This window comes from Cavia porcellus, unplaced genomic scaffold, assembly GCF_034190915.1.
Source record: "Cavia porcellus strain 051 isolate PalLab524CR breed Dunkin Hartley unplaced genomic scaffold, mCavPor4.1 scaffold_120, whole genome shotgun sequence".
In the NCBI taxonomy this organism is placed as follows: domain Eukaryota; kingdom Metazoa; phylum Chordata; class Mammalia; order Rodentia; family Caviidae; genus Cavia; species Cavia porcellus.
Window position 1 is genome coordinate 502,765 of NW_026947603.1, and position 144,179 is coordinate 646,943.

The following is a 144,179-nucleotide window of genomic DNA, read 5'->3' on the forward strand; positions in this document are numbered from 1 at the left end:
CACCAATACAAATTTTAATGATGCATTTACTTCAATTTAATATATCAATAAATTTAGCAGAAATGTACAGAACCATAATGCAGGTAAGCTGTTAATAATATAAATGTTACCAGGTAAAACTTAATGTTTTCAAGTTTATTCTGCAAGTGTAAATTACTTTTTGAACTTCTACACAAAGAATGTTGCTCATCGATAATTGTTATTTTATAATTTTAATAACTAATAAATTACTAAAAATGTTTCCTAAATTGATGAATTCCACAGTCTTAATGTCTTATGCTCACTGTTTATAGCTGTCTTTTCAGATGAATGCTGACATTTTTACTTTGTTCTTGTTTTCAAGTAATCCAAGCAGCATAAACTTGTAATGTCATTAGACGAATGTCATTAGTTCTCCTTAGAGGTCCTTCAACGCTGGTCCTGCAGACAGTACAAGCCTTACTGAAATCTGCCTTGCTTGATTTACTGAACTCTCGCTTTTCATTTTGTATAACAAGCCTTTAAGGCAGTATTTGAAAAGTAATGTTTTATTATTGTTACACCAGCACAGCCCTTCAGCTGATTTGTAAGTGATACATGAAGCTCAGTGAGTTTACAATAGTTTTGAGTGTCTCTGATTCTCAAAATTTATATTATTTAGTTAATGATATTTTGAAAATATTTATAATTTCCTAAGGAGATATATTGATTTTTCACCTTTGAAAGTTATAGAAAACTGTGGACAAATGTCTTTGCTAACATTTTTAATTTCAAGCTATATCAGATTTTTAATGAATGCATGGATTACAAAATGTGAATTAGTTGGGTTTTACTTCACATTTTGATTTTTTCCTACATTTCTGCTTACAGTACATGGTAACTACCACAGATGTATTCAAATTAGAAGTACAAATTACTGCCTGCATTGAAGGTTTTGGTGAAAACAAGTTAAATTCAAAAAGCACACTAGAGCTGGGGTTTAGCTCAGCAGCATAAGCACCTGCCTTGCAAGCGTGAAGTTGTGAGTTTGATCCCTGGTACCAAAAAAAAAAAAAAAAAAAAAAAAGTATATAAGTAAAAAGCACACTAAATTTTCTACTTGTCCTTTGTAAAATGAGGATAATTTGCAATGGATGACCATAATTTTAAATTTTATTGAAATACATTCCAATTCATATTACTCAAATTGCTCTCAGTTGAAATTGAACCATTGCAAGCACATAACAGATTTAATGTTTTCCTTGTCTTATTTTCTCATAGTGCATGTGCATACTAAATGGGGAAGAGGCGTCTATGATAAACATTTGTTTGATTTGTTTCTGTTCTTTATTGTGTGACTTCTTTTGCAAAGTTATGTTACCCTTTTCCAGTATAACATAGCACATATAAAGACCATCAGCATTTTATTAAATTTAATAAAATTTTAGCTAATTCAAAGTTTACAGAACAATGACTACATGCTTTCACAATTGTGTTCCCCTTAGCTTTCATAAAATATGTTAGTGTGCAGTTAACAATCGTTCCTGGGCGCAATTATTATCTTAATCTTTTCTTGGGTGATCTTACATTGCAAGAGACCTGTTGGAAATTGCAAAGGTCTTTTATTTATTTCTTCTGGATTTCAGTGAGAGAGGTATATACCAGATTTTACTTGAGAATGCAACAGTTTGTGCTTGGGAGATCATAAAACCTGTACTGCAACTCTTGGAATCTGCAACTGTAGTAAGAAATCAGCCTTATGTAATGTGGAAATGAATTAGTACATTGTGTTGTAGGAATTTTAATTTACAAAGCAGGTGGCCACTTTTGCCCTTTGTATCTGAAAAAGGAACTTCAAGCATTCTTGTGTGTTTTATTTGTTACACTTTTTCTCCTTTCCCAAGGATTTATCTATTCAACTGCAAGATCAGCTGTTTCCTTTCTGGATGATCGTGTATTAGCCTAGATAGCTCCACTGTACTGTGCTCTTTTCTTCAGTATTTTTCCAAATATGCTCTTTTTAAAATTTTTTATTTTAAGAGGAAAAAGTAAAAAAAATGTTACAAAATTTCAAAGCAACATAGTAGGACAGTAACAATGGTTAGGATATTAGGTATTGTGGTCTTCAAAGCAGGTGATCAGATTGCAAGGTACAGACATGGAAAGTTGATCCAACAGCATAAACACAGATCTTCTTTTTTAATGAATTAATAAAATTTAGTTGTGTAACTATTTTGTATATATTTTTCCTTTACCCTTCCTTGTTTCTCCTCTCCCCCATCCCAGTTTCTTTTTCTTTTTGAATAGTTCCTCTCATTTCACAATATCTATAGCACATTTTAGATTTTCTTTCCTTTTTCAGTTTCCTACACTAGGGAAGCACTCTGACGTTTACACATGTGAGTCTGACTTTTTCACTAATGAGTATGTTCTCAAGTTGCATCCATTAATTTATAAAAGTGTCAAGTTTATCCTTCTTTTTAGTTGAGTAGTGCTTCTTTGTATAAAAATTGTACATCTTTTCTATTCATTTCTCAATGGATGGGCATTTAAGTTGTTGCCAAAATTTAGCTATTACAAATTGTGCCACTGTAAACATGGCTACGTGTGTATCACTGTGCTATGATGCTTTAATTCTTCTGGAAAATACCCAGAAGGCAAAGAGTTGGGTTGAATGGTACCTCTAATCTTAGATTTTCTGAAGAATCCGCACACTAATTTCCACAGTGGTTGCACCAGTTGGTACGCCCACCAACAATGGAGAATGGTTCCTTTTTCCCCAAAAGCCCTGGCAACGTTTGTCATTGATTGATTTCTCAGTTATAGCCACTCTTTCAAAGGAGATGAAATCTCAATGTCTTTTTTTTTAATTGAAGGAGAATTCACTGCTGAATTCTACAAGAAATTCAGAGAAACTTTAACACCAATACTCCTCAGACTCTTCAAGGACTGAAAGGGAAGCAATTCTCCATACTCATCCTGGAAGCAAGTATTACCCTAACACCAACACCAAAGAAAGACTCAGTGTTATTTTTAACTGCATCTCTTGAATGGCCAGTGTTGAATTCTTTTTCATATATGTAATTACTATTTGTGTGTTTTCATCTGAGAAGGGCATGTTTACCTCGGGCGTCCATTTTTGGACTGGGTCATTGAATTTGGGAGGTCTGACTTTTTCAACTCTTTATATGTTCTCTATACAAACCCTTTGCCTGACGGACAATTGGCTCACATTTTTCCCACTCTGACTCCCAGTTGTCTTTTCATCCATGAATGATTTCTTTTGATTTGCAAATGCTTTGTAATATGAAATCTCAGCTGTTTATTCTTGTGGGCAGTCTCAAAATGAATTATGTACAAAACTAGAAATCTGCTCTATTTCTATCCAAATCTTTTCCTTCCAAATTATATACAAACAATATCCATCAAGTGCTGTAAACTAAAAGCACTGCGTTTGTCTGTTCTGCCCCCCTTCCACATCTAGTGGATAGCAGTTTGTGGGTTCTGTGTCTTACTACTATATCTTTGTGATACATAACAAATACATTAATCATGAGGAATTGCTGTGTGTGTCTCACATCTTGACCTTCTTCACTTCTTGTGCTCTTGGTTTTTTTCACTTTCCCCATCCCATGCCCTCCCCATCTCTACAAAGTCTAACTCCTGGCTCCCTGTCATTTTTGTTTGGCTTTTTAAATGTTTTTCCTTGTAAGTTCTACTTTCATGTTATGTCCACAATCTGATTATTATTTTTATATTTAGCCTGTTAATGGAAATGCAAGTCAGAACCTGTATGAACTTCTCCCTACTTCTCACTTTTCTATCATTCAAATATATATATGTATAATCAAAAAGTAAAGAACCTACTAGAAAAAGAAAATTATGTGTGTGCATATCCATTAAGAAGGGAAAGGTCTGAATCATTTGGAAGAAAATGGATACAATTTGACTTCATAACCCCAAAATAAGTAAATCATAGGACAAAAGAAAAGATGAATAATGTGTTGGTTGCTTTTCTTCACTGTTGAAACAAAATACCTGATATTCAAAGCTAAAGAGGAAAGGGCTATTTTAGCTCACAGTGTGTGTAAGTTTCAATCTGTAAATGGCTGACTCCAGGGAAGGGTGGCACGTGGCCCAAGAACAATAGTTTAAGGTGGTGAAGGACAGCAAAAACAAACATAGAGAAGATACAAATCTCTTTCTGTCCCTAATACTGCATCCACTCTACCAGGATTAGGGCAGTGTCAATTCAATCAGTAGGCTCATCCAGCCATCCCTTACCCTTAATTGCAGCACCCTGATCCCAAATGATACTCTCAATCAGTCACAACCTAGAGTCAACCACTTCCAAAATCTCTAAGACCACGTAAGGCTTTGGGAGTACATCTGGACAGCAACCCTACCAAAAAATATAAAACAGGGAGGTAGATCTCATACCACTGGGGAGGGGCTGTCTGAAGGGGGCAGACTGGAGTGGATGAGAGGTAAATGGGGTCAGGACATGATATGTTGATAAATCAACTACGTGTGATAAATGCATAGCAAACGTATATATATATTTTTTTTAATTTTAAGAAACTGAATTCAATACAATATTAAAAAGAATCTCCTTCGTGGTCAAGTAGGATTCATCTCAGGACCAAAAGGATGACTTGACATATGCAAATCAGTAAATGAGGCATATCACATTAGATGAATGAAAGATAAGAATGAAAGTCTGATAAGTATAAATGCAGAATATGCATTTGATAAAATCCAACATCTCTTTATGACAAAGGTTGTAAATAAAAGAGATATGGAAAGAATGTACGTCAACAAAGCAAAGTCTCATCTGACAAATAGACAAGTATCATTTGTTCATCAGAGGTGTTTTGCTAACTCTGCTTGGAAAGTCTGGACAAAACACAGGAAGCAGTAGCTAGCACCATCAAGCAAGAGAAAAATACACAAATCCAGACAGTAAAGAGAGACACTAAGTTGTCTTGGTCTGCAAAAGATACGCTCTTTTCTACAGAAAACTAACAACCATCAAAACAATTGTAAGAACTAGTAAACAAATTCAGTAAATTTTCAAAATCAACGCACAAAAATCAAAGGAACTTCTCTTCCCCAGCAGCAAACTATCATAAAAACAAACCAAGAAAAGTTTAATTTACCATACACAGAATAAAGTAAAATAAAATAATTAGTCACAACTAGAACTATGGAAGTGAATGGTCTGAACATGAAAACGCTTGTAAAAAAATTCAACAGGACACACATAAATATAAACATAGCCAATGCTTATGGATTATTACTGTGTCCATAAACTCAAAAGAAACACATAGCTTCAATGCTGTTTTTATTAAAAAGCGAAAGCCATTGTCACAGAAATAGGAAAAATATCTTAAAGTTCATATGAAATCAGAAAAAAAAAAAAAAAAACTCAAAGAGCCAGAGCAGCCTTGAATAAACACAACAAAGCTGCAGGCATCAAACTATCAGACTCCAAATATACTGCAAAACTATGGTAAGGGAAGTGGAATTTCACTGGTTTAAAAACAGAAATACAGACTAATGGAAGAGAATGGAAGGGACAGAAATCAATGCATTTATCTATACCCAATCCAATTTTATAGCTTTTTAAAACTTCATTATTGTTTTGGGGTTATGTGAATGTATGTGATTTGTGCACCAGTTTTATTTTTTTTTCTCAAATACACAACCTAAACCATATCATTGTGTATCACCTACTGGAATCCTTTAGATTTATTTTCTATCAAGAATATTTTCATATTTTATATTTAATTCATTTGTAAGGTTATACGATTCACTATTGATTTTATGTAGTAATGTTAACATGCTAAATAAATACGAATCATGAAAAAGGGAAAAAGGAGACCACCAAAAAATTTAAAAAAACAGGAGTATCCTTATTAAGAGGAGTTTTCTATGAAAAATTGAAGATTTTCTATGAAAAGATTTTTCTATGAAAATCAATGATTTTATGTTAGAGATATATTATTGTTACAAATCAATAAATAATTATCTTATCAGTGTAAATAGATCAAAATAATATTGTTTAATAATATCACATTTGGGGAAATATAAAAATATAATTTATTTTTATGAAAAGGCAGCAAGAATTAATTTTACATAAGAGTTACTTCATTAGGGCAAGAGTAAATGAATATATTTTAATACATTTTCTGTTAGACGTGAAGGTTAAGGAGATGGAGTGAAAAAAAATAAAAATCATGATGTAAGCAAAAAACAAAACCCAGCCAAATCGAATCCTACAGTGGTATTTTTAAAAATAGATATATAAGGTGAAAATTATGATGCTCCGGGATGACATTTAAAACAAGTAAAATTTCCATAAAGATGGTCAATTAGCTGTCTAGACCTTCATTCCTTCAGGCACACACTCTGCCCCTTCTCAGTGATTATGCATGTGATGGCCCATCTTTGCATGGCATCTCAGATTGCGTGGCTTTACATTATTATTATTAGTCTTTCCTAGCCACCCTCTTTAGACAGTGCGTTCTCACCGTTTTCCTGGCAGTTCTGGATTGCTTGTCTACCACTGTCACCTTAGGCCCAGCTACCATCAGGTGGTGCTCTGTCTTCCTTAGCCTTTTAAGTCTAATCTGCCAGGATTCCTTACTTCATTTGATTACAGCTGTAGCCCCGGGTTAAAATGTTTACACAGAGAGACATCTTTCTTTGGGCAAGCTCTCTGGCATGACAGTTCTAGTCGCCAGCCCATGTGACTTTCAAAGTAGATGAGCAGGGAATAGGAGACAGATAAATAACAGAGATGCCGGGAGATGTTCAAATTATTCTGCATTACAGCAGGTAAAATGTCAGCTTTCATTTGAAGCTTTCACAGCTTGTAACAACTTACTCGAGGTTCTGAACTAAGCGTATTCTGGTCCAGCCTCGCCAGCTATGTGCAAAGGATGCTAGTGAGGTGAAAGTCTCTTACCTCACCCAGATGCTCTTTCCCTCTTCCATGCACTAGGGTTTCTGAGTAAACCTTTCCAAACCTTTCCATGGCAGACTAGCATGGTATCCAGAATGCAACCTGGCAGCAAGTGGTCACTGTGGCTTCAGAAGGAATTTAGTCTAAAAACAGCAAACAAATTATACACGGCAGATGGCGCATGCATAAATTGCAGGGCTGTGAAGTCACAGAGTGACAGATGTGACAGTCCTAGAGTGTTGGAGTTAGATGGATGAGCATGAATCACACTGTTATCAGAGGGAAATGATGCGATTTTTGGCATTTTCAAACTTGTTTGAATCTCTGATTCCTCACTCAGAAAATATGGAAAGCAACACTTCCTAGTTCTGTATCAAACCCTCTCTGTTCATGTAATTTGCTATAGTAGAAAGGGTTGTATTGTTTTTACAGCTCTGTGGTACTATTCTGTGTTTGGATACCATGTTTCTTTATCTCTCCATCCATGGCTGGTCACGAGGGCTCACTGCTTACCTTGGGAATTGCAAATAATCTGGCAAAAAGCCTGGGCTTCAGTTGTCTCTTTGAAGACTGATTTCCTTTCCTTTGGATATCTATTCAGTGAAATAAGACAGGCACAGAAAGACAAATACTGCACGATCTCAGGTTTAGATGGGATACAGAAGCTCACCTCAGTGAAGTATATCAGGAGGGTTATCACTAGAGGTTTGGAGCGTACTAAGGGCTATGCCAGGAGGGTTGATCAACATACACAAGTTAGAAAGGAGACGTACAATGTGTTGTTCTGCTGCTTCATTGACTATGGCTAGCAATAACTTAGTGAATATCTCAGAATAGCTGAGATTTGAAATGTTCTCACCACAAAGGCATGATAAATATAGGCCATGGATATGTTAAATATTCTGATGATTATACAATGTATACAAGAATAAAACATCATAATTCACCTCATAATTATGTACAATTATTTTGTGTCAATTTAAATACTTTTAAAACTTTTTGAAACTAAAATATTGGTTTTATCATAAAAGGAAATATATATTTTTCTTTATTTCTTTGGTACTCAACTCTAGTTTCTCACAACATAGCCTTATGCCTTCAATGGCAAACACTTCATGCAAAAGAGGAAATATACTATGCAGACTAATTTTTGAATGTATTAGTCATTAACTACACTGCCTTAATATACAAACCAGGAGATCCCTCGGTTCCTTTAATGCAAATGGACATAAAGTTCCAGTTTATAAATGTTTGAATTAAAAACCTGTCACCTGCTTTGTATGGTCCCTGACTTTCAACCTCAACTCGTATTTAATGCATTTATTCTTGAAAACAACTGTTATTGCAATTTAACATACTCCTGAAGATTAATGACACTCACCTCACCAACCACGGCATTACCATTTGAAAAATGGTAAACATGAGCACTGGATTTTTAAATCTTCACAAATCAACCACAATTTAATGTAAACCAGGTTGTTTAGTCATACCATTGAATGAAGACTGTGTGATAGTGATACTTCTGATTAAAGCGATGGAAAGTAACCATCTAACTGGGAGCATCCTGGGAACAATTGTTTATAAATGTTTTATTCTCCTGTCTTTACCTCATTTTCTTTTTGTACCCTTGCCTACTGAGTTTTTGACACAAAATCTAACATGTAATACATAAAGTAAATATTGAGGTATAATTTTAACAACCAGTATAAAAGATCCTCAAACACAATCCTCTGTGGTCTATAGTCAAGCAAAAAAACAACAACAAAAAAAAAAAAAAATCAGTCATTCACTGTAATTCTCCAAACACCATAAAGAGAAACATAGCCATTCTTGTGGGATTTTATGTATTCTGCAAAAAGGCGTACAATAGGAATTGATTCTTTCTGTTTCTGTTTTTCCCAGGGATCATAAAGTAGCCAGTTACAAATAAACAGTGCATTACACTTTTTGAAAATCCCCATAACTACTCTTTATTCTGTTAGTCTTGTTAAAATAAAAAGCTTGTTTTTATATGCTTATTGTGTCACAAGGAGATGAAATATTTCAAATGGTTTATAAAAGACCACGAGACTCCAAAGCGGGGATTGGGACCCGAGAGTCTCGCCTACTTCACAATGAAGAACATTATCAAACTTCGCACAACCTTCTTTATGAAATACACTCTTTACACAAATCTTATATATACTCCTTGGAAAAGTTTCATATTTGTTGAAGTTATTATAATTACCATCACAGAAATTGAGCAGAAATTATGAAAGATGACTGATAGCCGTGAGAATGAGGCTGCTCCCCACTCTCAGAAGGACACCCCAGCCTACGTAGGACCCTGGCCGCCTGCTTCTTACTGGTCTTAGGATGCTGGCGAATGCTTTCAGGAGAATATAGAACTTCCTTCTTCTGCCCCTCATTAAGAAGTGCCTCCGTGATGAATTGGTTGCTTATCATCGGCTTGGCAGCCTGAACTTCAAAGGACCTTTCTGTCCTTCTATTGCAGCTGTTGTGTTCGATTTTATACGGAAAATATGAAGGGAAGGGAATTTAAAGCCCACATTTTTATTGAGGCACACACAGCTTCAGCAGCTGCTCTTACAAGGGTCTCATCAAATAACAAGCTGGAGAAAGCCCGGGAGGTCTATTTTCCAATTCAGCCTTGGAGGAGATTCCAGTGGAGACTGTCTGTGGCGGTGCAGGCTGCCTGAGATTTAGAGGACCCATTTCCCTTATCTAATGAATTCAGGCTCGAGAACCGTGCAAAAGCTTTCAACTGACAAGACACCAAGAGAGCTGATGTGAGACTGAAGGACAGCTGGCACGGACCCAGCCCCTCTCCAGCATAGCTCTGGAAGCCGAAAACCCGCACAGCTTCGAGGCTGTCAGAACGAAGATGCCAGCAGGAAGATCGTCAAAATATTGCCATTAGATGGAGAACTGCGCGGAGAGCCTCTGCTGCACAGAGGAGCCTTCGTTTGAAATGAAGAACGCAGTGACACTGTTACATCCATTGCCACTCCACTAAATAAAGTAAGTGAGACTGTTTCCATCCCTGTCAGTGTAGGCTTGAAAAATCCAGTTAATTTGGAAGCGTATTTAAAAATGTTTTAAATGATCAAATTTTATTCCTGGAAATTAAACCATTTTGACATGGGTTCCTTTCTCAAGCTGTCCCTCTCCAATTCCTGGTCTTTAGAAAGCAGGAGGATGGTGTAGTGTTTTGTTTTATGGGCTGGGGTTGCTCCTGCCAAGGCACATTGAAAGAATTAGCAGGTAGAGACACAAAAGTCATCGGCTGTGGGATTCTCCAGCAAGGAACTATATCATCAGTTATAATTTCATACCATCTTGTAAAAAGGGAACAAAACCCAAGCTAAATGGAATTTATGGAATAACTGAAGTTTAACTGTTGGGAAGGTACCTGAGCATTAAAGATCTGGTGTGCTGAACGGTAATTACAGGGCTCACTGTATTTATTAGACCTTAAGAGTTTGGCTGCATTTTCAAAGGCTTCCTTTCAGGGCTGTTTGTGTTGCTCACCACAAATCCCAAAACCATACAAATTGGGGGTTGGGTGGATTGTTCAACGGTGGAGCTTGTGCTTAGCATGTGTTAAGCATGAGCTGAATCCCAGCATCCAAACGGTAGCAATGATAGCAACCACTGCTCAAACCAAACCACAAAACAAAACAAAGCAGAGCATCCCTGGGTTTATTTATTGTGCTGGGGATCGAACTCATGACCTCATGCTTACCAGGCAAGTTCTTGAGCCACTGAGCTAAATCCCCGTCCCTCCCTGGATTTATTTTGAATGACATGAATTTGCCAGCTAATTTTCTTCCTTTTAGAATTTATTTTACTTTTCAGAATGTTACGACTTTCTTGGAGGCAGCCCATAAAGTGCTTAGCAGAGTAACACTAGACCAAAATGCGGTTGCAGACTGACCACGGGGCCTGCCCACAGGACACCTGCTCTGGAGGACCCTGCTCCTCTCTCCTGGTCTGTGCTCCCCCTCACTGGTGCTGGTCCCCAGTGAGGGATGCTCCTGCGAATGGGGATCCCTCTCTGGGATCCTCCACATCAGGGCCAGGCTGAGGCCACTCACACCATTGAGGACTCGAGTCCTTTCCCTTCTTAAGAATTCACACGTCGATTAGCCCGAGTTTGCAGTGCCCAGCAATCACAGTGCCGTGGGCAGCTGGCACACACACAGGACACACCTTCATTTCACCTCCCCGCCCTCCAGCGCTTGGTCTGGTTTCCTTTTGCCAAAGCTTCTGTCTCCCAGTGTCCTATGATCTGTCTTGTAGTTTGCTCTCTCACTGTTCTGTACCTCGGGTTTCTCATGTAAGAGAAAGCGTGCGATGTTTAAGCTTGTGTGTATGATTCATTGCATGGCACATGGTGGCCTCAGGGTGCATCTCCCGAGGACTCACATCTGTCCTTTGGATCCCAGAGTGCTGCTCCACGGTGTGTGAGCAGCACATTTTCTCTCCCCGTTCACCTCCTGATGGACATGCAGGCTAGAATTGTGCTGCTGTGGGCACGCAGGTCCCCTTCTGCCATGAGCACTCCTGAGGATCCTGAGGCTGCTGCTTGGGGCCTGCAGCATTCAGGTGGCCCCCACCCCTGGCTATCGTCTTCCAGGAGGGGAGTCAGGGCTTCCAGCCTGAGGGGTGCTGAGGCCTGGCTCTACCCATAACTGTGCCCACGGGAAGGCCAGGTGTGCAGAGCTCCGTGGCCAGTCATGAGGAGCCAAAGACTCCAATGTCTTAGATTAATCAGCACCTCAAAATGGGCCTGGTCCCCCAAACTGCAGAGAAATCGCTGGGGTGGGGTCAAACAGACGTGGAGTGCTGTGCCTGCTGCCTGGGTTTCCAGCATTTCTCAGGCTTGCTTGAGCACAGGAGATCTTCATGGCTAGGGTATGCAGTTTCAGACACGCAGATGTACGTAATTAAATTCATATCCGTATTACTGCCTCATGAGCTTTATGAGAACTCGGGCTCCGGCCACTAGCTCTGGATTGGTGTCAAAAGTACGGCCTAGCACAAGTGCGTTTATTGCTTTTCCTGTATCTCTACATGTCTCTTTGTATTTGAAAGACTTAATTACTTGTCCTCTTTGTGAGAGGACTCTCCCTCTCCAGCTGTCTTGTCAGCCTTCCCAGTCCAGATCAAAAACCCATCTCCTCAGAAGCTTCTGGCCCACACATTCCCTTACACAGACTTCTCCCATTGTTTTCCTGCATGACAATACAATGATTTATTGCCGGGCTCCTGGATTTTGGATGATTTGAAGGGAGGGTCTTCTTTGCAGCTCCAGATTTGGGACCTGCGGTAGACGCTCAGTCAAACTGCTAATTTAGTCTGTGTTTATGAAAGCTTAACATCAATGTATTTCTGTACTTTTTATGCTCACAAATAGTACACTTTGGTAGTGAAGTCCTAAATCTTTTCCTAAAGGCTCAGATAGATCCTGAATTAATATCAGAATCAGAGCTGTAAAATTCTTTAAGTTTTTTTTGACTCATGCTAATTTTAAAGTTCAAAATGATAACATTAGGTGTAGGCTTTCTAATTAGGTTCTAGTGGCAAAAAGTTCAGCTGCTTGGGCCCGGGGTTCAGCTTAGTGACCTAAGTGCGTGCCTGCTTGGCAAGCATGAGGTCGTGAGTTCAATCCCCGGCACCAAAAAAAAAGAAAAGAAAGGTTTAGCACAATTGAGCACCCCTTCTTCACGAGGAATGGCGGCCCTGTGGAGGGGTCACTCTTGAAGGTCACAGACCTCTGTCGGTGACAAACCTTCCAAAGCACACACGGGAGCTGAGTAAGGTACTGGAGCTGACATGGAAACATAGAGGAGTCTGCAGATATCTGTTCCTGAGCAGCTCAGAGGTTTAAAATAGCTTCGGGGAATTTCTGATTGAATGAAAGACCTTTGACAAAGTCACATTTTAAGATGTTTTGTTTCTGTGAGACGGGGTCTCCCTGTGGTTCAGGTGTCCTTGAACTCGTGAACTCACGGTGACCCTCTCTACTGTGGCCTCTCCAGTGCTGGGGTGACCGCTGTGCACTACCAGGCCTGCCTACGTTTATTTTTAACTGATTCACAACAGCATAATCACTGCCCTTGCTTATGCAGTGTTTTGTTGGCTTCTGGCACCTGAGGATGTTGTATCAAGTTTAAAGCAGGTCGAGTGTGTCTGTCTCTTCAAGCAGTCATCGTTGCATTACGGTGAAAGCATTGTCCACTCCCCCTTCCTTTGTTTGGTCCTGGGACTGAACCGAACCCGGGCTGTCTCCTGCTGGGCCAGTGTGCTACCCCTGAGCTGGCCCTTGTCTCCTGATGCACCCTGCACATGGCGGTCCTCCGTGCTCACCCTCCAGTGCATGGCATACGGACGCTTCTGCTCATCGCGCCTCTGCCCCAGTGACACCTGTCCCTTCCTCTCCTCCCCACTGTCTGCAGCTCTTCACCACTGACCTCTGTCCCCGGTGAGATCCATTCTAGACCCAGGTATGCCCCAGCAGTTGCCTGCACTGGTCTCTCCGTGTCTGGCCTATCTGGGTTAGCATCAAGGTCTCCTGCTTCATCCACACTGCCATTTGTAGCAGCATTTTGTTCTTTTTCAGGGCTGAGTTGTAGTCTGTTTTGGATATATACCATACTTTCTGTACCCATTCATCAGTTCTCTTTAAAGTTCACCAGGTCCTTCACATAAAATCATTACTCAGTAAAACATGAATTCTGAATATTTTTTATCTCTCAAAACATAGAGTATATATAGCTTTTGTCATTCTCTGTATTTGTCTATTTCCTTTACACAACTCAGTGTGTATTTTTCAGTGTTTCCCAGTTTGCGTTGGAGAGATTCTCTCTCGTGTGCTGCAGCAAGTGTGGGTGACGACCCCTAACCCTCCTGAGTGAGCAGCACACCGGTGAACCAGCCCAGGGCTCCCCAGGGAGGCTGCCCAATGGACTCTAGGACTGGATCCAGGTCCTATGCTTCCAGTTCTTTTCTACTGGTGACATAGAGGAGCGAAACTCCTGACCTGCCAGCTGGCTTGTAGGAATTCACATTCTCTAAAATCGAAGAATGAATTTTAGGAACAGTGGGGGTTAAGAAAAGAAATATTTATTGAGAGAAAGAAAGCTTCTGTCTGAGAGAGAGCAGAAGGGGCCCTGAGTGGGTTGCCAAAGATTCTATCTTTTCTAGGGATTTTTATAGAGCAAAACCATGAGATGAGTCTAAGATGAGATGACTCATCTCTAATTGAGATGAGTCTAAGATGGAGAAAAATGGGAACTCACAAAGCAGATGGGCATGAGGTGGGACAGAGCTGTGGTCCCCAGTAAGATTAATTGTTCAGGTAAACTGACCAAATCAGGGACCAATGGGGAAGCGAGTCACATAGCACGGGAGCGTTCTTGTGGATCAGTGACTCTTCCTGTAGAGGGTTGGGATGGTGACTCCTGGCTTCTCAAGGTGATCCATACCTAGTCCCTAATGTTTGTACTTGGGATGTGGTTGCATTTGTTTTTCCTTCTATCATGAACTCTAGCCCACAGCAAGAGATGTCTGTTTCCTTCCAGGTCACCAGAACTTTGGTCCTCTGTGTCGGCTTCCTCGAGGGCCCAGCCCTGTCTGACTGCCTATAATATTTCTAACTAGCTCAGTTGCTTGTGACATTGGGACCCCACATTTTCCTGCCTCCCCTCACTTCTGTCTTTGCCAAGATCCCGGCAGGTGAGGCAGGCCGGTCCTCCCGCCCTCGCTTGGCTCCCAGTGCTATTTGAAAACTGCACCTCTGTCCACTTTCTTCTTTTTGCGTCACGTGGATTTATTTGGTTGTTTTGAGTGTGGGAAGATTTCCACAAACCAAGTCTGCATCTTTCTTCATGTTAGTCACCAGGTGGTTGGTTTTCTGGGACGGAGTCTCATCACATTCAAGCTCCTTTCTGTCACCCTGTCTGCCTCCAGCAAACATGAGTGGCCTTTCAGGGTGGGACCTTGTCCTCCTGCATTTATTGGGGATCTGATTCTGCACTCTTCCCTGAGGGACAGAGGGGGTCTGGAGGTACAGGATCGCCCTTCTGAGCCTTCCATTAGCGCTTGGGATGGACCGTCCTCTTCCGCCCACTGAGACCACACTGAGACACAGAGATGAAAAAGAAGCCTGGAGCAGGGTCCTGCTTAGTGTAAGATCATCTCCGCCCTCTTCAGTCACCCGGGATTATTTGGTGTCTGCAGTGTCACTGACTTCTGGGCCCTCTGCTCTCCCGCACACACCCCCTGCACTGTCCACTCCCCATACAGAGCGGCTGGTTTGGAGGATCTGGGTCTCTGCCTGTCCTGCGGCGCTGACCTCGCAGCCCCCATCTGCGTTACTAAATTTGCCTCTGTGTCTCACTTAATCCTTCTCCGTACCCCTCATACAGGCAGGTGGGGATCTTGGCCAGGTCCCCGATAAGCGTCATCGCTCACAGTCACGATACCTCGCACAGGAACCGGTTTTCCAAGAGCAGGAGCCCTATTCCCTGTGTTTCTGACGAACAATACACCAAGATACATTTGCCAGACCTGGAGAATTTCAGATTCTCCTTACTGCTTTCTTCTTGGTAAAGGTCATTTTGTTTTGTCCCAATGGTGCTGGCAAACCCTCACAACTGGGGAACAAAGAAAGCAATGTGTGGCCACATGTCACCCACAAGTGTCCTAACCCACGATGAGGACTCAGCACCTGTGGGCAAGATTGAGGTGTAGGCAAGAAGATGAGATGTGATCGAGGCTGAAGCGCTGTCATCCTCGAACCCAAGCCACAGCAGGACATGCTGGAGCTCCCCCAGGCACTGGCCAAAAAATCCCTGTGCAGACTGTAAAGTCTGAATGCCCAAGAATGTCAGACTCCCACTTCTTCCGAGGAAGGCAGGTCCTTCTGGGATGTTAAAGGGGTTTAGGAAGGGAAGGTTTTTAGCTAAAAGGAGATCAAACATTTCCTTTTATCCCGAGCTCACTTCGCCACTGAGGGTGAAAAGCTCCCAGGCCGCTGCTGCAGACCACAAAGATGGGCAACGGCTCGGGTAATGACAGGGCACAGCCAGTGTGGTCGCCTGCATCCGCGCCGGGTGAGAGCAGGGCTCCACGTGGCTTGTCTTTTGTACTCTTCTTTTCTCGACACTTGTCAAGCTTGAAAGTTGTAGAGGTTTTCCCTTTATGGCATCTGCCTTTGGGAGGTAGGATTACCCACTGGTGTTAGAGGAAGGCAAGTGGAAGTGTGCGACTGATAACGTGCATAAGTGAAAGGATTTCCTTCTCTCCTCGGGAAATGCTGAGAGCGTGGAGCTGAAAGGTCCGGGGTGGGGTAGTGGGATTCTAGGCGGGGCGCCTTAGCATCCCGGGGCTGCTGAAATAGCAGAAGCCCAGTGGTCACCAGTCCCGGGCCCAGCTCTGCAGGCAGGTGTAATGGGGTGGATCCTTGGAGGGTGGCGGGCTAGGATGGAAGGAGATGGGGAGACGGCCCAGCGCCCACCCCCTGGAGCACGGCCACCTTCTTCCTGGGCCTTCACAGAGACCCTGCAGCGCGCGTCTGTTTCAAGTCCTCCTTTCCCTGAGGGACACCAAGTGTTTTGGGTGGGGTCCACCCCGCATCAGGTTCTGACTTAATTGCTTCTACAGAAGCCCTTTGTCCAAACTGAGCCCTATCCAAGAGCTTAGGGGAGAACCTCGGCTGTTTTGTCCTGGTGGAGATGCAATGGGGAAGGAAATTAGAATTTGGACTCTCTCCCCTCTCCCCTCCCCTTTCCTCCCCTCCCCTCTTCTTCCCCTCCCCCTCCCCTCCCCTCTTCTCCATTCACTCTGCATGGCAGGGAGTGTGTTTGCAGGGAACAACTCCTTCTTTAAGAAAATGAGCCTCTGCGTTATCCCCATGTTCGCTCCTGCAGGGGCACTGCTGGACACCCACTATCCCAGGGGATGCATGTGACATGGCCATTCATGGAAAGAACTGGAGTCTTTCTTGATGTTTCAAATAAACTAAGCATCTCCATGGGGAAGAAATTCTTAGAATAGGCACGTTTTCATGAAATCTTAAATTTTCTTGGAGAAATATGCTTCCCAGTGTAGAAAAAAATTGTCAAAACCTATGAACTCAACTGTGCTACAAATAAATAACACAGCCACAAGGAGGAGAAGGGAAGATAAAACCAAGCTAAGAGACGCTGGGAAGCAGTATTTTGGCTCCATACTGTGACATTAAACACAAAGAGCGCTGCACAAGGGCTGCCCTCTAGTTACTAAGCTTGTTTCTTTCAGAGGACAGGCCAGTGATTATGACACCATCTGCAGTGTACTTTGGGGTGGGGTGAATAGATAGATACATCATAGATCATTTCTTGCTTTTCTAAGGGAAAGAAGTCCTAGGAGAGGCGTGGGGGAAATTGAGAATGAGCCCTGAGGTGTTGTCCTGGAGCTGGACTCGGGGATGGACAAGTGTCGGGATAGGACAGCGCTCACCCTGCCCTCTCGCTCTTACCCCCACACCTGTGTAGCCTCCACAGCCTGTGAGTGTGCTAGTGAGTGTGCGCATGGAGGGAGCTAAAGGTGCAGAGGGGATGAAGTTTGCCAGTCTTTAGACCTGCACCTGCATGGTCCCATGCAACTTCAGCCTTGTTCTGAGTGGAAGAGGGTGGTGAGCGGCAGGCATGGGGGTGATGCACCGGGAGAAAGACCCCGAGGCTGCTGTGGGCAGGGAGAGCTTGGAGGAGGTCCAGGGTGAAAGGCCAGAGCTGAGACAGTCTGGGCAGTGAGGTGAACGACAAGCTTGGCAGCTTATAACGCATCAGGCGAAATACCCATGTCATGGTGTGCAGTGATTTAAATATTTGAATAAAGGGAGGAGAAGAAATAATACTTCTTTAACAGAAATCCAACAAATAGATGTTAAGTAAGTGAGATCTACAGAACACAGACTGTGGGCCAACGCTGTGGTAATAATCATAGCAGGTGGGGTCCAGCCATGGGTGCCGAAGCCTGTTTGGGCAAAAGTGTGGTGAGGAACAAATATTTGCACAGTTTTAAATGATCTCCCTTGAGGTATTTGTTAATTAGCAAGTGGAAATAGTAACTTTAAAGTGGAGAAACTGGCAGAAAACACCTTAAACAAGCAGGCAGGATCACATCACCCCAAATAAGGCAGAGGTGTACCCTGCGCCTTGGTCACCATCGCCACGAGGCACTGGACGGTCCAAGCCTGCTTCATGGGAACCTTGCAATGAACGCCCCTCCTCAGTTGGATCATGAGAAAACATGAAGCCAACCTTGAGGGCTTCCACACACATAGAGAAATTGCTAGGGATTTTTAAAAGCATGGAAACCATGAGAGATAAGAAAAGACTGCGGAGCATGGTGAATTGCAGGGCCACAGAATGCAATGACAGGTCCTGCGTTGCCCTGGCCTGGGAAAGGGCCCTGGAGGCCGGGGTGGGCAGCGTGCTGCGGTGCTCAGGGCCTGGTTATACACATGAGCTGCAAGGTTGTGGGCACTGGATGAGGGGTGCACAAGAGCTCTGGTGTCCCTAAAACATCCCTCTACCTCTAGAAGTTTTCTCAAGGCCAAAAATTTAAGCGACATAGGTTGAAGATCCTTAATTCACAAGTCTCAAATGCTCCAAAATTTGAAACTTTTTTGAGCACTAACTTAATATCACTGATGGAAAATTCCACAGCTGACTTCAGGGTACAGGCCAGTCAAAACTGAGGTGCATTAAAAACACTGTACCAAGTGGCTCTCTAACTATGTTTATAAGGTGTATAAGAAGCACAAATGAGGTTCTTGTTGAGAATTTGGGCACCATCTGTAAGATAGCTCATAACGTATGTGCAGTTATTCCAAAACCCAAAAGATAAGGTGTAAAGACCTGAGAGCGAGCGGGGTAAACCTTTAGCTTTAGGAGATCTCTGCCAAAGATGAGTCATAGAGAGGACGTCCGAGGAGACAGAGTGAGCAGTCTTCAGGGTGCTGTGAAAGGGAAAACAGCCCTCGCAGGACCTCAGAGCCGGAGCTGGCGAGTTCCGATTTCTTTCTGGCCAGATGCTTGAGGTGTTTTAGAAGAGACCCTTTTGCATTGCAGAGACATTGAAGAAGATGGGGTTTGGGAAAGGACCGAAGAGTGTGGCAAACAAGAGTCACTCATGATTAGGGGATACCTGAGATTCATCTGAAAAATAAATGGATCATGATTGAAAGAGGAGAAAGATAAAGATAAAAAAGAATAAAAGATAAAGAAAAAAGAAGAAAGTAAATGTGAACCTCTCCATCTGTTCATCCCAAGTCCACTACACACCCAGTGATGGGTAACAGGGAGAGAGAGGCCTACTGCTCATAACGTGACCCTGCATCTGACAGTGTCCAGCTCAGCGCTGGCATTTTACGGTGGCCCGGGGCACCCCCTGAATTCGTTGGATTCCTGTAGCCCATAGGATAACTGCTGAGAGAAATAGCAGTTTGAGTCACTGAGTTGTGTAAGAGCTGTATGTTTTATGACTTTTTCATCTCATAAAACAAGGCTAAATTTTCCTTAGAGTTGGAAAAAGCTTTAGATCGAGATAAACCTGACCTCAGGCTCCCATTTATGGGCCCCATTTATTCCCTCTGTAAATTCTTGATACAGCGCTCTGTGAATTCTCCCGTAGGGTGTGAAATCTGATTTTCGGCAGGTGTTCGTGTCTTTTCATGTAATTAAGCAATTATGTTCAAATGGATTAAAAATTTTAGGAGGCTTTGAAAGATGTTAGCAAAAATAGTGCTCCACTGTATTTATGTTGCATCTTAATCCTAGTTGTTCAGAGTATGTTTATCAGAGGAAGAGATGGTAAATATTAGCATTTCTGCTTTGCAGACACGTCCGGGGATGCCCCTAAGTGATGCTGACAGCCAAAGAGGCGTTTTGCACTAGAGCTTTAGTCAGTTTGGTTCCTGTGTTCTCCATAAACACCTTTTCCTTTCTTTCATCTCCTCATACAAAAAAAAATCCATTAGATATTTTGGAAAAGTAATATCAGAAGCATGATGCCTAAATTCTTAATTATCCATGGACATGCTGTTGGAGAGCTTGGTAGTTGCTGTGGGTTACCAGCTTGCTCTGTTTCCTTGAATACGTGCTGTGTCATATAGTCCCATTCCACCAGCCTTCTTCAAGCTGCATGAACACAGAACTGAAGTAAGTCATATTTTCACAACACAGATATAGCTCAAAGGCAAATATTCATTCTCCTCGTTCAAGGAACTTCATCCATCTATTGTACAGTCTCACTTCGGGGACACATTTTTCATGTAAGGGTCGTTTCACTGGGTAAAAATGTAAAGGAGGATGCAAGGCTTCCAGGTGCCTACTTTAATTTACTCAGTGGCAAGGACCAGTTTGATTCTCCAGGTCTCGTGCAATGTGGAGAGCGTGTTCCCCTCTCTTGATGTTGCAGTGAATTTAAACAGCTGGGAAGCACCCCCTCATTATGTGTAGTGATGCCATCAGTAGAGGACAATGTGCACCGTTTGTCAGGTACTTAACTGGGTTGGGAATCCAGTGACAGGAGCAGAGTGATTTCTACTCTCTGAGGAAGTTTCCCGACAGTGGGCTCACATACAGCTGGGCTAGTACAGCAAGGGAAGATTTCCAGTGAGCCAGGCTGGATTGCTGCTGGGAGAGTGAGGGTGGAGACTGCAGTGGGACAAGACAGATGTGAGCACCACGTTCCCCACACCCAGCTACAAGCACAGAGAAATGACAGGGAGCGTGGGACCAAGAGGGCTGTGCCATGTGGACCATGAGACACACATGACCATGACTGGGAGATCCTAGCTGTGAAGCACTGCAGGGCACTTGGCTGGGCTCTTCCAGATGTTTGCATCTGCTGGGGCAGGAAGGTAGAGTACTAAGCCGGGAAGCACCGGAAACTGGGGCTGGATGGATCTCCCTTGTGGTGGGAGGCTGCAGAGTGTTGCCCTGGACGCTGGCTGAAGCTGCTTGAAGGGTCGAGAGGACTGGGATTAGCTGCAGGGCAGGACTGGGGAAAGCTGTGCATTGGTTCTCACTGCAGAGCAGAAGCTCTGAACTGGTTTTCCTGAGGGTCATGCAAATGGGTTTCTACCATACTACTAGTGGGTAGTTTAGACAGAGGGACGTGGAGACTACTTCCTACTGAAAAGGGTCCCACGATCTCAAAGCATAAACCAGGTGTGGTGGTGCAGGCCTGTAATCCCAGCACTCAGGAGGCAGAGGCAGGAGGATCATCACAAACTTGAGGCCAGCCTGACCTACACAGTGAGTGAGACCCTATCTCAAAAAACAAAACAGAACAAAACAAAACACACAAAAAAATCCCAAACTGTGAAAACACATCAAGACTCTAAGTACAGATTGAAGAGAGACTTAAAGTACTGGAAGACACCATTGAAACTTTACTCAGAGCTCTGTATTAAAGAGACAAATAGTGAGCCATGCAGGCCTGGGAAGAGAAGCATGCAGTCAATCTGCACTTTCTGTGAGCCAACTGGCGTGTGGGCTGGGAGGCAAGAAACCCTCCGGCTGGCCCAAGCAACCAGCTGATTTGGAGGAACACAGGCTGAATTGACAGTAGCTGAGGCATGAAAACAAGTTAACACTTTTATTGTTTGACTGACTTTGCAGGGCTGAAGCTGGTAGCATAAGCATCTATTAAGAGAATAGACGGGAAAGGAGAAAAGGAAGGGAAAGGAAAAATATAAATTTGTTTATACATCAAATAGCTAAGATGATTATACTACTAATTCTATTAAAACTGTTCTTAAAAAGGAACAGTTAATAATCGTGATTAGATCAATTTTGCAAGTCTGCATCTGGTAATTTAAGCAAATCTTTTGAAGATAACAATATGTAATATAACAGCTATTGTTAAATTCCTATCATCTTGTTTTGAAAGCCTATATTGTCCTTGTGGGTTTTTTTTTTTTTTTTTGTAGTTGTTTGTATGTCTCTTGTTTTTATCTTGTGTTTTCTTTTTAAAATAAAAAAGAAGGTAACAATATGCAATATAGCAACTATGGGGATTTCCTTTTGTCTTATTTTTGAAATCCAATATTGTTCTCATTATTTTGCTTTATTTTACTGTTTTGTTTTATTCAATGTTCTGTTCTGATTGGCTTTGTTTTGTTCTGTTTTATTTGATTTTATTATGTGTGATTCTATGGGCAGCAGTTTTGAGGCTAATAAAAGACATTAGGATAACCATTGTTGATTTCCTGTTATCCTGTTTTGAAGTCCTATATGACTTTCACTGTTTTGTTTTGATTGACTTTATTCTGTTTGGATTTATTCTCTTTAAAGTAAAATTTAAAAAAGAGAGAAATAATCCAGGGCATGAGAGAACAGCAAAGAGCAAGAGAAACCAGAATGGAGTGTTCTGATGTACAGCAAACAGTTATCCAGGAAACCCCGGGGCTGGATTTGAAGAGGCAGTTGATGAGAATTGGAGAAAACTGTTCAGGCTGTTCGGATACTAACAGTAGAGTTGAGGACTATTGATTTAGCTAGACAGGATGGAGTTCAGCTTTGAGATTAGAAGTACATTTGTGCAATAACCGAGGGTATTTATATTTAGGCATGCAGAGTGAGAATGGAAAGTAGCAACTATAAAAAGAAAATGCTACAACTTAGAGAGAAAAGTGACTCTGGCAAGAAAATGTGAATTAAACTGACACTAACTGTCTGGTATTAGATGGCAGAAGACAAAAGAGAATAATATTCCTAAAGTACTGGAACAAAAGCATCACTTGGAATTGAGAAAATAAGTTGCTTAGAAAAGAATATTATTTTACTGTCCACTGATTTTGCTGAAATACCTAATTAAGGATATGCATCAGTAAACCACAAATAAACCTGAAAAAATGAAGGAGACACACAATGTGATGTGAACTGGATTTTCTGGCACTAAGAAAATATTTGTTGAAAAGCCTGAATCATATTACACACATGACTTTCCTTGAGATTGGTTATTAATTAGCTTCATTCAGTTATACCTTATCTATTAAAACCTCCCCATTATTTGCTAAACTGGAACATCTTTCAGAACACTCAGAGCTCTCACTAATATCCTTCTGACTCCATCACTTCCTAATCCTGCAGTTAATTGGGATATCCATTTAAAAGCAGCTTGCCTTTCAATTCTTATTGCTATTATCTAGCAAGATTTATATGATGAAGTTTTAATTAGCCATGAAATAACTCTGAAAATACTAGACATAGCTAAATCCCGTTGACCACTAGTTAATAGCTTAGAGTTTATATTTTGTAGTTTACAGTTTTTAGTAAAAATAATTAAAGCTGATCTGAACGTAGGGAGACACACACACTCATACTCATGCACAGGCACAGATGCTCGCACACACACGCCTACTGAACGGAAGAGCGAGGCTGAGAGCTGTTCCAGGAGAGAGCTGGGTGGTATTTCCTTCCAGGAGAAGTCTGCCAAGCCAGAGAGAAGGACAGGACATTGACTGAGAGTTGGATTAGGTCCGATGTACACATCACAAAACTATTTTTAAGAGAATGGAAAGTGAAAGGTCTTGGCCACAGCCAACTTGATGTCTAGATATCACACAGCTTTCTGGCAGTAAACTGGGGTTAAACTGAAATAAACATCTGTGGGCTCTTCCTGGGGTCTGACATGTCTGTTAGAAGGAATTCAAAACAAGCAAGATGAAACTCGCGGTCTCCAGACGCAGTTTAGCGGGGAGACAGGGATATGAAGTAATTTTGCAAGGCGTTTCAGCATTGTGATTAAGGAAGGTGCTGAGCGAACAAGAGAAAGCAGAATTAAATTCCAATTAGGGAAGCATTTTAGTGGGCTGGTTTAATTGGACTTTGGAGGATGGGTGAGAATGTTTGTGTCGGGCAGTGGTGATGGACGTCCTCCTGGTCTCCACGGTGGAGCCTGGCTCACAGGAAGGGTGGTCCATCTTCTTGCTGGGTCTCCATGGCCCTGCTCTCTGGGTTTCAGACTCATCAAGCTTTTCAGATTCCAGGCAGCCAGTCTTCCGAGGCAGGGTTCATCTGGGCACACCGGGTGGGGCAGTATGGGACAGACAGACAGATGCACTCCAGGATTTCTCCACACATTGTCCCTCTCCCAATTTGGGTCTTTCTTAGTCCTTTTGCACTTTAACATCAGAGCCATGTTGGTATCCATGCCCAGGTTAAAACATCTGCCGCAATACCCAAGTGTCTTCAGCTCCTTTGTCATTAAGTGATGCCTTTGTACTGTAGTTAAGTATTTCCTTTAAAAACTCAACTGCATCACTTTACATTTATTCTCTTTAACATCGTCTTACTCAGTTTGGCTTTTCTTGAATTCTGGCTTTGACTCCGTTATTCAGCCTGTATGGTTTTCCTCTTGTTGTCTGTGGCTGCAATAAAACATTTGCATCAACTAACTTATGCAGAGAGAAAGTTTGCTTAGCTCCAGTGTTGGAGGCTCAGGGTTCAAGAATGGTTTGGCTTCTGGTGTGGCCCTGCTGGTGGCCATTCTGATGAAGGGGCTTCCTGAACTGGTGCAGAGAGGAAGTGGGCAGGCGGGCCTGCTCGTTTAACACAGCCCCAAGGTGCATGAAAGGTCACATCCAAGCTGCCCCGTCACCCAGGCCTGCCCGCTTGCCCAGCCTGAGCAGGAGGCGTTCAGTGTGCAAGCAGAGAAAACCTCGCTCTGTTTCTTGTTTTGGCTTTTGTTTTTGCTTAGGGCTAAGTGGGGAGGGAGGGAATCTATCTAGTCCTTCTGTCTCCCCACTGTGGAATTGCTCTTCTAGCCGCTTCCTGTACCTGGAGTATTTCTCCCTGAGGCATTGGCATAAGTGACTCCTTTTCTTTCAGGCTGTCCCTGAGCCTTGCCCTGAACCCACTTTCTCACTGCCGCGATGTCCCCTGATCAGTGTCCCCTGATCCCTGGGCTGAGTGCCTCATCCCCTTGCCTGGGGATGGCGAATCTTTGAGAGCTTTAGATGGCACAAAGAGCCCCTGTGGCATGAGTGCTGTACATTCTCCACTGTTGACCTTTTCCAGCGTTCCTTTATCTCCCCTATTTTCTTCCTCAGGGCTTAAAACTATGTAAGCACCATGCTTTTAATTTATTTTACTTATTATGACACTGTTGCTATATTCTGTAAAGACAACAAATAGATTTTGCTTTGTTCACCAGTAGATCCCAAGTTCCTAGAACAGTGCCAATTGCATTGTAGGTGGTCAATTAGTATTAGTAAATACTAATCAAATAAAGAAGAATCCATTTCAGACTGGCATTGACTGGGCAACGTGAATGTAGAGGCTTCCTAAGTCATCAATAGTGTGAGGTCACCTGAAATTTCCAAGCCATTGATTATGGGTTTTTGGCTTTTGATCTTGTGATAATGTTATTTTTCACAGATATTTTAGTGGGAAACTGAGAAAGGATGATTCAGGGACTTTTAGATGTCATTCTGGGCTAGATAATTTGAAGTTGTCTTTAAACGTGATAAATTGTCAGCCAAGTCACTGGTGCAAATCAGAAGCCAGAGTCCTGAAGTGCAGGACTGAGAAGTCCTTTCCGTCCTTTCTTTTTGCAAACCACTGTCCAGTTGTATGGCACTCTGGTCACTCAACAGGGCCATTGGCCATTTGTGTTTTCCCATCTGTATTGTTCCAGGTGAGCCACAGGCACAACAATTAAAGTTGGTTAGTGCTGTGCTAGATTCCTGAAAATATAAAACCAATGTGAAAGTGTATTGGATGCGTATTATGCACTGGACACTGTGCTAGGTTTATTGTAAGCCATATTTTATTTTGTAAATTTATACCACTTTTATTTCTTTTTATAGTGACTGAGGTCATAAAGTGAGGAAGTGATCTGCGGATTCGAGTCCAGGAAGTCCAACCCTGACGTCTGACCACTGATTCCTTTCCACCGTGTCCCCAAGTAACAGGAAAGAGGTGAGGATCCGAGCCTGCCCTGTAAAGAAAGATTTTAAATCCTCCTTTCCAGAGAAGAAAATGTGAAACTCTAGAGGAACCTAGCTAGGCCATGTACCTGTGTTCCTGTTATTTTTATTTTGGGAGAAAATCCTGCAATGTCTTTGCCTTTCTGGGAATGATGCTGTTGGTGGCTGATGAGCACCGAGATCCAGGGTAAGCCCAAGTCTCCCAGTCCTCTCTGAGAAGGAGAAGCTGAGCTGCTGCTTTAGGGCTCCACATAAGCGCTGCTGTCCGGACGCTGAGAGCAGCCTGGGGCTGTCACGCCCTGACCTCTGCAGTGCGCAGCCTTTCACTGTCTTAGCCCTGTGCTAAGTTCTCCCGCGACCTAGTCACACTGCCCCGAACCGAAAGCAGTTTCCATGTTTTATATTTAATCCTTTTGAGGCACTCAGCCAGGTGGTGAATTAATTACTTTTGTAGGCTGAGAAAGGATCCGCGCTTAGGTGTTATATTCAGCTAACGTTAGAAATTCTTCTTTGAGGACTGCCTGGATACCATTTAGGGTTTTATTTAATCAAAAGTATGCTTCAAAAGCAGAGCAGTATGGCTTAGTTGTTGACTAAATGTTGCTGGAGAAAAATTACTTTAATTGCTGGTGGAACTGCGAAGGGATATTTTTGTTTGTAAACTGTTTTCTCTCTAGTCAGTGACAAATTTCCTTGGAGGTGGTGTGGTTAGAGCGTGTTTGCGATCGAAGTAAAGAAGAACAGTCTAGTTCGAAGATTATAGAATTTACGTATATGCTGCAGCACACACAGCAAACACAGCAGCAGTGTGTAGCGTTTCCCCGAAGGGGAGAGGCACAAAGGGGCAAGACAAGACAGCTCTGGGTGTGAAGTCAGGAAACACAATTCTAAGCTCTGGTGATGTGCTCACTCCCCGGAGAAACAGCACAGTTCTACCTCCTCAAGGAGTTCTTCTAGAGCTCTTGTAGTAAAGCTAAGACCTTGTATGTCACGGCGAGGCACTTCAAGCATGCTTTGGACACTCCATATCTCTCTAGATCACTGCGATGGTGGGCCCAGGGGTGCCGTCTTTCCAGTAGGGCAGGGAATAGGCGTCTCTAACTTCCTTAGAAACAGAAAGGGAGAGAAACTGCATTTTAAAAGTCCTGGAAATATGCAGAGGACTTTGCTGTCTGACAGTTACCTTTCCTGTAAGCTCCTGTTCAGTAGCGGGTGACATGGTAATAGAAGAGAGGCTTCTCTTCTGGTGTGATGGAGTGCAGACTTTGGCCATGTAAGCGTTTTCAGAGGAAGGTCATTGTGCATGGAATCAATTTTCATTCTCAACTCCACAATACCTGTTTGTCATCAGAGCTTGGTGAGAGTCCCATCTGTTCAGTTAGAGACTCACCTGATTGATGGAGAAGGATTGATAGGAGGGGATACACTTCTGTACCTGCAAATACATTATTTAAGTGTCCTTTAGCTCTGGGTAGGAGCTAACCCTGTCTAGACACGGAATGTGAAGTGGAAGGGGAAAGCTTTTAGCTGAGTAGAGCGAGGTGAGGAAAGCCCTGCTGAAGTGAGTGATAGAAAACTTCAGTGGATGCTTGTTTTCAAAAATCATTATAGTAAAAGACACGTTGCCACTAATTGGTCCCCTCACGGTCCCCCCGTCCCCATAGTGAACTCGTTTGCCCCGTCAGCCTCGCCACTCTCAGCAGCAGTTCTGGAAGTGGTGTCTCAGCGACGTTGGCTGGGTGGTCCTGACAGCGTCCACGTTCTGAGTGGATTCAAAGCATTTCCCTTTCATGGTCATTCTGACTGGGGCAGAGCCAGGAGTTTCACGGTACCGGTGTGGTGAAGAAGGGAGAGGAGGACGCGGCCTCATGTTTTCACGAGTCCGACTTCTGTTAGAAGGCACTTGGCAGCAGCACCTGCTGTGATTTGGATCACACATGGTGCTCGGGGAGAGGACTCCAGACCTGCTTCGGAAGGCAGCAGGGATGAGGGGGTGGGTGAGTTTAACGTGTGCTGGGGTTGGGATGTGCATTTTAATGGCAGTGTGTATTCTGATATAATAGACTTTAAAAAATTAAATATTCATGGTACATTTTGATCATACCTCATATTCCACACATAATAGATGCCCAACAAACTAGGCGAAATAAGTAATTTTTTTTCATCCTTGAATTGTCTAGATTTTTCTCCCTTCTTAGGTATAGGTTCGGTATACATTGAACATTAAAACCTATTCTCTCTCTCTTTTCTTTTTGGTGCTGGGAATCCAACCCACATCCTCATCCTTGCCAGGGAGGGCTATATTGCTGAGCTATATTCCCGGCCCCTGAAATCCTATTCTCTTGTCCCTGTGTTTTTCACTCTATCCTTAGGTATGTCCACTAGCAAATAAGCTTTAGCCACATTTGTTCTGTGTAGTTTTTGTTCTAAAAAGATTTTACGTATAACACATAGATCGTGCTCACTTCGGCAGCACGTATACTAACATAATACATGGATCCAATTCACATTCTCCACTGTCCACATTCACTTCCCTAAGGTGCTAAAGCAGACACCCCATACGCGAGCCCACAGTCCAGAATCAGAGAGCGTGTGCTCAGCTTTCCATCCTCCACGCCTGAGCACACTCATCTCACCCCACTAATGTGCTTGAGATGTCCCTTCTCGGCTCCTGTTGGAAAGTGAACCCAGGACAGAGAACCAGGACTGACTGATCTCAATGTGTAAGTCGAAGGAAGCTAAGGTCAACTTAAAATCTGGCCTAAAAGCAATTCATATTTTAAGGTATAAATTTTTAAAAATGCTTATAAAAAACATTTTAAAATGCACAGGGGCAGAGGATGTAACTCAGTGGCACAGTGCCTGCCTGGCAAGCACAAAGTTGTGAGTTTGATTCCCAATAGTCCTCTTCAAGAAAAGCACAAAATTATCTGATTTGTAAGACAATTTATAAAGGATACACAAGATGGACACCGGGGGTGTCATTTATACCGGGAGTGTAGCAGAAGCTGTCCTGTGGTCGTCTGTCATCAGCATGAGCATCACACAGTAATCGGGGCCGAGGGAAATTCCCGCATAGCACTGTGAAGGGGCCCGTGAGAGGTGAGCATCTGGTGAGGACTGAGGTCCGGGGCTGCCCATCCACAAAGATTGGAAATAATCTAAATACACGGTGGAATGCAGTAAGAGCCCAAGTGAAGATGAAGCGAGGCGGGATTCTTTTTTTTTTTTTTTTTTTTTCTTTCTTGTAGCAGAAACGAAAGGAGAAAACGAAAGACCTGGGGTGGAGGAGCTGTCCTTCCCGAGGGTCTCTCAGGACCCACAGGGTGGAGGAGGAAAGGGTGCAGTGCCTCCTGCCCAGCGTGTGGTCCCTCTCTCCAGACTCTGCTGACCTTGGTCCTTGCCTTGGGGACTGACTTCTGACGTGCTCACAGCTGAGCTGTGGATCGTTTCTTTTCTGGGGGCAGGGGAAGCCCTTTGTCCCTAGTGCTTCCTGCAGATGCCTGCTCTTCCTTCAAAACCGTCTGGGGACCTGCTCTGCCTCCTCCCTCTCCAGTCTCCTCCAGTTTGCCGGGTGCTTTCCTCATTTCTTCATCAGATTCATGTGCTCTCACCACAACAGCATTATGCTCTCCGTCCCCATGTTTTTCTGCTGAAATGTGTTAAAATCACGCCCACTTAAAACTTAATTTAATTTGGTTGTATTGATAGTATTTTCTAGTTTCTTGGGGTTTTGATGGAATTATGCAGGTGGATGAAGCCACACCTGAGTTCATGGCCCTACTTTTCAGAAGTGGGTGGCCCACTTCCACCCAGAATGGAGAGGTATGGTCATTTCTCAGTTTCCCGAAACCGAAGTTGGCTTTGGGATTTGCTTTGGCCAACAGAATGTAGCCAGTGACATGTGACTTGACCAGCTGCTGTGCAGCCTGCCGCCCTGGGCAGGCAGCAGCCCTGTGGAAACACCTGTGCTGCTTCTCGGTGATGCAGAGAGCTTGGCATTGTTTGCAAACCCTGAGTGTCAACACTCACGGCTGTGCTAGTAAGTTGTGGTTGTTTCAAACCATGGAGATTTTGGTTGACTTTCATAAAGCAGCAGATCCCTGTGTGCTAGAATTGAAATGCACCCAGGAACCATGCTCCAGTCATACTTACTGGATGATGGCTAAATGAGCCTGGGGTAAAAGCATTTGATATTCTCAAAAGACAGAGACCGGATGGAAACACAAGCTCTTCTGATGGCAAATGTGGTGCGCATTAGCTGCAGCGAAGAGGAAACCAACCACAGTGTCTATGCTTTCGGGCAGTGCAGTGAAAGTTCACAGGCTATTACAGTAACCTCCAGAGACAGTGGCACTCAGGAAAGATACGGTGCATGGAAGTGAGGGGGGAACAGCTGGCACCATCTCTGCAGTGGTACAAAAGTGCAGTGTTCTCTGAAACAGCCCCAAATAGTGACTAAAGCGCAAAAAGTGCCCATGCAGTTCCAGAATAAGTAAATATTTAACTGTCTTGATGTTGTGATCAGTGCTAGGCCTCCTTTGTGGGAGTGCAGGATTCATGGGGAGAATTCACACACATCTCCTGGGAGTCTGCTGTGCATGGCCAGAAGGAGACGGAGGACGTTAAGCCCAGACACCAGCCAACCGATGAAGCTTTCTTTCATCTACTGAGCTGTACCATGTATTTTACCCTAGTTACTAAAAATATACAGAAAAATAACTAAAAGCAATTTTTGTAGAATATGGAGGATGCTCAGATGGTCATGTGTTAAAATTGCTTGTTCAGCCAGCTAGCCCCCTGTGGGTCTGTGGCTCTATTAGACATGTATTCAAAATAGCATCTCCAGAAATTCATTTAGCATGAAATTATACTTCCCACCCGCTGGACAGTTAGAGCACAGTGTGTGCAGGGAGGCAGGCAGGGAGGAAGTCACCCATGTGAGCATTGCGGACAGTCAGCGGGGCCCCGCTTAGGGAGGAACCCACTTAACATCGTCTTCTTAGCAGTGCCAAAGCAATTTCCTTCCTGAAATTAAAAATTAATGCCATGTTCCTGAAGGGGACATTTAATAATAATTGAGTCAAGGTGTAAGGCCCTGAATTTCCCTCTGTGATCTGAGTCCTAAGGTACTCATCACATCTCTCAGCTTGGCCCTGAACTGGACTGTGGCTCAGAGGATGCACTGGTCAGCCTGGAGTTTGGGCACACCCCGTCCCCACTTCTCAGGAACTGTCACTGAAAAGTCGCACACACTTTTGTTCCAATTTGGTTTTTTTTTTGATGCACTACCATTACTGCATGCTAAAAGAGATCTTTCATTGTCAAATTCTGGCCAATATATTTCACTATTTAGATTGTGATTAATTATTTAAAACTGAGCTACAGAATATATGTTGATATCTGATAAAAATATTATTTGTCATAAAATATATCAATATCAAAGAAAACAATGGTAATTTTTCCCTGTCTTTTTCATTTTTATCTGTACCAGGGATCAAACTGATGACTGCACACTTGCAAGGCAGGCGCTTATGCTGCTGAGCTAAATCCCCAGCCCCCAAACAATGGTAATTTTAAAGAGGTACAGTAGATATCCTAACAATTCAATCCTTTCATTAGAAACATTAAATAAACACAGTACTTTACAGACCTCAAAATTCATGGCTCTGAAAAAACTATCCAAAATGGTCACACAATGTTTTGCAAATTTTTCTTTATTTTAAAGAGAAAAAAAATTCAAAACAAGTTAATAAGAGTGTAATAATGGTTAATACATTGTATATTGTTAGCTTTAAATTAGTTGCTAAGAGTATAAGGTATTAGCATGTAATTGTCCAAACAATATTAGCACAAACCTTTCTTTTCAGTGAACTAAGAGAAATTAGTAGTATAACTATCTTAACGTATATATATAAGTTATATAAGTATATATATAATAATATATATATCTTTTCCCTTCCTTCTTTTCTCCATCCCTTCATCTTGGTTTCTCTTTCCTTTTGAAACTTTTTCCCATCTTACAATATCTAATGTGTATTTTGTATCTTATTTATTCTTTTAGCTTCTCTCACTAGGGAGACAATGTCTGGTTTATTTCACTTATGAGTATGGTTTTCTTATGAGTATGCATCTATTTTCCCATTAAAAAGTCTCCAGTATATCCTTCTTTATGGCCAAGTAATACTTATTTTTTACAAAATTTTAACAAGAAAAAGGGGATATGTTTAAACAAGAGCTAGCTCAGTACTTGGAGATACTCTTTTCTTTGTCGTGTTTTGAGCTCTGATTGAACAGAACTCCACACTCACAGCACAATAGTGGAATCTTGAATTCACCTATTTCAACTTCCTTCCCAAGAGGAAGTCTCTTCCATGACATTTTGATAAGTAGTCTTTCGGCTTGAAGTTATTTTCGCAGGCAGAGAACCAAAAGGAGGAATTAATTCCTCACAAGACAGGCATTTCACTGTTTGACAATTTAAATTTGCACTGAATTTTCTTACCAGGAACCCTGGTTCTGTCTGACAGAGCAGGCTCCTCTTGTATAATGAAGCCCTTCAAATATTTGTCAGAAACGATTATGGCGCCGGCAGATCTGTCTTTTAGAAAAATCGTTTTGGCTACTGTATGGAGTTTACCTAGAAGACAGAAGTGAAAGCAATTAGAAAATGAGCGAGACAGACAAAATGAAAGAAAGGTCAAAAAGTGACAGCTCCTGGCTGCCCATCCCTTGGGGCTCATTTATTCCATTTCTGAGTTGCCTTTGTGTTGGAGAGGAGAACTAAGCGTTTGGGAAACAGCTTTTAAATTACATTCTTACTACACATGAGATACATGTTAGTGCTAGAAAAACTAAATCAAAAAATTCAAAAATACTAGAAAAACTACAGGATAATACATTTTTTTTAAATGTGTGGAGTAGGGAAGCTAGTTTTTAGTATGATGTGGAAATAAAAACGTAAAAAAGATGGTTAAATTTAGTCATTTAGCAAGTATGAAGCTACAAACTCAAGGATGCAAGCAGTAAGATATTTCTTTCAACTTAAATTACATCTAGACTTATTCTGTTGGTGCTTTCTTCCCTTTTTTCACTGAAATGAAAGAGAGAGGCTTAGGGACAGCTGGAGAACCAGGCGGATGGGCGGAGTGGGGAAAGAGAATGGGTCCAATGTCACTGCTGTTCTCTTCCATGGAATTTCCCTCAGTGCTGTTCTTGGTGTCCAGGCCCATCCACGGTCCTTGAAGTCAGGTGGGTCTCTCGGTGGCTCCCACGTGAGCTGAAATTCTCTTCCTGGATGCGGGACATAGCCCTTCCTCTCAGGTCCTGCCAGCCCCACAGGGTCCAGCCTGGAGCAGCCCTGAAGCTGTCTGTGCTGAGGTCTTGCTGATGGTGAGGACCCCTAACCTTGCTTGTGAGTCTCCACTCTTTCTCTTCTCTCCCACCTGTCCTCAATTTCCTGCTAAAACATACTTTGATGGCACATTGACACTCGAGTTATTAAAAAGTCACAAAACAGTTAACATTTCCTGAAAGGCTTGAAAGCTTCATCTTTAAGGCCTTTTGGGAAAAATATATTTGTTATGCTTTGGATCTAAATGCCCCGCCCCCAAGTCTCATGTGTTTGAGGGTGATTGGATCTTGGAGGCATTGTGTTCAGTGGTGGATGTGTCCATTGATGAGTTCAGTAGCTAAATGTGATGTGAGGAGGTGGGGCCTGGAAGTGGTGGTTACTGGAGGTGTGACCTGAAAGGGCGAATTCTTGTTCCCAGCTCTCCCAACACCTGCTTCCTGGCTGCCACAAGGCAAGCATCTGTGTCCCACCAAGTCCCTCGGCCTTGCCATTTCCATGTTGGAACTGGCCAAGCATGTGCTGAATCTCTAAAAATCAAGACTCCAAAGAAACCTCTTCCTTGCAAATGTCAGGTATTTTGTCAACATAGTGGGAAAGTGACTAATACAGAAATCGTACTAAGACTACGGGTCATAACAGTGATTGTACATGACCAGGTAGTTCAGAGGTTAGAACTGGTCTGCAGGAGGAGTTTGGAGAGGTTTGCATGTGACAGCAGAGAATCCCTGGAGTGCTATGAGCAATTCTTGATGTATAATATTGATTGGAGTTCAAAAACCAGAATTCTGGTAGAAAAACATGGTAAAGACCATTCTCAAGAGATTTCAGGTGAGAACAGGTACTCCACAGGCATGTAAACTCCTGGCCATGGAGTTATATGTTATAGTCAAGCTGAAAATTTGCCTACATTTTGCCCATGTCTTGAGTCTTTGTATGAGGTGGAGAGTAAGTGTGGTGGGGAAATCAATCTAGTGGAGGAGACTTCAAGGCTTCCCAACTGGTTCCACGTGATTCATTTCACTATGTTCCACCTTTGCGGAACTCAGAGGCTGCAGCAGCCATGATCCAAGGGGCCCCAGCTACTGCTGAAGTGTGGGTCCTGCTAGCTGCTCTTAGCTAGATCTACAGTAAGAATCAGAAGTAAAGAACAGAAATAGATTATTTGAAAAATTTGCTGTTTAATGCCAGAAAGTTATTTGTAAAGTTATGATAAAGAAGAATGTGATTACTAATAATATTAGCATCATTAAAAAGAAACCCAATGCTTTGCATCAGGGCAATAGGAATGATGCCTTGAGGGTAACTCAGGACTTGGCTAGATCTCTCCATTACAGGCTCAAGGACGCAAAACTTCACTTCACAAGTGAAAAGAGACCTTGGGCCTTTGTGCTCAAGAAGGGATGCCTCTAGAACTGGCTCCACATGATTCATTTCACTATGCTCTGCCATTGCAGAGCTCAGAGGCTGCAGTAGCCATGGTCCACGGGGGCCCAGCTACTTCTGAAACTGGTGCTTGACCTTAGCAACATCCAGATAGTGCTGTATTTTCAGGCATGGAGAAAGCAGGAGTTGTGGGGTCAGGGAGGTTTCCACTCAGATTTGAGAAGGCCTGTGAGATGGGGAAGACAGATGTGACAGCATCATAGCCAGGATCCAAGAGAAGACAGTGTATGAAACTGTGAGAGTAAAGCTGAAGGTGCAGTAGAGACCTCAGGAAACTGGAGATACAGAAATATGGAAGGTTTGCTGGGGAAAACTGCAGATGGTGAGTAGAGCCGGCCAAAGACATGGGCTGTGACTAGGAAGGCCGTGGGGTGGGAAGCTCATGTCTCTTCACAGCTGCCTTGGGTGCTGGACATGGAAATACAAGATGCAATGTTTGCTTTGCTTGGCTTCATTCTTGCACGGTCTAACTCTGGTCTCTTTTCATATTCTCCTTCCCAGAATGGGAATAGTTATCCTGTGACATGGTACAGTGGAAGTGTTTAACTTTCTTTTTGATTTTTACATGGGCTCAAGCTAAGAGTTTGCCTTGAGTCTCAGAGAAAGAATTTGAACATGGACTTTCAGCACTTTGGAAACTAAAGACTTTGGCAGTTTCTTAGAGATGGACAAAATGCATTCTGCATAATGAGATGAGCCTACATCTTTTGGGAGGAGAGAGGAATGTTATGGCTTAGATCTAAAATGTCCCTTATCACAGATCTCCAGGGGATCCCAGTTGTAAGGGGTGGGTCACCTAAGGGCATAACCTAGAGGGGTTCATTCTCATCCCTGGCTGCTCTTTTTCCTCTCTGCTTCCTGGTTGCTGTATTGTGAAAATTGTCCTCCACAGGCCACTGTGTCATTTCATTTTTGCCTTGGGCATCACCTGACCATGAACTGAATCCACTGAAAAAACCAGCTAGAATAAAACCTCTGTTCTGAGTGCTGAGTGTTTTGTTCCCATGATAGGAAAGACTAAACTTTAAATAAACAAAGAAAAATTAAAAGGTAAATTTTCCATATTTGAACAGACTTTGCATTCACACCATGGCTACATGTATAATTTCAAATTTTTGTACAGAAAAGAAACATACCAATCTTGGAAAACTAAAAATTGAGCTGTGGAGGAAATTATTACACCCTCTATGACAAGCAGAGAAAGTTTCTACCAATTGTAAAGCAAAAGATAACACCCTCCTGAAGTACTGGCAAAGAATATGAACAAGCAATTTAGAGGAAGAGATCTACATGAGATACTGAATACGAAAAGTTCTTACTTCATGAGGGGTTTTAAAAATGTGAGCTAAGATGACAAGTATTTTATCAGTCATTTTGGTCTTCTTTTAAAGTGTGGGACTAGATATTCAAGGTTGGACATTGGGTGAGGTAAGTTTTTTGTCTCAGCACAAAATTGAATAAGACTCTCCAAAACTCGGTAATAAGGATTAATAATGTCTTGGTGCCAGCCAGTGCAAAAAAACTATAGTGGACAAAATATTAAAATTTTACACAAAGAAAGGATTCATTAATGCACGTTAATGGCCTTAATCTGGCCCTGCAAACATTAGCAAATGGTCGGGGAAAAAAGCACCTCGGCACTCTGAGTGCTAGCTGGGAAGTCCACGCGCACAACTGAAACGCATGTAGCCATGGAGGGGAGTTTGCCTTGAGATCTGTCATCATAAAATGATAAATGAGTAAAGGTATCTGCATACTAAACATTTTAAAAGAATAAAATAATGACATAATGAGAAGGTGGCAAGTGTTTGGAAATATACCAAGTCCCAGCCATTCATCAGAAAGATACTGGGAATTAAGGATGATGTGGCATGTGTGCTTTTACACTGGAACCCGAGCCATCCTATCAAAGGACCTGAAAATAAATGGCTTTTTCTTTTCCTTTTTATTCTTCTGTGGTACTGCGATTGAACACAGAGCCTCACACACGAGGGAAGCATCCTACCACTGACTGCCTGTCCAGCTGCCTTCATAGTTTATAAACAAAACAGCAACAGAAAGTTTGTGTTTTACATGCTCACACCTCTCCGCATCTATCTGTCTGTTTGCTGCCTTCCTACTTCCCTGTCTACCTGAAGGAAAATTTAAAAAAAAGCACCCCAGTCAGGGGGGTGGCACATGCTTGTAATTCCAGCACTCAGGAGGCTGAGGCAGGTGGATCTTTTGTGAGTTTGAGGTCAGCCTGGGCTACATGGTAAGTTCAAGTCCAGTCTGAACTACATAGTAATACCTGTCTCAAAAATTACAGCAAAAGCCGAGCGTGGTGGCTCATGCCTGTAATCCGAGCACTCGGGAGGCTGAGGCAGGAGGATCACTGAGAGTTGGAGACCAGACTGGGCTACAAAGTGAGCTCAAGGCCAGCCTGAACTGCATAGTGAGACCCTGTCTCAAAAAGACAAAAACAAAAACAAAAAAAATCACAGCAAAAAACAAAACAAAACAAAAACCCTCCAAAATATGATCTCTGAAAAGACAGAACTCTGGGTCATATTTTTCTTTGTTTACTTTCTGTACTGATGACATCTTTTCTACTGCAAAAGTTATTTCCTCCAAATTGGGGGAGGAGGGAGAACTCACCATTAAAAGAAAATTATGGTACCGAAATGCCCAGTTACAGAAAAACATAAAAAATCTGCTCAGCACATGTGTCACCCCCGGAGGCCACGGCCTCCTGGGAGGGATTATTCCACCCCCAGGATGGCTCTTGTCTCCTCCTTGGCTTTGATTTGAACACATCCACAGACATGTTCTGGATTTCACTCCAATCACCCTTAAACGCTGCAATTATAGGACTCGAATTCCACCTCCAGGAGACCTTTTGTGATTAAAGCATCTCCAGTTTTGAGTCAAGCCAATCCTTCCACCTCAGTTGCTATCTGGACAGCAGAACAAGCCCAGGTGGTGCGCCAGGGTCTTGGGGGACGTCCGATGTCTCTGCAGCCCTCCAAGGAAGCATCAAGGGCACGCGGGGCAGCATGAACGTCCTCAAGGATGCCCCAGCATGAGGACAAACACCCAGCCCTGTGGCTGAGGGCCGGAGACTCTCGGCCACTGTCGGGGTCAAACCTGGGACCACGTCCTGCAAGGACGCTCTGAAACCACGCAGTGGGGCAGGAATCCGGATGGGGCAGCTTAGGTGGAGATAAGCATGAGGAGAAGGATGGACAAGCAGAAAGAGCCGTGAGCTTTGAAAAAGGCATGAGGGAGGAGAAAACCGCCGCTTTCCTATGAAAGGAACGGTTCCGGGGACTGCCTGGCACCACGATGCCCACCGGCTGTGAGTGGGCAGACAGCCGGGTGTCTTTCCGAGGTTCTGCCCAGCAGCAGGTCCCAGCAGGCGAGGCTGGCGTTTCTGCCTCCTGCCAGGCTGGGAGAAGCCAGAGCCCTGGCCCAGCACCCACTGGGCCCCAGGCCGTCTCTCCCCAAGACTCAATTAGGGAGTAGGCGGAGATAGCAAAACAGAGAAAGAGGACAAATGAGGCGGTTTATGTTAAGCGACTTTTTAGTGCCTGCGTAACCCAGGAGTGAGCTCATTTGTTGAGAATGAGCCGGTGTGGAGAATCAAGGGCAGGAGAGCAGTGGGGAAGTTCTGGATGAACTGCTGTGAGACGCTTATTAGGAGATCAAGAAGAGATGAACTGCTTTTTTGGTGAGGTGCATTAATAACATAATTAAACCATGGAATGAAGTGTGGGCTTTTAGGAAGAGGAAGTCAAGATGATTTTCCCAATTAAAATTAATGAGATGAATTTTACCTGCGGTGGTCACAATACGCTTGCTAATGAGCGCCTTAAAAGGCTCAGGGGCGCAGCTCACCTCACCATCTGTATATTTCAAGCAGTCTGCCCCAAACTTTACTCTGAATTTTCCTCCTCACCCAGTGCTCTACAGGCGGATAGCAACACAAAAAAACAAAAAAAAACCCCAAACATTTCTGACTGTAATCAGGCTACTCAGCAACACACAGAAAAATGAGAGCTTCCGGATTCTTCACTAGGTAGCGAAGGGCAGTTTTCGGTTTTTTAAGGTAGTTTTTCCCTAAGTGATCATCCTGCTTGGCCCGTGGCTGGGACTGATCCCGGGTGCACAGGGTTCCCCATGTGTCCAGCCTCTGCTCTGAGGTGAGGACTTGCTGTCAGGTGCTGCCCTGGATGCTGGTTCTAAGTGTGACTTGATTTGATCCCTGTTAGAAAACCATCTTCCCTCTGTGTTGTTCTGTTTGTTAAAAATGGAGCTGCAAGCGGGGAACATGCATTGCAGAAACCCGCCAACAGGAGCCTCGCGGCGGCCTACAACATTTGCAGCTTCCCTGTGGGAGCTGGAAACTCACAGGCCCGTCAGGCTGAGAGCAGACAGCTGGGGCCCTCTTCTGCATGTCCAAGCTGTGGCCGCAGCCCTGGGGACTTCTTTTCCCTCCTGCTCATCCCCCTGTTCTCAGGAATTTTGAGGACCACGAACTTCCCTGTCCTCTTGTCTTCTGATGATTTCTGCGGGGCTGATTTCCCCAAACACCCCGGCCACACGCATCCTCCCTGGGCCTCCTCCGGTCAGTCCCTCTGCCCTTAATCATCCCTGACGTGCGTTCTTCACCCCCTCACCTCTGCTCTGTGCTATTTATGCATCACCTGCGTTAATGAACAACTTCTCAAAGGTGCAGTTCAGAGCCCACTTGCTTTATAACCTTGCTAGCATCTCATTTTGTTTGAGAAAGTTTTTATCTGTACACCTGTTGTTTACTCATAGGAAACCAGTTAGATATACACAGGAGCTAAAATTAATGATAATATAATGCTTCCATTTCTAGTCTGGAATTAAGTAAGTTCCATCAAGGATACCACCTCTGTTGTCATCCACGTCTTTTCTCCTAAATGCACGCAGTGTGTGTGGTAAGAAACCCAAAAGATCCTGGCAAGGCAGCCTCTCCCGACTCCGTTACACACGTTGACTTCTAGATCTCTGTCCACATGCTGCAGTGCGATACACTAAACTGTGTAGCTGCAGGTCTTCTCTACATTCAGAAATTACAAAGGACAGAGGACAAGGGAAAAGTCATGAATTTAAAGAGAATAAAGACATAGAAAGAGAACCCAGGTTTAAAAAGCCCTCAGCAAAAAAATTCAGTGCCATTCAAAGAGGAAGATGAATGCCATTTTGAAGTTTGTGCGTATAATATGGGAATTCACTTCCTTCTCCTTGCAGTGCTAAGGGTTGAGTCCAGGGCCTCACATGTGCTATCAAACTCCCTGCACCTGCTCCAGTCTCCTGAAATGCGTTTGCACTGTGGCTCTGGGCCATCATGCCCAGCAAAATTTACTTTTTAAATGTAGAAGTGGACAGATGAGTTTGTGGTGAGACAATAATAGTTTCATTTGCTAGGGAGTTCTAGAATAATTCATAAACTCTATAATCTGCAGTTTTCTTTCTAACAGACCCAATAAAATTTTCAAAACCACTTCAGGCTTTTCCTTTTTGCGTGGTATCACTTTACCACTCTCCACAGTGACATGTCATTCTTCTTCCCAGTGGTTAAAACTTTAAGTCCATCCTCAGAAAACTTTATCTGTTTCTTGTCAACCACCAGGAGGGCTTTGTCCTCAGTGTATTAAAATACATAACACCTTGGTTCTTGAACACTTCTATTTGTGAACAGTTCATGAACAGAAGCGATTTTGCTTCTGTTTGTGATTTCTGCATCAGGTAACAGCTCAGCCGAGGCGTGTTTTCCTCCCCAGGACGTTGGAACGAGTGAAGCTGGTGAACTGAGGTTCCACAGGACTGTGATTTTACGGTGAATAACATCTAAGTTAAACCAAAACACTTGTAACTTCTCTCCTTGAGACACAAAAATGCAAAAAATATGATTGACACGTTTTCCAAATAAAGCTTAATAAATAAGATTCATAACACGAAATTCTTAGTACATAACATGTTCCTCTCAGAATATTGTTAACGTAGCTTATCTCACAGGGGTAAAAGAAACCTGGTCTGTTAAGTGCAAACAGGACATTTCTCTACATAATATGGTAAATAGAATCAGTCAAAAACTGTCATCATAAAGTAATTTGAAAGTAAGTCTGTCTTCAATCAGAACAAACAAAAGAACATTTGTACTTTCTGATTTTTATATAGTGTATGTAATATATAAATTTTCTGAATTTACTCATGCTGTGAACATAGTCTTTAACAAAGAAGAAGCCCAAATTATTCTAAAATGTTACAGTTACTTTTGTCCCTCACGTTTACTTCTTTAGCCTAAATTACTTTGGTTCACTGACTTTGATCCTTTAGCCTAAACTGATTTGGTATGATTACGGAACATAATCTAAGATCGTGGTAAAAAAAATCACTAAACTCCAAATCTAATGGTAATTTTCTAATTATTTCCTGAATACAATCAACATGTAGGGTTTAAAAGGAACGCAGAATGGCAGTCCCAAGCGCTGTCGCAGAAGTCCCCGGAGGGACCAGAATGCGTCGTTTGCAAACCTGGTCTTTGCTCAGGGAGCCTCTGCCCCAAGTGTCAGCAGTGAGCTCTGTACCCCATGCCACCTGGCGCATCCGTGCACGTGAACCCGGTGCTGGGGACAGTCAGGACTGTATCAGAAGGGTCACTGTGACGGCGGACACAGCCACTTCCAGTGCCATCTGCAGACTCTGGTCCTTTTTCTCTTTTTTCCCTAGACCTCTGCCACCCCGACCATATCGGAGGGAGACTTCACAATGGAAACCCCCTATTCTAGTTTGCACAGGCATCCGCCTGTACAGATGTGCTCTATTTGCCTCCAGGAATGAGGCTGTCTGAAACCCACCTCCTCCGCCGCTAGGATGATGTGATACACAAGGCCCAATTCTCCTCCCCCAGGAGTTCCCCTAAGTGGCTCCAGACGTCCAGTCGCTGGTGTGACCATCCAGGATGCCAGCCTGGAATCGTTTTCAGGGCACCTGAAAAATTCTCCTGCTATGCGCCATAGGGACAGATGAGCCACCGGGTGACAGCACAGCACTAATTCCATGATATTTCTTGGCTGATCATTAAAGGACTCTGGTTAATGATGGTCTTCAGAAGGCCGAGCGTCAATTAAAGGCGATGCGATTATTTCCCTGACAGTGATGCATCCAGAATGCTCGCTCTTTGTGAAACGGTGGTGTTCAGGCCTGATCCAGCCACTTCCAACTGTGCTTTATCTCTGTGCTTCATACTTAGTGGAGGAAAAAAGTTAATTGAAATATGAAAAATGTGGAGTAAGGAATTACAGTCATTTCCCAAGTAATGTTGACTCCAGTCACTTTTACAACTAGAATTTGCTGAAACACCTGGCAATTATTTCTGTGTCACAAAAAATTGTTGGGTTGGCTAATCAATAAAACATGGCTGCTTCTGGGAGCATTTTTAAACGCCAAGCAAGAAAAAAAAAAAAAAAAAAAAAAAAAAGAAAGACAAAGGCTGCAAACAGCCTCCACTGAATTTTATCTCCACTGAATGTGTAGATCCCACAAGCAGTTAGCTTTAAACATTTATTGACTCTAACATTGTCCCAAGAATCAGCAGAAAATCAGTGTTTTCTCTCCCTGGGGCGGGAAGGCCCATTTCACTAGTCTGAGAACCCGCACATCCCCAAGCGATGGTCCCAACTCTACCCAGCTCCTTAACACGTTTACCCCCTGTGCTGTGACTGGATGAGCAGAGAATTTAAACATCCCCCAACAGGTGCGAGGAAGAGCGCAAAAGCAGCAATTTAAATGCATTTGTTTCTGTAAAACGAATCTGTAGTTGATTTGGTTTGTATGCAACCCATGGCTCACGGGATCCAGCACCACTTAGCGCCGTGACTTTATTTACCATCCCTTTCTTGACCGGTTTGACTCTACTGTGTCATTTTTTAAAAGGAAAAAGGCCCTGCAAATCTTACTTTAGATTAGTGACCACAGTTGGAACTTGATAGATACGAAGAACTTCTTATTGTTTTCAGTTGGCAAAAGGAAAAGTTCTCTCTGCCTCTAGGTGGGAGAGCGAGAAGGGCTGGAGCAAAGCTGTAGAGCTGTCGAAGGCAGTTTGAAAGAATCAGGAAAGAAAGCGACCCTTAAGGAGACTTTATTACTAGCATTTCCGTGACTTTGTGTTATTTTTGACAGTCCCTCCGTTGGGGACAGCCGTGTCTCACAAAGGCATGGCGGCTGTGGGAACCCGGGGCTGTGGGAGACTTTACAGAGAAGGAGCCAGCGGCCCGAAACTTTAATCCCTGAGTCACTCTCGTTAAAATCCTCCTACTGCTGTGTCTCTTCTTCACTGTCCGAATCCTTGTCTGTGGGTCCATGTTAGAAGGCAGCTGCCTGTGCTGTCGTTCCCTGGCTCCGTCACTCCTGCCCTTCACCACACTGCGCTTGTTCTCCGATCCTGCTGCAAGGCTGCTAAGGCTCAGCTCTCTCCGTGCACGTCCTGCCAGGAACTGCCCCCCTCTCCTTCCCGTCCCAGCCTTCTCCAGCCATCTGTCCTCCCGGTGAGAACATCTGCGCTCCTCCCCAGCGAGCATTATTTACAGACCTCCTCGTACAGACATCCTCAGCTTCTCTACAGAGATGCAGGCCACTTGGCCTGTCATTACTAGTATTTCTTGGAAAGGCTTTATCACAAGAAGAAAGACTTCAAAAGTAATAGAAAAGTTTTGGGACCTTGGTGTGGAGGACGGTGGGGGATGAAGAAGACAGGAGTCAACAGAGAAGCTGGGGTCAGGTGAGCCCTCACTCCTGATGGGAGAAAGGATGCCCAGCGCCTGCAGTGCGTTTATTTATACAGTCAGCACAGGAACATCGTGGAGAGTTTAAGAAAAGGGCAGAACCGGGGACAGAAAGAATATCTAATCTACAGCAGAACAGCCTGCCTTGGTGGCTCCACAGGGAACAAGGGGAAACTGTATTATCTCCAGTGAAGGTCAGCTCACCATGGCAACAGCTCCCTGTGAGCTGTGCACAGTTCTCAAGGGGCCCTGCCAAGCCCACGAGAACCAGTGGCCTTGTCCTAGATACCTGAGGCACAGGCGGCTTTGCCCCCACAGAGCAAAGTACGGGGCTGCCTCTCCGTGGGGTACCTGAACCCCATGGTCTACATGCAAAGAGGGGTAGCAGTGCACGGAGCCTGGGAGTGGCAGGGGAAGGAGCAGAATGGAGAAATGGGATAAGAAAACGGGAGCAGGAGAGAGCAGTGTTCCAGGCCGTCCTGCAGGACAAGGAGGTGAGCAGCGTGGAGCCGAGGCCCAGGCCGAAGGCCCTTCACCGCCAGCAGCTCGCCTGGGAGGAGCGTAGACGGTGGCAGAGTGAAAGATGCTCCGCGCATCCCAGGCTGTCACTCACCCTTTTCCTCTTTCATTGAGAGCTATTTGTAGCTCTGAGTTCCTCAAGGACGAGAAATGCATCTGTCCCGCCTTCTTGGCTGCTCACCGAGCTCAGTACATAAGTTAAACCAATATTATGCAAGGGGAGGAAACGGAGGGTGACAGGGCTCGTCTTTTCACTGTTCCTTATAGCTTCTGAGAATCTAGATTTCAAATATCATAAATTCCTAAAACTCACTCAGTGCACAGGTAAATAACTTTTTTTCCTCCCTAGCAAGTTCTTGTTGGAATTGAAGGACAGGTATTTTAAGTAGATCCCTTAACTTGTAGAAAATTAGTATTCCAAGAGAATTTGACAAGCTGAAAAAGTAAATATACTAACGTTTCCTGGGGATAAATGAAGGATAATTTGCTTTGTGAAGGCAAAAAGTATTCAGGAAAGAATGCAAACAGAGATTAGATACACATACTCATAGACAGACATTAGAAGTTTTGTTTCACTGGAGGAAGTCATAAAACTATACCAATCTTGAGACAGTAAGAAAGCAGTGTAATTCCTAGTATGCCGCAAACCAGGATGAAGATAAGTCAGTTGCCTCACCCGCCCGCGTAGCTCAGAAGCTGGAAAGGGGGAGCTGATGCTGAGTCCTGTGACTCCAGAACTACAATCACAAGAGCGAGCGAGATGATGATAAGATATTGTGACAGTAAGTCAGTGTGTCCACCTGTGTCTTATCAAGTATAAGAACACAGTGAATGGAGATAGGCAAGGATCCATAATAAGTTATGTAAGTACTTAAAGTTTTGGAAGTGGCCTTTAAGAAGCATAGTTATTAAGTCTTTGGGGCAACTGAACTACAAATTTCAGGTACGTGTGGAGTTACATAGAATGGTAACTAGGTGAATCGTCTTCACCATGGTCAGTAGCTGGAGATACAAAAGACACTCCCTATAGTTAAATGTAAGTGTTTTCCTGTGTGGTCCGCTGAGGATTCATTGTTTGGGAAATTTAAATCTCTAGGGAAATGTTGAACAGAAAAACAAAGTTTGATAATCTTGGTCATTGGTGACATTGAATTTTTGTGAATTATCCATTTCTTCCCAATGCTGACCCTAGGGATTCAAATACAGTCTCTGATTGATGTGTGTGGGATATAATGTGAAATATGTTTGATCTTTGTTCCTGGTTTCTGACCCCTTGAGGTTTCCTGAGTTACAAGGCAGAAAGCAAAATCTTTTGGTTCAATTTTACTGTTGTACAAAGCTTCCACACCCTGCAGAATTTCCAGGTTAAAGGAGCATCTTTTGTTTCAAGCCTGAGTGCATGTAATGAGGTGACTTAGGCTGGGACCCCAGGAAGGCCCTGGACAGAGCCGGTCACCTAGAAGACCAAGTGTTTAGGAGATGAGAGGGCAGAACTTCAGTCCCACTGCCCACCCATGGGAAGGGGAGGGAGGTGCTGAAGATCAAGCTGTGTAGGAGGTGCTGGACATGGGGAAGCTCCTAGAGGATGGGGAGCCCCGTGAAGGCGTGGGAGCTCCACACCCCATTCCACATGCTTTGGCCTGTGTAGCCCTTCCAGCCAGCTCCTTTGTAACATCCTTCATGAGAAACCAGTGAGTGAAGGACAGTGTTTCCCTGAGTGCTGTGAGACCCACCAGGAGGCTGGCCAAGCTTGGGCACGCTGACTGCAAGGCTCAGCCTGCAGTGGCTGTCAGGCTCGCAGGGACTCAGGCTGTAAACTGAGGCTTGCGATTGGCTGTGGATTGGAGCACAGTCCTGCGGAGCTGGGCCTGCAGCCTGTGGCTCTGGTGCTGTCTCTAGGGAGAAAATATCAGAACTGGATTGGAGGACATGCAGCCTGTGTCCTGGAGAGCGTGCTGCTGAGTTCTTGCTTGGTGTGTGGGGAAAACACTCAAGTATCTGCCGTTGGAATTATTATACTGAGCCTGCGAGCAGAGAGTAGAAGACACACCTCCTCCCGCCACCTGCACCGATTTCTGCAATTCCTAAAACTTACAGCATCTAACAGTCACGGATCTACTTTGTTTTGGGAAAAGAAACATTTCCTATAATGGTGTCATAAGAAGCACGTGAGAGCTGTGGTGTAATCCCTCACCAAGCCTGTGCTTTGCCAACTAGTTGCCCTGTCTTACTCTGGCCTCACTTTTAACGCCACTCTGTGGAGAGGCAGCATGGCATGGTGGTTAGGAGTGTGCATTCCAGATTCAGGCAGTCTCTCCAGGTTTGAGGTCCATCTCTTTCACTTACTAGCTTTTAGTTATTTATCCTTCTTACCACAGCCAGATGCAAAATAGGTTATTGTTCCCTGATGATACAAAACACAGAACCAGTCTTCCTCCTCAAACTACAGTGCTACATCAGACTTAATTTATGTGGGGAAAAGTCTGCTTTAAGAACCTTAATATAACTGGGTGTCGTATTGCATGTCTATAATCCCAGCACTTGGGAAGCTGAGGCAGGAAGATCATTGTGAGTTTGAGACCAGCCTGAGCTACAAAATGAGCTCAGGAGCAGCCTGAACTGCATAGGGAGACCCTGTCTCAAAAAGACCAAACCAAGTTAATATTGGCGATTGACTTCTATGGTTATGATGACTAAATAATTAAATTAATTCAAAGTCATTAAGCACCTTGAGCACACAGTTCTTGGCACACCGAAGCCTGTTCATGGCACAGTCTCGGTGTCTGGAAAACCCCTTTCATAAAATTACATCCATGTATTATAAATTATAAAGCCTAAAGGCCTGGAAGAGTACAGCTCTTCTGAAATGGTCCAGTGCAGGCACCTGAAAATTATAAAGCTTCCAAATACGAAGAAAATCAGACATTGGAAACTTGCACATTTTCATTTAGTGCTAAAATTATAAAATACCCCAGATTGGAAAACTTGATCCTGAACCCCTGCCTGAATAGTGGCAAAGACTGTCCCACCTCAGGAGACTGGAGCCAGGCCTGGGACTCAGTTTTCTTCACTGTGGGACCATCCCCTCCCGTGCCACTCTCACCTGAAAGAAAGAAATCTCTGCACACACAAATGCAGAATGAGAGAATGCTGGGTCACCTAATAAAATGGCTTTAAGAGGTTTTGACTCCCATGGAACCCAGAACGATTCAGAAGACTTTCTTGTGGTCATGTTGATGCTCAAGAGTGGAAGGGTCAGTCGAGCCGTCCTTCTGGAAGCCAGGAGTCAGGTGAGGGTGGAGCATGGAATGTAAAATTTTCTTGTAAAAAACAAGAGGAGATGGGGCAAGCCAGTGTTCCCTGAGTTTGCGAATGTAAATTTTCAGGAACATTTCCCCACTTAAGTCTGTCTCCCAGGGTGGTGCTGATTTGCTGGAAGCCGTTCACTTGCTTGGGAAGACGAGAGTGAGTGGGGAACAAGGCACTCGGGAGTGGGTTTGGGAAGTTCACTTTGCTTGGCTTTGGGCTTGGGTTCTGGAGCACTAGGCCGCAAGGTATCCATAGATGAGCCCAGAACTCACCGCTAAGGGCGTGCTGCACTTGCCCGGAGGAGCGACACCTTCTGCAGCCCCCTCCCAATTCCGGGTCCTGTACACTTTACTCTGACACACGCATCAAATGGCACAGCCTCTTCTGCTTCACATTCTGGACTCCTTTGGTCACACTCTCTCTTTTCTGTTCTCTTCCTTGTTCTCTGGTTAGTCTTTGTGTTAGAATCTGATATAGTTGATACATTCTGTCGACTTGAAAAGTTTACAAGTTTAACTATGGGACTCAGCAGGGAGGCAGGATCCTTACTTTGTAAACATACTCAGCCTATGCAAGAGAAGGGCACAGAGATTTTGTGAGCAAGCATCTGCCCTGGGGGCCCAGGGGTAGCATGCACATAATCTAAGGAAGGAGAAGAGGCTTGCTCTTCCTGCTTTTGCTGTCTTCTGTTGCTTTGAAGTGTTGCCCCTCTGCCATGAGCCACCCTGCCTTGGAGCCAGCTGATTATGGACCGAAACCTCCACAAACTGTGAGCTAAATAAACCTCTCCTTCCTTCATTTTGGGTGTTGGGTATTTTGTCCCAGCAATGAGAGAAAAGTTACCAAGGCAGCTTTTGACAAAAAAAAAAAAATCTGAGGAAATGAAGGCAGAGGCATGAGATGTAATTTGCCTTACGGGGTGACAGAGGTTCCTGTCATGATCAGCTGGCTCCGCTGCATTTACATCTGTGCTGGGGTGCAAACAGCATGGTGGGAAAGTGCGGCAGGGGAAAGCTGCTCACCTCAAGGGGGGCAGGAAGTAGGGAAAAGAGAGAGGAGAGAAGGGAAAGGAGACACAGAAGGAGAGAGAGAGAGAGAGAGAGAGAGAGAGACAGAGAGGACCGCTGGGACAAGTGTCGTCCCGAGCTGACAGGCATTAACCCACTTCCTTCGCCTGTGCCCTCTTCCTTAGACGTTCACCACCGCCCACTGTTGCTGTCCAGTTATAAATCCACACCACTGGGGTAACTACTGATAGAATTAGACCATGATGACACACTCACCTTTCAGAAGTCCATAGTGACAATCAAGTCCCCAGAACGTGGTTCTCCAGGGACATTTGAGGTCCAGATAATAACCATCTTCTGCCTTGTCCCAGTCTTAGTGGGGTGTGACAGCCTCCTTCTGTGGCCGAGCGTATGTTAGGAGATGGAGATAATGCGCGGGACACCTGTAACGGTTTATGTTAAGTGTCAGGCATGCGGGTGTTGTGCCTAACATTGTTTTGGATGTGCCTGGGAGAGAGTTTCCGGGTGAGATGTGACCGGCGCAGCCCCCCAATGAGACAGGAGACACTTCAGGTGGTAACAGGAACTGCCGCTTTATTTATGCGGGCTTTGGTTTATATATTCGGCCGTGACCAATCACAGGCCGCCACAAGGAAGCAGGGCTGGAATGGGACGCAGGCTCTGGCTACTATACCCAGCTGTGGCCAATCAGGGGTTGCCACAGAGTCGGCACGGGGCGAATACGGAGTGAGCACGAGGTGCGCACGGGGTGGCTAGTTTAGAGAGGGACGTAACGCATTGCGGAAGCTGACGTGGTCTTATTGTCCCGGGCGGGGTGTGTTGAGCGCCTGTGCCCAACAAGATGGATGTTTGAATTGGAGGCTGAGTCATCGGATTGCCTCCTGGGTGACTGGCTGCTGTGCAATCACTGGAGCATGCAAACAGTCAGCAAAGCTGAGTGATAGTGAGAGTGATGGTGATGGTGACAGTGATGGTGGCCTCTTTCTGACTTCCATTTCATTGGAGATATTGGTCTTTTTTGAACTTTGTGTTTGGTATGTATTACATATAGTACATATATATAATTCATGTATAATTATCTATCAATGTATATCTCTTTCTCCAGAGAACCCTAATACAGTAGTAAGTCATAAAGCTAAAGTCCTACGTGTTGGCAAGGACATGTAACAAATACATTTGGATACATGGATGGGTGTATAGAATGGCACAATGACTTTGGAAAACAGCTCAATAGTTAGTTAGGAAGTTAAACATACACCTAACATTTGACTTAGCAGTTTCAACCTTTGATATTTACCCAAGTTAAATAAAAATATATATCCACAGAAAGATTTGTATGCAAATCTTCATAGCAGCTTTATTCCTGATAGGCCAAATTAGAAAAGAACTAATATGTTGGCCAATAGGTGAATAGATTCTCATGGTCCTTATAGTGGGCCATCATACATCAGTGAGAAGAAGAAACTACAGAACTACATAAGTAAATTTAACAACATTATAATGTGCAAAAGGAGCCAGGCCCAAAGGCTGGTATCCATTCCCGTGGGTTGGCAGCGGAAGGACCAGTTGGGAAGGGTGTACTTGCGTGGGCTCCGGTTTGTAAAAACTCATTAGCTGTGCGCCTAAAAATGCATTGGCCTATTTCATGTGTGTCTTACATGAATAGATTTCATTTAATTTGAAAAATGTAAAAACAAGCAGACTCCAAAGTTTGGACGTTATTATACTACTACACTCCTTTTCATCTTTTTAGTTTTTTGAAAGATTCGTATTATTAATGTCAGAAATTAATACCATGTCTTGTTATTTCTGCCTCAAGCAACAAAAAGTTGTGCAAAATTAGTGTGAAAAAATAGCTTTTAAAGATCTTTTTTGTATTACACATTCATTGATATCATATAATAATAGAGACTTCAATTGCACCACATTTTGGAAAAATATTTCAAACCTTCATCAGTTCTGAAAACAGTTTAAAAGCTTGTTGACACACAGGTATTCAGAGGCATTCTCATCCCAAGAGGCTAAGGAACAGGCATGCCACAGTTTATACATCCAAGTTTAAATTAGCCTCATTTTCGGAGATGCGCAGTTCTAGGATTATGTGATTTATTTAAAAAAAAAATAGTCTCTAAGACAATATATTTTGTGGATCTTCCCCGAGCAAAATTGGGCAATCAATGAGTGTAACTGCATAAATAACAATTATGTGGTTAGAAAATTCTCCTCAAACGTAGAAGGAATAAAAAGTGACTCAAGAAAAATTCTTGCTGTTCTACCTACAGTTTTCAGTTTTTAAAGTATTATAGTTAGCATGAAATATATTTTATCCTGCCGTGTATGGAGGTGTATGTAAGTGAGATCTAGTTCTTACACACATACTGTGTTGCTGTAACAAATGTCCAGAATACATACGCGTATAGAGAGACAAGGTTGACTGTCGCTCACAGCCTTGGGGGTTTCAGCCCGAGGTTGGCTGGGTTTCTGGCCTGAGGACAGCGGAGGGAGCCTGTGTTGGAGGAAGCCGTTCGCCTGGTGGGAAATGAGAGAGAGGAAGGCGGCAGTTCCCGCCACCGCCTTTGACCCAGGTTCCACAGCTGCCTGCAGCACACAGCCTGCAGACCTCAGCTCCGACTCTCAGGCGTGTGGGGCCACTAACCCGCGCCACGGCAGCACCCAGGAAGCACCAGGCAGACTTCAGAGGCAGCGTTCTGTCCCTGCACTGTGAGGTCCTTTGTCCATTAGCGTAAACATGCCGCCTCACTTCTTTTGGGATCTCTCAGAACTTTCCAAGTGCTGGTTTGGTGGTCATGAATTTCCTCAGGTGCTCTTTATTATGGAAATAACTGATTTTTCCATCAACTTGGGAAGGTATTTTTGCATGTTCTTTTATTCCAGGTTGAAAGTTATTTTTTTTAACTTTTATTTTGAAAGTAGTAAAAATACTACAGAACAAGACAGAACAAAGCCAGTCGAGACAATGCAGTGAAATTGGTACAGAACTTCACAGCAGGATACCAGGATAACAGTAATAGGCTCCATAGTATATCTCGTTATCTTCCCAATAGTTGTCCATTCAGTCAGGTACAGTGAAGTCAAACCAAATACAGAACATTATAAAACCAACTGAAAGAGAGTATTGAATGGAGCAAAACAAACGTAACAAAACAAAACAGTGAAAACAGCCTTTGCCATCAAACAGAAGATAGAAAAGAATCCCCTATATTTGCTAATACTGCATATGGTCATCCTCCCAAGAGATGCTGAGACATCTGTCTCCAGTTGCTTATGGAGACGGTAGTGTTTGATTCTCAGTCCCCACGCCAGTAGGCTCATGGGAGTGCTGGTTCTCCTCTTGGCCCTCGCCAGGGGCACTTACCAAGAGGGCAGAAGAATAAACTGCCTGAGTCCCACTGTGGCCAGATCTTGGGAGTGCTGGTTCTCCTTGCCTGTGCAGGGGGCCCTAGTTATTTTCTTTTAGAGTAGGGAACATTTCATTCCAAGCTCTCCTGTCCTTTAAGGTGTGTGTCAGGAAGTCTGCTGTGATTCTAGTGGGTTTACCTTTAGAAGTGATTTGTTCCTTTTCTTGGACAGCTATAAGATTCTGTTCTTAGGGACCAAGGACTTAGCTCAGTGGTATAGGCACCTGCCTGGCAAGCGTGAGATCATGAGTTTGACCCCTGGTATAAAAAGCAAAACAAAACTAAACAACAACAACAACAACAATGGCAACAACAAAAGAGTCTGTCCTTGTGTCAGCGTCCTGGAACTCCAACGATGATGTGTTTTCGAGAGATTCTCTTTCCATCATGGCGATTTGGGGTTCCATATGCCTCACTTGTCTGTGTGCCTACTTCTTACCTTGTTCGTGGAAAGTTTTCAGGTGTTACTTCTGCACACTGTTTTTAAAGTGCCGTCTGCGCTGTCTCCTGGTTTTTACTAGCTCTAGTTAATCGTGCATTTGTCTCCTCTGTGCCATTGGATGGCGGTTGGACCCATTTCCCACGTCCTCTGGTTACCTTTAAGGGATCTCTCAATGCCGGGTCACCCACAGCTGCCTGCCTCTCATTCTGACGCCTACCTCACGCAGGTCCCGCTGCCCACACCTTCAATAGAGTCTTTAATCTCTTGGGTTTGTCTTTGGTGCCTTTTCATGAACTCAAGTCCTTTCCTACACTGGACATTTATGTTTTGCGTCCCATTGTTTAGCTCAGCTGGCCTTTCATTAGCGCCCCCTGTAGGCTCACTCAGTTTTGTCTGTTAGGGTCACTTCTGTTTAAGGCTCACCAAGTGCCATATTGATCTACTTTTTCTTTCCTCTGTTGTCCTTCTGAACAGTTCAGCTGTGAGGCTTTTGATTTCCCCTAGTGCTCCATGGATCAGCTTCAGGTAGTTTGGGGAGGCATTTCGTTAGGGTCTCATGTTTCTGTTTTTGGTTCTTCTCTGTGTGTGTGTATGTGTGTTGGGTGTGTGTGTGTGCTGAGGTCTGCAGGTTGACTGCAGTGGAAGACTGTTGCCAGTCTGTAGCCCTCTGTAGGTAGCACCTGCTTTTCAGTGATGCACACGGGGCTTGAAGCTGCTGGTCTCTGCTCCCCCTCAGAGCCCCTTTTACCTGGGAGGGAGGCTGTGGTGCCCTGGCTCAGTGCCTGCACCCTGGGCATGGGCCGTAGGGTTGTTTCTGATACCACAGTGACCCAGACATGGGTACACGGAGTAAACCGATTGATGGCAGCAACTACCTTATGGTACCTTGGCTAAAGTAATAAAATCAGCAGTGATAATCATGTGAAAGGCACCTGCATAGTGACATACCAGCAAATGAGTAATGTACTACCCTTAACTGCAGAAAAGAGTTTTGTAATTATCGTACAAATGGACACAAAACCAAATATTGGCCTCTACTGAATATTTACTGAAATGAAGCAACTTTACCTCCACTAACCATCGAACAGTATTCAACAGTAATAGTGTGAAGTTAACTACCTAAAGATTCATAAAGCTTAATGATTGTACTAGTAAAAAGAGGTGGTAGGGAATAGAAGCATTTGAAAAAATTAAGCAGTGGATGATGAGGAGGTGAGACAAATGAAGTAAGGGATCTTATTAAGGAGTAAAAGGAAATTTATAGTGTTAGATAAAAGCAACAGAAAAGGAATAAGCAAGAAAAAGAAGAAAAAAAACCAGCACAAACAAAAGGAAAAAGAGAAAAAAATAATAAGGAAAAAATAAAATAGATACATGGAAAAAATCCCTGCATAGACCAGCAGGGCCTGGAGGTACATGCCTATAATCCCAGTATCCCAGGAGGCTGAGGCAGGAGGGTCAGCAGGAGTTTGAGGCCAGCTTGAACTATATGTTGAGTTCAAGGCTCACTGTGTAGTGAGATCCTGTCATCTCACCTCAGCTCACCTCACATCACGTCGTAAAACAAAACAAACCAAAACTGCAAACACCAAAACAAAGCAAAACTTTAATACAGCAGAAAACACCCCCCATGAGGTTTAAATACAAGAGAAAAATACATTCCTCTGTATTTCCAGATGAGGGATTTCCTTCCGGGCCTTGCAGCCTTGGAGTCCAGCAAGCCACAGTCCTCACTGCCTGGTGTCACAGCCTGAGGGTTTGTGAGGTCCCCTCAACTCCTCTGGAGGCCTCTGTCCAAGAACCCTGGGCCGTGGCAACTTTTCAAGTCCAGAGGTATTCCTGCTCACAGTGGTGAACAGGGAAATGGCCAGACAGGTGGCTTCTGCTAGACATGGCTGGTGGCACAGGGCTCATGCAGACCCCTGGCCCTCTCTGAAGCTGCACCTGCTGGGCCTGGGCTCCCATCACAAAGTGCGCTTCCCTGTCCTTCCTGTCCTGAGCTTGAACTTCTCAGGGGACCTGTCCCTAGTCCTGGTTCCCTCCCTGCCATTTCTCCTGACTGCCTCTCTCCGGTCACTGTCACAGGGCATCACTGGAAGTCCTGGAGTGAAGCTGGATTGCACCTGTTCTGTGGCTCTGCTCCAGATAATCGGCCCCTGCTTGGACAGTGGCTGAGTCTCCTCTCTCTGGCAGTGTGGCGGCTCTGCACTGTTCCTTCTCCAACTCCCGCCGCCATGAAGGAGTCACTGCTGGAGGAACACTTTGGTGGTTCTGCAGTTTGCAACAGCTGTGGGCTTCCTGGGGCCGGCACTGCTGGCCCATCCGTTATTTCTCCCGGCAGCTGCTGGCTCTCCAGTGCTTGCCTTCTCTCCCAGGGCGTTGGCCTTATCCAGGATTATTAGGTTGCTCAGTTGGTCGGGGCTTCCGTGCCCTTGTGCTAAAGGGGAACAAAATGCAGAGAGCTGGTAGGAGGCACAGCCAGGGCAGAGGTCCCTGTACTCTTCCTGGCTGCAGCCTGCTGGTCATTTTATCTTTGGTGATGTGATGTGATAGAACTACATTCACTTTTCAAAAAGTTTTAAAATATTCTCAGCATCTGTTCAAGTATTAGGTACATGTGTGGGTCACTAATGTTAACTTTAATAGGTTAAAAGCATGTAAGGTGTTTATCTAATGATCATCATGTAGTGTTTTATCTGATTTTTATCTAAAATATTGGTGGCTCAGGATATTTTGACCTGACTTACTTTTGTGTCCTCTTTTCCTATATGAGAGCATCTTTACTGTCCTTAATAGCTCTGCCTGTCAATTTATTAGAAAGTGCTTGGGAACCATTAACAACCTATTTCATATTTAAACCATGCTTATAGGAAAACATTGTTTAGTAAGTTATTTATGACTTTCCCCAATGGGATTTTATTGGCTTTTGATGTAACATTTTTTAGAAGACAAATATCCCTGACTTGCTACTTATTTGTACGTCAATTGGTTATTAGAATGTAATAGTCTTTGCAGTCCAATGCTAATAGTTAGTCAAATAATTTCATGAGTCAGCATGTGCAGTAAATTTGATCCTTGTTTTCCTCCATCATAAACTTGATGAGGTTTCAATACAAGAGCATTCCAAACAGGTGAAGGTTCCTCTCATAAAACTAAAGTGACAACTTAAAGAAGAGCCTGGACTTTTAAAGCTAGTCATGCAGAGAGTTTGGGGTGGTGAGAACGACCATGTCCTGTGAGTGTTTTGCAAGTGAAACTGTGACCAAGGCCAGTCTCAGTGGGCCCAAATTTTTGGCCAGCTGAAGTATGTGGTATTATTTTCAGATGCACTGGCTTCTTCCTGAGAGAAATATCTGTTTTAGATTTTCCTTCAAATTAAAGAGAAGATGATTAATGAATGACTTGGTTTTCCCAATTAAATAACCCTGGATCTTTAGTATTAAGGTGCAAAGAGTTGGAATCTAGGAAACAAACCTACTTCAAGGATATTATACAGGTAGATGAGTCTAACTCTGCCTGTATTCAATTTAAAAATATGAGTTGAAAGGAAGGTACCGAACCCTTCAAACAAGAAAAACAAACGGCAAGTAGCCATAGGAGAAGATGCTTCCACCAAATGACACTAAGGAATCGCACACTAAAATATCGAGGTTCCGTTATACATCTATCAAAACGGGCAAAATCTAGATCAGTGATGATGTCAGTGCTGACAGGGGTGCGGCACAGCGGGATCTCTCATTCGCTGACGGTGGGGGTACCAAGTGTACAGCAACTTCTGAAGACAGTTTGCGAGTTCTCCATGAGTCCCCAGCTCTCTTGCCCTTTGATCCAGCCGCTGTTCTCTTTGTGAGATTTCACAAAGAGTTGAAAGCCATATCCATTCACAAATGTGCTGGTGGCTATACAGAATGGTAACTCGTGACTGCTAAAGCCTGGAAACAACCAGGACGTCCTGCAGTGGCTGAGTGGGTGAATATTCATAAACTGTGGTAATCTGGACAATGGACTTTCACACACAAAGCTAGAAAGATGTAAGTTCTGGACCCATGGACAGACACTGCAGGAAACTTAAATTCAAATGATTAAGATGCCAACTTGAAAAGGCCATGCAATGTCTGAGTGCAGATATATGACATTCTGGAAGACACAATTCCGTAGAGACAGTAAAACGATCAGTGGTCCTGCGAGGAGCTGGTGAGGAGGGCGAGCTCAATGGGTAGCGCAGACTTTGAGGGCTGTCGTGTTATTCTGTGTGATCCTGAAAGGGTGCAACTTGCTCAGAGTTATGGAGTATACAGTACCAGGAGCGAACGCTCCTGTGAACCTTGGTCTTCGTGTGACACTGATGTGTCGGTGTAAATTCATTAGTGTAAATTATCCATCCCTGCCTTGTACAGGGGGAGGGTAGGAGGAATACAGGAAACTTCTGCGTGTTCTGCTTTATTTTGCCTAAACTTATTTTAAGAATAAATCTATTTTTACAAGTCTATAAAAACAAACACACAAAGGAACACACCCAAGTATTTTAGGATTAAAAAGTATAGCTACATAGAGATCCACAGTAGCTGGCTTAGCTGGAGAGCCCGGACTTTGGAACATGCTGGAATTCATATAAAACCTCCGTGGTCAATGCGTTACCATTATCTTTAATCCAGAGACTCCAGACTTCCGTGATGAGGAAGGCGTAAACTTACTTCATCACGTAAGTGAAGGTTCATGTTTAAAATCGCATATTTAGCATCAGCCCCGTGTACTGTTGCCGTATCTATCAGAGCACAGATAGTATTACAGACTGTTATTCTGCTCTCTCCAGTTACTTCTTCCTGCCGCGCCTGTGTAATGAGGAGCATCTTTCTCATGGGCATCTAGGGGTGTTGACCGACTCTATGTTGTTTCTGGGGTCTTCCCTCGCTTTGTGGTGTGGACAGTCTGTGCTGGCCCTTGAATGCTGGGAGCTGGTGTCCTCCTGGGTGTGCTCCCCTGTGTGGCTGTTGCTGCCATGTACGTTGGTCCAGGAGCTCCTGTGTCTTTGGCCTTCTGGTCTCCAGGGCTCGGCTCTTCTCCCTATACTTTCTGTCCCCGCATAGGGGTCCCCGGCCTCCTCTACAGGGAGGGAGGCACTGTAGACTTTTCTATTGTATTGTTCAGGAGGTCTTCAGTAAAACAGGGTCAATCGTGTGAGTGTGTGCAGAAAGAAAGGTTTAGTTTAGGGAATCAGCCTGCACCAAGTAAGACTGACAAACCAGAAATCTGCAAGGTGGGCTGCGGCTGGGGACTAGCGAGGAGCTGCCGCTGTGTCCTGGGGGCAGAACCCGCCGCTGTGTCCTGGGGGCAGAACCCCTCCTCCTCAGGGACATCTGTGCGCTCCTTAGGGCCTGCCTTCATCTGTCCACGGGCCCTTAGTGCAGACTTCCCTACTCAGAATGTACCGAGTGAACTGTGGTTGGGTCTGAAAATGCCGTTAAGCAGTAGCTACCCGGGTATGTTACCAGTTTTAGGGGTGTCGATCGGGCTCACAGCACAGCTGGCAGACACACAATCGCCATCCTTCAGTTTACCCAGGGTGGACGCAGTCCTCAGAATTCACGGCCCGGTCACTGCCTTGCTGCGCTGGACCAGGTGGGTGCCGGACGCTGCTGCACCGTCCCCGGGCTGTCGGGCCGGGTTGGAGCTGCTGTACTCTCGTCCCTTGCTCCTGGGGCTCAGCACCCTGGGAAGAGAGCAGGGCACTCCTGCCCTGGGCCCCGTAACCCTTCCAGGTGTCATCATCTCCGAATCCCCCGTGCCTGCTGTTTCAGGAGGGTCCTGTCTTCTCGTCACGGTAGGAGCTGTGGACACTGTGTTTCCTTTAGTTTCACAGCCTAACTCTAACCCGAATCAGCCAGGCTCAGCTCTCAGCACGCAAGGGGACAGTTTTGAAATGAACAAGAATGAACATCCCTTTCCTTCCTAAGAAAATCAGGGAAGAGAAAATTGGGCTTCCCTTTTTCTTCAAGCTGGGAGTCCAAAGCAAAACATTGTTTCTATATTTATGTTATAAAATCCTAGCTTTCCACGGACAAAAGATTAAAAAAAAATGATCATAAACAGTGAAGTTAGCAAAAAACAACAGAAAAACTAAAACAGAAACAAAAACCAAACCAACTTTCCCTCAAAGCTCCGACCATACTGCAGTCCTCTTGAGAATGTTAAGTGCCCTGGTGGATTATCACATGACACGCACATTTGCTGGGTAAACATTCCTTTGTCCCACAGGTGGGAAAGTAGCGAGTCTTTATAAACAAATTATCCAGGAAAAATTGTGTTCCATGTGTTGTGAGAAAATACTCTTTCTTTTTTCTCTAATGCTGAACCCTTATAATCCTGTTTATTTTACCCCCATTGACTAGCTGGTAAAGAATGTGGACATGGGGCAGGGCGTGGGCAAAACTGTTCAGTGTATAGCAATGTATGACACAGAATTTTTAAATTAGGTAGCAAAGTTCCTTTTCACACTTAAAAGCTGAAGACTTAAACATCACGCAAATAACAAATTATGAAGACTGTGAGCATACCAAAATAAAATTTGGTGCCAGATCAAATAAATAGATGATGATAACTTAAAACTTACTTTTATAAGTAGCGTGGGGATATTGAGATATATATTAACTTGTCCACAATTGCAAAAATTTGTTATGATGACTTTTAAACAAAGTCAAGCATTTCTGGGGGAGAAAGTAGAAAGGATTCTCTTGCAGAAAGGAGGGGGGCGGTGCTTTTCTTCTTGAAGCAGGGGAGCGGGGACCTTCTGGCTCCTCTCTTGACGTCCGGGATGTGACATCGTTGTGTCTAGGTCATTCACGCAGTGGTTTTGGGGTGTGGAAAGTGGCTCCGTTCCCTTCCATCTATTAAAGTTCTCTGATTCCATACTCAACAGCACTTGTGCCTAAATGTTTAAATTCTCCCGATGGAAAGGCACAGTTGTCACAAAGATACAAGTGAGAGAAACTCCTGATCTGCTAGATGTCTGGTACAAGTTCCTGTTCTCTAAAATCAAAGAATGAACTTTAGGAACAACGGAGGTTAAGAGCATAATATATTTATTGAGAGGAAGAAAGCTTCTGTCTGGGAGAGACCGAAGGGGTCCCAAGTGGGTTGCCAAAGACCCCACTTTTTCGAGTAACTTTTATAGAGCACGAGGTGAAGTGGGTCCAAGGTGGGGAGAACTGGGAGCTCGCATGGCAGATGGACATGAGGTGGGACAGACCAATAAGGACACCCCATGGGGTGTGGTCAACCAATAAGATTACGAGTGTAGCTGTTCAGGTAAAATCGATTAAGTTGGGATCAAATGGGGAGGACAGTCACATAGCAAACAGCTGTGAATACAGAATACAGACTTTAGGGGCTGGGGATTTAGCTCAGCGGCATAAGCCCCTGCCTTGCAAGTGTGCGGTTGTGAGTTCAACCCCTGGTACCAATAAAAATGACAAAAACAAAAAAAGTAGAGAATACAGACCTTGCTGGTCAGGGGCTGGGTTAATGGCTCCTTCTGGCTTCCTCAAGGTGATGGATGCCTATGTAGATTACCAGTCCCTGATGTTTATTTTTAGGGTGGGGTGCATTTGTTTTGGCTTTTTTCTTGAGGTCTGGCCCACAGCAGAGGAGTCTCCTCCAAGGCTGCAAGGTATCTGGCCTTCTGCACTGGCTCCTTCCGGGCCCAGCCCTGTCTGACTGCCCAGAATATTTCTCTCAAGCTCAGCTGCCTGTGACAAGAGCCAGAAAGCCCTGGTTAGTAAGCCCACCTGGCACGTCAGCGGAACTTGTTCTGTGGGCTCCTTACCAGCTTTTTCAGTCCCAACACTGTCCGACTTCCTTTATCTCCCGCTGATGCTGCTCCAGCCCCCTTTTGTCACAGAGCTGTTCCTCACTGAGAAATCCTGTTACCGGCTGCACCCATCAGGACGTTTCCATAAGAGCTTGGGAAGTTTTCCAAGCAGAGGGTGTTGATGCCATTTATGTCTTTTCGGTGGTGTGAAATTCTGTCCACCCCAGCAGTCACACTGGGAAATGCTGTGTAAGGCCCGTCCTAAATAACTGCCTGGCACAGTGGGACACTTGGGGAAAATAATTCTTCTTGTTAATTTCCACAAAAACAGAAAAAGGTGTCCTGGACCAGCCGTCCTGCCCTTGACTGATCTTTTGACCCCCAAAGACCCTTTCAACTCCACAGAATTCTCTTTCAGGAGCAGGCAGAGTGATCACGGATGTCTCTCATAAAATGCACTTCATGCTTTTCCTGTGTCAGCAGCTCTTAGATTACACACCAGCTGGCACCTGGCTGTCAGCAGGTCCTGCGGGTCATAATTTCCTAGTGTTGGAGTTCATGTGATAGCCTGCTCTCAAATGGCTTTACTCGAGACGATCTTATTTTGCCCCTGGTTGCCTCCCAAGGTTATCTCCTGATAACACATCCATCTCGTTTTTTACAGCCTTCAGCTCATAGCTTGAGGTGCGCATTAAAACTGTGAGACAGAAAACTGGGAAAAAAAATATGTGGAGTTCGCAGCCCTCCTTTCATATGAACATAATAGGAGGAAATCGCCCGCAAGGCTGCTTTATCCTGTGTTCTCTCACTGTGTCACTCACATTCAGCTGCGTTGGAGGAGGCTAAACGGTGACCGTGTTTCTCTGGGTGCTCGGCCGTGGTCTCCGAGGCACAGAGCAATCATTCTCTGCTGAGAGACCGTTTCTCTAGCTAATGCCCTACCTGGCCACTCATTTGACAATTTCACAGGCAGGACACGTGAGGAAGGACAGTCTTATTATGCATATATGTGAGGACACACACACACACGTAACATACTTAGACATATTAAAAACGTCTAAGCACTTTTCTCCTTTTACGGAATCACTGCAACCCATTCACAGTATGTAAATTTCACAACGGATACCACTGAGGATTCAGAAGGTTCCATGCGTTACCCAGAGCTGTGGAACTATGTCCTTTAGAATCTTGTTTAAAACAGTGATTCTGTTCCCCCCTTCACAACATCGCTGCTCTTCTCGGCATTAGGGTAACTTCAGCGTTTTAAAATAGAAGCTTTAAATGACAGACAGTCATGGAAATTCGTCAGTGCACTGGGAATGCAACTACCAGTCAGAGTGCGGGTAAGAATTTGCAGAGCGTTTGCCAGAATACAGTGTGGGGAGAGGAGGGCATGAGAGGGGCCTGGGGCGTGAGAGAGGAGGCGCGGTGTACTGGGGGGCCAGGCTGGGGTGCACTGTCACCCACAGGGTGTGCAGTGGGAGGCGGCAGGCGGCCTAGGAAGCTGCTGGGGGAGAGAGCAGGACAGCTCCGGAGACCGGCTCGCCAGCCTCCCTTGCTGTGGTTACAGGAAGCTACTTTTCACTATTTTCTCAATGAACAATTCATACCCATAATGCTGAGCGTCTTGCACAATCCAAACCTAACCACCTCACCCAAGCCCCGGCCTTCCTTTATTCTCCTTCATTTTTGTTTAAACAGTGGACTGGTCAGGAGAGACACCTTTCACACCAAAATGATAAAATATCCACTTAAAAGTAACCTTTTTCTCTATTTGCCCCTACAGATTATAGGCACTCTGCTGGTGGCTGTTGAAGATGTTTTGAGTGTGCTGACTTTGCTTATGGCCATTCCTTGCTCAGGCAACAGTTGAGCCACGATTTTAAGATGAATTTCCAACACTTAGAGTTTTAGATTAAAAAAAAAATCTAACAATCGCAAGTTAGTTTCTAGGATTTCCTGTTTCCTTTTCATAGAGACACGCTGATGGTCTGAGTGAAGCATAAGCCTTCAGAACAAGAATAAGATAAAAGTGTTCATTTACCTTCATTTACCTCCTCTAATAGAGGAGCAAAAAATTTTAGCATTCAGTCACAAGACTGTGCATGAACAAATAGATTTCATAAATAGAAAATGATTAAATAGTGTACTTAGCTGTGAATGGATAAGTACTTAATGAAGTGTTTTATCCTAAGCATACTCTTTGAGGATAAACACTGGTTATCACAGTAAGTGTTGATCAAAATTTTGTTCATATTAGGTGTTGGGCTGGGGTTTGTTTGTTTTTTGCTTCTTATTCAAATTCTGTATGTGCCCCCTCCCCACCTTTTTGCTGGTTTCAAAATCATTCTTTTGTTTCTAATGTTGATTTTTTTCTTCTTTTTGAGGTTGGTTATGCATTTATAATATTTATAAAATTGTAACTGATATATTAAAATATTCTACATACTAACTGAGTGCCATACCAAGTTTCTGCCCAGGTGTGCATTATCTAATGCTTAAGTCAGATAAAACATTTCTGTCCTCCCAAACATTCATCACTTATTTACAGTGAAAGCATTCAGAATTCTGCCTCGTAGCTTTCCCAAGTACATAGTTGTTATCTGTGGTCGTCCTACTGGGCACTGGTACATGGACTTCTGAGCTCCAATTGATGGAGCACCCAACCCTCAGCCTTCCTCATCCCTTCTCCCCGATCCTCCTGTTCTCTGTGACTGTCAGTCCACCTGCAATTTCTATGGGATCAACTCTTTTAGATTTCACATATGTATGAGATCGTGCAGTGCTCGTTTTTCTGTGCCTGGTTTATTTCACAATGATCCTCTGTTCAAAAAAATTGTTACACAGTGATCTTCAGATCATTATAACACAACGATCTTCAGCTTTAAAGAAATGTTCATTGCTGGGCATGGTGGCACCCTCCTGTAATCCCAGCACTCAAGAGGCTGGGGCAGGAGGATCATGGCGAGTTCAAGACCAGCCTGGGCTACAAAGTGAGCTCAAGGCCAGCCTGAACTGTACCCTGTCTCCAAAAGACAAAAAACAAAGTTCATAGGATACCTACTGTGCTAAGCATTTTCTAGAGTGTTGGTAGGAGCCAGAGCCAGCTTAGTGTATACATAGATGTCCCCTCAAAGCCTCATGTGATTTGAGGCGTGGCTGTAAGGAGGTATCAGGATCGCAGGGTGCTCTACCCTTCAGTGGATCAGTCCACTGGCGAGTTTACAGTTGAATGTGCTGTTAGAAGGTTGGGCCTCACAGAAGAGGTCACGAGGGGCCTGGCCTGAGAGGTTTTCTCTTCCTCCACAGCACCCTCCCCCTCTGCTTCCTGGTCTCCATGATGTGAGTACCTTTTCCTCCACCATGCTCCTTGGCCCCACCATCCCACCTTGAAGCCGGCCAACTGCGGACCAAAACTGTGAGCCAAAACAAATCTTTTCTACTTTACATTGCGGATGTATCGGCAACAAAGAAAGTGACTAAGATAGCCTTGCTCAAAATAGCGACTGTAATAAACTCCTGTGGGGTCTGAAATAAGACATAGCAAGGCTGCTAGGGATGGTGAGAGCTGGGAGACCAGGCCTCGGGAGTCTGTGTGCACTGTGGGCACTCTGCTGCTGCAGACAGAGCAAGCTGGTCTCACAGGAGGGCAGGAGACAGAACGAGAGAGGCCACACATCTCCTGAGGGGGAAACAGACATAAAAACAGAACTCTTCCTAATGTCTCCCGAGCGCCAGGTCCCAAGAGTCTCATACATAACCCGGAGCCTGTACTTAGATTTCCACATGATCTCGCTACTTGTCTTGACAATAACTTTCTTGTTAAGTGCTTTTCAGTGCTTCTCTGTTCCCCGTCAGCAAAACGTCTCTGCCTAAGGTGGCGGCTATGGTCTGAGCTCTGAAAGATCGTGCAAGAGTCCGAAGATGACTTAGGGACGGTTCTTGCTCCTAAAATTCTTGGAGTGAGGTGGAAAGCATAGGGCAAGGTGGAAAACACTTCAAAAATAATACAGGGCAGACCGTGTAAAAGACTGTAAGGAATAATAAAAGGAAAATAAAAGAATGTCTTGTTCAGATTGGATACATCTGAGATTTTCTAAATAAGGTAAACTTTTCACTGGACATTAAACAATATTAGGGTTTCAAAAGTAAGGACAAGTGGGGAATCATGTCCTAATGCAAAGAAAAAGTATCAGCAAACACAATGGCAGAAAAAGGCAACTCTCTAAAGAACAATTGTTCTGAAATGATTTTATTGTGCAGTACATGTAAGTGGGAACATTTAAGAGGAGACAGAATAAGTATAATTATGGCACAGGGCATGGAACATAGAACTTTTGTGTAGCCTTATGGAGAAGCTTTGGGTTTTTGTTTTTTTGTTTTTTCTCTTTCTTTCTTGGTTTCTTTGTTTTTCTTTGTTTCTTTCATTGCTGGGGATCAAACCCAGGGCCTTTAAGGACGAGGCAAGCACTCTACCACGAAGCTACATCTCTAGCCTCATAGAGATCTTTAATTTCAGGAATTATTTTTTAATGTGAGCCTGTAATAAAATTCAGTATCTAGTTTTCACCAGAAGTAGAGAAAGTCAAAGTAAGACAGCAGTAAAAAAAGGCTAATTATTAGAGGCTTGATCATAGACAGCTGCAAAAGGCCTCCAAGAGATTTTTCTGGATTAAAAACTGGAGCAAGAGTCAAGAGAATCAGTTTACTAGCAAACTAGTTCCAAGGTGGCACTGGACAAGGCTGATGACGGAATCCTCGGAAGAGATGGTCCAGGAGGAGGGAAGGAGATGGAGTGCAGAGTTTAAAGCATGTGAAAAAGCAGAAATTTGGGAACGGCAAGAAAGAGTGAACGGAATTGATCTCCAGGTTCCAAAGGAACACGGTTATAAAATACCTGGAACAAGGGATCTGCCTTTGTGGTAAAGGAAGAATTTCTTCAGGTCACAGAAATGGCCAGCATATGAAGGTGACCCAGTACGCTCTTGAAGGTTAGACCGGTATCTGGGGCACTCCGTGGACGCTTCCTTGGGTCTCAGCTTTGTTTAGATACCCTAGGAAAGAAAATTCCTTCCTGACCTAACCCCTGTGAAGGATATCAAGCCCAACCAAAGTAAATCTCAGAGGTCTATGTTTCTGAAAAAGAATTAGTGCCTTTGAAAGTGAAAAGTGTTATTCTTTTTCCCCTTAATAGACCATGATAAATTTATAAATGGATGTCAAGTGCTCCAGCAGTCTAGGGTTTAAAATATCAATCTATGGACCGTATAATTTATGGAGCACTTGCTGCAAATCACTTGACCCATTTCTGCCTTTTCCAAGAGACTTAAATAATTACTTGGTGCGTGGCGGTGCTTAAAGCACTCAGAAATTATTCAACAAAGTGTGTTTATATGCTGTAGGCCAGGAGGGAGTCAAGTGTTGATACGAGAGACAGTCATTAAAAGAAGATATTCCTCTATGGCCTCTAAATTCATGGTTTTCTCCTCCTGGGACATAACAGTAATTTCTCATAAAAGTAACCTCAAGTATGAGCTGACTCATTGTGTTCTCTCTTGGGTGCAAAACAAAAAAGACTGCACTATGTTATTCTGGTATTTCATGTTATTTGGAAAATTGTCTAATACTTGCAAAAGTTAAAATATTACATGATATAAACAATTAAGAGCTCTATGAGCCAGGAAAATGATGAACACGTCAAATATTCTAGATGTTTCCAATCAAAATAATGTATCAAAATATAAAAAGCAACCTTATCACTAATAAAATTAGGGAAGGGGCAAATCTTTTATCATAGACTATGAAAACCATCTGCCAGCCAGTACTGATTTCCTTATCTGAATACACATTTCACAAAGAATCTTAAACTAGAAGGGTCTGAAGGGCTGGCTGGCAGTATTTTGTTCAGAAGACAGAAATGAAAGAGAAATACTATGCACATCGCGCCATGCAAATGACTTGCTATAACGGAGAAGGTGCCAGCTTTGTAACCAGAGCCAAGGTTAACCTCCCTTTTTTGAGCAGCAGAGGCATTGAGAAATCACATAATCTCTCAAGTCTCCATTTCTGTTTTTGTAAAGTAGAAATCAGACACACATATCCTTTCACCAGGTTGTTTTAATGATTATATAACATCGACAAGGCTGGAAATTTAGCACAGTGTGAGCACTGTAAATATTAGTCCCATACTCTTTCCATGCACTGCATCACCCTGCCAGGATCCAGCCCACAGCAATCATGCTGCAGAACCAGGTAATCTGAGCTACGGGAACTCAACTCAAGAGTCACATTCTCTACAAGGCTTCTTTTAAATCTGTGGTGTGCAAAATACAGCTTCAGTTAGAAACAAAAGGCTCAATAGGAAAGTAGGGGTTATTTTAGATAACAATGAGTTGACATTCTCAATAATTCAAGAGTCAGGGAAAGTGACAGTTTTCTATTGCTGTTATTTATTTAAAATATAAGCCATAGTTATAACTTAGAAACAATCACAACTGACCTGTCTTTCTAGGTTCTATAGAAGCCTACCGTTACAGTTTAGATCTAGGATGTTTCCCAGCAGTCTTCTGGGCTTAGGAGGAGGCCTCTGGAATATGATTGGATTGAGGAGGCCCCGCCCTCCTCCATAAACCAATCCTCCACCCCCACCCCGTGTGCTCATAGCCCAGTGTGCTGTTAGAAAGTACAGCCTGGTTGGAGGGCAGGTCACTGGGGGCGTGGCCTGTGTGGTGCTCCACCTCCCTGGCTCCTCCCCTCCCGCTGCTTCCTGACTGCCCAGGCTTGAGCTCCTCTTACTCAACCAGGGCCCGGCACTATCTTTATTTCTCCATGAAGTCAGGCGACTGCAGATGGAAACCACAGACCAAAGTAAACTTCTGTTCCTTTAAATTGTTAGGTGTTTTTTTTTCAGCAACGAGAAAGTGACTGACAAGAAATGTGTAAATTATTCTCCAACGATTTTGAGAAATCTCATCCATATTTACCCAACGTAACACGACTTGGGAGCCATGTATGTGCCTGTTCGCATCACAAGACAAATAAGCATTATGAAAGAGAGCAATGCCACAACCTAAGAGGTGAGCTACAGGAGTACACACACCTAGAAATTTCTGCAGACCAATCTGAAGATGTCATTTCTCCCTGAGGCGGTGTTAGGGTTTGTGTCTAGACGCCCCCCACATCCTCATGTGGTAGTAGGACTCTTTTTTGGAGGTGTCTGACTCTGTGTGATTGCAGTGTAATGCCGGGACTCAGGGTGCTGGGGTTCAGGGTGGGTGAGTGCTGGGCCAGTCCACTGAGTGGATCGGCACTGCCCAGATCCCAGTGGTCTGGATGCTCTAAGGGACAGAAGGAGGCCTGTCTTGCTAGTTCTCTCATGGCTTCCACCACCATGAACTGTTGCCTCTCTGCCGTGTGCTGCCCTGCCTTGAATCCAGCCGACAGTGGACTGAAACTTCCACAAACCGTGAACTAAATAAACCTTTTGTCCTCTAAGCTAGGTTGTTGGGTCTTTTGTCTCAGCCAGAGAAAACTGGCTAAGACATAGGGTCAATTTTAAAAGCTATATGATTTTCACCAGCCTCCACTGTGTGTGGGACACAGATCACAGACTGTCGGTGCTATAAGCACCCGTCTAAAGGCCTTCACGACACAGAAATTCTGACTCTCACAGCCCGTATCTGACTTTGATTCTCTAAAACAGAGGAGCTTGCAGGACCCTGCAGTGAAGGGGGAAAGTGTTTTCCTTTTTCAGAGAAGAAAGTAACTCTTGTTCTGTTCATCCCATCTGCGTGTATTAAAACATTTTTGAAAAAATGCAGAGCCAGGGATTAGTCATGTTCTAAAGAACACAAGCAGAAACAACATGAAGAGTACAGAAACACATCCAAATAAGTGTGTGTGTACAAAGTAAGTAAATTGCAGCTGACTGCAATAATGGAGCTACCCCTGGGGAGACAAATGGGTTCACCGTTTGACTAGCATCAATCACCACTGCCCCATTTGTCCTGGTTATTTTACACACATGGCAGTCCTCCTGCCTCAGCCTCCTGAATGCCGAGGTGACAGGCATGTGCCACTATGACCGGTGTGATAGGTTTATATAATGAATTGGTTTCTATAGTTTACATCAGTTCCTCTGCCCTCTGTTCTTCATAAAAGTCGGCATCACAGATAGAAGCCTTGTTGATAGAGACCCACTTTACTAATGTTTATTTCTCTTGGAAAGAATACTTGATGGACAGAGGTGCCCGTGTCTGACTTTAGGAGGCACGTGCCTCCGTTTCCACACTTACCCTGATTTGAGAGGGCCCGGACACACACAGTCCCTGTCCCCTTCCCCGGACCCCTGCTGGAGTCCCGTGCGCATCTTCGGCCTGTGACTTCCCCTGCTCGTGAAGGGCCAGGGCTCGGCCTCCTCCATGGTGGAACAGCAGTGATTTTTCTCTGGACAGCCAACCCTTCCCTGGACGGTTTGGTGCAGACAGGCAGCGTCAATGCTTGCACACTTCCTGCCGTCTATTGTCCGTGAAAGGAGTGGGCGGACACCCTGGCCACTCCAGAGGCCTCAGAGAGGCCTGGCCTTCTCACTGTCCTTTCTTTGCCTCTGTCCTGGCCCCGTCCATGTCTCTCTGCACTCACTGTGCAGTTCCTGGCCCCTTCAGGACAGCTCCCGCATCTTCCCACATCCTGACCAGGATACCAACCTGATTCAGCCTCTCCTTGCCTGTGCTGGCAGAGGCCCAGGCCCTCCCTGACCTCCGTGGCACTTGGCACTTCTCTAAAAAGTCCCTGTCCCAGTTCCGAAGCAGTCATCAGGACTGTGTGGTCACTGCTCCTGGGCCTCTCAGGGGACAAAACTGGAAAACACATTTTCACATGGACAGATACAAATGAGGTCACACAGCTCACATTCAAAGTCACAGGAATTTTACTGCTTTGATTTGATATTATTCTGCTTTCTCTGAATATCTGGGTTCCTAAAAGTCTAACATTTGCTTGTTGTGTACTGATTTCGTGTGTGTTTCCACTCATGACAGGGGTTTTTGTTTTGTTACTATGATTATTATTATTATTATTATTGGGGGTGGTACCGGGAATTCAACTCACAACTCTCACTTGCAGGCAGGCACTTGTGCAGCTGAGCTTTGTCCCTGGCCCGTTTTTGTCCTTTCAAGACTGGATCTTTAAGAGAACCTATTCTCTGTGCTGATCTCTGTCCAGGGAGGTTTCTATGTGTAATCCCAAGGAGAAGTTGTTGGAATTCTAGTGAGTTAATTCCAATCTACCTCTTCCAGTGCAACCCCAGGCAAGAGTGATAGAGACACTAATGATAGAGGGGAAAGAAACTTCTGATCTACTAGATGCCCCCAGTAGAGATTTGTGTTCTCTAAAACTGAAAAATGAATTGTAGGCACAACAGAAGTAAAGAACAGGATATATTTATTGACAGAAAGCTTCTGTCTGACAGGGAGATAGAAGGGGTCCTCAGTGGGTGGCCGAGGACTCTGCCCTTTCCAGGGACTTTTGCAGAGCAAAACCATGAGGTGAGGTGGGTCCAGAGTGGGGAAAAAGGAACTTGCAAGGTGGGCATGCGGTGCGACAGACCTATGGTCAACTAATAAGATTATAATTACTCAGGTAAATTGATTAAATTGGGATCAAACTGATTAAGTTGGGATCACATGTAGCAAGGAGGTGTGAATGCAGAACAGTCTTTGCTGTCGAGGGGCTGGATTAATGACTCCTGGCTTTCTCAACATGATGGATGCCTATGTAGAATATCAGATCCTGAGGTTTATCTTCAGGGTGTGGCTGCATTTGTTGTGCCTTTTATCTTGGGATCTGGCCCACAGCAGAGGTGTGTGTCTCCTCCAGGGTTGCAAGGTATCTGGGCTTCGGCACTGGCTCCTTGGAGGACCCAACTCTGTCTGAGTGCCTATAGTATTTCTAAGTAATTAGGCTGCCTGTGACACTAAGGCATATATAGTTGTAGGGAGCTAAGGAGTCCTAAGTCCAGCCATGATGGTGATTCACTGAAACAAAAACCACACCCAGGGCCCAAAATGAGTTTTATGAATTCTCCATGAGGGGAGTGGCTTGGGGATGAGTGACAGAGAGAGTGGTGGGAAATATGTGACAGCCTGAGCTGGGCTAGACAGGAGATCTGAGATCACCTCTGCGATATGCAGAAGACAAGATATGCAGAGACAGCAATCTGCATAACACAACTGAGATAGTGTCTAATAATCTGGGATCAGTGCTTCAATTCTTTTGCCCTGGGAGGTCATAGCCTCTTTTTTGAGACTTGGTCCCAAGTCCCAGCTGACAGCATGGAGCATGCTCCATCTCGCCTGGCTCAATCGTGTATTTTGGGAGTCACTGGGAGAGGTGACACTGACCTGTTGCTTTGCTTTAAAGATGACATAGCAGCTCCTCAGCCAGCCCAATTCCTATTGCTTAAAGCCAGCTGGAGGAACAAAGAAATAACCCAGCCAGCTCTGTACATAGCAGTACACGGAGACAGGGTCAAGTTTACCCACAGTGGAGACAGCTATTCTTTTCAAGGAGAGTCATCTGGGTGGTTTTCCACAGGTATTGCTATGCAGTTCAGCCTGGCCTTGAGCTCAATTTGGAGCCCAAACTGGGCTCAAATTCCCAATGATCCTCCTGCCTCAGCTTCCGAGTGCTGGCTTGCAAGTGTGCGCCACCACACCTGGCTTCACGATAGTCTTTTAAAAAGCAATGCCAATGTTGGCAGGTACAGTCCCATGGGAGGGAGTTCAGGATTTCTTTGTGCTTCATTTTGTCTTTATTGTAGGTCTCATTAGTAACATGAGGGCCTTAACATCACCGGAAGTCTGTGGTTTAGAATGAGGTTCGTTAGCTTCTTATTTGTATTTAGAAACTACCTTGCTGATCAAGAAAAGATGGCAGATAGATAACAGCAGCTACAGAGGCTCTCTGAGATATCCAGCTTAGATTCCAGGAATGGTGCAGTGTGGGGAGTCCTAAGCAGAGGGAGATATACATTGCTGACCAAAGAATGAACTAAGCTGAGAGAAACCAATTGGAAATGCAGTCCCAGTGCTACAATTGGAACAGCTAAAATCTTGGTGCTGCCACCTGAACTCGTATATTGAACTTGCTGCCACTGCCGTGCCTGAATTGGCGCAGCCGGGATGGCCCACTAGTTTCAACTCACTGGAGACACAAACACTCTGAGAGCGGGAATTGGTGAACTGAATTGAGAGCAGAGCTGGCGGGGAGCCCTGCATCGACCTGAAGTGAGTGAGAGGAACAGGGACCCTTCCCTTGAGGCTCCAACACAGGACATTCTGGGACTGGGCAAACTGGCCAGAACAAGGTGCTATAATGACTTCAGTCAGATATTCCCTTCTCAAGTAGGATTGGTGGGGAGCACTTGACCTAGGTAACACCATGGACTGAGGCCCAATAGGCTAGCCCAAATCAAGTCCCTGTGCCTGGCAGTGCACCCTAATACAGTGAAGCTTTCAGATACTGCAGTGGGTGGGACCACCTAGTCAGCGCACCTCAGACATACTGAAACTGACAAAGAAAGAAACTAGGCCTCCTATATATGCCTGTATGGGAGGAACAAAAAAATATAAGAAGAGGAGGCAACAAGAAAGGGTCCTCAGTCCCCAATCCTGAGAACACTGATTCATGAAAGGTAAATGCAAAAGAGAATGAGGACAGAAAACATGCAGTATCAGACATGGCACCAATAGACATAAGTGATATTTTCTGGACCTCATAGATGAGTTTAAAAAGTGAAGTATTTAACAAGTAAAGCAAAATAGGATAATTAAATAAATGCTAAACACCTCCCAAGAAAAAACAGATGGTAGAATGAAAGAATAAAAAAAGGGGAGAACTATTTGATGGAGAAAATAGAGAAAACATAGAATACATGAAGCAGGTTCAAAGAGATTACCAGGAAACTAAAAACTCTATTGAAAGCTGGCATAACAGCTTGAAAGAAACTAAGGATAGATTATCTGAACTGAAGGACAGGTTTGTAATGTAGGAACAGGAAAGGAAAAACTTCTGAAAAATAACAAGGAAACAAGCAGTAACAATACAAAGGCTAGAAGATGACCAGAGGATGTATAACTTAAGAATAAAGAATCTGAATGAAGAAGCAGGGGTACAAACAAAGGAACTGCAAAGGCTATTCACAGAAATAATTAAGGAAAACTTCCCAAACATAGGAAAAGGAAAAGATGCTCAGATGTATGAGGCATACAGAACTCCAGCCACCTACAATCAAAACAGAGCTACACCCAGGCATATAATAATCAAGATTCCAGAAATCCAATATAAGAACAGAATATTAAAATCTGTCAAAGACAAAAAACAGATAATTTACAAGGGAACACCCATTAGAATTTCAGCAGACTTCTCGGCACAAACCATCAAATCTCAAAGAGTGTGGGGCAAAATAATCCAAGCCTTGAAAGGCAATAACCTCCAGTCAAGATTGATTGCACAATTGTCCCTAGAAATTAATGGATAAACAAGGTGCTTCCAAGATAAAAAGAGGCACTGAGAGAATTCGCAACCACCAATCCAACTCTACAGAGAATACCGCAGGATATTCTAAAGAGAGAGCAAAGTACCAGGATTCCAGAAACAGTGGCAGAGAGGCCACAATGAATGAAGCAGAAAGTAAAATGAAGAAGACAGACAACTAATGACAGAAAAAGAGCACAACAGAAATGAGGCAAAGAAGGTTGGATATAATTTCTAATATAGATGGCCTAGATACACTAAAAAAGAAAGAATTTCAGGCAGAGTGGATCAAGAGGTAGGGTCCACCAAGAGAAAATATTTACAGGAAATATAATTAGCCACCAAGAGGAAATTTTTACAGGAAATATAATTAGCCTGAAGAAGGTTATATAGACCAAAATCAAATATGAGAAAATGGAACTTGATGTGATAGGGAACCAGAGAGTAATAGGGGTAACTGGGCCAGTATTTATGGATAGGTTCAACAGACAGGCTTTAATAAATAAAGAAATATAAATCCAGCCCAGGAGTGAGAAAGTTTGGAAACAGGTAAAGAGCGGGTCCCCCCCCCCAATATAAAACTGTGAGTGTTGGGGAGACCAAAAATATACAGTTCATTCTGGGGGAGTGAAGGGGGAGGAATAGTCTTTTTTAAAAAATAGCAGAAGATATACCTAATAGTGTATCAGGAAGTAAAATCCTTATTACTCGCACCACTCTGCTTGGTTGGAACTTGTTCCGTTCTAGTTTATATACAAGCACTGGATCTGAGGGCACAGACAGCTGTCCTGAAGATATCAGGACATAGCACAGTGGTCATCTTTAATTTCCTATTAACTCAATCAGGATACCTGTGTGACTTATACTGTTGTATTGTGACTGATCTTAGTTAAATCTGACTTGTTTGATTGCTGCTTATTATTGACAGATTTTACTCAAAACTGTTAGGTTGCTGGTATCAAGTTGAGGAATATAGACAACTTTATTGAAAATGACAATGATTCACCACGATATCCATTCTGATTTGATTACTACCTGTTTTTGTAGCTCTACACTATTTACAAAGTTGTATTACTATTAATTCTGTTATGTAGTGATATGTTCAGTTATACTTTATCTGATGATACACTCAATTCTTTTGATGATAATAAGAAACAGCACAGTGACCATGGTAGAACTCCTTATACAGCAGTTTTATATCTTTTTAGTTTTATGTGTCTATAGGAAAATGTTTAGTTCTGTCCTGCTTTGTTCTGTCTCTCCCTCTAATATAGAAAGGATAGAAATACATGTTAAGACTCATGCTTGCGTAAAACTTATAAACAGTCTATGAGAACTGATCTTGTGACACATGATGAAATGAACAAATACTTTGAAGGAAAGAAAGGGGCACTGCACTACCCAGTGCTGATTCTGGAGTGTTATTACATGAAATCGAAAAATATTATTAATCTTTGTTTTAATCTAATAAGTTTTGTTAGGTCCCAACATAAATGAAGATATGGATAAATATGTACAAGTCTAAGTGTATAGGATTGACAGCCATATTCCTTAGTTTTTGTTGGATAGTTGAACAGAACTTGTTTGCAGTCTCCCTGGTTGAATTCCCATTTATATGTTCCACTTTTGTAGCTTGAACAACTATTTGTGAGGGGACAATATGTATATATCAACTAGTGATTTGTTACTGTTTATTTCTTTTCTTTGAAAGTATTACTATTTCTGCCCATTTTCTATTTTGTTTTGTCTTTCTTTAAATAATAATAATAATAAAAGAAACTACCTTGTTGTTTCCCATTTGTGATTCTTGTTCTTATGTGATGTATGTATGGTTTCCAAACTGAAGCCATAATCCAAGGTCAAGCACTGTCACTGTCTCTTGCCCTCTGTCTTCTCCCTGTGACCAAAGATAATCATTCTTGTTGCTTTTTAGTCTACCTTTGCATGGTATGTTTTTAAAAAAATATTAATACACAATCACAATTCACACATGCTTGCCATCGCTTCTTGCACAAGAAGAAAGTTGCAGTGTACGTGCTTCTCCGTCTTGTCTTGTTCCTTAACAATACATCTTGGAGAGCCCTCAAAGCTTTTAGAGACCTGTTCTATGGCAGTACCATCATCACGGCCTAAATGGCTGGCTTAGCACTTGGGAGGCTAAGCCAAGAGGATCAGTTCGTGAGTTCAAGATCAGACTGAACTACGTAAGGAGACTCTGTCTCAAAATACTTAATAAATAAATAAAAATGGTTGGTTTTTAATAGCTTAAAAATAATTTTCTAATATTTTTGCAAGTAGTCTACTATTCCTAAAAAGTACTTTTTGCTTTTGTGCATGATGGTTACTTCCCATTGAAGGCTTTAAAACTAAGTCAGTGCTGTGCCTTTCTAGACACTTCTCCTTCTCAAGCTCAAAATAGCAACTCTCATGCAGAAATATGAGTGTCCACAGTGAAAAAGATGAAACTCTTTAAACTGAAGCAGAAATTTTTAGTTGGTATTTCTCAGCGCTGTGCATTGAAAAGTGTCCTGTAATCTTCAGATTACAGCTTACCGGAACATAAGTAGAAAATTATCTCTTTAAAGAAACATTAAACACTCCTTGTAAGTTTTGGTAGTGCTGAAAACTTGTAAAAACATATCACAAATTTGAACACTAAATGCTTTAAATCAAACAATCAAAATACTTCTCCATTTCTTCTGTCAATACAGCTATGGCACAAATTTTGAGAGTGCAAACTCCAAGGAAAATCACTGCACACACACACGGCACAACACTGCACCAAATGAACTTGTCAAAGAAGCAGGATTCACCAAGGATTTACCTTCAAACAGCACAGCCAGTGGAGAGTGGATGTGTGGCTGGGGCTTCCAAGCCCCTGGGAACTGGCTGCCCTGGATTTAACATTTCTGCTGATCCAGCTGAGGATTTAGCTCAGTGGCATAAGAACCTGCCTGGCAAGCGCAAGGTCATGAGTTCAATCCCCCTGCCAAAAACAAACAAAAAAACAAAGGTAAAAAAAAAAACAAAAAACATTTCCACTGATCCAGAGAATCTTTAAAGAAAGCTGCCAAAGTTCACGTATAATTTTTAAATTCTGAAAGACTTGCTAAGGACAATATATGTAAAAACTACAATAAACACAGCACAAATGTTTAAGTGATTTGTTCTTGCAAAGCCCAGCAGTAGGAAGTGTGTATTTTCCATTAGAAAACCCTAAAAGGGGAGAACATGGTGGATAGATAACAGCAGCTATGGAGGCTCTCTGAGATAGCTGACTTAGAACCCAGGAATGGTGCAGTGTGAGGAGTCCTAAGCAAGGGGAGATATACCCTGCTGACCCAGGAACAAACTAGGCTGAGAGAAACCTACTGGAAATGCAATCCTGGTGCTATAACTGGAACAGATAAAGCGCCGAAGCTGGAACCTGTGCCTCCGGAAACCGTGATTTGAATTTCCTGCCACTGTTGCTGCATCTGAATCGGCATAGAAGGGACAGAGATGCGAAAGCTCTGAGAGCAGGAATCAGTGAATGGAGTTGAGAGTGGGACTGGTGGGGAGCCCTGCATTGACCTGCAGTGAGTGAGAGAAATGGGGACCCTTCCATAGACTAGGAGGCTCTGACAGAGGACATTCTAGGATCAGGCAGACTAGCCGGAACAGGACGCTGCAGTGACTTTAGTCGCATATTCCCCTCTCAAGTAGGATTGGTGGGGAGCGGTTAGCCTGGGTGATGCTGCGGACTAAGACCCAGTAGGCTAGCCCAAACCAGGTCCCAGCACCTGGTGGTGCACCCTAGCAGTGAAGCCTTCAGTAGGCTGACTTGGAGGGGTGGGCCCAGCAGAGGCTGCCCAGGTCTGTGTCTACCTAGTACACTGCAGTGGGTGAGAACACCTAGCTGGCAGATTCAAACAAACTGTAACCCACAAAGATAGAAACTGGGCCTCCTGTATACGTTTATATGGAAGGAACAAAACGTATGGGAAGAGGGCGCAACAAGAAAGTGTCCTCGGCCCCCAATCCTGAGAACACTGATCTAGGAAAGGTAAATGCAAAGGTAGAATGAGGACAGAAAACATGCAATATCAGACACAGCAACAATAGACATAAAGCAATATTTTCTGGACCTCATAGATGAGTTCAAAAGTGAAGTATTTAACCAAGTAAAGCAAGATATAAATAGAATAATTTAAAAAAAAATGCTAAATACTTCCCAAGAAAAAACAGATGGTAGAATGGAAGAATAAAAAAGGGGGAGAATTGTTTGATGGAGAAAATAGAGAAAATATAGAATACATGAAGCAGGTTCAAAGAGATTACCAGGAAACTAAAAACTGTATTGAAAGCTGGCATAAGAGCTTGAAAGAAACTAAGGATAGATTATCTGAACTGAAGGACAGGTTTGTAATGTAGGAACAGGAAAGGAAAAACTTCTGAAAAATAACAAGGAAACAAGCAGTAACAATACAAAGGCTAGAAGATGACAAGAGGATGTATAACTTAAGAATAAAGAATGTGAGTGAAGAAGCAGGGGTACAAACAAAGGAACTACAAAGACTATTCACAGAAATAATCCAGGAGAACTTCCCTAATTTAGCAAAAGATAAAGATAGATGTATGAGGCATACAGGACCCAGCCACCTACAACCCAAACAGAACTACACCCAGGCATATAATAATCAAGATTCCAGAAATCCAATATAAGAACAGAATATTAAAAGCTGTCAGAGACAAGAAACAGATCACTTACAAGGGAACACCCATTAGAATTTCAGCAGACTTCTCGGCACAAACCATCAAATCACAAAGAACGTGGGGAGAAATAATTCAAGCTTTGAAAGATAATAACCTCCAGCCAAGACTGATATATCCTGCACAACTGTCCCTAGAAATTAATGGAGAAACAAGGTGCTTCTAGGATAAAGAGGAACTAGGGGAACTTGCAACCAGCAATTCAACTCTACAGAGAATACTGCAGGACATTCTAAAAAAGAAAAATACCAAGATTCCATAAACAGTGGCAGAGAGGCTACAATGAATGGAGCAGAAAGCAAAATGAAGAAGACAAACTGACAACTAATGACAGAAAAAGAGCTCAACAGAAATGAGGCAGAGAAGGTTGGATGGTAGGAACAGCTATTTTGGAGAAAACAAGACATCATAATAGCTAGTGCTGATTTAATATAATCTTGCTTTGAAGTCCCATCAAACTTTTGTTCTTCTGTCTCAATCGGTCTTAACATGTTGTATCTTATTGGATTTTATTATATGTGATAATACAAACAAAAACTTTTATAGACAAGGAGATTATACAGAAACCATTGTTCATTTTCTGTTAGTTGGTTCTAAATACCCTGTAATACTGTCATTCTCTTGAATGGCTTTACTATGTCTTGATATGTTTGATGCTACAGTATTCGAAGTTATACTCAAAGATTTCAAGGAAAGAGACACTATGGTAACTACTTTTATGTCGGGATATCTTATGGTGAAAAACTATTTTGCTTAAATGGTTATGTTTTGACCTGTGCTGTTTTGTCGTTATGTCCTCTTTTATCTCAATCTGCTTTTTTAATTATTTACTTTTTTATTTTTATCTTTTTAATTAAGGGGAAAAATAAATACAAAATAGCAGGATATATAATAGTAACCAAAAAAAAAACAAAACAACAACAAAAAAAACCTACAAATGGCCCTTACCAAAGGGTTTAGAAAATGACCCATTCCCAGGCACTAATCATACCTACAGTGCACACTTGGTGTAACTACTCTGGGTGATTCCTTTTTTTTAAAAAAGAGAGTAAAACTAAACAACAAAACAGAATAAAGTAGATCAGAAGAAAACAATATAAGTGACACAGATTTCAAAGCAATAATAGGATACCTACCATAGTTACCATAATGTCTTTTGTTTTCTTCCAAATAGTTATCCATATCTTCACACACAATTAATTCATACAAAACAAAATGGTATTAAACTGATCAGAACAGGGTGATGAAAGCATTACCGGCCTTCAAAACCAGACAACAGGAAAATCAACAATGGCTGCCGTAATGTCTCTTGTTCTCATTCAAATTAGCTGTCCATCCCTTTATGTATGTTGAAATTGAACAATACAAAACAGACTAATACCACCCTGAACAAAGAATAACAGCATTGCTGGATTTCACAGCATGACGATACGGAATCCACAATGGATACCATAATGTCTCTTTTTCTTCAAAGTAGCTGTTCATTTCATCACGTATAATATAATCGATTCTCATTAACTGTGTAGGGCAAGTTCTACACATGTACAAGCCTCTACATGTATACCTATCTTTTCTGTATTAGAGTAAAACACAAAACAAAACAAATGACTAAAAAAACACAAAACAAAAAGGACAAATAAATAACAATAGCAAAGAGCCCAAAACAATGATGATATAGGCCTTCAAAACAAGTTGGTAGGAGCATAACTAGGGTTGTTATTTTACATAACGTTCTTTAAGGGTTCCGCAGATCACCAGACACTAATATGCAAATTGTTCCAATCCTATGAATGTTAGCTGTTTTGTTCCAAGAACTTGTGGAATTTGTAGCACAATCATCTTAGCTAGCCTAAGTGTGATTATACATTTTTTTTTCTTTTTCTGGGGTGATTCTTTAATGTGGGAAGTTTTATAGCTTCCTGGTAATTCATCATGAAATCAAGATTAAGAATCCCCACCGTAATGGAAGACTTCATGACCCAAAAAGACCTGAACCCTGTGAGGAGAATCTTTCTAAGTCTCAGATGGAGGCAGCACCTTTGCTTGGAGAAATCCTTGACATGACACGTCCTTGGATTCAGTGTTCTCTGTATTCCCTTCTATCGCCACCAAATCCGGAAGTGGTCACCTCTGTCAACACAAATAGAAATCAGCATTTTAAAGCTACGTCAGTTGTTCTGCTTATTTGTACCTGCCTACAGGAGCCCCGACACTTTAACATTAGTAATATATTAGGCTCCACCTTAAGCCAAACTCCAACACAGGTGAAATGAAATGGAATTACCAAATTTTGGCCATTAATGCTTAATTATGCATTTCATTAAGTTCTACTTTAAGTGCTTGATTAGTAACAATTAGTCTTCTGTCTGCCCTAATTTATATGCACCTGTCTCCAATTACAGTGGCACTATGTCAGTCTCAAAAAAATACACCTCAAACTCTTTACAATAACTTGGATATTTCTGCCTACCCAAGGATATTTGTCTTGCCATTTAAGAGATAGTTCTTTATTTTATTTCAAATGCATTTTCTGTCACTGATTATCCAGCTTTGTGAAAGGCCACTCTTTAAAATGATGCGTAATGCATTAAAATGATGATGTCACTTCAAATTCTAGATCTAAAAAACACCAATATTCATCCAGAATTTCTTTCTAAAAATCACTGTTGACTTAAAAGATATGAACACAGAAAACCCTTCTAGTAGCTGTTTTTTGCAGATTGCTGACTTCTTTGCTTTATTCCTAGATTTAGAGAAGTACTGGGGGGTTTCCACACCCAGAGAAACTCGCTGTTGGAGTAGGAGAAATAATGCAGTGGTGGCACTTTCCCGAGCAGGTGTGAGGACAGGGTGAAATCCCGTCTGGGACACAGAGGTCTAAACCAATGGCACTATTTTTCAAAGGCACACCTCTCAGATTGGTTTCCCCAAACTTCTGCCTTTCTTGTTTTGCTTGTGGGAGGCCCTCTTGCTAGTCTCATATTTTCTGATGATCTATTGCTAAATTCTCCACTTATGCCACATCATGCTCTTGATTTTACCCTTCCAAGACATTCCATTCTACTTCAGTGTCTCTGCTGTTTATTTTCTTCCCTCTTTTGGAATGGACTTCTCTTGCCTTTGATGGATCCCATGCTTGTTCAAAGGCCAGTTCAAACCCTACCATTTCCAGGAGTTGCAACTCAGGAGAGCAGTCAGTCTTGATTTCCACGTCAGAGGACGTGGGCTTAGATCCTTTCTTTTGTGTTAGGTGACTGTGAGCTGGTTAGGTAGTCTTAATTCATCTGTGATGTGGGGGCAGGAGGCACATTAGCATAAAAGCATTCTGTGTTATTTTTAGGTGACGAGACTCTGTTACAGGTAGTAGAGGTCAGGAGACACTGTTTAGTGGGAGTGCAATTAAATTTAATAAAATGCAGGACTTGGTAAAGTGTTCCCTGTTGGGGACAGGGGACCAAGTATAATGCAAGTTGGTCATTACCACCCACCGAGGTTAGGCATTGCCACCTGTCCCATGGGAGGCCCATCTTGAGTGACTGCACAGTCTTTTCTCTTACTTATTTGAGGTAAACACTGGGAGGGAAGAGGTCCAGACCGGGATTGGGTGCACTGTTGAGCATGGATTACTTGCCGGGGTAATTAAGGTCTAAGTGCTGCAATTACAGAGATTAAAGGCTGCCTGCACCCCCAGCTTAGCATCAGCCCCTTCAGGAGCTGCTGAAGACCATGCTGGTACCGCCTTCTCAGAGGCTTCCAGCAGGACAGGACTGCTGCTTTAAATGCCAACAGCTGAGACAAGGGTGCTCCTGCGGGGAGCCCTGTCAAAGCGCCTGTGACCTTGTGGGTATAAAATCTCCATCTTTATCACTGTTGCTGTTTGGCAATTGTTAATGGTTCTTCCTAGGAATGAAGAAGATTCTTTTTCCTTTTCCTTGTAGTTGGCTGAGCAAAATATTGATTACACTCGCAGTTCCTTAAGGAGATCCTGGCTTTTATTACAAGTGTGCAAATAACAAGTTCACGGGCTACCACCGCCCACTTGAGGCTGCACCCAAGACACCTCCAAGGCTTGGCTTTGCATGTGTTTTATCACCTGCCCCGGACACCCGGCCTCTCTGGCTCCCATTAGGAATCGCAGAAGGGTAGGTTGTCCAGAGGAACAGAAGCATAGAATATACGGTGTATAGAATTTCAAGAGCGGGTTTGTTAGATTGACTCACATGATGTGAGCAGCTGCTTGGTCCGCGAAGCTGGGAGTCATTGGACAAGAGAGGCCAAGGCCGCAGCTCCACTCTGAGGCTCATCAGTGACAGAGGCCCAAAACATCCCAGCTTCGACATGACGGGGAGCTGCTCCCACTACGTGCAGTTTCATTCTGTTGGGCGCAGCCACCGCATCCTGGCAGGTCTCCTCTTGCACAGACTGCTACCCACTGTCCCTGCACTCCGGCGACACCCTCGCAGACATATGCAAAAGTGGGGTCCCCCAAGCCTCCTGGCATCCCTCTGTCCCACAGCGGGCAAACAAATCAGCCACCACAGGCGCCGTGAGCAAGGCTGCTGGCTGTCAGCTTTGCCTCTTCCTCAGTGTGGTCTTGGCCCTGTGACGTAACCTCTGCGGCTCTGTTTTTCTCCCTGTAGCTCCGCATAGATCGCCTGAGAATTAAATACTTTAATGCATGAACACTGCTTAGAAAAATGCCTCGCAGATACAAACGATAAATATTGATTGTTATTGTTCCTTTTACTGTTAGGTCCGTATGGCACCTGGCTTTGAATCTGTGTAAGAACTCTCTCGGAAGCAGGTTTTAGTAGAATTGGACAGACTTGGAAACTTTGGCTTAGGGAGAATAAAATGCAGAAACAAGCTCAGAGCTAGTAGACGGGAGAACAGAATTCAAATGTGAATCTGTCTTAGCAACCTGTTCTCTTAGTCACTGTGCTCTGTTGCCCAGGAACTATTTGCAAATATTTCTTGACTGCATCCTATATGTCGATTGTGTATACTGTTCTATGTAGGACACGTTTCCCAACTGAAATGCAACAAGCGCCCCTCATCCCTGCCTGTCACTGAATTCTGAGTGTAAAGTTGTCATGTGCCAGTTCCTTTGTGCTGGACCTAAGTATCCATACCTAAGAGGTTTCTTTACAATAATGTCACAGCCCTGCTCACAGGTTTCTATCTCTGTGTTTCCTGGAGATTAGAGCCAACAGAATAGGGAAGAAAATAGATTCTTTCCCCAGGTGCCTTTGGTGGGCGACTGATCTCCTGTTACTGTTTCTCTTTGGTTGCTCCTCTGCTTGGCTTACAATAGCAAACAGACAAAAGGGGCGGCAGAGTGTGAGCTCAGAGACGACGGTTAAGATTTACTGGGTGGTCAGTGTAGTCTCCCTAGCTGTAAGCATTTCTGGATGTTGAACACTAGCACCACTGAATGTAGGAATAATGACCCGGTGCAGAAGCTCTTCATGCGAAGGCAGAAGTACCAGGTTTCAGTGAGCTTTGGAGTTCTCAGGGGACCTGGACCGATGCTGCAGGATGGAGCTATTTTCATACATGACCATGCAGACCTGGGGCAGGATCCAATTTAGAAGAGAAGCAGATGGTTACTCAAATACGGAGCTTTTACTCTCCTGACTGTAAAGTGCATCTTTGTAATATAGGGGTGGTTTCCTAGACAGCGTTCCAGAGTTAACCTGTTAACAGATCCCCCAAAGAGTTAAATGCTAGTGAATCCATTTTATCTAAAGATGTATTCTAAGCATTGAAATGAGAAGAAATGTAGAGAAGTCATTTTGTAGACATTATGATAAGTGTTTTGGAGTAGAAAAAACATCTGGACTTTGAGTGTAGGGTAACTATTTTAGGTATTTCTTTTTGGGTTTTAATCTGTGGCTACGCACTTAAGGAAGAAAGGAACTTTAGAGTTAAGCTTTGAAATTAAACATTAGAAGCCTTTTTTCCTCTTAATCCAAATTGTAACAAAATTTTACATTAAGCAGAATTTTTAAATGGTTGGAAAATGGGACTTTGGATTAAAAGAAAAAAGGAAGAAAAAGATAAGAGTATTTTGGATAGATTATGGAGACACTTGTACTTTGGTTCAGTAATACTATTTTGGTCTAATGAGAATCAAAGGTGATTCTTGATACAGGTAATTTGGGGGTTAATCTGTCAGGAAATTGGTTTGAAAGTATATTGTATGCTTTAAAGCTGCTCAATGAATAAAAGTCTCATTTTGTGGTAAGGTTTTATGTTATGTGATATGTGATGCAGACTCTGACCTCAACTGTAACTATGATGGTAATGAATGGAAATAATAGGTCCTTCAGTGAGTGAGTCTTTATTACAATCTTAGCATTTCTTACACTGTCTTCTAGGTGTTCGCGATACAGTAGTGAAGGAAGAGTTAAGTGTTCGCCCGCAAGGCTGTTACAACCTGGAGGGCAGCGGTGGAGAATGAAAACCAATCTCGGGCCTCTTGGAGGCTGCTCAGTGTTATGGGGAGAATAAAGAGGCATCAAGAGCGGGGTCGCAGGATTGCTCCAGGAAGATGAAGGTGAGCGGGAAGGCAGAGAGTCTGGTTGAGGTCAGCATGTTCGTCACATATTTTATTTGATTTTTCTTGTTGGAAATACCTTTATTTCTCAGATGCTGAAACTAAGACCCAAGGAAATGCAGTGAGCTGCCCCCAGTCTCAGGGAGAGCACCTGTGCAGCTGAGAATCAAACCCGGGTCTTGTGGACCTCGCTCTTCTGTGCAGTTCTTGCTTTCTGTCTTCACCTGAGTGTCTAGTGAGTAGGATATTTTGGCACTTTTCAATATAAAAATATATTTACATACACTGTTATTTAATATTTCTAGTAAGACTAAGAAAATAGTACCATCAGATTAATTTTAAAAAGAGAATTTAGACTTAGGAGATAAAATTTCCTAAAATTAGTATGTAAGTCGTTGCCCTCCTTCGAGGGTCAGCGTGGGGCCTTGTGACCTCAGGGAAACAGCCTCTGAAGTCAAAGCCAGTGTTTGAGCCCCAGGCCCACCACCTAGTAGTTACCTGACTTTGGGAATTTAAGCACTCTAACTTCAGCTTTTTCCCCTATAATGAAGGTAATAGTAATGCTTAACTCATTGTTAGTTCAAGTGAGTCTGTACATCTAAAGCACTTAGCTCTGTTCCTGACACATAGTCAGTGCTGCTGCACAGAAGTCTGATGTTAATGTAATCTTTGAGAGATTAAAGTAACTGTAATTAGAAGTTGTGCATTTCCATGTAATTAAGAGCTAAATGATACAGTCTTCACAACGATGGTAGTGCAAGGGCAGAGGATGTGGATGGCCTTCGCATGAGCGTGGCTTCTACCATCCAGGAAGATGGCCAGAGTTGCTGGAGGAAATCACTTCCCCCAGCTTTCCCCTTCGAGATTTCTGGTTTGCTTATCACTTGCTCCAAATCTTTAAAAACAAAGTCAATTATTCAAATTGACAAACACAAATTATGTATGTTTTGGGAACACAACATGATGTTTTGAAATTTGTATAACACTGTTGAAAAGCTAAGTTGAAATAACATATGACTTAGCCCATATACTCAGCTCAGTTTTGAGTGGAATTGTTTAAACTCTGTGTGGTCTTAGCAATTTTCAAGTACATAATGCATTGTTACAGTGTACAACAGATCTTTTGAACTATTTTCTCTTCTCCAACTGAAATTTTTGTATCCTTTGACCAGCATCTCCTAAATATTTACCCCCTACAACTTAATGACTGCTCTTGTGGCTTACTTCTATAAAGTAAGGCTTTACAAATCCCACGTATACATAAGGTCATTTGGCTTATTTCACTTAATATAATGTTATCCAGGTTCACTCACATTGCCATAAATGACAAAATTTCCTTCTTTTTAAAGGCTGAGTAGTATCATTGTGAAGGTGTACCACATTTTCTTTATCCATTTATCAACTGATTGACCCTTAAGTTGATTTTCTATCTGGCTTATTGTGAATAATGGGAATTATGATGAATATGGGAGTGCAGAGATCTCACACTAGTTTTATTTTCTTTGCATAGATAGTCAGTAGTGGGGGTGTTGGGTATATGACAATTTTATTTTTAACATTTTGAGGAACCTCTATTGGGTTTCCCTTTATGCGTGTACTAATTTACATTTATGCCATCAGTGTAAAAGGGTTGTCTTTTCTCTGTAAGCATTCCAACATTTTCTATCTTTTACTGCTTGGTAATGGCTGGTCTAACATGGTAAGGTGATATCTCATTGTTATGTTAACCACCATTGTTATGTTAAGCTTTCAAGTCCAGCCCAGGCTTCAGGCCCAATACTGCATACCATACACCTTGCGTGCCCATCTGCTGACCGAGGCTCAAGAATAGTCTTGAGGGAGGCTGGAGATTTAGCTCAGCAGCATAAGCGCCTGCCTTGTAAGCAGGCGGTTGTGAGTTCGATCCCTGGTACCGATAAAAAAAAAAAAAAAAGAATAATCTTGAGGACTCCAGCAGAAAGCCAGCCCATCAACTAAACCAGAGGGTCTGCCCTAAACGTTCTGCTAACTGGCTAAGGATTCTTCCTGCTGAATCAATCTGTAAAGACTGAAAAAAGACTGGTATTTTTAAAAAGGTAGACACCGAAGCATGGCCACAAGGATAATGAACAATCAGGGAAGCATGACACCACCAAAAAAACAAACCAAACCAAACAACCACCCCAGCAAATGCTGGCCCTAAAGAAATAGAGATTTATGAACTTTCTCAACAAGACCTTCAAATAGATCATCTTAAAGAAGCTCAAGGAACTGCAAAAGACAGTAGATAGACAGCTAAATGAAACCATGAGCACAGTATACAAACAAAATTAGAATGTCAACAAAGAGAAGCCAGAAAAGAGAATCAAACAAAAATGCTGAAGCCACAGGAAACAATGACAGAACTAAAAAATGCCATAGAGAGTAGAAACAGCAGGTTTGCTCAAACTGATGAGTCGATTAGCTTAGGGGAGATCAGTTGGAAATCATCTTGCTAGAGAACAAAAAGAAAAATGGATAAAATGGTACAGAAAGATTAAAAGATTTCATCAAGCACCAATTCTCACCCAACACCTGTGGTAGCCACATTTTTTTTTTTTTAATTTTAAAGAGGGTAAAATTGAACGCAACACAACAGAACAAAGCAGAACATAAGAAAGCAATGTAAGAGACATAAATTTCAAAGCAAGACAATCAGAGATCTTCACTATCTATCATATTGTCCATTTTCTTCCAAATAGTCGTCCATGTCTTCACATACAGAGAATTTACATGAAACAACGTAGTACAGAACTGATCTGAACAGGATGAGAAAGGCGTTTTAGGCCTTCAAGATCAGACAACAGAGAAGTCAACAATGGCTGTCACTGTGTCTCTCATTCTCTTGAAAATAGCTGTCCATACCTTCACATATGTTAAAGTTAAACAAAACAAAACAGGCTAAAATCATTCTGATCAAAGAATTAATACTATTGCTGGATTTCACGCCATGACACTACGGGATCAGCACTGGGTACTGTAGTGTCTCTTTTTCCCTCAGAGTGTCTGTTAATTTCATCATGCGTTATATGATCAGTTCTCATAAACTGTTTATGGGTTCTACACATGCATGAGTCTCAACATGTATTTCTATCCTTTCTATATTAGAATGAAAAAATAGCAAAGTAAGACAAAACAAAACATATTCCTATAAAAACATGAAACAAAAAAGTCATATAAAACCACAGTACAAGGAGTTCTACAGTGGTTACTGTGTTGCCTCTTGTTATCTTCAATAGAATTGTCTATATCATCAGGCATAGTATAATTGTATATAGCAGTACATAACAATATTAATAAAAACAAAACATTGTATACAGTGTAAAACTTCAAAATCAGGTAATAATCAAACCAGAATGGGTATCCTAGTGAATCTTGTCATCTTTAGAGTAGTTGCCTATACTCTCAGATTTGATGCTATCAATCATAACAGATTTGAATAAAATCTGTCGATACAAAACAGCGATCTAACAAACCAGATTCAACTAAGATCAGTCATAGTAAAACAGTGTAAATTATACCAGGCTTCAGATTAATAGGAAATTAAGGATGATTACCATAACTATCACAAAAATAGCGATAGTTCTCTGTGCCATCAAATCTAGTACAACTAGACAAACCGGAACAGAATATAATCCATGTAAATAGAACGGTGTGAGTAATGTGGGTTTTAAATCCTGATACACTATTAGCAATATCCTCTGCCTTCTTCTTTTAGACTGTTCCTCCCCTTTCACTCCCACAGTGTGCACTGCACATTTTGGGCGCCACCAACTCCCTCTGTTTTTAGATTGAGGGGGGCCACCTGCTATTTCCTAATTGGTTCTGAACCTTCTTCCTCCTGGACTTGATCTCAAGTTGTATCCCTTTACCTACAAAAGGCTGTCTTTCTAACCTATTTTCAAGTGCTGGTCGAGTTGCCCCTATTTCTCTCTGGTTCCCTGTCACATAGAGCATTGTTTTCTCATATTTGATTTTCGGTCCATAAACCCTCTTTTGGGTTAATTATATTCCCTATACAGAGCATCTCGGTGGACCCCACCTCCTGATCTACTCTGTCTGTGTTTCTTATTGTTAATGTACCAAGAACATCTATATTAGAGATTACAGCCAACCTCCTCTGCCTCATTTCTGCTATGCTCTTTTTCTACCATTAGTCGTCTGCTTTTCTCCTTCATTCCACTTTCTGCTCCATTCATTGAGCCTCTCTGCCACTGAATAGCCACAGTCTTAAATAGTGACTCTGATTTTTTTTTATTTTTCAAAAAAATGCTCCTCAGTAAAAGCTTGTTTCCAAGACAGTTGTGAGCCAGGTTAAGTAAGCCCGTGAGAAAGACCTTTCAGAGAAACACTAGATGTGTTTAAAGGTGCCCATTGTCTCTATTCCTCCCCTTCCACGGATTTCCAGGCTGGTAAATTTAAGCGTAATTTTGGTGTCTATTTTTTCAGGCTTCTGTAGCGCTCACGAGGGGAAGAGGGGAACAAGGCAACTTAGAACGTGACCCAGCTCTGGGTTCCTACTGAGATTCAGTATTTTTCATCTCTGCGGTCTCTTTTTATATTTCTGCAAAACTTCAGAGATCTAAAAAATCTGTTCTGGTACGTTTTTTCAATGCCTTTGTTGTTTTAATAGAAAAATAGAGCGTTGAGAGTTCTTACTCTGGTATTTCACCTACTCACTGGTACTACTGACTGACGTAACCACAATAATACTGTGGGAGTGGACAGTGGGCTTTGGGTGAATTCGCAGTGCAGCTGAGGGAGCAGGTGCGTGCATCTCAGCTGAGCGGCTCCTTGCGGTGAGCATCTGGGGTGCTGTGGAAGCAGATGCAACACCAAGTGTGGGTAAATCAAAAGCAAAACAGAAATAGATAATAGGAAACAGGGAGGTGGCTCTTCTGTAGAAGAGAAGGGGACCGGGAGAAGGAGAAAGGAGGGAAGGAAGAGGACGTGGAAAGGACCAAGATGTGCTGTGTGCACGAACCAGCTCCCCAGCAGGAACACAGCCATCATGTCCTGCAAACAGGTGCCAACCAAATAAAAGCTGAAAAGAAAAGCACTTACAAAATCTCCTGGTGGTTTAGGTCAGTGCAAAGGCCTTGGGTTCAATTTCCAATGCATCAAAAGACAAAAGCAAGCAAGCAAACAAACAAACAAACAAACAAACCAAAACCAAAACCAAACAGACAAAACAAAACAAATAAACAAAATAAAAAATAAACAAAATAAAACAAATCAGTGTGTTCTAGAAAGACACTAGAGAAATATTTTGTTAATCTTTTTTCTCGTTGTTAAGTGGCTAAATGGATGTGCTTCAATAAAGAGTCTACTGGACACCCTTAGAAAGAACTAAATTTTTTTTTGTGGATTCATTTATGAAACAAATAATTCCTGACTTTATTGAGCCATTTGAGATCAGCTCTGCATATGCTGATGACTCTTTAGGAAGTCGTTTATCCTGGGTCTGTGTGCTTGAAGTGGGGGAGCATTTGCCACAGGCCCAACATTTAGGTCCTGGCTGACCAGAGCTGTCACACTTTGTGAAAAGTAAGGAATGTGTCTGCCTTCAAGGAGAGTTCTTCCCCGTTCCCTGTGGAGGGTGCCCCTTCCCTATTCTTGTGGCAGTCTGGGCGATTCCTGGGTGACTGATGGGGAGACCTCTGTCTTGGGCTCATTATTCTGTGCTTCCATTGTTATTCTCACGCTGTGAAGGGACCCGCACACTGAACCCTTGTGTAATTACAGCAGTGAGCAGGTCATGGCCAGATGCTTTCTTCCATTGGAAGGAAACTGACTACATCTCAGATTGATCTGAAATATATTTGGAGCACAATGTAAAATGCATTGTTAGACTCTGTCAACTTCTGTCCCTCTCAGCTGGCTATGGATTAGAGATAGACTTCCAACCTTATATTAGACAGAGATTGACCCATGCCAAGTATACAGTTCAGATCCTTAATAACTTTCTTAAATACTGCAACCATCAGTATAAACCAGCTTTAGAGCTTTTTTATTAAATAAGACCCTTTATGCCCACTTAGAGTTCATCTTTTCCACCATCACCCTCAGACAATCTTTTTTTCTTTTCTTTTCTTTTTTTTTTTTTAATTCGTACCAGGGATCGAATTCATGACCGTGTGCTTGCAAGGCAGGTGCTTATGCCGATGAGCTAAATCCCCAGCCCCTCAGACAATCTTTGATACAGTTCATGATTTGTAAATTTCCTTACCTTGGAAATCACATATAAGTGGCATCATATGATGCATGTTCTTTTATGTCTCATTTCTTTCATGTTGCATGATGACCTGGAGCTCATGCATGATGTAGCACATGTTGGCCATGTACTACATTTGTTGCTAAGGAATACCTTGGTGTATGAGACTGTAGGAGTGTAGATTGTAGGGGTACACCCTGGTGTATGAGATTGTGGGGGATACAGTCTGCCTATCAGTTCCCTGGCTGATGGACATTTAAGTTGTTTCCAGTTGTTGGCTGTTAACAATAACCTTGCCGTGAAGATTGGTGTGCAAGTCTCTGTGTGGATGCTGGTACTCAACTCGGTTCCGGAACAAGCTCTCCTTCCCCAATACGATGCTGTGGAACTTTGATTGAAAACAAATTCTGGACTCTTAATTTTGCTTCTTCATTTATACGTCTTTCTGCGTGCCAAGATCACACTGTCTGGATGACTGCACATTATGCTAAGTTTTGAAAGTGAAAAGTAAAAGACTTCGGACTTTATCCTCTCTGAAACCCGTTTGGCTCTCCTGTTTTCTGTTCCCATATAGATTTTAGGATCCGGTTGTCTGATTGAAAAGGCTGGTGTAATTTTGATAAAGTTGCATTAAAATCCCATTTAATTTATGGATCAGTGTGGGAAGAACCACACTCTCACCCAGGGTGAGTCTCGCAATACACGATCCTGAAGTCTGCCTCAGCTGGTAAAGTTTTGTAGCTTTCCATGGACAAAGGTATCACTCGGTTTCATATTGACTCCACATCTTTTATTCCATTTGATGCTGTTGTGAGTGGGGTGCTGTTCTTAGATCCACTTTCAGACTGTTTACTGCTCATATTTGGAGCTCAGTAGATCTCATTTATTTTGATGCCTACCAAAGGAATTTATGTGATAACAGGGTCCTGGCTGACCTAAAGTGTTGTTATAAATTCTCAGGGTGACCGTAAACCTCTCACGGAGAAACAGTCCTATCTCACTCCTCAGAAACTCCTAAAAGAGGCTGTGTACAGAACGGGAGCTTATTACATTGTTATTAAATAAACACATGAATTTTGTAACTTTATCTTTCTATTTAAAAACAATCTATCCACGTTTGTTAGTTGCCTGGATGGAATCTCTGTCTACCCAAGGAATGTGAGTCAAGAGTTCAGCATAGAGTCTATCACATCCAAGGTCAAAGGTTTTATCATTGGTGAGAGCCAAAGGTTTATAAATTCACATTATGTATTAGCTTTGGAGTTTTTTGTGACAAATATCTGTTCTAATAAAATAAGTCCTTTTAAATTTGATAGATGGTAACGTTTAAGCAAGAATGTATATGTTCACTTAGAATGTTCTAGATCTCTTCTAAGGCATAGCCTCCGAAGTACTTCAGCACAACTCCATGGCAGAACCTACAGTGGCTGTCACATTCTTCTCCTCTCTAACATCGACAATGGGGAGGAACTTTTTAAATTTCAAAGCAGTTATTTTTTGGACGACCACAGGGGATGACCTTGTCCATCTGTTTAACTCTGAGGCCAGAAATCTTTTCCTGTCAAAGCGGAGTCTTAATCTCTGAAGTATGCATGAGGATGCTCCTTCTGTGGGCTAGAGAGGGTGCCATGGAGAGGTGGTCACTTGTGGACTGCTAACCTTGTCTGCCAGGACATGTATAAGACACATGTCAGCTTCTAGTTCCCATGTGGTCCTTGTGTCTTGTCACTTGGCCATTTGTCCTAGGATTTAATGAATATTATGAATTTTTGCATTACAGTAAATCTGAGATGAATTTGTGTGCTCTATTTGGTACTTTTGCCATGGTGTCAGGAAAATACTTGTGCTGTCACCCAAGTTATCATCAAGTGCGTTTTACTTAAGTCTGAGAGGCAGCAGTCACCTGGCCCGTTTGGGACCCAGTGCATCCCACTCTTGGTGCTTGAGGAGTCAGGGAGTGGCCTGACCAACAAAACAGACTAAGGAGTCCACTCATTAGGTCGGCTTTTAAGGTACCAGCCAATGGTACTGGGGCCCATGCCATGACTGTGAAATTGATGAAGTCACCACTGGTCCGTGGGGTCTGTGGGGTCAGAGGGAGGTGGAGCGTGTACTTCAGGTACGCATGGAGAATTCCTACACAGCAGGGCCTGAGCCACCCCTGCAGAGGGTGTCTACATGGTCTGATTGCTCTTCCTGGAGCAGCATCGTCGTTTAGGGTCAGTTATGAGTGTACACTTACACATACGTTTTTGTATTTGGTAGAACTTTTAAGTTTTTGTAATTTAAACGATACAAATGTATCAAAATGCAGCAATGAAAGCCTGATTCCCAAGGACGACCCCTAAGAAGGAGCTGCAGACATTTACTAACTAGAGGCAAAGTTGGGGACCTGTGCATAATGACATAACTGGCAATGCAGAAATCTGAGCGCGCACACCAAAGAAGCATCAGCCTGTGCCTCGGTGAGTTAGCGGTTTCCTTAAGAAGCTCTTGTGACTCACTGACCAGGGGAGTCTGCAGCCCTGGTTCACGTGGCCCTTGGAAATGACAGCACTTTGTGCGGAACAACACCTCTTCCGGGGCAGTTTTGCATTTTGTGATTCAGCATACTTGCACACCTGTGACACTATCCTGCTTGTTCATGGGCCAGCTCTTGACGAACTCTGTGGTCAGTTAGACAGTGTTGATTTTTAAAATAATACTGTGCCCTCAGAATCTTCAAATTGAAAATTATTTGTTTGATGTCATCCAACTCATAGAAGCTAAAGAGAAGCTTGGGAAGTGCATTCTGGCAGCTTTAACTTCTCTGATATTACAGGAATGCTACTGAAATCCACTGAAAACTCTCAACACTGCTGATTAAACACACTGTTTTCCATCGTAACATGCCTACATATTTTGGCCGAGCAGGGTCTGATGAAAGCAATGTTCTTACTGAGCTAAAATTCACACGGGGTGGAGTTTAGCAGTAAAGCACTTGGTTAGCACGCAAAAACCTCTGGTTCTGATCCTTTATCTAGAGAATTTTTAAAATGTTTACTTTTTATGGTAGATCAAATGAAGCTTAACTGTAATTACATAGAACTCTTACCTAAACAAATCTTAAATTTTTATTTCTTTTTTTGAGAATAAGTTAAAAATGTAGTCAGTGTAATAAATGGACATAATTCCCAAAATGTCGGCATACTTGACACTTTTAGTAAATTGCAGTGGTTGCAAAACCTTGTGACATTTAACTTTTTCCAGTGACAGAACGGAATGAATTAACTTATGATCTTAAGTGGAACATGAGGTTTAAATGGGAAATTCTGTAACTGCATATTGAAATATCGTGAATTATGAGACAAACCTTTGGATGGAGCGTGTGTTTCTGATCAGATAAGTTTATATCCACACCAGGACAGAGTGGGACCGGGGACTATGATTTTACAGATCCAAGTTTGGCAACGCATTCAAAAGAATCCCAAAGAGAGATGACTTGTTTGATGAGATTTGTCTTGTGAAAATATTTGTTAAAATGTTTTCTAAAATACTCTTTGAACTAAAAGGGCAGCACCTAGGAAAATATTTGGCTGAAATATTCACACATTTCAGTACAAAAAATATCACTGACAATATATCCTTTCTGGTAGAAATCACGCTGAGTTTCCTAAGCATCTCAGCGCCAATGGACACATTTCACTGTGCATGCTAATAACTTAAAAATATTTGGAAAGATGTAGACAACTTTATAAAAATAATGATAACACATCAGGCTTATACAGAGAAGTTCTTCAGGGAAAACCAGGACATGATTTTAGAAACAAATATTATTTAAAAAACTGGTTCAAATAAGGATAATTGGTCTGCTTTTGTTACCTGTTAATTTCACATGCTTCACAGGAGTTTTAAAAATTGTGTTTAATATCCAAAATGTATGTTCTTTTCAGTTTTTAAAAAATGTATTTTGGGGGCTAGGGATTTAGCTCAGCGGCATAAGCACCTGCCTTGCAAGCAGGCAGTCATGAGTTCGATCCCCGGTACTGATAAAAAGGAAAAAAGGCAAAAAAAAAAAAAAAAAAAAGTATTTTCAAAACATAGCATTTGCATGTTACTATTTGAGAGAATATTTAAAATTTATCCATGTAGCTCAATGATATAGCACAAAATATATTGGTCAATGGAAAATTTGTTGGTCAACAACATTTCAAAACATTAGATCATTTTAATTTGCTTTAATGCCTTGTTTTACTCAAAAAGGTTCCAGCTTCATTGATTTCTTGTCTGGATGCATATAAAGGAGGTAACAGTCAGGGACCTCCACAGGGTGATGGGAACACACGCTGGATGCTTCCCTCTCTCTGTTTTGAGACAGGACCACACTAGTTCAGGTTGGCCTTGAACTCAGGGTGGTCCTCTTGCCTCAGCCTCCCAAGTGCTGGGCTTAAGGTGCGCACCCTGCATGATGAGTGTTTAAACTTAAAAAATTAATTACAGAAAAGACGTTGCCTTTAATTTCCCTGAAATACTCTCCCATGCTTTAGATACACTTACCCCATTGTTCTTGGCTTGCTCTTTCTTCCTTCCTTCCTTCCTTCCTTCCTTCCTTCCTTCCTTCCTTCCTTCCTTCCTTCCTACAGGATTTGAACTCAGGACCGTGCGCCTGCCAGGCCGCATTTTCGCCTCCCAGCCTGTCCCTGGGCCCTGTGGCCACTTCCTGCAGCAGCTCTGGAAGTCCCCGTCATGAATGCTTTATGAGGTGTTATTAAAAAAGACACCGCGAACGCTGCCGCCCAGGACCTTCCGAGGAAAGGCAGCTCCCGGGACCCCGCACCGCGCATCCACCGAGGAAAACACGGATCTGTAGGGGGCGCGGGGAGCCGCCGTGCAGCTGCAGACGCTCATGCCTGCAGAGCGGCTTCGGGACTGGGAGGAGGACTGCAGCGAGTCCCCAAACCGGGGCAGGGGCCCAGGGGGTCAAGGCAGCGCGTCTCCCCCTGGAATAAATCTGAAAAGGTCTGCGCTTCCACCGCGTTTTCTGGCCGCGTCTGATGGGAGCACGGGGCTCTTGGCCAGGCTACGGCGCCCCCGACCCTGGAGGCACCGCTGCACCGCGCACAGGGGAGCTCTCTGGACACGCCTTCCCTCCTGGTCCCCCTGGCGGGCCTGTGCTTTTCAGTCTTCTGCTGTTCAGTTTTGCAGATCTACAGTGCTTAGTTGCCACGTTATCTCTTCTAAATTTGCTCATGTTTTGTCTCTTAAAAAAAAAAAAAAAAAAAAAAAAAAAAGAGTGCTTTCAAATTTTCCCCCTTAGTGACAATTTAGTGACACTTTACCTAAAGGAGATAACCTGATGTTTAGATCGATGCTCACAAATAGAACTGTATGTTTACATTTTAATGTAACTGTGTCTGATAGAGAAGCTTCTCTTATTTTTTTTCTGACCATCCTCATTTTTGGAGGATCTCTTTCTATAGGCCACTATTTGTGGAATTCATAAAGGCTGCAGTCCTATCAGGAAATTTAATTAACTGGAGTTTGTCACCCTTCTAGAACACCAGGGGACTTTATATCTACTACAGCTTTCTGCTAAAAATATTACCAGCTGGACTTATGATAAGATTCATCCGTGAAAATTAATTTCTGTTTCTGTTTATCCCACAATTAATTACCTTATCTGTAAAAATTATACCTTCCATGCTGATCACATTCAGCCACTAGTTTTATGAAAACACAAAACTAATTATAATGGCCAAACACTTGGAAGGCGTATGTCTAGTTTGTCTCCTTAATTCTTATAAATATAGCACAAATATCTCTTATAAGAGATAACAACAACTGTAACACATAAAATTAGAATTCTGCAGATAACGCATCCCAGGAAACATCCCTTCCTCCTTCAATGAGTTGATCAAAAAACATTCTTGGGACTTCTTGGATTAGTGACACTTGTCTGTTCTAACTTGAGATATTTAAGAAATGTAAGGAGGGGGTGAGTGTGGAGGTCTCATTTTTCCTGATGGTTCTGGCTATGGAAAGCTGGTGACATCCCCAGCAAAGTCCATCAGGATCCTGGAGACGCCCTGGGAGAAGACAGGCTTGAAGACCTGGAAGGGGAAACCGTCTTCCCGGGAAGTTTCTGACACCAAGGATGTGGCTGGGAAAGCTAAGAGGTTTATCTTGAGGCCGTGACGGGAGAAGGACAGAAGGCAGAGGACCGGCTGGCTTACCTTGTGCCCCAGGGCACACAGAGCCTGGGTCTCTAGGCCAAGGCCCTGGTGGCAGATCTGCTGGTCTCCTGCATCACCAGCCCCATCACAGCGTACACTAGAAATGTCGTTCTCTTTTGTCATAAAGTTTTCTTTGTGTGCGTGTATGAGTTTTAACTCAGCTGTGTGAAACCATCACCACCACAACAATCGGGACACAAATAAACCCAGTGATCTTTAAAATAGCTCCCTGGCGCTCTTTGGTGGTGAAGCAATCCTCTGGCCTCTAACCTTTCGGGGCCACCGAGCTGTGCTTCGCTTGTACAGTTCTGCTTTTTCTAAGATGTGGCGTATCTGGCTCGCATACTTTAAGCACATACTGAATGTCACAAGTTAATCCATGGGTGGGAAACCAAGTTAAGGAAACTAGTTAGTCTCATAGAGGAATACTATGGTCAGTGATGCAGGCATGCAGAGTTCTGGCACCCAGTGCCAGATCTTGTGGTCCCGTGGCCAGCTGCTTAGGAAACTGGACCTGGCCTCCCACTCTCTGATGGACAGCAGCATAATGTGCTGCCTTAGTAAACTCAGTTAAAACCACTGCTGATGGGAGGTGGCTGGAACAGCGATGTCTACTGACGAGCAGGCGGCACCTCCAGGATCCTGCGGAAACGTGAAACACTTAGGGAGACAGCTCTGTGGCGTTAATCAAAGACTTTCTGGAAGGAGGTCATTAGTTGTGATATTTATTTGCATAGAAAAACTAAATTATCTTAGGTTGTCCTAAGCACACCCAGAAAATTTAATCGGTTAATTTAAATCTGCAAAAAGGTTAATGTGGCTATAGTGATGCCGCAGCTCTGGGGACCCCGCGGCTTTGTCTGGCACTTCTCACGGGGATGCGGTTCAGGGTCCTGGCTCACGTTTCACGCTGAGCACCCCAAGCCCTCTGCCCTTCTCCTTCCTTCCCGTCTCTTTAATCCCTTCCTTTCTTCTCACTCGTCTGCTGTCTTCAGTCACAGGTTCCTGCACTGTCAGCTCGAGGACAATGGGAACCACGCATGCATTGCCCTCCGCGCTGGCCTGTGCGGGTCCTGCCGTGCGTGGGAGCCCGAGCCTTTTCACTGCAACGTGCTGCTTCCTGTGAAGGCACTGGTAGTGGCGGACTGGTTGGCACGTGCCAAGGGAGGAGGGTGACAGGAGCTCGTCAGAGAAGCCAGAATCACATAGGCATCCCGACCTCCCGGCGAGAAGCAGCACCATCAGACAAGCCCGCCCTTGTTCCAGGCCTGCCTGCTGGGGTCCTGGCCTTCCTGGGGAGTAACGAGTTCCCCACGGGGCCAGGACATCGGGGGAGGCACGGCTGGGGTCTGAGCCCAGTGACCACAGCGATGGCCTTGCAGAGCCTGGGAGCCTCTGTGCAACACAGGCACCGATTTTAAAATCCCAGTTTGAAAGCTGAACAGGCACTTAGATATTTCAGATACAGCACTGGCATCTGAACATGCCCTCTGAGTGTAATCAAGTAACAGCAGCCAGGTTTGTATCCAAGCAGAACTGTCCAGTGGCCACCAGGGACTGAAATAAGGCCAAAGGATGACCTGCGGTGGACATTCTGCAAGGGGAGGGCACCACATGGCTGTCTAGACAGAATTTAATGAACAATTATCCCATGAATGGTGAACACCGCCCCATGGGAACTGACAGGGAAAGTGATGCCACTGGGTTTCTTTCCTCAGAGTCCCAGAGTCTCTTCTGGTGCTGGGCATGTACTGGGCGGTGGAGCTGAGGGTGATCAGCAGAGTGAGGTGTTTAGTGGTCCATTGTTGGAGTGGATCCCAGGCTGTTGGGCACCCCTAAACTCAACCTCTTCTCTTTGTATGATTCCAGCCTCAGGTAATGCAGGGGCTATAGCCAGGAGCCCGGGCTCAGCAGTCAGGGGCAAGGAGACAGAAGACTGAGGAGTCCCTGCAACTGGTGGCCTTCCAGTGCAATCTCAGGCATCTGCCTGGGGGCCTAGGGTCAGGATCCTAGGGGGAGGGAGGCAAAGCAGGTGGGTGTTAGACCTCAGCGCCTGGGCTGGATTCCGCATGGAGCTCTAGACGCAGGCGGCAACTGCAGGAAGGCTAGTGATGGATCCTGAGCAGAGTTTCAAGTTTTCATCCCAGGGTATTGGAGGTGAGTAGCTTTTATATCTAAATGGATTTACAGAGCTCAACTGCGAAGCAGGGCCGGTGCTCCGGAATCCTCGCCCGGCTTACACTGTAGCCCAGGCTGCAGCAGGAAGCCCAGATTAGAGAGCCATGATGCCTGCCAAGGTGGCCGGGAAGAAGGGACGTTGGCAAGAGGTCAGCCACTTCCAGTCCCCAGGGTGCAGGGTGCAGAGTGCACACGGGCAAACCTTCTCAGGCGAAGCTGAACAGCAAACAACCCCGCTGAGAGCAGCAAGACAGGCCCGGGAATGACTTTGCAATTCAGAGTTCTTTCCTGTGAAGGACTTTGGCTTATTAAACTGCTACTTACATTTCCAACATTGGGAGGTAAAAGACAGATAAAAATTATATCTTTATTACAAATTAGTCCACAGGCTGTGGCAAAACTGCCATCCGTACTCACGCGGTGATGGTGCATTCCCCAAGGGTTAGTCACAGGCTCTGAAAGAGCTCCTTCTGCAAACAGACGCAGCTCTATTGTTATGTTTTAGTCTGACTTTCTTGGAATGCTTCAGGCTTTCTTCAGCAATTAAAAAAGAAAGCATTAAAAGACATGTTGGCCTAACAATTTTGATAAAAGAAACACGAGCTAAGAGGCTCAGTGATATTATCCTACGGATATTAGTGGCTATTGTTCCTCTGAAGTGCCTATAAAAACAGCCGCTGCCCTTCCCTAAGTTGCATGACGTTGACAATAACTTTTAACTTGTGTTTCTTCAAAGTTTAAAAAAGAATCAGAAAAATATTTAATCTGTTCAGTTCCTTTTGTGTTGTGCCAAAACATATCTTAGAATTTCAGGGAGTGGACCTAGTTGAATAAAACCTAAAGATCAAAGGCAATGTTTAGAATTTGGGTAGGAAACGTACAAAGGAAATTTAAATAATACCCAAAATAAACAAGTGGGGAATTCGGGATAGGACTCCACAGCACAGGCAGCAACTTCTGAACTCCACTGGGACTTTTTGTCACCAAATGTTCAAGTCTAAATGATGTTATTTATGCTTGGGGACTGGGAGGATTAAGTGAGATCATTAAAGCTTGATCTGGAATTGTACAGAGCCACATACTTCAAGGTCAACAGGATGAGATCTGGACCTGCAGTTTCCTGGGCTCCCACAGAGCTTCAGAGCATGCAAGAATTTGGGGGGCCTTCTCTTTAGTTGCATGGGAGTGGGAGCTGTCATTCCCTACATTTCCAACATTGGGAGGTGTTGGGAGCCGCAGCCCCGAGCCCGGTCGCCTCACTTGGCGGACGTGAGGCCTGTAGTAAAGAGTGAGGCCTGAGGTAGATTACCCCTCCCATCGAATATGTTAGTTTCCTGCTTACCGCGTAAACAACCCGCTCAACAATATAGTCTGCCTGGCAACTGATGATGTTAGCCAATCAGCTTGCCTTGCTTACTTTAACATGATTGGACACTGTACCCGTATATATACCGGTGCCACCCCTGGGCGGAAGTAGAAGCCAGATAGAAGCCCGGAAGTAGAAGCCCAAAAGGAGCCGCGAAGAGCGGACCGGTAGAGGCTTTGGGGCAGACTGAAGCACAAAAGGAGCCGCGGGAAGCGGACCAAAGGAGGCTTCAGCTGGGAGAACCCAGGGCAGGCTGTACGGAGAAGGAAAATAAAAAGAAAAGGTTGTCCACTACCAGACTTTGTCGTGTGTCCTTCCTGCCGGCCGGGAGCGGACATCGACATTTGGAGGCCCGCCCGGGGACTGATCACCCCCGCGACGTGGAAGTGGACAACGCTCCAGTACAGAGCTGCGAGACAGGTGAGTTGGGGATAAGCCTGGGCTCTGGGTGGCGCGCACCTACAGGGCTTTTAGACTCCCCTCAGGCTCACGCGTAAGTGGCGGATTCCTTGGGCCTCACGCGGTGAGTAACATATTAAAAAATGGGAAACATGCTAGGTAGCGGCACTAAGAGCGAGGGTGGTTGTGGAGAAAGCTCTCAAGAGCTTACAAAAGTACGCAGGGTATCTGAGCAGGCCCAGTCAGGGAGCTCCCGAGAGGTGTCTGTCAAGGGGAACAAGGATGCTAAGGAGGAGGACGGGGCTCTAGCCTCGGAGTCGTCTGACTCCGAGGACGAGGGAAAGTTGAATGGCAGGGAGGCCAAAGAGACTAGCTGTCAGGAGCCTAAGTCGCTCCATAAGGAGTCGGGTCTGCGGAAGAGTAGAGAGCTCCTGAGTGCGCTCCGGCGCGAGAGGGAGGCAAAGCCTTCCGCCCCACCTCGGGGGCCGTTCCCGGAGGCGATTCCTCGCCACGAGGCGGCCGCCTGGGAGCCCCCCCCCCTTTCGCCAGAACAGGAAGTGATGCACGGGCCCCCACTCTCCGCCCAATCACGGCCGCTGTCTTATGCTCCGCCGCCGGCAGGTCGGTATTTTTACAGGCGGCTTTGGCAGGGGGGACGCTTGTCTCATGAGGTACATCCACCTGGGATAGATAGTGGCCCCTACGAGATATTTCCTGTACAAGTAGCTATGGGCCAGGGACGCAATGTATGGGAGCCTTTTGAGATAAAGCAGATTAGAGAACTTAAAAATGCAGTTACAACCTTTGGGCCGACTGCGCCTTACACCATTGCCATGCTGGAGAATCTGTCTTCTGGGCCCCTCACCCCCGCGGACTGGATTCAGCTGGCAAAGGCGTGTCTGCCCTCGGGCAGTTACCGGGATTGGCGAGCCTGGTATGCAGAGTTCTCTGCCGAGCAGGCTGAGAAAAACGCCAATCGAGGAAACCGGGGGTGGAACAAGGAAATGCTTATGGGAGAAGGTCGGCACGCTGATGACCAGACCCAGTTCCCCGGCGCTGTCTATGAGCAAATCAATGCCATAGGACTCCGCGCCTGGAAGCAAGTAAGTGGTGCTGGAACAGCCTCCTTGTGTCTTTCAAAAATAATTCAGGGTACCACAGAGCCATTTGTTGACTTTGTGGCCCGAATGCAAGATGCTGCCGATAAGATATTTTCTGATCCGGGAGTGGCTCGACCGCTGGTAAGGCAGCTGATTTTCGAACAGTGTACAAAGGAGTGCAAGGCAGCGATAGCTCCTCATAAGAACAAGGACCTCAATGCCTGGATTAGGATATGCAGAGAGATAGGGGGGCCGCTCTCCAACTCGGGAGTGGCTGCTCTCCTGGCCGCAGCTATACAGCAGAGGGGACCTCGCGGGTTAGAAGGGGAATGTAAGGCTAAAGGGTGTTTTGCCTGCGGGGAGCCAGGACACATTAAACGTCACTGCCCAAACAATGCAGATGCTAGGCCTCGTCCTAGGAATGAAGAACCATATGTTTGTGGGCGATGCAAGAAGGGATCACACAAAGCTGAGGAGTGTAGGTCGGTCTTTGATGCTCAGGGCAACCGTATTTGTGGACAAGATGCTAGAGAGCCAAAAAACGGCCAGAGGGGGCCCCCTTCGAAGGCGGGCCCCCGCCCCAGAGACAGGACAGCTCAGGGTGGCAGCCTTCAACAAGGGCCACCCCTGGGTCAGCAGGTGTGGACCTCAGTGTCGCCTCAGGACTTATATTAGTGCCTGATATGGGTGTTCAAGTGGTTGAAACCACTTTTAAGGGACCGTTACCCAAAAATTCCGTGGGTCTGGTGATCGGGAGATCCTCCACGGCCCTTCGGGGTCTCACAGTAGTCCCGGGGGTCATAGACTCAGACTACACAGGACATATTAAAATTATGGTTCAATCTCTTGTGGGTACTATGGTAATCAATAAAGGAGACAAGATAGCGCAGCTCTTGCTGCTCCCCAGTCTCCACAAGAGATTTCCCTCAAAGCAGAAAATTAGAGAAAGTCAAGGTTTCGGTTCCTCAGGGGAAGTCTTTGAGGGACTCCATATGACACTTGGTAAAAGGCCCATGGCACAGGGGAATGCGGCTGCTGACACTGCCACTCGCCCGTTATGGATTTTTACCTTACTAACACCAATCGAGCGAGCCCGTGCCTTCCATGATAAATTTCATGTTAATGCCAGGACACTAGCAAACCATTTCCATGTTTCTAGAGCAGATGCACGAGATATCGTGCGACTATGTGACTCCTGTGCCACATACAAACCTGCCATACCGATGGGAGTAAACCCTCGAGGTTTGATCCCTGGTGATGTTTGGCAGATGGACATCACACATATACAGGAGTTTGGGACTCTTAAATATGTTCATGTTTCCACAGACACCTGTTCTCGCGTCATATTTGCAACAGCAGAAACAGGTGAAAAAGTGTCTAATGTGATCAATCATTGCCTGGCAGCTTGGGCCGCATGGGGCAAACCAAAAATATTAAAAACTGATAATGGACCAGCCTATATAGGCAAAGCCTTCAATGAGTTCTGCAAAATGATGGAGGTTCAATTAAAACATGGTATCCCATACAATCCCCAAGGTCAAGGAATCATTGAGAGGGCTCATAGAAGCCTCAAAGAAATTTTACAAAAACAAAAAGGGGGAGTAGGCCAAGGCCTGGCCCCAAAGGCACGATTATCCATGGCACTATTCACACACAATTTTTTAAATTTAAATAATGATAATCGCTCCCCAGCTGTGGAGCACTGCAACCCTTCCCCCAACCATAAAGGGTGGGTGAAGTGGAAAGATGTCCTGACAGGACAATGGATGGGCCCGGATCCAGTGGTCAGCTGGAACCGAGGCGCGGTTTGTGTTTTCCCACAGGAACCGGGACGAGAACCACTGTGGATACCGGAGAGACTGACACGGGCAACAAAGCCCTCGACTAAAGATCAGACCTGCCCTACTGGAGATCCATCACAGACCAACCAATAAGATGAATAGAAATAGCGGTAGCCCGAAATGGACAAGAAGATCCTCAGGCATATGCATGGCTTGCTCAATTGGCCCACGACCGAGTCTAGATATGGCGGGCATCCCTCATTCTCCTCCATAAGGTGACAATACACAGCAGGGTAGGTGAGTCAATGACGGGTAAGAGCGTGCCTCCCCAGCACGACTCGACCTAAGCCAGGCCCTACCCCATCCTGCACGTAAGCCGCTGGACTGTTAGATGCTGCCCAGGTCTAAATTTCTCTCCGAGGGGATTTCTTTACGGAGAGGAAATGAGTGCAAGCTTGTGTGCATCCAGGTTCCGTCCAGTTTGTGCCTGGCCCTAGAAAAAGGACGAGGGCCTCAGGGCCTTGGCAGACCATGGGACGGCCGACCAGGGTCTAAGCCAAGGACCTACGGTGGGCCTACGCATAGGGCATAAGCCTCTGCACCCAGTCCAGGAAGGGCTACGATGCGCACATTCATAAAAAATAAAAAAGGGGGAGATGTTGGGAGCCGCAGCCCCGAGCCCGGTCGCCTCACTTGGCGGACGTGAGGCCTGTAGTAAAGAGTGAGGCCTGAGGTAGATTACCCCTCCCATCGAATATGTTAGTTTCCTGCTTACCGCGTAAACAACCCGCTCAACAATATAGTCTGCCTGGCAACTGATGATGTTAGCCAATCAGCTTGCCTTGCTTACTTTAACATGATTGGACACTGTACCCGTATATATACCGGTGCCACCCCTGGGCGGAAGTAGAAGCCAGATAGAAGCCCGGAAGTAGAAGCCCAAAAGGAGCCGCGAAGAGCGGACCGGTAGAGGCTTTGGGGCAGACTGAAGCACAAAAGGAGCCGCGGGAAGCGGACCAAAGGAGGCTTCAGCTGGGAGAACCCAGGGCAGGCTGTACGGAGAAGGAAAATAAAAAGAAAAGGTTGTCCACTACCAGACTTTGTCGTGTGTCCTTCCTGCCGGCCGGGAGCGGACATCGACAGGGAGGTAAGAGATTGTTGTGTCCACAGCCTACTCTTAGGGCATGATCTTCCTTGGCTCTCAATATCGGGGATCTATCTTTCAGGACAGACAACCATCCCCAAACTCAACCATGGACAGATTGATTTAACTAAGTTTATTAATCAGTAGATAATTATTCATCAGTAGTGAATCATCTTCCTGGACATTCAGCATAGTTGATCAGGTGTTGTTCTGGACTACAAGGTCACACTGCTAACTAAGCAGGTGGCATTTCCACCCTAGGAAAGGAGTCTCTTTTGGGCTAAATCCTCTGTGCTGACCCTGGGCTTCTGCAGCTGGACCTGCAGGGCTGTTGCTTCTCTCTGGTACAGCCCCAACACCCCTCCCCCCGCACTCCTGGGGTGGGCTTTGTGCACTGCTTTTTTTCTCTGTTGCCTTTCCATTTCTCCATCATTTTTAGGTTTCCTCTCCACTACCTGGACCTCTTTGGTCTTGCTAAGTGGCAGTTTTCCAGCTGTCTCAATTCCAGATCACAAGAGGCTGTGACCTACTCCCTGGTCCTCCCCCCCCCCCCCGTCCTGTTTCTCTGGATGTGTTTTTCCCATACCGTGCTGCATTCTCTGCATTGTGGTTTCCAACCACGCCAGATACTGGACTCAGGGTGAGCAGCTACGAATCTAGGTTCCCATTCTCTGCAATGGAGGCAGAAATGGGCGTTCCAATGCCGGCCCTTGGGTGGGGTGCAGAGGCTGGGCTGGCAGGTGGAGCAGCCATAGAAGCCAGCTGCCTGGAGAGGAGGAAGTAGATACGGCCCGAGGCCCATGGAGAAGTGAGGCTCACACCCAAGACATCCCTAAGGCTGTCCTGCCTTGTATTGCTTTGAAACACACAGAGTGTGAGACCCCTGTCGGTGGCTGAAGCAGGGGTGTGGGGCTTGATGGTGAAGGCATGAAATGGGCTGACAGATGGGCAGCCCCAGTGATTAAACTTGGGAGCAAACAGGAGGCCAGAGAAGAGGGGAAAGGAGCCCCGTCCTGTGTGAAGATGCAGGGTCAGGCTGGGCAAGGACAAATGGAATACTGTAGGCCCAAAATGACTCTCTTCTGAGTGAACCAGAGTGTTGTTCTGGTTATCCAAAAAAGCAATGATTCAGCAGCCCAGCGGCCAGTCCTGAGCCCTTGAGAGCACGAAACAACAGGACTTTGTGTGTACTTCTCATCAGAAGTGAGGCTTTTCCGAGTGATGTTCAACCTAGATGTAGTTCATATCATGCATCCATCAAAGTCATAAAAGTTCTTCCTGAGGAGAAAATATTTAGCAAGAACAGCTGTTGTGGAAATATTTTAGGTAGATCTGTGAACACCTTTTATAAGAGAGCTACTTCTGGGATTACTGATATCTGTATGTGGTACATTAACTGATGGTCAGCTTGGAACCCAGCTGGACCGCTTCAGCATCATGCTGGGTGTGGAAGGCCCACCTGAGCATCGATGCTGACAGCGAGCAAAGAGCTGGGGGGTGGGGGAAGCTGGTGAGCTGTTGGTTCTCCTGGAGAAGCTTGTGATGCTGGTTTTCCTGATATGAACTTGGTTGTTCTCATTATTGGAGGAGCCCAGGTCCTCGCTGTTGCTGAGGATGGCTGTGGTTCACTTCGGTGGAGCTCTGATCTGTATCTTGAGTGTCACTTCCTGGCTCCAGTGCAGATCCCTCAGATCTGCTGGTGGGTGCAGATCGATCCTTCATCCCTCTGGCACACTTTCTAGCTTTCACTGCTGACACTGGGGCCTTCCTAGTGCAGATCCTTGGTACAAACTTGCAAGAGACATGGTCGTGGGCTCTAGGGTTCCAGCTGGACTCATGGAGGACACTGTGGTGGGATTCAGACCCTCAGCTGGATTCTTTGGATCTCCAGAGCCCAGGCAGATATCTTGCACTCTTTTGCTTTTGACTCTTTTTTTTTTTTTTTTTTTTTTTTTTTTTTTTGTCTTTTTTGTTTTTACAGGTACCGGAGATCGAACTCACAACTGCCTGCTTTTAAGGCAGGCGCTTATGCCACTGAGCTAAATCCCCAGCCCCTTGCTTTTGACTCTTTGAGTGCATATTATAAAAATAATGCTATAAATTATGTGTCCTCTCTTAAATCTTTTCCCATGTAAACCCTGACTACAGCACCTTACAGATTGTTTTCTTCCAAAGATGACTTCCACAACAGACCCTCTCTTTCATGGCGATTTCAGGCTGTGCAACTGCCAACTCTCTCTCAGCTGGTAGGTTCCATGCCTTTCCCTCTGAGCTGTGAAGCTTTTGTGCATGATGTGTCTAATGCATTGCTGACAAGTGAGGCTTCTGCATCGTTGGAGCCAGGGCATACCTTGCACACTGCGCTCCTGGGGTGGCCAAAGCCAGGAATCAGCCCTCTAGCTGGGAGGAGCCTCAGGAAGTTTGGACCAGCGGCTGCCACCAAGCTTCTGCCTCTCCATCTGTAGTCACCAAACACTAAGTGTGTGCGTGGCTGTCAGCCCAGTCAGCTCCAGTGAGGGTAGCCCAAATCTACTTGTGAACACCCACTGGCCCAAGAAGTGGATATAAGATGCTTCACAGTTCATATTTCTAGGCAAAACACATGGCTTTTGAGATTTTAAGCTTCTGAATTTAGAGTGATTGTTTTTTTAGTAGGTTATGGGAACAAGCCACAGACAGAAACAAACAAACAGAAATTTGCATCCTGTAAATATCACCTTGATAGAGACATTTCATCCAGGGAAATCCTCCTGCTCCTGTCTCATTTTCCTCTCTGGTTTTGCCAAGGGAGGAGGAAACCCAGCAAATGCGTAAAACATTTTTCCATATTTGACTAAAGTTGGCTTCAAAGTTTAAAAACATTATTAGCTCCTCCCTGGTAAGCAGTGGTGGGGTGGCAGACTGCAGCCCTTCCAGGGGGAGAATCACCAGCAGCTCCTGAGATCCCCGCCATGTTGGAACTTAGGACGCTATGAAACCAAGCAACCAGCCTGCCTCCTTGCTAAGCAACAGTGAAGCTACTGGTGCACGGCCTACAGTCAAACATCCCACTTCCCCTACCCCCCTTCTCCTGTGCCCACCATTAGCAAATGGGAACCAGAAATCTGAGCGTCTCCTGGGAGGTTGGCCATAGCAAATAAGGGAGACTTCCTTCTACTGTCTCTTTGAAGGCAAATATTTTTATTACTGTTTTGCTCTATTCTGATTAATGGTACTGCTCTATTCAATATTCTGTTTTGATAAGTTCCATAATGTTCTGTATTTCATCTCATTTTGATATATGTGATTGAAAGAATGACTGTTATAAAGATAATGAAATATACAGTGATACCTATTACTGTTATCCCAGTAACCTGCTGTGAAGTTCTGTATCAATTTCACTGTACGATCTTAGTTGGCTTTATTCTGTCTTGTTCTGTGTATTTTACCATTTTCAAAATAAAATTAAAAAATATTATTAGCAATAAATGTAGGCTTCTAATGCAAAATTTACTTTGTGAATTATTACTAAATTTTAAGTGTTTATATTTTCTTCTGAAGATTATTAAGCATTGTGCATCAAAGATTAGACCAAGCCTTAGGTAGAACTGTGCATGTGTAGTAAGTAAACGTCATTCCGAAATGCTAACTTTCCCCCCCAGAAATACAATTTGCTAATGTAGAAGTGTCAGAGCAAAGTGACAGTTAGAAATGACAGTTTATGATTCAATCCGGAAGTCTTTGAAAAGCTTAATTACTCATTCAAAGAAATCTCTAGTTTTCTGGAAATGTCTTCTGTATCAAGAAAAGTGAACATTTCATCATAACATCTTAAATTAAAAAAGGGAATCACATAACATTTATACTTGTGTCTAGTTAAATATCTAAACCTTCAATGATAGTGCATTGATTTGCCAGGAAAACTTAAAAAATCTTGAGAAATACTAATAAGTCTGGCTTAAAATACTCCTGGAGTGACTCAGTATTGTGCATTTGAGAAATTCCTTTTTAGAAATCAAAAGGATTATTTAGCTCAGTTTGACTAAAATGGCAACTGAAAATGACTGCGAGCTTCTAAAAAGAGGCATGGAAAAGAAACGACTCCGGAGAAAGATCATTAGCTGTGCTGTGCGCTGCGTGTGTGTGAAACACACGAGCTGTGGTTCTCACAGGGTGTGGAAGAAGTGTGTGTTGGGGGGACCCCCACACACTCGCTGCTCCCACGGAGAGGAAGCATTTCCCACACAGCCTCCCGGTCACTTCCCGAGCTCCGGGGTGGGAACCTCAGGGTGAGGCTGGCCAGGCACGGGGTGAGGGGGGGACACTCAGAGACAGAATAAGGAAAGGGGCTACCAATGGGCTTTGACCGACTACTTTTGTGTGGACGTGATGGCTCTATAGTGAGGGTTTAGGTGAAGAGCTCAAGGAAAGTAGTGACACAGAGAAAAGAGCATAAATCTGAGAGGAGAAAAATGGTGGGAGCTGCTTAGCTTACAAAATACTGTTTTGCATCTGATCATGAGTTGTTAGGGCTTCAAGATCTGATTCCGTGAAGGATAGGTGATGTTGTTATGTTACAAAGGCGCTCGATGCAATTTCTACACATTTTAAAAAGCTGCCTTATGCAATTTAAAGATGATAAAAAAATGAGTGATTTTCCTTTGAAGTAGAAAATGTTAGTTTGGAGCATAATAAATAATACTTTAGGTGCTGCTAGTTTATTCTTGGTAATGTTCTTTTTATATTAGCAATTTCACTGGGTTTTGTGATAGAAATGCTATTAACATGTAAAAACTTCTCTGAGCTGCATCTGAAAAGACAGATTGCTCCTTGAGTGCTACTGTGATGCCATTTGCTTCTGGACCTCCTCACTAACCCCTGACCTTAGGTCTTCTGGGTTTCTCTCTCCCCCTCAAAGGGCTTGGCCCCCCATCTCTCTTTCTCCCTCTTCAGTCTGCACCCTTATCCCCAAGGCTGGCTGAGGACCCCCCGAGCTGCTGGGTGAACACCTCAGGTTATTGTGCAAACACCTAGTTCCTCTCCATTGTCTTCTGGTATGAAAAGCTGAGTCCCTGTGAACCGTGCTCGCTTTGATTTCTGGTGTAACTTTGCATTCAAGTCAAGACGGAAGTTCATAAATTCCTTTCCCAGCCAGGACAAAGACTACTCCAGATGCTTCCACAAATAACAGTAAGCTTTAGGGGTCTCCTGGATGCCTACTTTCCATCTGCAGGTGCTTTAAGACAGTGCTTGGAGCAGGGACTCTGGGAGGATTCTTGCACTTCGCCACCCATCAATATTTCAGTCTTCTGGAAGCCTGGCCCCTCCCGAAGTCCGGAGTCCTGAAATGTCGGGACATTCTCCCTCCTGAAGGAACAGCTCCTCGTGTGTGCAAAAGGTCTCCCTTCAACTCACTTGCTGTGTCCTCCTTAGCATTAAAAAATAAACAGAAGCGACACATCCTTAAAATAACCATCTGAACTCCAGCCACCTGTGCCTCGCTGCAGCTCTCTAAATGAATGAACTGTCAAACATCACACAGAGGTGGGAATTAAAACTGCTGAACTCAGGCATTAGAGACGATAGACTGCTTCTTCAGGGCCACCTGTCTGCCCGGGATCACACAGCTGTGGTGACACCAGTGTATTAAAACATTCCCTGTGCATAGCGCGGGCTCCATGCTACATTACTTAACCTCCGGGAGGCTACAGACCTCCAAGCCATCATCCAATTAAAGCCCACACTCTTCCAGTGAGCTACTGCCTTAAAAGAAAAACCTGCACAACGGGGAATTCACCAGCAAGACACGTCGCATTGGCACGATGAACGAACAGAGATTAATGGTGCATTTTGTGGGACTGTGAGCATTTTTAATGAAGTAGCACTTAGTTCAATGCAGTGTTTACTTATTAGCTGCTTAACAGCTCTAATATTGGTTTTCAAAGTGCCTGTTTACCTTGCAGTAAAAGAGACATTGATGTCCTGCTTCACTTCCTGCAGAGCAGGATTCTAATAAACCTTAGCTGCAACTGGTGGCGGTTAACAAGGTATTCTTTGCAAACTTCTCTCGCATGGGTGGTAGGCTTAGAGTCAGTAGTGACCAGAGAGGTCAAAGCCCTTCTTTTTGCTGGAATCCCCCCAGAATGTGGAGGGTGTCTCATCTAATTGTCTTTTCCCTTTCTCCGATGATCTCGTGTCTGCATCAGACCTATATTCTAGGTGAAGGTGCGTGGGGTGGTTATGATCCATCGTGTCACCTCGATTGCTGTGGGAACCACCCAGGGCAGGAGTGCAGCACTCTCCTGAGGGTGTCTGGGCAAGTGGTGGACCTGTGGGGACTCTATCTGGGTCCTTGTCTCTTCCTTCCTGCACTGTCCCCCTGGTGTGCTTCCCTGCCACTGTATACTAACAAACCTTTCCTCCCCATGCCTTCCACCATAACGTTTCTGTCTTGAGGCCAACTGGTCACGAACCAGACCCCCTGAAGCTGTAAGCCAAGTTACACCTCTTCTCTCCTTTAAATTGTGGGTGTTGGGTACCATCTCCAGCAACAGCAAAATGACCAAATGACCACTACAGTTCTACACACAAAATCAGGGCCTGCCCTCCTTGCAGGGTCCTTTTGGGGTGGCTCTTCAAGATACTCTGCACAGATTTCACTCTTGGGAATCTTCTTACCTTTTCATGGAAGTGTGGCTAGGTTTTTTATTTCCCTCTGAGGGTCTGAGAGAAACCTCTGTTTTGTTTGTTTTTGGGCAATCTGGCTTGGTGAGGAGAGGTTTCTCCTCTCTGTGTGTCTCCCTTGCCCTAGTCTTTCAGGGCCACTTGGTTGACTTGATTGGGTTTTGAGCTTTTTTTATTTTTTATTTTTTTGATCTAATTCACAATGCTTGTTAAAAGGACACTCTTTTAGTCCCTAGGGAAAGTCTCCTGAGCTTACTAGAAGCTTGATTTAGAATCTGATTAAACAGAAAAGGAAGCTGTTGCTTATTGTATTAACTCTCTGTCTGTGCCTGACAGGTATTGTGGGTTCCTGAGCTTACTGGTCCCACATTATGATTTACACTCTGTCCGCATCACTGCACAGCCTTCCTTCCCTCTTAGAAGATCTCGGTCTCTTCCCACCTGGCAGCTCTCACTCTCTCCAACACGTGCAGCCCAGCAGGAGGCGTCCAGCCCTCTTTCGATATTTATGCTATGTTGGTCTTCTCAGATGCTACCACAAAGCCCTGTGGACCACAAGGCATCACTAAGAAACTCTTATTTTTCCACCATTCTGGAGGCTCACGTCTCAGACCAAGGGTCACCTGGGCAGTGTTCTTGGACCAGGTGGTCTTTCTGGTTTGCAGATGGCATCTTCTCACATGAGCCTTTCCATGAAGTACTCATGAAGTCAGGGAGTGACATAGCTCAAGGTCTCTGATGACTCTCCCTATGAGGACACTAACCTTATAGGATCGGAGCCCCACCCCTGAGATTTAACCTTAGCCACATTCTTAAAGGTTCCATCTCCCAGGATGGCCACTTAGGGAATGAGAGAGTCAACTACTGAATTTAGAGGACCTCAAATGTTTGGCTCACAATACATTCTGTTTAGATTTTTTATAGAAGAACTGAGAACATCTGTAAATTTTGCAGTGTGGACTTGTTTACACTTTACTTTTTGTTGGTAAGGTTTTTTTTTTTTGGTACTGGGGATCGAACTCACGACTTCATGCTTGCAAGGCTGGCACTTACACCACTGAGCTAAATCCCCAGCCCCTGTAAGTTTGTATTTTTTAAAAACTCATGTTTTTTGACAGACCAGATACAGTATATATAGATACGAGCCATTTACACTCCAGTTTCTATTTAACTTTTAATTGAAAAAAATATTTCCAAGCTACTCTAAAGTACTAAAGGGCTCTTCTGTTTGTGAGCTTTGTGAGCGTATTCACAGGGAAGTCTCTAATTGGGACCACAGAGGCTTTTGGCTGGAAGGAGCCACAGGGATAAGGAGAGTGTGCCCAGGCCGCTCCGGGAACGGGATGGATGAGGCAGTGAGCGTCCATGGCTGGGGGACGGGCTAACATCCGTGGTCAGCAGTGCCATTCCAAATGGCATTTCTTCTTGCGTGAGAATTCAAGCCAGGATAGTCATGGCCGACCTGCCCTAGGAATTGTCGATTGCTCTTGCAGTTGGTGCTACCACCTTGCGCTGATATCCTGGCTGTGAAGTTTGGCTCAGGCCTTTGATGGGGCAGAAGGACTTTGGGTACTCTGCGTCTGCATGTTGCTCCTTCTCCTCTGGGTTTCCTGCTCAGGCAAGGCTTTCTAACCTCGTACTCTGTATGGATTCCATGAGCGGTGTCCAGGCCTATCCGTTCCTCTACAGGGAAAACAATGGCATGTCCCTGAGTGTCAGTGGTCCCCCTGGTTCTGGGGACTCTGGGGGCCTCCCCCGGGATCCCCAGCATCTGTGGTCACAGAGCACCCCACACTGCGGTACAGTCACCTGGGCCTCCTTCCCAAGTGCAGGAGACATGACGGCTCAACTCCCAGGGGTTCTTTAGGAGAACGTCCCTGGGTCCTCTCTGCAGTGAGGACCGTGTCCACTCCCAATGTGATACAGCGTGTTTCAGAGCCTTTGGAGTTCCCCTTTCAACTGTCAGATGCGTGACTGATCATTTAAACTCGGAAGGCTTAAAAATGCTAATAATCTTGGATGCTTCAAAGATCTATTTTTTGTTCACATCCATTATACAAACTATTTGAAGGGTTTTTTAGGTAAAATAATTTTTTAGGTTTTATGTAAATTTATAGTGTGAAGTTTTGGTGTATCTGGCAGAACATGCTTCTCTGTGTAATATGTGGGTTTTTTGGTTGCTGTCTACTCTATGTTAAGTCGCATCTTTAGCTTTTATTTGTTGCTATATCTTGTAATCTCTGAATAATGCCGTAAGTGGTGGAAGGTGAAAAAACACTGAATGGCATGAGCATTTATATTAGCCACTCGTGGGCACCTCACACATTAAATTCATGCTACAGTTCAAATGAGCATCGCCCTAAAGTATTTTTCAAATGGTCTCCCTTTTCCCCCATTGATCACAACTTTTACAGTCTAATTTCCATGTACAACCCAGCTCTTCCAGAAACAGTTTCTCTGGACTTCATGTGAGCTTTAGCTTTTTAATTGAGTACATTTTGTTAAAAAAATTTATTTTGTAAAGAAAAGTAACGACTAAAATGATAGTTAACATTTCACATAAAGACTGTCTGCAAATACTCAGGATAATACTGCAAACAAGAGAAGGAAAAAAATAAAAACAAGGTGAGAAATTGCCATTTAAGCTTTTTAGACTGTTTGAGCCCCAGAATAAAAATGTCTTGGGTAGTGGATGAATTGAAGCCTAAATTGATAAAAATTATTTTGATGACTGAATTTTTAGCTTCAGCAAAGCTTTCTTGACTCCATTTTACTTATTTATTTTTAAAACATGTTGCATCCTCATAGGAAAAGAATAGACAGTCTAGAACTTTCCTTCAGAACCATATAGTTTGTCATTTTATATTCCTGATCTCTAACTTCTTACAGAAACCAAATCTCAGAAAGACCATACTGACAGGGCTACTGCTACCTCTGTTCGGTGAATGCATGTTTGTTTGAGAGAAATACACTCCTGCACCACTATTTCCGCTTGGCAAGAATCAGCATTCAACGTATATGTCATGACATGAAGTAAGTTGATAGGCGAAGGGTACATGATGACCTCAGTATCCAAGAAGGATTGGGGCCCAGGTCCCCGGAGATACCCAAATCTGCTCGCCTTCATTGTATCAAATACTGTGCCATTTGTATACAACATGCAACGTGTTTTTGTGTACATTAAGTGACCCCTGTGGTATTTATACCACCTAATGCAATGTAAATACTGTGTAAATTACTTGCACGTATACTTCAGTGAGCAGTGGCAAAAACGTTTGTACGTGTTCAGTACTGACCCTCCTAATACTTGCCGTCTAGAGTTGCTCCCAGATGAATAACCTGTGGCCATGCGGAACCATCTCCATAAGACATGAAAGTCAGGAATGAAGATCAAAGGTTTTCTAGTGGGCGTGTCTATATTTAATCACACGTGTGGGATTTTGTGTGTAATATTGCTATTGATTTACTTAAAACAGTTAAGATTACAAGTTATTCAGTGTTTAAGACAAAGAGTAACAAAAGACAGATGTAAATGCACCGTAACTACGAGACAGTAAGTGTGGAATTCTAATTATGGGCCTGATGGAGAAAGAAATCTGCTGGAGTAAAAAAGTAATTATAATAAAACTGTTGATAGTGTAGGTAAATGACTTGTTCCTAAAATTAAAAAGTCAAACCTACTTAATTATATCTTAGCTAATAAAAACTGCAGTGATGGGGTTTATAGATTAGTGAAAAATTAATGAACTCTTTAATGAATTTTTTAGTAAATTACAGAAGTCAGAAGTAGCTTAATAAGAAGTCTGAAAATGTTTAGAAGAGATTAGATTTACTGAGATTAAATAATGTTAGAAATATTGAAGCTCCGTTTTCCACAAAGAACTTTCAAATTAAATCTGTTGTATTGGGTTGTATCTCATTGTCTAAAACAGTCTACTGCAGAGTTGCACTTAATAAATACTAATTGCGTGAGTTAGCATTAAAATTCAGGCACTGGAGGAAAGCAAAGATGGTGCTGGTGTGTTCGTGTGTGCGGGGAGGAGTCTGAGGGCTCCTGCTGAGGGCTCCTGCTGAGAGCTCACGTGGCCAAACGTTGTCTTCTGTACTCTTGCAATTCTCTCCTTGTCTTCCTCTCTAAGCAAGTTATCCATGCTATGGTTCAGCAGTTCAGAGCACACAGTGTGCACACTGAAGCATCTCTCCAAGCGCACACCTTCCTTCTGAAATGTCTGACACTCTCCAATTTCTAGTCCCCTTTTCTATCCTCGTTAAAACAGGAGAGTGGCTGAATGCCCTGAGCAGGTGACATTCTAGCCAGAAGGAGAAGACAAGCCAGTTAATTCTCCTGGTGTATTTACGTATTTGGGGCTGGCACCAGGGGAGGGTGTTCTCTTGTCTTGCCCATTCACTAGAGAAGGGTCCAGGGTGCAGATATCTGATGTTTCCTCACACCCCACAGCTTCCGGACTCCTGGCAGCCGCATCCAATCTTCAGTCTTGATGTGTTCAGGAGATGAACCAGTCTGCCACCTGGCACGGTTCTCCTTCTCCACCAAATCTACTGCTTTTCGTCACCAAAGTGATCACAGAAAGTGGTCAGCATCCAGATTCTGCCAATAAAACCCTGATAAATTTGACCATGCAGCACCAGATACCGCAGCCGCCTCTGAGTGGGGAAAGAAGTCACACAGGAGGCCGCTGGAGTGAGAGGCCGCGGAGACAGATCAGCTGAGAGCTGCTGAGAGCGCGCACAGATCAGTTCTCGCAGCGGAGGTCGCTGAGAGTTCCAGAGCTGCTGTGAGGAGCAGGCCCTCTCCTGCATCCTGGTGCAGGAAGTGAGAGTACAGCTTGCAGTTTTGTTTCACAGTCTGAAGCAACTCATGATGTCATGATGTCACACTCATGAACTCATGATGTCACACTCGCCAGGCTGGCACTCAGGCCGCTGAGCTAGATCCCCAGCCCCAGGGTGGGTTTTTGTAAAGTTCAGTACTGCCAATAGAACCACTAATTATGGAGCATGCAATTTAAAATGTTTTTAAATTTAATTTTTGAAACTTTTAACTTTTTCTGACTGATAGATAGAACTTGTACCGCTTTAAAAAGTTTTTGTTTTTCAGAGTAAATACCTGTTCGTCCTGTTTTTCATTGCATGTATAAACGGGCTTTGTTCAGTGCTTTTCACCTTGTATGCGGTGATGATTAAACAAGCAGAATCTGTATGTTTGTGTCAATGTGTGTTTGCATGTATTAATCGCAGTGCTTAGAGAACTTTTCAAATTTAGAATTTGGTGAAAATAGCGGAATAACATGTTCGTGACTGACAGCTACTAATGCGGGTAATATGCTGTGGATAAGCTGGATACTTTCTGTGAAATATACAGCAGGTCTTATACTGTACTCTAGTATTTGATCCAGCTTGACCCGTCTGAGTTGGGTATCCTTTTTTATTAAGGGGTTTCGCTCTGCTTCTCAATATTTATCAAAACCATTTTCTTGTGCCATTAGGCGCGCTCTTCTTTTCTCAGAGTGAGCTGTTTTGAAGTGGATGGGACTGTCTTGTGGATGCTGTAGCTGGCGCTGGGGGATCAGGAAAATTCACCCCACTCAGGTACGGAATTCGGCTGTTGGGGAGAAGGTGTAGTGTGTGTGTGTGTGTGTGTTTGTGTGTGTGTGTGTGTGTGTGTGTGTGTGTGTGTGCGCGTGTGTGTGTCTGCACCCAGTTGTCTTAATATCTTCCATGCTGGCACACTAAAATATGGTGATCTATTTCCATAGAGTGAATAGAATTAAGCATAATTTTCAAAGGCAATGTGGTCTGTTTTATAGCTGTGCCATACTATGTCTAGCTGTATGTGTCTCTGATTGTGTAGAACTGTTTTCTTTATATGAGATGGTCTTCTAGAAATTGCAATGAAATGGGTAGAATACATTTTTAAAATGCTGGTCTTATAAAATACCTTGTTATAGAAAATTTGTGTTTGAAAGAATGTTAAGATTACAAAAACCATGTTAAATATCATCAACCACAGAAAGGCATTACTACTCTTTTCCCTCAGTATTTCATTTTGCTAGTTTAAAAATGTGAAAAAGAAAGATTATAGTATACAGTGTGGTTTGCTTTTTGACTGTGGGCTGGCGATTCAGTCCTGAACCCCACACAAGTCAAACACACATTTCACCGCTAAACTATAACTCCAGCCTCAAATTATATACTTCACTTTTCTCCAACTAACACGACAGCATGAGAATCTGCCTGTGTGCAGATAGTTTTTAGAGACTAAATGGCGTTCTACAGAGTTGATTTATAAAACTGCAGCTCTCTTTTTCCTTATTGTGGATACTTAGCTCGTTTAAAATTTTTAGGGTCATGATGCAGTGAAACTTTCATGACAATAAAGTTTGTTTTGCGTATACCCATTATTTTTTTCTTTAAACTACATTCTTAAAAATGTAAGTCATGCGCCAAATGTTAGGAGGATTTTCCTAAATTACTTTCATAAAGTTAGCACCAAATTTTCAGTCCTACCAATGACTCATGAGAGGCCTGTATTTATAACCCTCTTTCCACTCTGCATGGCGGGGAGAATTACCGTGAAAAGCTTCGCAGGTCTCCTCGGGTAAATTAATGCTGTTTAGTCTTCATTTCTCTGTTTGTTACTGAGGCTGAGCTTTGCATGCGATGTTTATCCACCATCCGTGTTGCCCCTCGAGTGTGTGTTCTCTCTTCTTTGGTGTTGCTCATTTAGATACTGGATGTATTTGCAGTTTAAAACAGGAGCTCATTCATACAAATAAGTCTCGAATGAGCGAATGTGCGCAGGAAACACTTTCTAAGCAGAGGGCGCCTTCCTAGCTCGCTCTGGGAAATAAAGTGGGAAGATGATGAAGGACAATGTGGTCGCACGGCTTGGATAAGATAATTGATCTTACTGCTCCTACAAACTCGCTAGTTTCTAATTAAGACATAACAGGAGCTAATAGAAGTCCATTAGAGAAAGTACAGGCAATTGCCAAAGCAAGGGACCAGTTCGCCGTCATCCTGTCCTCTTAACCCAGCCCTTCGATGTTTCTTTGCGTAGCTTTTTCTTTCTGTGTGTCAGGACACTCGCATTTCACCACTGTCTCTCCACACTGCTGTGTAACTTTTTGTTTTGTGACATTTTTAACGTCACAGCTTAACCTAGTCTTTTGCTAGTGCCCGTCTGTCCTGATGGCTGGGTAGCTCTATCACGTGGTGAACTGTAACCCTATTTTTGAACATTTGATTCGGTACAGTTCCTTTATGTCAGTATAATTATTTCCTGGCAACTTTCTACCCACTTAAAGGCATCACAGGCAACATATTTACATTTCAAATATGCAGACATGTTGGAAGAGGCTGACAAGAGGAAGCACAGAGCACAAGGTTTTGTGAGAATAATTTTTGAGGTGGTCTCTGATGTACCACGGGTCATCCCACATTCGGACCTGTTTCTATCACAAAAACACTCCAATCAGTAGCGCAAGACCTGCCTGATACCCCACTGCGTAACCTTGGGTGTATCGTAGTTTTAAAGTTTCCATTTTCTCATCAATAATGTGTGATTCTTAACACGTATCATGACAGTATTGTGAGGATTAATTAAAATAGCATACAATGTGTACTGGCGGTGTGTGCTCCAAATTGGTTGGTTTAGTTTTCCATTATTTTCTCCATGATCCTTGTCTTTCATTCTAGCGATTTGGGAGAAAAATTGGAGTTGCATTTGCCTTGAGAGGTTATGTTTCTATACATTTCTTCACATTCTTTGTTTTTTCTTATGTTTCTGAGAATTATACCCAGGACGGCCTACTGTGCTAGTAAAACACTCCACCGTGGAGTCAACATGTCCAGCTTTTTGCTTTAAAAATTTTCATTTAGAGACCGAGTCTCACTCAGCTGCCCAGGTTGGCCTTCAGCTCTAGATCCTCTAGCATCAGCCTCCCGATGGCTGGACCGCAGGCATGAAGCACACAACCGTCCCAGGACTGTGTGCCTCAGTCTCCTTGAAGGCTCTCAGAATCCAGCGAGCACCCATTTCCACAGTGTGTGGACATGATTTTTGGTCCAAAGGCGTCTTCTCTATCTTCTCTTCGGTTGTCAGAGACATCATCAAAGAATCTCAGGCAAAGCTGGGAAACTGAGTCACAGCTCACGAATGTGCTGCTTTCAGTGAGGCCAAAATTATTTCTAGTATTCTTCCTGCTCCCTAATCATGTTCTGGAAAGTTGTCCTTCGCATATTTTGATGATCAAGTGATTTAGATTTCTGAAACAACTGCAAAAGAATGACTCTAGATACTCTTTCCTAATTGCATGGTGAGACAGCATATGCTACGTTTTAAGAGAGTGGTAGGGGCTGAATGTGTGTGTGCTCCCCAACATTGTTTATATTGAAACCTCAGCATCCAAGGCAAAGGGTTTTAAAGATACGGCATGAGGAGATAATTCAATTTAGAGGAAGTCAGGAGGGTGATGCTTTTATGATGGGGTTGGTGTCTCTGTGAGATGGAAAAAGCAGATCCACATTCTCTCTGTCTGTCTGTCTGTCTCTCTCTCTCTCTCTCTAGAGACAGCCATGCAGTCACATAGCAAGGAGGCTTCTGTCTAGAGACTGAGACAAAGCAGGCCTCGCCAGGGCCCGAGTCTGCCCGCACTGGTCTCTGCACACCCAGGGTCTGAGGAACACAGGGAGGTGTGTGTCTGTGGCTGGCGCTCCCGGAGGTGGTGTTTTTACAGCAGTCCAAACAGCATGAGACAGAGTAGAAAGAAATTCCTGAACCACATCCACACAGAATGCATTTCACTCCGCCGAGTGGAGAAAAGATTCCTCTGCCATCGTTATCAGATCCGTAGAGGCTTTGGTGAAAGAGCCTGGGAAATCACTGGTCTGCAAAAGAATTGCTTTCTGTTTTAGAACCTCAAGTTAAAGGGAAGAAGAATTTTCTTTTTATCTGTAGTAAATGTCTCCTTCACTACAGAGCATGTGCTGTCGTGGGGGTGAAGTATATCCTGATGTCTGAGTTTGCCCTGAGCGGAATGAGAGAAGATTGTGCACTATATTCAAAAAGAAAAGCCGGGTCTCCCGGGCTAGTTTTGAAAAGTAGAGATGATATGAAATTCTTTCTTTTTATACAAGATAAGCGTCTTTCAATATAACTACTGTGTGCTAGGTGCAATTTATATTCTGGTTTTGTAACGTGTTAGTATTGTGGTAGAGGGTGAGGAGGGAAAGTACAAATTCTATTGCATTCTCTGGGTTAAATGTATCACGGGATGGGGTGGGGGTGGGAGCAAAGGATCAGGGAAAGAACAAGGCTTGAATTGTGCCTCAGAACCGGGCTCCCTCTAAATATCATCTCGACCGCAAATACCTGCTTGGGCTTGGAAAAGTTTGCTTATCTGTCAAGTGAGGATAATGATAACATCCTCTCTCTGCACACCTTCGCCGTGAAGATGAGATCACTTCTGTGGGATGCTGCTTAGCAAGTATTCTTGTGGTGGGAGTTATTGTTATGATTAATAAATTCTTACATCTCAGATTCTACCGGAAAATAGTTTAAGAATGAATAGCCTTGGATTTGATTATGTTGCATAACTGAAGAATTCAAAGGAATCATTATTTCTTTTTATTAACTGGTTATTAAAAACTTCGTCCCAAACTAGTCATCTCATCACAGTTATCGGGAAAGAAAAAGTATGATACACGATTTAACTACTGCACATGAAACCAATTAGAGAAAAAGCAAATTCTGGTAGAAATTTGTTCATTCATTTAGAGAATGGTGCTAGGAATTTCAGAATTTCTTAGTGCCTGTTTCTTGTGAAGTGCAGATTTTTAAAGAAGAGTTCTCGATACTTCAAGTCGCCAAGTGAATCAATATAAATTACTTTCTTCACTTTCGGTATTTGATTCATTAGAAAACACTGCAGGAGGCCCACTGGAGAGGAAATGGACAGAATGAAGGCGAGGAGAGAGTGGACCGAACAGGAGGGAAGAACTGCCGGCCGCACTTGCAGAGAGGTCACCGTTTTCTGAGATTCCCATGTGCATAGCTTTGCTTGGTGTTTTTCTAGGATTTTTTTTGTTGTTGTTGTTGTTTTGTTTTGAAAGAGCCTAAAAAGATGGCAAATGAATCTCTCTGAAAAACTTTAAAAATTAAGCACTTTAAAATTAGCATGGAATGATGCAAAAATAATCCCTGAGTCTAGCACATACATGAATCAGCTACCCAAACACACGGCTTCCCTTTATAGCTGAATTCCTTTGTAAGTCAACTTCGCATTTTAGAACGGTCAGAGCTGGGGAACCTGAGGACAGCGCGGAGTCCTCGCTTCATTCCTCCTAGTGCTGGTGTCTTCTGTGACCACGGTACACAGGTCAACCTGAGGAATCAGCCTTGGTACGCACGGCTGACTGAGCTCTAGACTTGGAGTTTTCACAGGCCTCCCCTGAGTCTTCTCTTGCTCACAGGATTAAAGCCAGCACAGCCCACTGCAGTCAGCGCCCTGGGGTCTGTGGTAGTGTTTCCCTGTGAAATAGCTGCCTGCTGATGCTGTTACCAAGTGACCACAGCTCGGTGACTTTAAACAACACGCAGTTATTATTTTATAGATTCAGAATCAGAAGTCACAACACGGGTCTGGCCGGCTGAAGTTAAGGAGTCTGTGGAGTGTCGTTCTCTCCGGGGAGAAGAATCTGCTATTTCCTTTCCCAGGTCACGGATTCTGAGTGGGGTTTAATCTTCAAAGCCTGTAGTGGCGGCTGGGCACCACTCTCTCTGGTTCTGACTTCTTAGTTCAGGCTCTATGTGGTTATAAATGGGATAATCCCGGATAATCTTATTGTCAGGTCTCAGGATTGCAACCTTACCTTTCTTTGTGTGGTGGGTCAGCCAGTGGCAGCTTGTGACGCCCAGCTGAACTGAGTCAGCGCGGTGCTGGACGTGGAGGGCCCACCTGTGGGCTGCTGGCTACAGCATAAAAGGAGAGCCCGAGGGGAAGACGGTGCGCTGGCAGGGAGAGGCTTGTCACGCTGGCTTTCCTCATGTGAACTCGGCTGCTATCACTAGAGCAGCTCGGGTCCTCGCTGTCACTCTTTCCCAGGCAGCCCTCCCTGGTCCTTACCTTGAACACCACTTTCTGGCTCCAGTGCAGATCCTCAGCCTGCTGGCATAGCTCCTTCATCCGTCTGGCTCAGACTTTCTAGCTTCCACCGTGACCTTTGGGCCTTCCCAGCATGGATCCTTGATTGAGACCTGCATGAGACATTGCCGCGAGCGCTAAGCCTCCAGCTGGCTTAGGGAGGACCTTGTCATGGGATCCAGGACTCGGCCGGATTCTTTGCGTCTCTGCTCTGTGGACAGATCTTTGCAGTCTTGTGCATTTGACTTTTTGGGTGACTGTTATAAAATAATCCTATAAATTATGTGCCCTGTATTACATCTGCTCCCCTATAAACCTTAACTACAACTTGCAAACTTAGTTGTCCATGCTTTGTTACAAAACACGTCTACAGATTATGGCAAGGTGGGTATGGATATACTTATTGTTCTGCTTATGATAGTCTCCCCTGTAGCTCATAAAGATTGACTGTTTTTCTACATACAAGATACATTTACCAATCCCAGGTCCTTGAAGCACCCCAAACCCAAAAACTCATATAAATTTCAATAGTTCAAAAGTCTCAAATCACATCAGCCTTGTCAATACGAGTGCATCTGAATCTAATCCATTTGGGGCACACTTCCTTTCTTCCTGTAAATATGAAACTCTTCAAACAAGTTATTTGCTTTCCAGACACAGTGATGGGAAAGGCATAAATATCCAGTTCAAAAGGAAAGAAAATGGAAAAAGAAGGAGGAGGGGAAGGAGGAAGAGAAAGGAGAAGAGGAAGAGGAAGAATAGTTTTCAAACAGCTTTAAAATCTCTAACTTTGCTGCTTTCAATTCTGCCTTCCGGTTTCGCTCTCTACCCCTGAAATCTTCTTTCCTTTTTCGTGAGTGGCACACTTATTTGCATTCAAGGACGTCTGTTTCTTGCCCTGGAACTTGGGGAGTTTGAGAGGTTTATTTTGTGTCTTTCTGTCTTTTTCATTTCAAACTTGCAGTCTTTCTGTTAAATTGCCCTGGAATCTAATAACTTCTTCGCCACAACCCAGTAAGGCCCTGGTGAGACTTCTGTCCTGCAGGGCTTGGGACAATCTGTGTGCTGGTTTGCATAATTACCGCTGTTGGAGGAGGAAACTCTCAGACTTGGACTCTCGAGTGTAGAGGTTGGTGCTGGGTAAAGCGGGATGAGGCGAGGAAGGGGTGAGACTCGTCTTGACCTTGGCTCGCGCCTTCCTTAGCTGGCTGTCCGCGCTCCTCTCCTCACTTCTGCCCGTTTTCATGGTGGCTTCCTGTCTTTGTCTTCCCTGACTCAGTCTGCCTTAGCTCTGTCTTCTCCGATCTCCATCACCGGACACGAGGGAACTTCTGGTCTCTCAGCTCCTCAGGTGCTCACCCCTCAGCAGAGTGCCTGCCTGTAATCTCTGTTGATGGATTTGAGCATGGTTTGGTGAGTTCTTGTACATTTTGGTAAATTAAGTAATTATAAATATAACTTCTCGTCCTGGGAAGTTTTATTTTTCTTCTTTAGGAACGGTTCAGCACTTAGGTCTCTACTCAAATATTTGGTAAGATTAGCAGGAAGATCAAACCCACAGAACAAACACCCATCAAATTTCAGTTGAATTAGAGTTTCCATGCACAAAAGCTATTTGCTTACACGAAGTCTTTCTCAGGGAAATATTTGTAGATCATTATCCTTAGTTTCAAAAGTAAACTTCCAAATAAGTCCTAAGCTACAGCGTTCCATGGAGAGGGAAAGAAAACGTATTCATAAGACAGAACACAGAGCTCCTCCGGTTTCAGGCACGAGGGTGCTCAGGGATGCTGTAAGCATTTGGGAACTGAAATGCACCTGTATCGGAAGATTAAACACACAGACACAGGAACCCAAAACTTAAACTAACTTCAACAAGCAGGAAGCAGAACTTTCCCAAATAAACAGAAAAAAATTGTTTTTGTTTTTTTTTTTTTAAAGGTGTCAGAGAATCTTACTTCTTTGAACACAGTTTATTTTTAACTTTCTCACTTGTTCCTACCAATTTCCCCTGCTTCCTCTCGGCAGCCCACTCGTTGGATAAACACCAGTCCCTGCGGCTTCAGCAGCTCGTTTCTCCTGCTCCCTCCCATGCGCCCACTCCCGTGCTGTGCCTTTCTATTCTTTGCCAGGCACTGAGATTTGCTCTGAGTAAGCAGTACCTCCACCTTACAAAACCAGGCATCCTTCATCCTGTCCCCCCACCTACGCCCGTCTGGAACCAGGGAGACAGCAAGGGCTGCTCCTGAGCCGTGGCCCCTGGGGGGAGCAGCTCCTCCAGCTGATGAGGTCCACTCTTTGGAGAGTCCAGTCCACCCGGTTGTTGGCCCTGAGGACAGTGCTGATTGATGGCAGAAAGTGCATGTTCAGTAGTGTGGGCCTGGAGTGGTAAGGACAAGGTAAGGACAAGGTGAATTAGAGCACACTAGACCGGGGCGGGAACCCACCTCTGGGTGAGTGCTGCCCAACACGGAGGAGTAGGACACACATCAGGGCCCAAGGAGAGCCTCACCAGTTCACAGAGCGAGTTTTAGTGGAGCATGACACTCCCTGACTGTGCAGAACACACTTCTCAGCTCACCCACCGAGGCAACTGTGACGTCAAGTTTATTTTAACTTAGATGCACTTGGAGGACAGCGTGGTGGTCATGGAGAAACCTCAGGGCGTCTGCAAACCTCTCAGGATGGGATCCCCTTGCTGCATCAGTGGGGGAAGGACAATCTGGGGGCTGAGCATGTGGGCCTGGCGGGCTTTCACTTCAGAAGCTTGGGTTTGAACCTCTGCTTGGCCCCTGAGGAGCTTGTGTAAATTTCCAGTCTCTGCTCATTTCCCCATTTGTGGAAAGAGGTAACGGATGCAGCCATCTCTCAGCATGGGTCCCGGAGGAAAGCACAGATCAGGAAGACAACCTTAACTGTAACTGTTTCCATAGATTCTAGTTTTATGAGGGTCTGACATGTGACCCACATGCATAGAGGGTTTCAGAACTTCAAAAACCTTGCCTTTATAAGGGGCTCACAAATTATCCACTGAAAGGAATGTAGAAAATTTCTAGTTCTACGCTCACTCAGAGGAAAAATTTCTTCTCAAATTCCCAGGCAGTCAGTCAGCATCTACATGGCAAATTCATGGAAAGGAACAAAACATTTCAGAAGCCTCTATGCTTTTGTGGTATGGGCCCCCTCCTTCCTCCACCTGTTCTCTTCTACTTCTTAGGGAGGTGAGAATAAAGATACCCACCCGCTTTGAGCATGGGCTGTGTTCAGGTAAAGTACTGCGTATTTACAATGTGTCTTTGTTCATCGTTCTAATAACCCAAAGAATTGATATTAGCTGTCGTTTACATATAATACTCTGAGCCATAAAAGGGCAAAGTTCTTTGCTGAGGCCCTAAGTTAACAGGTTTAGAAGTGACAAAGTGTTCTTATCAGTAGGAACCACTTACAAAGCTCGGAAATATGTATTAATTTTCCATAAGTGCCGTTTCCTATAGTGGGCAGGTCCCCAGCAACTCCTTATATAATAGGACAGCTGCATTTCCCATCACCTTTCTTTGAAAACTTAAAAAAATTAGTATTATTCTTAAGTATGGGACTCAAAATGAGTACTCTTCCACCACTGATATTGCCTTTCCCCATGTAGGTAATGCTGTATGGCACAGCCTAAGATGTTTTATGCAGCTGTATCGATATGTTGACTACTGTTTAATTGGAGACCAACTAAAGCCTCTAATTTTTCCTTCCCTCATTAGAGACCTCTGGTACCTGGTCTCCCTATTCATGTGTGTGTGTGTTTATTTGTTTGCTTTTCGATCATAGCCTGATGGTTCACTTCATTTTGCGGTTTTTATCTGGTTGTTCTGCCCTGTCAAGATCGTTTTGATTCCTAATCCTGTCATGTGACACATTAGCTCTGCCTTTCAGTTTGGTGTTATTTGCAAATTTGATAACCATGACATCTATGCCCTCATCAAGATGTGGGTAAAAATATCGAACAGGGAAAAGGCAAGGTGATGACCCAGCAGCCATGCTTCGGAGACATCATGGCTCTGATGGGTGATCAGAAGCATAATGGTCCGGCCATGGAAAGTCCTCAGCTTGGCCAAGCTGCATTTGTATCATCTAATACACCACCAGGGTGGGATTCAGCCTGATGGAGTAGACAGAGAAATCAGATTGCAAGGGGTGCAGCAAAGCACAGGCTGTGGATTTGAGGATGCTGCAGTGTGGTCTTCTCCTCATCTGCTTCATAGCAGGGTGCATCTGAAGGGGCTTTATTCTTGGATTCACGGAAAGCAGGATATTTGTGATCTTCCAGGGCCACACCTTTGTGTTTCTGCACTGTGGTGTTCACCACTGGCTGTGTGTGCTCCCATCACCTGTCCTGTTAGAGTGTCGGTCCCACCAGGCAGGCTTCTTTTCTTCTTTTGCTCCCTGTTATTTCCTAGGATCCAGAACACACAGTGGATACTTCAGTAGCTGCTCAAACATGCATAAATAAATACTTCAAGTCTATTGAATGTTCAAGAAATGCGTTTGAAGTACTTTGGGTTGATTTTGGATGAATTTTGCCCCCCCCCAAGGCAGCTAATGTAAACCAATTAATGTGAGCTCCATGCCGCTGCCACCTGCTCTCTGCTGAGTCCCCTGTCACCCTGTTGCATCTCTGACCCAACATGTGGGGGGTGTTATAGTCAGGAGGACAATTACATATAGGATACATAATTCTTAATATTATTTTATGATGGTCACCCAAAGTTAAATGCAAGAAAGTACAGGAAATCCGTCCACATCACTAAAGACCTAGAAAATCCAGCCAAGGACCTGGATCCCATGGCAGTGTCCTGCATGAGTCCAGCTGAAGTCCTAGAGCCCATGACAATGACTCATGCAAGTATGGTACTCAAAATGGATCGGTGCTAGGAAGGCCCACGGGTCAGTTATGGTTGCTAGAAAGTCTGTGCCAGCGGGGTGAAAGTTCTGTGCCAGTAGGTTGAGGGTTCTACACCAGAACCAGGAGGTAATGCTCAAAATAAGGACCAGGGCTTCCCTGAAAAGTACCACACAGTGACAGTGAGGTCCTGAGCTCCTCCAATGAGAACCGCGGAGTAAATATCAGGGAGCCAGCACAACAAGGTCCTCCAGGAGAACCAACGGCTCCAAACACCACTTAGGAGAACCCACAACACCACGCTCTTCCTCTCCACTTCTCCTTTTATACCGGCAGCTTTGCTTGGGTGGGTCATCTACATGCAGTACCATGCTGATTTAATTCAGCTGTGCTAAATTGGCCATTGGTTTTTAATCCATAACAGGGGCTTCCTCTGTGTCCTCTATTTCCTAAAGCTTTCTTCCTATGGCCCAGGTCTGAAGACGCCATCGCCCCCTACACTCAGGTTTCCTTGCTATGCTCATGCTGTTTGGTCTCCCGGGTTTTCTGGAGTGTGACACACTGCTGTGGAACTTGAGTGCTCGGTGCTGAGAGCCGTTTTCCCTCCGTTGCCACTGTGGGCTCCGCGTGGCTTAGTTTCCTTCAGAGAAACCAGTGCCTCTGCCGAATGACAGCGCAATGTGCTGTGAGCCTGGAGCTCCACTGCAGGTGCCCTGTGTACCAGGACAAAACAAAGTGCTGGCCCGAGCTGGGTCTGGAGACCCAGCTTTCCTACTTTACACACTGCTGCAGCCATCCCAAGTTATGAGTCAGCAGCAAGAGGAGGAGGAAGAGGAGGAGGAGGAGGAGGAGGAGGAGGAGGAGGAGGAGGAGGAGGAGGAGGAGAGGAGGAGGAGGAGGAGGAGGAGGAGGAGGAGGAGGAGGAGGAGGAGTGAGGTCTCTTGGGGCTGCAAGATGAGATACCCAAGACCAAACACTGCTTGCAGTGGGGTTTGCAAAGGAAGCTCATCCCTAATATTATTTCTGAAACAGTATATGCTTGCCCTTTCAGATAGGATTAAATATGATTATGAAGTGAAATATAGTGCATGCAAAAGAGAACCCCAAAGGTTTTCTTTTCCTGTTTTATGCTGGAGGGAAAGAAGTGACCTAATTATTGTTTTTCAGCTGCAAGACGGATGGTGTCCATCTGGTTTTCTTCTCCACCAGGAATAGCAGTAGAGGAAATAGGCTTAATCTGCAGCCCGCATTTTGTAGTTGAAACATAAAGGAGCATTTCCTGACAGTGAGTGGTGGATTGTGGAGTTTGTTTCTGATGGGATTTAGATCTCCATCTGGCCGGGCTGTGTCTCATGTAGCTGTCTTCGGAGGTGATGGAGGTGGGTGTGTATGTAGGTTAAGTGGTCTCCGGATGATCCAGCTCCCAAGACCATATGGTTCATTCTGTGAAGACAAAGAACTACACTGGCTTTGTGCTGTCCTGATACTTTTAATGTAGGGTAACAAACATTTTTAATTTATTGGAAGACTACATTTAAAATAACTTCAAAATGAATGTTCTGCCCTTCCTAGGGTATAAGAGGACAAATCTTGAATTTGGCAAGATGCACTATGGTTTACTGGAATATACTTTTGGCTTGTCCCAGTCAAGTTGTTCTTTATTCAGTTGTGCTTTACGTTTCTAAAATTGTGTTTGAATCTGAAAAGAATGCTTTTAATGCAGAAGGATTTGGTTTTATATGTCACCGAGTAGCAGATTTTTAAAAAAATGCCTACCATCTTCTTCCATGGATTGAAAGAAAGGCCTTGTAGATTTTACAGTTAGGGTTACTTCCTGGCTAAGTGTTAGATCATAGTAACAGAAATAAAAGCAACCTGATGACCAGGTTACACAACAGGGCTCTCTGAATCACATGAGAAGAGATGAACAGGAGTAGAAATACATAATGATAAATAAGGAAAATAGCATTCAAAGTGACCTCAAGATTACTTTAGAATTTTGCAGAAATATCAAAGCAGTGAAATTCTGCTAAGCTCACATATGACACCTGCATAGAAACTGTTCTTTCAAAAATAAGTGCAAAATGTTAAAAACATGAACTCCTTCATCTCGGTAGGAAATGTTACTTAAAGTCTGAGAAAGAAGACAGTGTGGGAGTAAGCTGAATACAAACAACCACACGGAGATGACTCCCAAGAATTCTGTTGAAGATGCTTGCTTACACTGATCTGTACAAATGGAAAAATGGATGATTTACCATTCAGCAGCAACCTGCTAATGATTTAGTCAAGAAATTTTGACAGACTACTAAAACTATGCCAAAGCGACTGTATTTGTAAAGTAACTTAGAAAATGTGAGTTAATCTTCAAGTAGGCAGTTCTTAAATACACAGATTGATGAAAAAGGGTCTTTAGACACATAAAATGAATACATTGCTAGTGATTTTACTAGGGTAATTGTTTTTCCTTCCTACCTTTATTTTATAAAAAGGAAAGGGATTTAATTGTCCATGCAGAATAAACTAATGTTTTTCCTAAGAATAAAAATTAAAAGTTTAAGAAACCACTATGTACTACATAGGTATTAAAACAAGTTCCAAAGAATTTCACAATTCTAGGAATTATTGGTGAGTTGTAGGAAGAATTTATAATCTATTTGGCTGAAATTCATGCCATGGTGAGAATTACAGGAATTTCACTGTCAGATTCTAACTATTTTCTGTCTAGGTATTTAGCAGGCCTGGCTATCACTTCTGCAGTTCCAACATGAATATATTTGCCTATATTTTATTCTGCCCAAATGATAAGGTTTTATTCAGTATCTTGGGTTGATTTATACCCTTGTCCTTTTCAGTACAAGTAACAAATGTAAAGCATGACACTTTACTGTTCACTGAGGAATGTTTACTTCACTGCTTGGCTGTTGGAACACTGAAGTCTGGTTGTTTATGAGATCAGAACATTTTAGAGAGAAAGTGATAGCGTGTCCTGCCTTGTGTGTTTGAGAAAGAAATGATTTCAGGAGAGACTCACTGAGAAATCATCCCTTATCACTGAAAAATGTCTGATTAGGCCACATTCAAATACACTAGCGAAGGCAGACTTCAGATCAAGAAAAGATGAGGCTCCTCTGAAAAGAGTTTCCAGAGTGAATCTATTAGTTATGAGACTCACGATCTTGTAAACTCTTAAGACTAAGGAAATCTGCAAGAGTTGTGATAGGTAGCAGAGTACTCCAGCTGTCCACTTTCTGGAATCTCTGTCTCCTTTTGTTTTGTGGAGTCCTGAACCCACAACCAGAGATGACCCTGGGCTGGGTCCTCCACTTGGACTGTACCGGGGGCTCCTGGCAGGGCAGGTGTGGGCAGGGACCTGCAGCCTGGGCCTTGCTCCGGGCTCCCCTGGCTGTGTCCTGTGGGAATGCTCGCTGTGGGAATGCTCGCTGTGGGAATGCTCCCTGCTAGACTGAACTGAAGGCAAAAGGATCACGGACCCCTGATAGCTGCCTGAGTGCAGCCCTGACAAGCTCATCACCCTGAGAGGGAAGAAAGCTCCCTTCCTTCCTACAGACACAGGCCAGGCCCAGGCAGAGCCTCAAGCATCCGGGCAAGCACCCTCGCCCTGGGCACCCCAGCCAACACACTCACTTCTCAGTGCACTGTGTGTAGCTGTTTTTCTTTTTTTTTAAGATAGACATTTGTTGTTACTGATTGTGTGATACCGCGTGGACAAACAGGTTAAGCCAAAAAAAATGACTAGAGGGAGATGTTAAATAGCTGCGCTAAAATGCAGATTCACGTCATAGCGTCAGGCTTTTAGGTCTCCTTAGATCTCTTTAACCTTTGTGCCTTCTCAGAGCCACCGCTCTGGTCCTGTCCCTGGCCTGAGGGCTCCCCGGAGATGGCCTTGTCAGAACTGTAGTGACTGACCACAAGCTGCTTTCCGCTTGAGTTGTGGGCACTATTGGGGATCAGTGAGGAGTCAAGATATGTGCTTCTCTGGCTCTCCATGCAGAGGCGGCTTGGGCTGATGTAATTTTCACTGATGGTAACTACTTCTTTGGTGTGGCTTCTACATGATTTTCTGCTCCTTTATAATAACTGTCACCTTCCCACAGCCCCTGGGTGTCGGGAAACCGGGGTTACAGAATTGTCCTTTGTGGGGCCCTACCACCCCAGGATATCTTATAAATAGTCACTTAGTCATGATCTTGAGTGTTGAAATAGCTTTCCTGAATTATCTTTAGGGTTCCATCTGTTTCCTGTCCAGGACTTGACTAAAATGCTATTTGTGGATCATTCTTTTAAATATCATGGCATCAGAGTGGTAAAAAAAAATCATTTGTGATGATTTTGTTTTTGGGTGGGGCAGAGTCTTGGTATTTAGTTCAGACTGGTCTTGAACTCACTGTGTAGCGCAGACTGGCCTTGAACTCATGATGAGGCGATCCTCTTGCCTCAGCCTCCCAAGTGCTGAAATTATTGGCATGTGCCTGGCCTTGGGGTTACTTTTAATTTCTTTTATTTTTATGAAGACACTCTTCTTGAATGACAGCTAGAGGGAAAGCATGTATTTATGTTTTACTAATATCGGACTAGTCAAGGTTCTTCCATTTGAATTTGCTAAAGTCCAATTCAATAATATTTACCAAAAAAGATCTCTTTTCTGTTGTAACTTGGGAGTTCATTGCTTTACTATTGAATTTTTTTCTGACTTAGTGGTTTTTAATTTGTTATATGCATTGGCCCTATTCTTATGCATGTCTTTTTGTTTGTTTTTCACACAGGGTGTTGCTGTAAAGCTCAGGCTGGTCTTGAACTTACTTTGTAGCCCAGGATGGCCTCAGACATGTGGTGGTCCTCCTGCCTCAACTTCCCAAGTTCTGGATACAGACTTGTATTTCCCTGCTTGGCATGGGCAAGCCTTTTCTGTATGTTAGGAGAGGTGTCTGCTGATATTCCTAACTAAATATTCATCTTCATGAACTACCATTGCACAAGACTATGGCTTATCAGAAACATGAGATTCAGTTAGAGGTGTGCTAGTGGAAAATTCATAGTCATGAAAGAGTATAACAAAAAAAAATCTAAACATGAAGTTATTAAAGAACAAACAGAAAAAAGAAAGTAGACAAAGGAAAATAATAACAATGCTGCTTTCTTTAAATAGATTAATAAAAATAATGGCCACGATGTGGATGGTGGAGAGATGCACGGGTCGGTCTCTTTTCTCCTACATTAGATTTTCAGGAGGTTTGTTAGTTTCTCTAAGATAATTAGAACCACAACTCTTTCAGATATTTTGGAGATGCTCTCACTCACAATGGCGGAGTCTGTGAAATCAAACTTACTTGAGCAACAAAAATAAAGTCGCATGTCTGACATTTACATGGAAGGTCATTAAAAGCCTGTGCCCACACCCGTGCCCTCACAGGGGAACACACCGCATAGGTTACGGGTGACACCTTCCTTGAAGCTGAAGTCGGTTCTCCGGCCACAGGCAAGGCTGCGGCTCGGACGGGGAAGCAAATCAAGTACAGTGCACCGCGCCACGCTCTCTCTTTAGCTGGCCTTCTCTGTGCTGCGCTGACTTAAGCAGTCACCACAATTTTTAAACTTTGAAGATTAAAAAGAAGCAACATGAATGAGAGTAAGATATTTTAGATGTAGAATAATAAAATGTTTACCAACACTGACAGTGCTAGGGTTTTTGAGAAGTGCAGCCCTGTGATCAGTGCTTTGGGGCAGCCTGCAGGAAGGACGGCCTCATGGTCCCTGGTCATCTGATAACAAGAGGATCCAGCAAGGCCCTTGCCAGGTCTTCCTCAGCAGAGGACGCTGCGTGGGGAAGCACGATGCAGAGAATCAGGGTCAGAACGCTTGCTGTGGGCTCAGTCCCATCCTGGAGGGTGCATGAAATGGATCTCTCACAGGTCCCAAAGGAACACTGAATCATTCCATTTGCACAAGCCATGGCGAAGACAGCGTCAGTTAACGCCCCAAAGCCTAGGTGCTTCTGCTTAGCATCGCTGTTGAAGGAACAAAGCCCAGGTGGATTTTGCAAATCTCTCGCTCAGCGTTGAATTCTGGGAAATGAAACAAAGAACCTACTTGATGCTCTCATCTTAAAAATTGCATTTTATAGGTATGCAAAAATCTCTGCAATAAGAAGCTGTCGATCTCATTCTTTATTTAAGAAAAGAGCTTCTCTGACAAAGGAAAAACTCTGGACTTTCTTTTGTTGAAGTTTCAAATTCCAGCAGCTTTTGGTACAGGATACCCCATCATGCCAAACCCTGGCTGGTTTAGAAGTCATCAAGAACAGATTTGACCATTGTGAACTGACTATTGTTGGTTATTTCAAAGGTACAAAAGGGAGGCACGGTGGTGCCACACTGCAGTTTTCTCCTCCAGATGGCTGGAAACAGTATTTCAGAGTTTTCTGCTGTTTGAAATAAGAAAGGTGGCTTAACTTTTCATGTGTTAGATGGACTCTGAGGTGCATGGGCAAACTTCAAGCACATTTCTAGAGAACAAGATCATTTCTAGAGAACAGTGGCTCTATGGTTTTGTTTTGAAATTCTGTATCATCATTTTAATTTTTTTCATTTTAAAATGAAAAAAATGCATAGGAATTGATAAATTATTTGTGTACATCAGACAAAGCCTCGGGGCCCAGTGCTAAAGCCTGTGTCGTGGGGACGGAGCTCCCCAAGAGCTCCATTGAGTGCATCTGGCCACAGCACTGTCTGCTGGAAACCGTCCCTGCGTGGTATTTACAGAGCCCAGCAGCTTCAACACAACCTCATGGCCCTGAAACCCTGTGGGTGCTTCGGGGAGGAAGACAGCTCAGATTTGGTGCTGAGAACCTAATTTTAAATAAAGTCATTTGTCATCTGTCTCTGATTGGTCCAGCATCACATGTGGCAGCATGAATGTTGCCCACTTCCGGCGTGGCTTTGTTGGTGATGGGAAACAACACAGCCACGCCTCTTCTGCTTTTCTCTGCCCCCTTTCCCTGGTGGTTTTGCACTCTCTTGGTGATGCAGCCCTTAGGGACTGGGGAAGGGACAGAATCAGGGTGTCGCCTTCTCCCCTAGCCTTGGCGCAGATGGAGGAAGACTAATGCCAGCCTGGAGGAAGCAGGAAACCCTTGCCTCTTCCAAGGTCCTGTCCTTGAGTTGCCGCCTGCAGCCCGGGTCCTGGCCTTTCCCCTCCCCGGCCTCCCCCTTCACTCAGTCTCTTCCCAAATGCCGGAGCATTTTTGCGGTGGTCCCCGCGTTGTCTCGGAAACTCCTTATGGTGGTCGGCTCTGCTGCCCCTGTAGGGAGGCCAAGATGAGAATGGAGAAAAGATCACACAAAACTCATTTCCTGGTCTTTGCGAGATGACAGTCAGCTGTCACTTGCAGGATGATCCCGTTGACCTGAATGGGTGGTTTCCTGTGGTGGGGAGTCTGTGGTTTGGGGTTGTAGCCTCTCATCTTTCCCGAGTCATTCAGCAGCTCCCCGGAGTGAGCAGCTCCTACCTGGGGGAGCTTAGCCAGGATCGCATCACACTCCTAGCTCACGTTCTCACAAATGCCATCTGTCCATGCCCCTCTGCAATGTTAAGGGCTCACAGAGTCGTTGACACTGACTGGTGTTCATGAAGGCTGGAGCAGTTGGTCCCCGGGCCTCCCACCCGAGGGTGGCCCTGCTCCCCCCTGGCCGGCCACCTTCAGTCTTCCCAGAGGCCAAGTCCAGGCTTGCATTCTTCCTCAGACGTGCGTGTTTTCCTAATTGGTATTTTCTGGAAATTCTGGCCAATCCAATGAACGCATTCACACCGTGTGCAAATGCCTGGCACAAGAGTAGAGCTTCTCATTTGTCTCTATTTGGGCCTGAAGGAACCAGTGCTTTGCGATGTCAGGCTGCTGCGGACCCAGTGAGGCTGGTATTTTTGGGTGAGATCAGATCCCTTTACACACAAACCCTGTTGGGTAAACGTTCACCAAGAACAGCCCGAGCTGTACCTGGAAGATTACTGCCCTTGAGCTCTGGGTAGTTCTAGGTGACGCTCTTTCTCGTTGCTTTCCCCTCTAACTTCCCCCTAGAGCTGCTTTCTTTCTTTCTTTTTTTCTTTCTTTCTTTCTTTCTTTCTTTCTTTCTTTCTTTCTTTCTTTCTTTCTTTGTCTTTTTGAGACAGGGTCTTGATATGCATGCAGTTCACGCTGGCCTTGAGCTCATTTTGTAGTCCAGGTTGGCCTCAAACATATAGCAATCCTCCTGCCTCAGCCTTCCAAGTTCTGGGATTACAGGCATGTGCCACTCTGCCTGGATCCATTTACTGATTATTTATTTGTTGACTAAATCTTGCCATGTAGCCTAAGCTGGCCTTGGACTGCTAGTGGTCCTCCTGCCTCAGCCTTCTGAGTGGAGACACCTCCAGGTTTTAAACCTTCTGTGTACATTTGAAGGCTTCTTGGGAGGCCTTCTGTGGGACATTTTGGACTCTGTCTCAACAAGGATTCTGTCTCAACAAACAAACCGAAAAAACAAAAAGTGAAAGAGAACAAGAGAAAACTCAAAAACGTTTACTTTGGTGCCTGATTTTGTATCTTGGGTTTTAAACTATGAAAATGATTTAGAAGGCCCTGAGACTTTAGCATGTGAGCTCTGTTAACTGGAAAACTGCTTTATTACCGTGTTTGACCTCATTACAGCATCCAGGTTCACACGGATCAGCACTGAGAGCCTGTCACCTCTGGGCACACAGATGGGCCTTTTCATTACCTGAGCATCGGATTGTATTACGGGCCACATGGTCATTCAGCAAAGGTTGATTAATCCCTGACGTCAAAGGAATGGTAGCTTCAGTGCTCCCTGGAAAGGGGGGACTTTGAGCACTGCCATCCACATGTGCTGTCACTTACCGGAGCCCACAGGGCTCGGAACAGTCTGGATGTTTAGCAGGCGGGAATCCGAACTGAAATCAGGGCTTATGAGTAACGAAGCAGACAGCTCCACGCCCACTGGCGAAGTGGGGGTGAATACTGTGCACCTTTCCAAGGTTTGTTTCCTTGAACACTTTGCTCACCCTGCCCAGAGCACTAACGGTTCCCTCCTCTCTTTTTAAGTGGAAATGACTACAAAGTGTTCCCAGCTGAGAAGCTGAGAAATATATTTTCAAAAACAATTTTTCATCCCAGTGGTGAAGAACATCAGGTGCGCTCTCTCTCTGCCTCTATATGATTATCTGTGTCTGTATCTGTCTGGTGAAGGCTATCGGTGGTGCCCAGGCATGGGAAATGGGAGAACATCGCCAGGTTTAAACTTTCTCATCTACTCATGAGAGGCCTGGGAGTGACTTCTGTGCCGCAGGACATCCGGCCTGGCCGGCCTCCAGGAGGGCCAGAGGTGCCCCTGGCGATGCCGTGTGTCCTTCTTTCTTTTTTAAATTGATCAGTCTTGCCAGTTTTATTTACTTGTCAGTTTTTGCATTTGTCCACAGTAATGACTTTTTATTTATTTATTTGAAAGAGATTAAAAGAAAAAGCAAGATGATAGGAAAAAAGGTGCAATAGATAGACATGGCAAAAGGGAAAGAAATTGCCCCAAAGAACAAGTGAGATGGGGAAAAGGAAAATACATGTATTCCCCGTCCTCTCTCAGGATGGCTGAGATAACTGGGCTCCTAATCCGATTAATCGATGGAAAGAACAGAGTGCTTGTATTGACTGACCTGTTTGCAGGCCTGTATCTGGTAAGCTGAGCACCTGTTTTGAAGACGGCAACGTGCGATGGAGTTTGTCCTTCTATGCCCCAGACAGGTCCCCAGCTCCAGGCAGTGGCTGAGTTGGCTCCACCTTCCTGGGAGCAAAGGAGCAGAAACCTTAGCCCCTGGATGGCGGCCACCAGCTGGGGCAGGCACCCCGTCCTGCCTCCTTCTCGGGCCTCTGGGGGCCAGGCTGTCTGCAAGGCGGGCTTTCATGTTTTCTAATCTCACTTTTTCTTTCAGTCCCTACTTCTCCAGGCTGGGGCAGCTCATTTGATGGTATCTAAGTTCTGCTTGAAATGCTATGATTAAGATCGCAGGAATATATTAGGAATTAATTTCGTTATTCCTCAGTGTTCGAATATTTAAAGATAAGGGAGGCATTCAGAAAGTGAATTTCTGTCAGGTTTCCTTATGCTTCCTGACGAATCTGTACCTATTTAGAGTAACTTTAGGCCAGAGCACTAATTTAGGTGTTTGTTAGTGCGTGGGATTAATTCGGTGTGGCCTCTGCATGTGTGCACGCAGCCTCTTGATCACCTTCCTCCCCTTAGCTCCTCGCTCTCCTCCTCCTCTGTCCCTGGTCCCCTTCCCATTTCCATGGAAGCGACCTTCTGTTTCTTAACATGGCTTTACTCTGGTTTTTAAATTGTTTATTTTAGTACTGTTCTATTAGTAGTGGTGGGATCCAAGTCCTTGAACAAGGTTAAGCTGAAAGACATTGAAGAGTCTATCATTGGAGGAGGGGAAGAAACAAGGTTTTTTGCAATTCACAGCTTCACAGCATAAGATCGTGATTTTATGTAACAGAACTGCGAGGTACAAGGGCACGGTTTGTTACACGCTAGGTGTGTTAGCTACATGATTTCAGCTAGTACTTAGGCAGTGGTAATTATGGTCTCCAATTCAATGTACGGGTTCAGAGCGCATAACCACTTGTTAGCTGGCCCAAAGGTCACAGAACTTGTAAGACGTGGAGCCAGTGTTTAATTGCTGGTCTCCCCGACTCTACGATGCATATTCTTATCTGCTGGGCTGGTTAAACACGGCCCCTCGCACCCAAGTAAGTGAGTTAAAACCGCTGTACTCTACTGAGGACCGATTTAGAGCCTGAGCAGGAAACATGCACCTCGCTGATTCCAAAATACATTTTTAACATTTTAATACCTCTTCAATTGGGATGCATATAATAATCTTTGGTGTTTTACAGTTACTACCCACTAGGTAGCAATTGTGGCATGATTGTTACTGCCTCAATTTATTTTGCTATATTTTATTTTTTATGTATGCAATAAAGTGATACAGTAAAAAACTCAGCACGGAAATAAGATTAGAAGATGGATACAGCTGGAGACTGTACCCGTAGGTGAAATTAATCAGACCGATATGGGTAAACACCGCAAGGTCCCTCTAGTGTGAAAAAATGAACAAATAAATAGGATGCAAATGTACAATAGATGTTGTGAATTGGGAAGAAACCAAAAGAAAAGACAAATGTTGATGGGGGAAAAGAAGAGAAGGAAAAAATACATGTCCACACAAGAGAGGTAAATGCAGCTAGCTTCTTTTAGTTCCTTAAAAAGAATGCAATATATTAACTAGTGTTAATTTCCTACTATTTTTTGAAATTCTGTATCATTTCTATCCTTTTTTTCTGTTTTGCTTTTTAAAATCATAAAAAATGAATGTTTTGTGCTAATACCTCGAGGACAAGATATCATGCCTGTATCTTGTACTCTGAACAAATACAAACGTAATACACAATGTATTGACTTTGCAATGATCCAGCTAATCTGTTTTGAAACTCAGGTGCATTGTTTTGTTTATCTTTCTTTTCCCCCTCCTTTCCTAACTTCTTTAAAATATAATGAATAAAAATAATGTATAAATAAAAAAATTTAAATCCTCAAAAACAAACAAACACCCAAAAGACTCTTAAAATAAATGTAAGACGCTTTTAGATGACAAGAAAATACCTCGTCACTCTTTGTCAGTGTTTTTCTTTCTTCCTGGGACTTGAAGCAGTGAGTCCCCAGCTTTGATTCAGCATGTTACCCAAGGCGGTGGCCACACAGCCTGCTGGGAACAGAGCTTCTGTACTGTGTTTCTCCTTGTGCCCATTAAACCATAAATGTCTTGCCTAGTCTTCGTTCCTTTTTTTTTTTTTTTTTTAAATTTTATTTAAGAGGAAAAAGAGAAAAACACAAAACAAAACAAAGTGGTGTAAGGGTACACGTAATACAGAACTACAAAAAAAAAAAACATAATAGTAAGAAATCACCTGCTAATAGATTACATATTATCATCTTGGAAATAGTTGCTCAAATCACAGTATCAAAGAATACAAAGTGAACATTCAAACAGAGAGACTGCAAACAGCTGTGTTCAATGATCCAAAAACATTAATATAGTCAGCTATTTAACACCCCTAAACACAATTGCTGTTATATCCATAGAGCTCTTTTTTTTTTTTCCTTCTCTTTTTTACAACAAAATTTACACATTTTGGATTTTATTACTCCTAGTCCTTATTACTTTTTTGGGGGGAAGAGAATATAGTCAAATATGGAAAACAAAGCTGCCACTCAAAACCAAGGATAGACATAGCACATGATGTAGAACAGAGTACAAGGTTATCAACAATGGTTATCAAAATTGTCTCTTATTTCCTTAAAAAGAATAGTCTATCTCATTAGATATTATAAAGTTGGACAAAACAGTAGAGAACAAGACCAATAAAACTTAGGCATTGTAAACATTACAGGACTTCCAAAGGAGACAACAGTCAAACCAGAATGGGCATCTTAGTGAATCTTATTGCCTTCAAAGTAGGTGCTTATACCCTCAAACTTGATACTATCATATAGAATGGAACAGAGTCTAATCAGTCAAAACAAGATCGTGGGGGTATTACAGGACTTCAAAACAAGTTAACAGTAAATCAAAAAGAGTTACTATAATATATGCTAATTAAAAAAATTTTTCCCCTTATTTAAAAAACATAAGAAATAACTAAATAATTTTTTTAAAGAATAAGGGAGAGATTGAGATAAGCTCCAACATGGCGTGGATCTCAGGAGACACTGCTAGATCTCCCCCTGGAAGGGCTGCAGGCTGCCACCCTGTCTCCACTCACAGGGAGGGGAGATGCTGGCTTGGCTTCCCAGAGACCTAAGCTCCAACAGGGCTAGGATCTCAGGAGACACTGCTAGTTCTCCCCCTGGAAGGGCTGCAGGCTGCCACCCTGCCTCCGCTTGCAGGGAGGGGGAGGTGCTGGCTTGGCTTCCCAGAGTCCTAAGCTCCAGCATGGTGTGGATCTCAGGAGACACTGCTAGTTCTCCCCCTGGAAGGGCTGCAGTGGGCTAAACTACCGCCGCTTACCAGGGAGGGGAGGTGCTGGCTTGGCTTCCCAGAGTCCTAAGTTCCAGCATGGCGTGGATCTCAGGAGACACTGCTAGTTCTCCCCCTGGAAGGGCTGCAGGCTGCCACCCTGCCTTCGCTTGCAGGGAGGGGAGGTGCTGGCTTGGCTTCCCAGAGTCCTAAGTTCCAGCATGGTGTGGATCTCAGGAGACACTGCTAGTTCTCCCCCTGGAAGGGCTGCAGTGGGCTAAACTACCACCGCTTACCAGGGAAGGGAGGTGCTGGCTTGGCTTCCCAGAGTCCTAAGTTCCAGCATGGCGTGGATCTCAGGAGACACTGCTAGTTCTCCCCCTGGAAGGGCTGCAGGCTGCCACCCTGCCTCCGCTTGCAGGGAGGGGAGGTGCTGGCTTGGCTTCCCAGAGTCCTAAGTTCCTAGTCTTCGTTCCTTGAGGTTACCATGCAAGTGCCATGCAAGTGATAGACACTGCGCAATCCACGCTGGGCTGCACATGCAGTCAGACTCTTATGCTTCCTGTAAGAGAAATTCCAAACTTGGAGAAGAGTCCCGAGCTGTGTCAGCACTGCTGTAGTTACTGTGGAACCTCCTGTGCCGCTGACCTTCCTGGAAACACCACGCTAATTTCAATGTCTTCATCCCAGGGAGCACTGGCTTCCTTTGAAGAGTCTGCTTTAGAGAGTTCAGAGATTTTGATGTCCATTTTGACCCCAACACACCTTCTGATGACGTCGTTAGGTAACCCCTACTCACATCTGGAGCGGTATACAGGAACAGCGATGAACAGTCCTCGGAGCTGCCCGGCATGGTCAAAGCATTTGTGACTATTAGTGAAACTGTCAGTGTGAGATCATTTGAGGAGCTGTAGAAAAAGCCCCCCGTGTAACATAATACGTGATTGTAAATACCCTTGTCTCAGGCTCTGCAGCTTGCAGCCTCCACCAAGCTCATCAGAATGGGGGACCCAGTTGTGTGAACCTCACTAGCACAACCACTGTGCGACTCCTTTTTTCTCGGAGGTCTCCTTGGCACAGCTGCTGCTCAGGATACACGCATTTAATGAGGGAATAAAAGGACAGAAAAGCAGAACTAATCACTGAAGTAGAATTACGTGACTACTGTGGATTTTCTTCTTGTAAGATTTCATAATCCTTTGAGAAGGTAGAGGGATGTGAATGCTTCATCGGTCCTCACTGCTGAGCTGAGGTTAGAAATCAACCTGCGGGTATTAAACCTTATTTTTAAAAAGCCTTGGCTCTTTGTCTTTGACCTGGTATACTTGAAATACCAGGACAGAAATAATAATAACATTGTGTGTTTGGAAACTTTCTACCAGAAGCTATGTGCCTTTCCATACCATGAATCGCTGTGTAGCCAGTAATGTTTGGAAATTGGGTTTTTCTTTTTATTAGCACTTCTTTTTTTTTACAGTTGCTATTAGCCATGCATCTAATTTCTATTTAAAAAGTTATTATAGCAAAATTGCTTATGAACCTAACAAAATATACTTTGAAAAACAGCCATAACTCATGTATCTGAAGTGCGTGTTTTAATCCATGTGAATGAACCTCTCTTCAAAGTCTGAGTGCGGCTGGCAAAAGTAAAATCTGTTTTTTTTTAAAAGGACAATCAAACTGCATTTAGGAGTGTGATCTGTTGCCGCTTGGTGGCACTCTTGACTCATTTAAAGGAGGCTTGATGGGGGGAGGAGAAAAATCTGTGTGTAATAAAGAAAAGTGACAATCTGGGGAGAATTTCAATAGTCTAATTTTAGACCGAGCGTGCAGGTGTTTTGGAAGGCTGATAGCCTGGGTCTGTGGCTTGGGGAGCTTTCTGAGCACTGGGGTTTCACGGGATGCCACTCAGGCTATGAAATGCATCAGGTTTGCATATTATGATGTTTGTACTCAGCAAAATTTGGCATATTAGATTTACCTCTTTAATTTCCTTTTGTCTGTATTCTGGAAGGCATGGTGTTTAAAACCTGACCAGTTTATAGACAGTAAATACATCATGAATGACTTTCCAAAAGAAGGTTCTCCTTTTAGGAAATAACTTGGACCATTAAGAATTCAATAAAGTCCTCTACGGCAACCTCTGGGTGACTGGATAGCTGAGTCTTATTTACAATTAAGATTTAGAAAAAGGTAATCAGACCTCAGTGCCGAGAGCCAAGTACTGGGTAAAGAGCATCTTTCAGGAAGTGCAAATTGGGTTTAGGCTCACATGTTCTGAACGCAAGGGAGTGAATTGGAATGCAAACTCTTTGAGACCACGTCCTGGCCAACTGTGACTTTTGCACTTGGTCACCCACCATGGCAAGGGCTTCCTTTGACATCAATCATTTTTAATATAACATTAGAAAAGAAATTATATTAGAATAGCATCACCGTTCCGGCTATGGATAAAAGACTCAGTGCTAACCGTTTTGCACATTTGGGCTCGGGGTGGAATTAAAGGCCCATGCCTGTCTTCATTAAAATCCCAGAGTCTGGGCAGCTGTCCCAGCCTCCAGCATGAAGAACCTCCCAGAGCGCAGTACATTAGTGAGCGCAGTTCAGCTTTATCAGCTGTGACATCAATCACATTCAGAATCGTTACAGCAGGTCCCCACCTAAGCCACTCCATTATGAAAATCTGTCCCACACAGAGCTAGCACCTTTCTGCACCTGAAATCCGTTTAGACAATCTCATTGACTTGAAGACACTACGACTCCCATTTTAGTAGATGACATTCCTACAGGAGCAATCATCTACTTGGGGAATGATCTTTCTAATATAGTCCAGGAGTGAACATATTTACAAAATCCCCAGGTGATGGCTGAAATGCAGTTTTCCAGGCCTTGATTAAGAATAGGCATTAGCATAGAGTGGCACCATTTTTACCAGGCTCACTGGTTGATTCTTATGCTTACTACAGTTTGAGAACCATTGTTGGGTGACGAACAATTCTGGTGACTGTTAACATCAAGCATGATTTCTGCCCCTGGCAGCTGTGCTTACCGCTGTCCCACCTTGACTCTAAGTTTCTAGTTTCAGTCACTCTCTTCGGAACCATGGACAGAGATTTAGAAATATGGTGTATGTCAAATAGCACAGAAGAAGAACTAAAACTATAGCTTAGAACTGAAACTACAGATGTGGACTCTGCTTGAAAATTGGATTTATCAGTAATGCATTATTTCATGATCATGGCATGCTGTCCATAAAGTCTCCAAGGTTACTGTTTAGGCTTGTACTTTCCCAAGGAGCTAGCATTTATGGTTCACCTTCTCTACAACAGATTCTTTATATTGTAATATTTCAATAAACCAAAGTTGTGTTGCTTGACTCCTACTCATTTATTGCATGAAATAGTGTGAACGTGATCTTTGGAACCTGGTCACGTTTGTTGGGGATACTTTGCTTACCGTTAACAAGGGTTTTTGGGAACAGTTGAATTTTTACTGTTAAGGTACACTGTGAAGGCTGTCAAAAATTTCTGACCATTTTGAATTGCGTCTTCTTTTTATTTTGAGAATTTTGTAGCATGGGGATATTTTTAGGTACCTCCACAGGCTGCTCTTGTCTCTCCTTCTCTGAGCCCACAATGAAATATGGCCTCGAGCCAAAATGTCCCATCATTTATCTCCCCTTTAGAGCTGCCATCATGATAGCTCTTCAGCTGCTTGTAAAAGTCTCTGTTGCTGGGTAGACAAGAGTTGTGTGCTGGAAATGCCCACACAGGCAAAAGCGACACATAATTGTGCAGGACAGAAGAATCTGATCTTAAGTCTTTCTTAATCCTGTGTTTCTAGGAAGACATACCATTGCAGTGTGGAGCTTAACAAGAACTGTCATCCCTCTGCCTTCATGGTCACTCCAAGGGTCTGTTCATACAGCTCCTGCTTCCCAAGACCGGCAGCCAGGAAATCACATAAATCGAATGTAAACGCTCCTCTTTGATTCTTAAGTGAAATTAATTCTGTGAGTACCGCTGTGTGATGGGAATGGAGTGAACCCTCTCAGGCCCATCAGCATTCTGGCCCGTATTCCCAAC

The 144,179-nt window shown here is 43.9% G+C and overlaps 1 protein-coding gene and 1 long non-coding RNA gene across 9 annotated transcripts; one reads left to right on the forward strand and one right to left on the reverse strand.

Moving 5' to 3' along the window:
- The first annotated feature begins 9,286 nt into the window (after positions 1-9,286).
- Positions 9,287-107,777, forward strand: LOC101787695 (endogenous retrovirus group K member 7 Gag polyprotein-like). Of its 8 annotated transcripts, XM_063244518.1 has the most exons (9): positions 9,287-9,946; positions 25,797-25,908; positions 63,342-63,450; positions 66,943-67,108; positions 81,257-81,460; positions 83,699-83,877; positions 83,970-84,112; positions 88,345-88,494; positions 94,732-107,777. In XM_063244518.1, the coding sequence occupies exon 9, from the start codon at positions 100,408-100,410 to the stop codon at positions 102,037-102,039; it is 1,632 nt and encodes a 543-aa protein (XP_063100588.1). In that variant the 5' UTR covers positions 9,287-9,946; positions 25,797-25,908; positions 63,342-63,450; positions 66,943-67,108; positions 81,257-81,460; positions 83,699-83,877; positions 83,970-84,112; positions 88,345-88,494; positions 94,732-100,407; the 3' UTR covers positions 102,040-107,777. The 8 variants fall into 8 exon arrangements, with proteins under 8 accessions (XP_063100588.1, XP_063100584.1, XP_063100591.1 ...); XM_063244514.1 differs by lacking the exon at positions 88,345-88,494; XM_063244521.1 differs by lacking the exons at positions 83,970-84,112; positions 88,345-88,494.
- A 16,317-nt stretch (positions 107,778-124,094) lies between these two features.
- Positions 124,095-141,488, reverse strand: LOC134475133 (uncharacterized). Its single transcript, XR_010046102.1, has 4 exons — positions 140,146-141,488; positions 138,741-138,917; positions 136,732-136,859; positions 124,095-126,561 (listed from the first exon to the last, which is right to left on the reverse strand). It is a non-coding gene; the product is annotated as an uncharacterized LOC134475133 (long non-coding RNA).
- Positions 141,489-144,179: the final 2,691 nt, after the last annotated feature.

Excerpts from the sequence above, each read along its gene's own strand:
- LOC101787695 (XM_063244518.1), top strand. The coding sequence starts at position 100,408 with ATGGGAAACATGCTAGGTAGCGGCACTAAGAGCGAGGGTGGTTGTGGA.